The 102,194-nt window shown below is 37.5% G+C and overlaps 5 protein-coding genes across 11 annotated transcripts; 3 read left to right on the top strand and 2 right to left on the bottom strand.

Annotated features, from left to right (window-relative positions):
• The first annotated feature begins 579 nt into the window (after positions 1–579).
• Positions 580–9,370, top strand: mapre3a (microtubule-associated protein, RP/EB family, member 3a). 4 transcript variants are annotated; one of them, XM_083543796.1, is made up of 7 exons: positions 580–712; positions 4,612–4,734; positions 4,938–5,083; positions 5,444–5,600; positions 6,413–6,549; positions 6,981–7,133; positions 8,054–9,365. In XM_083543796.1, exons 2-7 carry the CDS (start codon positions 4,614–4,616, stop codon positions 8,120–8,122), a joined length of 783 nt encoding a protein of 260 aa, XP_083399922.1. In that variant the 5' UTR covers positions 580–712; positions 4,612–4,613; the 3' UTR covers positions 8,123–9,365. The 4 variants fall into 4 exon arrangements, with proteins under 4 accessions (XP_083399922.1, XP_083399921.1, XP_083399923.1 ...); XM_083543795.1 differs by having other exon boundaries at positions 588–712; positions 5,444–5,639; positions 7,714–9,370; XM_083543797.1 differs by having other exon boundaries at positions 588–712; positions 7,714–9,369.
• Positions 9,371–10,922: 1,552 nt separating this feature from the next.
• On the top strand, positions 10,923–17,114 carry senp6b (SUMO specific peptidase 6b). Of its 3 annotated transcripts, none has more exons than XM_083543675.1 (18): positions 10,923–11,035; positions 12,595–12,771; positions 12,858–12,922; positions 13,212–13,315; positions 13,406–13,561; positions 13,882–13,915; positions 14,160–14,318; positions 14,469–14,647; positions 14,815–14,888; positions 14,961–15,077; positions 15,233–15,283; positions 15,366–15,458; positions 15,598–15,785; positions 16,043–16,101; positions 16,181–16,233; positions 16,356–16,424; positions 16,512–16,662; positions 16,804–17,114. In XM_083543675.1, exons 2-18 carry the CDS (start codon positions 12,635–12,637, stop codon positions 16,939–16,941), a joined length of 1,827 nt encoding a protein of 608 aa, XP_083399801.1. In that variant the 5' UTR covers positions 10,923–11,035; positions 12,595–12,634; the 3' UTR covers positions 16,942–17,114. The 3 variants fall into 3 exon arrangements, with proteins under 3 accessions (XP_083399801.1, XP_083399799.1, XP_083399800.1); XM_083543673.1 differs by having other exon boundaries at positions 15,161–15,283; XM_083543674.1 differs by having other exon boundaries at positions 10,938–11,035; positions 12,619–12,771; positions 15,161–15,283.
• Positions 17,115–17,671: 557 nt separating this feature from the next.
• On the top strand, positions 17,672–54,227 carry myo6b (myosin VIb). Of its 2 annotated transcripts, none has more exons than XM_083543610.1 (32): positions 17,672–18,290; positions 25,801–25,933; positions 27,312–27,381; positions 27,665–27,738; positions 28,397–28,526; positions 28,621–28,726; positions 28,903–28,958; positions 29,048–29,145; positions 30,322–30,486; positions 30,977–31,057; positions 32,998–33,178; positions 34,422–34,566; positions 37,249–37,406; positions 37,762–37,853; positions 38,070–38,142; positions 39,798–39,925; positions 40,138–40,233; positions 40,490–40,660; positions 41,075–41,113; positions 41,270–41,363; positions 42,036–42,166; positions 42,265–42,342; positions 42,478–42,607; positions 42,901–42,991; positions 43,134–43,284; positions 44,642–44,850; positions 45,940–46,018; positions 46,792–46,952; positions 49,132–49,235; positions 49,462–49,593; positions 50,285–50,503; positions 52,969–54,227. In XM_083543610.1, the coding sequence occupies exons 2-32, from the start codon at positions 25,817–25,819 to the stop codon at positions 53,166–53,168; spliced, it is 3,759 nt and encodes a 1,252-aa protein (XP_083399736.1). In that variant the 5' UTR covers positions 17,672–18,290; positions 25,801–25,816; the 3' UTR covers positions 53,169–54,227. The 2 variants fall into 2 exon arrangements, with proteins under 2 accessions (XP_083399736.1, XP_083399737.1); XM_083543611.1 differs by lacking the exon at positions 17,672–18,290 and adding an exon at positions 24,164–24,741 and having other exon boundaries at positions 24,812–25,933.
• impg1b (interphotoreceptor matrix proteoglycan 1b) lies at positions 54,148–77,927 on the bottom strand. The gene is made up of 17 exons (XM_083543635.1): positions 77,369–77,927; positions 72,703–72,918; positions 72,164–72,330; positions 72,051–72,079; positions 71,415–71,446; positions 71,283–71,326; positions 71,072–71,200; positions 70,518–70,576; positions 69,571–70,073; positions 68,763–69,457; positions 68,274–68,363; positions 62,577–62,781; positions 62,289–62,499; positions 61,289–61,474; positions 60,997–61,180; positions 58,934–59,017; positions 54,148–54,676 (listed from the first exon to the last, which is right to left on the bottom strand). The coding sequence occupies exons 1-17, from the start codon at positions 77,436–77,438 to the stop codon at positions 54,590–54,592; spliced, it is 2,991 nt and encodes a 996-aa protein (XP_083399761.1). The 5' UTR covers positions 77,439–77,927; the 3' UTR covers positions 54,148–54,589.
• Positions 77,928–87,849: 9,922 nt separating this feature from the next.
• htr1b (5-hydroxytryptamine (serotonin) receptor 1B) lies at positions 87,850–91,780 on the bottom strand. The gene has a single exon (XM_083543897.1). The coding sequence runs from the start codon at positions 89,203–89,205 to the stop codon at positions 88,069–88,071; it is 1,137 nt and encodes a 378-aa protein (XP_083400023.1). The 5' UTR covers positions 89,206–91,780; the 3' UTR covers positions 87,850–88,068.
• Positions 91,781–102,194: the final 10,414 nt, after the last annotated feature.

The following is a 102,194-nucleotide window of genomic DNA, read 5'->3' as shown; positions in this document are numbered from 1 at the left end:
TACTCCTTCTCTAGTTATTAACACTACTCTCACCAGTATCTTTACTCCTTCTCTAGTTATTAACGCTACTCTCACCAGTATCTTTACTCCTTCTCTAGTTATTAACACTACTCTCACCAGTATCTTTACTCCTTCTCTAGTTATTAACACTACTCTCACCAGTATCTTTACTCCTTCTCTAGGTATTAACACTACTCACACCAGTATCTTTACTCTTTCTCTAGTTATTAACACTACTCACAAGTCTCTACTTTCCCTTTGTCTTGAAATTAATGACAGCTTATTATTATACAAGGTATCCCAATCTCAAGAATTATATTTATGGCTATAATAATAGGATATATAGAAGAATGTATCTTCTTCCTCGTATTATTCCAGTCAACATGACATTTTATTGGAGTACAATGTAGCAAATATAAAATTATTGTTATTATTAGACTTATACTTTGATATTACTACTAATGATATAATAACTATTAATAAGTACATTTCCACATGTGTGGTAGTTGGTATGTGTACAGTGTTCTAACTCTTGGCCATACACACGGCTGTGGCGGGGGGCGCCGGGTAAAGACCGGCGCATGCGCAGTAGTGGCGGGGGCGGCCCGTTACTAACCACTGCACCGCGCTGTAACCGTTAAACCAGCAGGGCTAGTCTGGGATTTTGACAGGAGGCGTTACGTAGGCGACTTGGAGAAACAAGACAGAAAAGGTAATACAGCAAATCATTTAGAAGCATCTATTTGTTCTTCTTGTTGTTTGCTTGCTAAAGCGAAAAAGAAAAACGCGCTCGAATGCTTTTCGGCTTCGGGCCTTTCATGGTTCGGAGTGTCGGAGAGTCCAGTCGGTGAGACGGCGGTTACAGGGACGGTGTGCAGCGCGCGCGCGCCGCGGCCTAACAACCATCAATGTCGCTCTTTTTTCTTTTACATGAAAATTAAAATTAAAATAAGAGCATTGTGAATCTTAAACAGACGACAACGACGCTGTGGGCCTGTTTGAAGGTTTGCTGGGAGGAAATGTACAAGTCTGTAATGCGGTCTGCTCGGACACACTGCACAGTAACTGACAGCTCAGCAAATATTACCTCAAGTTTTTATCATAGTAAATATCCCACCACAGTTTACCTCATGTTAGCACTATAGACATGTGTGTGTGTGTGTGTGTGTGTGTGTGTACAGTAAATATGCCTGCGCGGTGTAAAGCAGTTCCCCTGAAGCTGAATTAGAGGCCATTCATTTCCCAGTGCAGAGATTCAGTAAAGGTGAACGGTGAAGCTCAACGTGTTTCCACTCAAGAAATATCATGTACAATCATTTCCAAGTAAAATCAAGCGTTGAACACCTGCTCATCAAACCCACCCATGCTTGCACTGCCACTGAAATGTCACAGAGAGCCACTGACCTGCTGACACCACAAATAAAGGTCATGATGCTGTTAGGAAATGTGTTCCAGTGCAGCAAGGAGCTTTGTGTAAGCAGGGACTCTGTATCATGATCTGTTTATATATCCACAGGGATATTCTGTTCTATTTTTAAAATGTTCACCGACCAAACAATTCAATTCGGGTTTATTTGTAGCACGAGCACTGTCCCAGCTTCACCTCTATAAATAGGTTACAAAATGTGAATTTATACGTTAGTGCCTATACGTTTATTCCTAATCTGTGAGCCAGTGATGAGAGTGACAAGGAAAATCTCTCTGAGATCGTATGAGGAAGATACCTCGAAAAAAACCTGACTCAAAAGGGACCCCATCATCATCTGGGTGACACCGAATGTCCATTCATTATAGTTTTATTATTTTGGGTGATGGTGCAGTGATGGGCAGTTGAATGCACAGGTGTTTATGCAAATTGTCCATTGCAAATCCATTGTAACAGACTGTTTATATTAATATATATATATATATATACAGTGAGGAAAATAAGTATTTGAACACCCTGCTATTTTGCAAGTTCTCCCACTTAGAAATCATGGAGGGGTCTGAAATTGTCATCGTAGGTGCATGTCCACTGTGAGAGACATAATCTAAAAAAAAAAAATCCAGAAATCACAATGTATGATTTTTAAACTATTTATTTGTATGATACAGCTGCAAATAAGTATTTGAACACCTGTCTATCAGCTAGAATTCTGACCCTCAAAGACCTGTTAGTCTGCCTTTAAAATGTCCACCTCCACTACATTTATTATCCTAAATTAGATGCACCTGTTTGAGGTCGTTAGCTGCATAAAGACACCTGTCCACCCCATACAATCAGTAAGAATCCAACTACTAACATGGCCAAGACCAAAGAGCTGTCCAAAGACACTAGAGACAAAATTGTACACCTCCACAAGGCTGGAAAGGGCTACGGGGAAATTGCCAAGCAGCTTGGTGAAAAAAGGTCCACTGTTGGAGCAATCATTAGAAAATGGAAGAAGCTAAACATGACTGTCAATCTCCCTCGGACTGGGGCTCCATGCAAGATCTCACCTCGTGGGGTCTCAATGATCCTAAGGAAGGTGAGAAATTAGCCCAGAACTACACGGGAGGAGCTGGTCAATGACCTGAAAAGAGCTGGGACCACCGTTTCCAAGGTTACTAATGGTAATACACTAAGACATCATGGTTTGAAATCATGCATGGCACGGAAGGTTCCCCTGCTTAAACCAGAACATGTCCAGGCACGTTTAAAGTTTGCAAATGACCATTTGGATGATCCAGAGGAGTCATGGGAGAAAGTCATGTGGTCAGATGAGACCAAAAAATAACTTTTGGGTCATAATTCCACTAAACGTGTTTGGAGGAAGAAGAATGATGAGTACCATCCCAAGAACACTATCCATACTGTGAAGCATGGGGGTGGTAGCATCATGCTTTGGGGGTGTTTTTCTGCACATGGGACAGGGCGACTGCACTGTATTAAGGAGAGGATGACCGGGGCCATGTATTGCGAGATTTTGGGGAACAACCTCCTTCCCTCAGTTGGAGCATTGAAGATGGGTCGAAGCTGGGTCTTCCAAAATGACAATGACCCGAAGCACACAGCCAGGATAACCAAGGAGTGGCTCTGTAAGAAGCATATCAAGGTTCTGGTGTGGCCTAGCCAGTCTCCAGACCTAAACCCAATAGAGAATCTTTGGAGGGAGCTCAAACTCTGTGTTTCTCAGCGACAGGCCAGAAACCTGACTGATCTAGAGAAGATCTGTGTGGAGGAGTGGGCGAAAATCCCTCCTGCAGTGTGTGCAAACCTGGTGAAAAACTACAGGAAATGTTTGACCTCTGTAATTGCAAACAAAGGCTACTGTACCAAATATTAACATTGACTTTCTCGGGTGTTCAAATACTTATTTGCAGCTGTATCATACAAATAAATAGTTTAAAAATCATATATTGTGATTTCGGGATTTATTTTTTTAGATTATGTCTCTCACAGTGGACATGCACCTACGATGACAATTTCAGACCCCTCCATGATTTCTAAGTGGGAGAACTTGCAAAATAGCAGAGTGTTCAAATACTTATTTTCCTCACTGTATATATATATATATATATATATATATATATATATATATATATATATATATATATATATATATAAGCAAGTTGACATTATTCATAGGCTTCTTCATTTTGACTTAATGTTTCATTCAATTCAAGCCGCTTCCAGTAGTCAAACAGGGAAACTAACTTCAAAAAAATTATAATGATGGGTTGTGATCTCCACCAGCACAGACTCATCTGTGCCTATTTCATTCGATCACATTTTATTTTTCATTCGCCCCAGAAAACTAAAGAGAATCGGCTTTCATTAATGACTACAGAATTACCAAGCACGTCTTTATATTGAAGTCAAAGACACCCCTCCGCATGCCTGCAGTGAGGCTTGGATACGGGTTGGATTTCCACCAGTGTTTAAAAAAAAGAAGAAAAAAAATACCCAAAGAAATCCAGGCACTTTGAGAAGCCCTGGTATCCATCACACAACAATAGGTCAGATGAACCAGGTGTGTCCTGTTACTTGGTAACTTGTATTCAGTGCTGGGGTTGACTTTCGAATGAGCAATGTGATGTCATTGTGTTTTTTACCGTGTGATGATTCAACTGTTCAGATTACCAGGGATGTTGTTTAATGTTTTTATTTTGAATCTATTACATAAGATCCGATGTGACAACTGATAATGAAGGTGTTGACCTTTTTCACTTCTCTATAATAATAATAATAATAATAATAATAATAATAATAATAATAATAAGATTAGATTAGATTAGATTCAACTTTATTGTCATTACACATGTTCAAGTACAAGGCAACGAAATGCAGTTTGGGTCTAACCAGAGTGCAATATCAGCAAGTGCAGGATATACAGTATAGTGTTTACATGATTTACATAAATTAAGTAAAATAGTATTATAATATTATAATAATTGTTTACTCTGTCCAAGTCAAATTGCACATGATTGATCAGTCTTAATTATCTAAAAGACATAATTGTTTTCTTAAAGTGAAAAAATTCACCTTGGAATGGTCACTTTTCACTCTCCAGTCAAATTCCAGTAGATAAAGTCTAGCCAGACATAATAATATTACTAATAACCGTTTTTACATCATTTCCTCTATGTTAGGAATGGCGGTGAATGTATACTCCACGTCTGTAACCAACGAGAACCTGAGCCGACATGACATGCTGGCATGGGTAAATGACTCTCTCCAGCTCAGCTACACCAAAATAGAACAGCTATGTTCAGGTGAGTCTCACAGTCACTAAACACGCTGACAGTTTCACTATCGCTTTTTACATTCACTATCCTGGTCATTGTTTTCCCCAACAGATTTCCCCAAATTTGTGTGATTCTAACTGATGCGCTTTGTTTACCCAAACAAACTGGCATAACCTAAGCATAAAGGACTTACAATCAGGTCAACATTTTTGTTTTGTTTTTGTCTCTAGGTGCAGCATATTGTCAGTTCATGGACATGTTATTTCCAGGGTGCATTTTTCTAAAGAAGGTGAAATTCCAAGCAAAGCTGGAGCACGAATATATACACAATTTCAAAGTTCTCCAGGCAGCTTTCAAGAGGATGAGCGTGGACAAAGTGAGTCTTTTTTTTTTTTTGCATATTATTCTGCACCATATTATATAGCTTATTTTTGAGCAATGTGTGTCATATAATGTTTTAAAAGTCAAGTTTTATTTGCTTAAATAGCTCAATTAAAGTCATGATGTCGCATATCTGACAGTGTTATGTATCAAGTGTCTGTATATTGTGACCTGTTATTTATAGAAGAACTAAAAGATTCCTATTTTGGTATCAGGTTTTCAGGCAGCGAGTGTCTTGATACGACTTAAGATTATACAACAAATTCAGTTAAATACAGACTCGGTATTATAAGAGTTGAAAATGACCTGAATGATGTTTATTTGTAAATATATATTTCATGTATTCCTCAACTAGATAATCCCAGTAGAAAAGCTTGTAAAGGGGAAGTTCCAAGACAACTTTGAGTTCGTCCAGTGGTTCAAGAAATTCTTCGATGCCAACTATGATGGAAAAGAATACGATCCTCTCCAAGCTAGACAGGGTCAAGACATTGCTCCTCCCCTGAATCCAGGTGAACACTTTTCCCACAAACCCAAGAGAACTGGTCCAGGTAACCCTATGATTCTACTGCACTTCTGCTGCATCCATCGCTGAGCTTCTACCCTGCAAGTGGTCGGTTTGTGCACGGCCATGGGAATGTTTGCTCCATGCTCAAGCTTCCATACAAGTGAACAGTGTGAAATCGCATCTTGTGGTAAAATATTCAGCTCAGTGCCATTGAGGAAACTCAGAATGCAAACATGTGACTAAAAACCAAAGTTGCACAGTGATAGCTGATAGTTTCAATAATGTATAATTATTCTAAAGACTTTTTGCGTCTCTTAGTCAGTTACCCTTCAGTCCAAGATGTCTGGAAGCTCTATGTACATCTTATATTATATTATATTATGCCATTTTCAAATCAAGAATAGGACAGCAAATGTGAAAAGTAATCTGCGAATGAAAAATGGTAAACAGTTGACCTTTGTTGTGATGTCATTGGGCTGGATTGAAAAAGTCTACAATTCAGTTTTAAATAAAATTTTTCATAATGATGTGGCTTTGGTTAAACGTGCCTAAACAGACAATGTTAACGTTTCGGTTACTATTTGTGTTTAACCAATGTTACAGTATTAACAAAATGTCCATGCAACGGCTTCAGACTAGCAGGCTGATCTTACTCAGGCTTTAAACACCAGATTTAGCCTAGTACATCATTCAATCTTTGCTACTTCTGCATATTTAAAGTACAGCAGCTTACTGCATGAAACATGTTTTTCTTTATACTGCATAGCTTGATGGTAATAAGACTACGGCTCATCCCTGAAGGTGTTTTCATTTCAGGACCACAGAGAACGTCACCGACAGTACCCAAAAACATGCCCACGCCACAGAGGGTGATGAACACTACTGTCAGGAAGAACCCCAATCTCGCTCGGAACGGAGGTGGTGATGCTGAGATCATGGAGCTTAATCAACAGGTAGAGTCACTGGGAGGGTAAGGACATCTTAATCTGCCTTCCAGTGTTTCACGTGAGTGGGGTGATGTATAATTGTTTTATATATATATATATATATATATAATTTATATTTTATATAATTGTTAATATATAATTATTCCCAATTGCAAAGTTAATCTTTATTAACCGATATGACTTTGTTTATGTACCTTGGCCTACTACTTGTACAGATGAGTGAACTCTTTTTTTTTTTTTAAGTCATATTCTAGCAAATGATCACAATAGATCCAATAGTGTACGTCCAATATTCTCATTATAGGTTCAGAGCTGTTTGGCCTGTTTTTAATGACATATATTCCTCAGAATAGATCAACCTCTGTCTGTCCTCTCTCAGTAGTAACAGAAGTTGTCATTCCCTGTTTTTCCCCCCTCCCGCAATTTCCTTCGCAAAGCTGATGGAACTGAAGTTAACTGTCGACGGTCTGGAGAAGGAAAGAGATTTCTACTTCAGCAAACTGCGAGACATTGAGCTGATCTGCCAGGAACACGAGAACGAGAACAACTCCGTTCTCACTCGGATAATCGACATCCTTTATGCCACAGAGGTACAGTATGCCCGACTATTCCCAACCCCAGTGCATATTAGAATGGGTGGAGGAGTGGATCATGATTTAATAACAGTTGAATGAGCAGGCCTTAGCCTGAGCTCACACTAGAAACACAAAGCAAATTGAAGTATGCGTGCATAACTTTCATAAATCTCATGTCGACGATATAACAAGTCAATGATAATAAGATGCAGAAAATTCAAACAATTGCCTTGAAGTTTTCCACGGACCAATCCGGTTGTAGCATGTAATTAGTTCAGCTTGTAGAGTGATGCACTGAAATCGACCTAACGCACCTTATCCTGTCATATGACACTCATTAATTGTGCCATTATGCCATTATAACATTATGAGCAGTGAAATAAATAACACTGATTATCTCTTCATCATGGCACCTGTTAGTGGGTGGGATTTATCAGGCAGCAAGTGAACATTTTGTCTTTAAAGTTGATGTGTTAGAAGCAGGAAAAATGGGCAAGCGTAAGGATTTGCGTGAGGGGCCAATTTGTGAAGGCTAGACAACTGGGTCAGAGCATCTCCAAAACTGCAGATCTTGTGGTTTGTTCCCGGTCTGCAGTGTTCAGTGTTTATCAAAAGTGGTCCAAGGAAGGAACAGTGGTGAACCAGCGACAGGGTCATCGGCGGCCAAGGATCATTGATGCGCGTGGGAAACGAAGGCTGGTCCGCTGCGGAAGAATTTAATGCCGTTCAGCACAGTTAGCTTGCATTGTTACTACAGTTGAAACAAGATGCTAAACAGATCACACCGCAAGTAGTATCATTAGTGTTTGCTACATGCCCACAAGAGACAGTATATAAGCTGTATGAATGACTCGTTGCTTGCTAGTGTGAATGTAGTCTTAGAAATCAAGAGACGAGAATGAACACTAAAAAATGGCATGTTTATCGGAATGCAGGAAGGATTTGCAGCACCAGAAGATGAGGACATAGACGAGCAGGCCCACTTGGACCAGGAGGAATACTGAGCACTCCTCTCTCTTCCTCTACCCCGTCCCTACTCTTCTGCCCCGCTCCCCCTCCCCCTCCCACTTCTCTGCCTTCACTTTGGAATTATTCCCCTCATTGCACGCTGTTGATATCTCCTTCATTAACTCTGTATCTATGGATGCCCCCCCGTATGTACTAAGTATATGTTTGTCTACTCCTACTACAGTTCATGCACTACACCTCAGAGACCCAGTACTACCCGCTTCACCCCCCAAACAATAGCAACAGCAGTGATTATATCCTAGCCATCTCAGCATGTTTTACATTGCCACATGGAGAATGAACACGAACAAGGCATCAGACGCTGAGGGTAGCACAATGGACTTAACACAGTAACTGTTACGACGAGAAAGTATTTTTGAAGATAAAGCAAAAAATATAAAAAAAGGGATGCTGCCTGGAATGCAGTTATTTGCCTTAGATCTCCTGCATATTTTGCCATTGCTCTGTACTTGCTCTGTTTATTAGGATCATGCTACGAAATATTTACGTTAGTAAAACGCTCGCACAATAACAAAAAATACTGTGAATCCGTCTGCTACATTAGGTTTGCAATTATCTTTCTATTTTGAGGGATAAAGCAATTACAGAGATATAATAAACAAAGTGTAGGAAGACAAAAGAAAACAACCGAAAGGGACTTAAACCAAACTCAAAGAATGTAACACGCTGCCCTTTGACCATTTAGTTAGCTGCTGCATATCTAATGGGAGCATGTGAATGTTATACATGTATAGTGAATGAGTAATATATTTGTATTTTTTTTAAATAGAGCTTTTTTTTTTTAGTTTGATTGATTTAATACTTCTTACAGTTTCAAATAAGGAAACTAGAGTTGGGATGAAAAGTGTTATTTGATAATAATTAATTAGATTAGTGACACTACTGATCAAAGAGCTTTTCATTGAGATTCTGCTGCTAATTTTACTACATTTGCTTCTTTACATCTTAATCGACTATTTATTTATTCTGCTATTGAATAGCATGAGCTGTGTTTTTTGTGATTGTACTTTATGTCAGGAGTTAAGGCCCAGATGTGAAGGACCTGAATAGCGTTTGCTAGAAGCATTGTGCTGCCTTTACAGTCTGAATCCTCCTCACTCATTTGCATCGAGACTGTCTCACTCATACTTGTTTTGTCAACATTAAAAAAATGGACATGATAGTGTTTGCATAAATTGTTTTGCGTTTTAAATAAACAATTTTAAAAAAATATTTGTATGTCTCCAAGCCTGATGCTATACTGTTTATTATAGTGGCTTCATAGCAAAAAACCTATAACTAATCTTGACATGTACAATGCAATTTATTATACATAAAAATAAAGTGACTTTGTTTAATGCTCAGGTCATTTAATAATGAAAAATTATTTAGAATTCTTTAAGAATTCAACATGTACCTGTATAAATGATTTGACTACAGCCCAATACATGAATAGATCTGTACCTCACCATGGGCTGAACATAGGTAAATACTGGTATATATCAGTGATGGGCCGTCTATTCTGGCTTAAACGCTATAAGAATCAATGAATTACATTTAAATTATGAATATCTATGAAATTATTTCCAATATTTAAGTCTCTTCAGTTTATAGCTTTTCTCTTTATTGCACTGCTTTTAGTAGTGTATGTTTATATTAGCATTTCTATCCAATCGGATTTCAGCCATCACGTGTTGCCGGGGTTTTAATTAATTTTATAATAATTTATTTAATTCATAATTAAATAAATGATTTGATTGGATGGTCACAAAGCACACTAGTCAGAGCTCACAAACTGCATCTCTAGCAAACTGCACAAGCTAAAATATATTTGGATTTTATAGCGGTTTTTTTTCCCATTACACAATGGCTGACAGGAGAATAAATTGATTCGGTCACAGAACAATTAAGACTAATTTTTTTAGAAAAGCTGGACATCGTGAGAAAAGGTCAGCGAACAGTTCAAAACAGATGATAAGCTTTTTTCATGAACTGTTTCAACTTTTGTGTTTTCTTAACGTTTTTTTTTTTCTTGTACAATTTTACAACAAAAATGCACAATTTGCCTTAAGTTCAATTCCACAAGAAAAAATTTACAATAAACCCAGAGAAATCCCAGGGACATTTGATGAGGTTAATATTGATGCTTCTGCTATAGAGATGATGTATGCAGGCAGTGCAGTTGCGGCTACAGTGAAAGGAGACTTGCTGAATTGTGTTCATTGGGTTTCATGCTTTAGTAATGGCATTTATTTACACTGTATATGAGATACCTGTCTGTGATGCAGCACTCTGTTATACTGCATTTCTCTATAATATCGATGGTTTCTGTATCAGTGGTGTTATAATGATGGTGTTAAGAGGTGGACTGATTCAGATTGGACACCACTGAAGGCCTTGGTGTGAAATGCACCACCCACCAATAGCATTTAATTAGGTTTAGTGAGTCTGTGTTTACTGCAGCAAAAGCTTTCGTACAATGTGTACCTTCTACTTACCCACACAATGAAGTTTAAACATTAAAAATATTTTCTCAACAGCATTTCTGGAAAAGAAAAGTTAGCAAAAAGACGGGTTGTGTTTTTGCCATGCTGTATGCATTGTCTAATCCACCTTTAAAATCATCCAGAATTAGATTTTTTTTTCGGAGGTGTATATTAAAAGATGTAGTGAAATAATTGGATAAAAATTATTTCTGTATTGTTGTAAAGTTATCACACATCACCAGGACCGTACCGACTCTGTAAATGACTCTCATAATACGCTGCCTGAACCCATTTAAATCCTCCCATCAATGTCAAACTAGTCGTGTTAACCAATCACATTAAAGTGGGCGGGGCTTACAGTCCACACAAGCCCGGAATAAACTTCAGAGCGCCGCGCTTCAGCTGTACAGCGCACAGAGGAAGGTATGGTGTAAATACGTGTAAAACATTTAGCGTTTCACAAGTGTTTATTAGTGAAAACTGTTTTCCAGAAATGCAAACTACTCGATTACTTTCGTCAACATTTCGACGTTTTGAATTGGGTATGTCTAATTTACCTGAGTCATTTAATGTGACAAGACAAGCGACATGAGCGGAGCCGTTTTCAGCAGATTAGATAAAGAATGACCGTGTGCATATTGTGAATTAACCCCACAGAATGTATTCGTTTAAAAAAATTATTCGAAATTGCCTTAAATGTGTGGTTGTGGTGACAAAAAAAAACATTATGCACTATAATGACCAGATGCTCATGTGTTACTGCTGAACAGAGAATATACAAGACTCACGGGTGCCATCTACAGGCGTAGTATGGAATGTGCGGTCATTGAAGGAGGGATGGCGATTTCACGTTTGTTTGTTTGTTTGTTTGTTTGTTTGTTTGTATTAACGTCAAACTATACACAACAATGCCTGGGGGAATAAAAAGAAATCAGAGTTGCATATTAGAAAATTGCAGAAATATCAAACAGTTGCTGGAGGGATTGAGTGTGTCCAGGTAGGATTCAAAAAAATAAATAATAATAATAATAAAAAAATAAAAATAAAAATAAAAAAACCCCACAGAAATCTAGGGATTACCACACAAAAAAAAACCGGAACATTGAAAGGTAAAATGTTTATTTATTTTTCTGTTTTTGGTTTATATCAAAATTGTGGTAACCAAACAGTATGGAAAAAAAGAGGCAATTGTACCTAATAAGCTGCGGATTTATTTTTTTAAAATGTTAAAGAAACATTATTTAAATATGTTCAGTAATTGTCTGGCATTAAATTGGGGTATTGAGAAAATTTGCAGCCTTTTACAGAGTGAACACATTAAGCTGCTGTTATATACAGAGTTCATGTCATTTGATTCAGTTGACCAATTAAATTGCAGTTAACTACAATTATATTGTACTAATATGAACTAAAACTAATATTTATGCTCGACTTTACATTTTATATTACGACAAGTAGCAAAAAATTAGACCTCACCGCTAATATTGGTCTTTGATACAGAACCTTTTTTTGGAATCGACTCTTTGAATGTAGTATTTAAAATGATGTATTAATCAAACGTAAATATACTTAGTTGACTTACAAATGATATCAAAATGATGCTTCCCCGTCTGAAAAGGTTTGTGCTCAGAAGGTAAAAAATATTTTCCAAATGCTCTAAAAATCTAATAGTGCAGATATGGTTAAAAAAAAATAATCCACACAAGGAGCCTTAATGTCTTATTTTACACGTTCTTATTTATTAAGAATATTTATCTTGTTTTTTTAAGAAATAAAATGTTATTGTAAGGGCTTTAATAAATGAGTCAGTTACATGTCTTAAAGTACCTGCAATATAACTACCTGCTCTGTGTTTTTTTTTCTTTTTTTTTTCGGACATGTTCCCCCTAAGATTTCAGCCTCAAAATGAAATCGAAGGACAGATTGCACAGGCTGTGGAGAAGAATAGTAGGGCATTACATGTGTTTGTGTTTTTCCTATAGAAAAGGTGTTTCTGTGCTGTGCAGGGATCCCTAACCAAGCATGCCACAAATCCTAGAGAAAAACACGAGTTTTACATCGTCGACGAACCAGCGCACACTTCAATTTAAAGGTTTTGTCCTCAAAAGACGTCATTTCCAGCACACGCTTCTGTCCGGTAGCACTAAGAACACAAAAAGGTAGGCTATGTAGTTTTTGCAGTGTATAACAAAATGGTCCGAATAAAGTACAAGCCCCTAATTTCCCATTGGCTTACCACTCACAGGATGGGCAGCAATAATGGGATAGAAAATCCTAAACCAAACGCATTACCACTGATGGATAAAGTTGGTAAGTTTCAAATATATGCACCCATTCCTAATCCCGTAAGCGTTATTTATTTTTGGCCCATTTGTGTGCCAAATAAAGTGCATACATTGATGTGCTGTACATTTTTAGGGAAGTTTATTCATTTCTGGCTCGGGTGACGAACGATTTGCAGGTAAACAGTCCTGCTCGGTGGTGTACGGTTTGGAAAATATGATGACGTGCGCTAAGCCTTGTTTGTAGCATAGGTGAGGACGACGATGCAGCATGTGGCTGTCGAATATTTGAATAACGATGACCTATTATGAAACAGGTCCGGGTGTTGAACCTGAGAGTTCCAACTCAGAAGAACGCACATCATGTACAGATGAAAAGCCTCTGCTCGGAGTTCCACGAAAGTATCGCATGAGGGATGAGGTACTACTGAAGATGGGGGGAAAAAAAATAAATGCATTATTGTTCTCATTTGCCATCCTTATGTTTGTTTGTTTGTTTTTTTCCCCACAGTGTGGAAACCTTTTCCCAAAAAAACGCGTGGCAAGGATGCCAGCCTCTGCCACATGGTTACCCGTGTCGCATATGGAAGCGTGTAGCAAGCTTACTCTCGAGGTCAGAAGTCTTAAACTTGGAAATGTGGACTTGAATTTCAGAGGGTCTGTCACAGTGAGTACCTGAATTACTGACTTTCTGAATTCTCACCATCCTGAGTGACTGTTTATGCACAGTCAGTGTGTGTAGAAGTTTCCTTTAGCTTCATCTTGCCCTTATGTGTGTGTGTGTGTGTGTGTGTGTGTGTGTGTGTGTGTGTGTTGCCCTGTAATGGATTGCCATTCTATCCATGGTGTATTTCTACCTCGCATCTAGTGTTCCCGGTATAGGATAGGCCTCTTAGTCCACGATACAGCAGTTATTCAAGATTTCATTTGTGTTTGTTGGTGGCAAGAATATGGCAAACTACTAACTAGTCTTTGTTCCTGTTGCAGTTTTCAGTGGATTATATTGAGATTACAAACAACGGTAAGAGCTAATATCATGGATGATGTAATGTCAATAGTTGACCTATTTGAGCAGTGAAAGTAAACTGGTAATGAGGTACACTTTCTCCTTATTAGTTCTGCCTTTGAATTAAAAGTAAAAGGGACTGTCTCTGATCATAAAAAATGTAAAATGACATTTTTCCATATGCGCCACCTGCAGTTCTGTTACTTTCATCAGTGATTCTTGCCTTGAAGCCTCTCTGACCTTTTTTTTTTTTTTTTAGTGAAAATCGAGGCATTGGAGCTCGCCAGCTGCGAATGGTGCAGGAGCCGTAGACTGCCCGCTCTGCTCCTACAAATGACCGATGTAGCAATTTGGCGTCTGAGAGAGCAGCTCGTCGTGTCTACGGCTACGGAGACATGGGATGGCTGTCGGAGCAAACGTTTGTAGCTGAAAACATTTTTCGCACTTTATTTTCGGCTGTCCTCCTTAAACCAGGCTGCTATAGCCGTAGTTCCATCATGACTACACCAGATAATTAGCCTGTTGTGAATTGACCATTTGTTTTATTCCATCCCTTTTTCAATGACAGACCAACAAGAAACATACCTTCTCATCATTTTTGATAGTGCGCCAACAGTTCTGGAGGAGGCAGCGCTAGAGGAGATATTCGCAGAAATAGGCAGGCTTAAGAATTTAAGAAACTTCACGGTCAATCTCACGTATGAGGAAGCCAGAGACAGACTAACGACACGTGAACGTTTTCAGGCGGTGAGTCGTAACGGATGTGCGAACTGCCGTGAAGAGTTTCTTTATTTATTAGAGGATATATTTAAAATTTAACACCAAGGGTTTAATGAAATTTGGATGATATACACTTTATGATGTGTTTGAGTCAGGAGTTATAATCCGTTCCCTTTTTGCCCACCAATGTTCAGAATGAGGTAAAAACCCTGAGTGTCTCAGACGACGAGGATGATCTGATGGAGTGCTCGTCCTCACATGCCGAAACGTAAGTGGTTTGATTCGATAATATTACTCTGATGTGCTTTCAGTAGCCGCTCTAGAGGCTTTTGTTTTCCAGACTGGTCATCTACCCACCTCCCCCAGCTAAGGGTGGCTTTTCTATCACTAACGAAGACCTCCATTGTCTCAACGAGGGCAACTACCTGAATGATGTTATAATAGATTTCTATTTGAAGTAAGTGCTAACTTTCCGAGGTGAGCGTTTGCTGTGTGTCTTTTAGAAAGTGGGGTTTACTCTGTATTTTGGATGCGTCTCAGATATTTGGTCTGTGAGAAGTTACAGGAGATGGACGCCAACAGGTTTCATGCATTTAGCTCCTTCTTCTATAGAAGTCTCACTCAGAACGACCTGACGGAAGATCTAGACGGCACAAGCTTATCGTTAAGTCTGAAATCTGTAATCCAGTCGATTATTTAATGCTCACGTTATGCCCAAATATAATTTTGGCCAACTTTTCCACAGCATTCAAGAGAGGAGGCATAACCGGGTGAAAACATGGACCAGGCATTTGGATGTTTTCCAGAAGGACTTCATTTTTGTCCCGATTAACCAGTTGTGAGTTTTGCAGTTCCTTTTTGACAAAAGGGAATGTTTTATTTTAACTTGTCCACATCATGCTTGAAATCAGTAACACATCTGATGTGGTGGTCTTGTTCTCGTTATTAATTATGAACTAATTCTGATGCTATTTCAGGGCTCATTGGTACCTGGCTGTTATTTGTTTCCCGGGCCAGGCTTATTACTCCACTATGGATCCTTGTGAGAATAAGATAGAGGGGAACCCAATAGAGTTGACTTCTAGCTCACCTTTTTCAAACCCCATGTCACTTTTCTACAGACACCAAACATCTAAGCAAATCTCCAAGTGTACTGAAAGTGAAGGTAACAATAAAATCATCGCTGATTGGTTATTCAGTACTGTACTAGGGATGTGCACGGGTATTTGAACACCCAGAAGAGATGTTGAGACTCAATTATTAGATATTAAATATGCTCTTATTTTGCAAGTTTTATTAAATCTGTTGACCAACGCAAGATTATTCAAATTCAGAAATCAGTTTTAGCCAGTGTTTTTAGTAATAGAGTGAAGCATCAGATTTCTGCATTATAATCTTCTAAATGGTGGGTGTTTGTTATAGTCGATCTGGACGAGGGATTCTGCTTTGTTTCAGATGATTACCTAGAAGACGACTTTCAGGTAATTCGCCCAACGTCTTCTTGTAGATGTACGAACCACATTTGTCACGCTAATATATAATGTTGAAATACATTTGCAGTTTAATGCAAACGGCAGATATTCATCCCAGATAAGTGATATTACTTCTAAACAGTGAGTATGAAACTCCGTACGAATCATCTGTCTATGCTGTACCTTTGAGTTTAAAACCAGGATTCTGTCTTTTTTCAATGTTTTTGCCATGCTGGTCATTTTATTATGTCACGTGTCTGTAGGCCCTGCATTCTCATTATGGATTCTCTTGGGTGTGGTGCCAAACCAGCAGTGGTAAAAGTACTACAAGAGTAAGTATGTTGAAGTAATTTTTTTTATGTTTTGCGTTTTTGAACAATTTCTCAATAGCTTTCATTTCGTATGCCGTAAATGAAAAGGTATTTGGAGATGGAGTGGCGAGTGAGAAAGGGCTCGTTGTGGAGTTCTGGGAAACGAACCATGACTGGATGGAGTGTGCAGGTCCCACAGCAGGATAATCACACTGACTGTGGAGTTTATGTTTTGCAGTATGTGGAAAGCTTTATCACAGTAAGTATGCGACCCATAGTTATACTCTTTGGAGAGCAGCTTGATTGGTAAAGGTATGATGCAGACTCGGCAAAATGTCCTTGAATGAATAATACCATGCTATAGGTAGTATTTCATTTTTTCTTTTAATGCTGTTTTTAGAACCCACCAAGGAATTTCCATGCTGCCATTGACCTGAGGGACTGGTTTCCACAGGAGCTTGTGAAAAAAAAGCGGGAAAGAATTAAAGAGATTATTTTTAGCCTCCATCATCAACAGCAAGCTGAATTTGGAGAATGAGTGCCCCCTAAAGACTCTCCTCGATATTGCACACTTCTCTCCAGTTCAGGCATTCTGTTCAGCTCCCAAATGTCTGGGTTTTTTTATTTATTTTTTTTATTTTTTGCATTTAGACAGAGTCGTTTGTTTTGTCAAATTGTGTAATTAAAATAAAATGTTTTCAGTTTATTGTATTTATTTTTACATTTCTCTTCTACCTCGGTTTAGTTAAACATGTAAGAAATGTTTTTTTAGTTTTTATAAAAAAAATTTGTTAAGGTTACATATAGAATATGTGTCAGCTTGAGCCTAGTGCATCTATCAAGATTCAATACTTTCCTAGTTTTTGGTATAAAAGACTTCAGCCAAAGTTCATTTATAATTTTGTGCAGCTACAAAACGTATTAGTTAATAACGTTAAAATCTTCTAAGACAAGCATTTAAGCATATGTTATGAGGTGATACCTTATGAATATGAGTACCATTAAAGTTCTGTTTGGGGTAGTTCATCTTGTAAAAGTGAGTGTGGGGGAAACCCCTTTATGCCTGATTTGTTTTCTTGTTTTGCAAACACAGTCCTGCTCATGATCTGTAGTGTGAGAGAATGAGTTAGACTCTGGAAAGCTAAAAGAAAAGCCAGCATGAGCGTTACACGTGTGCTCTGTTTACTACTGCCCCAACACCATGGCGCAATCTGACATTTCTATCTGTTTCTTACTAAGACAAAACGACAATTTTCTGGGAGGAAAGCATGATGCAGTGTAAACATGTGAAGGACGCTTTTACAGCCATCCACTGCCATCCAAAGTAACCTGAGGCAGTAGCAAACGGAGGCGTGTATCAGGTGTCCTAATTAGATTTACAAACAGAGTTGCTATTCAATAAGAGTATTGGATTTCGACTTCGGGAATACTTCTAAAAGTTTTCGATTTCAACCAACTTAAAAAATGCATGAGCGTCCAATTTGCATTGGTCGCACACCTTCGGATCAACTGATGATGCCAGACGCTCACACTGAACAGCGTAGGACACGAGTATATATTTAGGTATATTATTGATCTAATAGATAAAAGGTCGTTTTTTCTCTAGTATTTCCTAGAATGAAGTTATTTCCTGATTAGGCAGCGCTTTGAGATGATGTCTGAGCGCTGACCGGTGCAGTGCTGCTGCTGCTGCTGCTGCTGCTGCCGCCTGGAGCCGCACGCTTCCCGCTGACGTCATCAGCGGCTTCTCTTCTCAGGAGTTCAATCCAAAGCCGGGGAGAAGAGACAGAGGAGAAGCGGAGAACTTCACTTCAGCAGGACATACCGCCTTTCACCGCTCAGCACCACACCCCAGCACACTCTTTACTGACCGACTTATTTAGTGTTGTAAGTATGCTATATTTTCCTCCCATTTAACTCCAGAGCTGTGGAGAAGCCAGAAGTGGCTATAGCTAATGTCGCCGGGGAAGCTGCGGATATTTCATTCTACTGCTCTGTAAAAGGAGCTAACATGCTAATATTTTCTCTGTGCCTCGCTTTTGTCGAATTGTGGAGTTTTCTAAATGCGAACGCGGTGTGTAGAATATTGAAGAAGTAACTACAGGGCTGGGGAATAACTTCTAGTACATTATGGCGGTACAGGAGTTCTTACTGCTCGAACCCGCTGTGGTATAGCTCGTGCGCGTGACTCAGTAATTAATACACACACACACACACACACACATACACACATCCTTATATACATGCATGCATACACACACACACACACACACACACACACACACACACACACACACACACACACACACACATCCTTATATACATACATGCATAAATACATACATACTTACAAACATCCTTATATATACATACATACAAACCTAAACATCCTTATATATACATACATACATACATACATACAAACATCCTTATACATACATACATACATACTTACAAACATCCTTATATTCATACATACATACAAACATTCTTATATATATATATATATATATATATATATATATATATATATATATATATATATATATATATATATACATACATACTTTCAAACATCCTTATATACATACATACTTACAAACATCATTATATACATGCTTACATGCATAAAAACATACTTATTTACATGCATACTTGTATGCTTTTAGTACATCTTCACATACATACATACATACATACATACATACATATATGATTACATACCTGTATACATGCTTGCATACATATTCAAATTGTATTGGTCACGTACACATTTATACAGAGTATGACATAGTGAAATGCTTTTTTGACTGTCCGACTTGTAAACATGGAAAGAAATACAATATAAAGATAAAAAATAAGAGTAAAGTAATGTACAAATAAATACAATAACGTATACAAGTATATTAAAATATAGTCTGACTATGGAGTACTAAAGGTCAAGGATGAAAAAAACAAAAAAATCGTTAAAGTGTCCATGTGCTGGTATAAAAAAAACTGTAAACGTGAAATGGTATAAAGTGATGAGGTATAAGAGTAAGAGCGGCTAGGTCCAGTGTTAAAGTTCCACTAGTGCATGTAATGCAAATAATAGTTAATATACATATATACAAACATATGATTAAATACATATATACATGCTGACATACATATATACAACCATGCATACATACATATGTGTTATAGAAAAGTGTCTTCTCAGATTTAAGGCTGATGGATTAAATGTCTTTTGGATAACTACATATATTAAGCATCAGTGCTCTGATTCTAATCCACTACCAGTCTTCTCTTAAGTCTACATCTGCACTAGTTGCATTAAATTACCTGTTTTCTTATTTTCTTCTACCTAAAGTTTTATACTTTCACTGCAACACAAATCTTTTTAATTTTTTTTCAATGCAGCATAACTTAAGATATTTTTTTGATAACTATTTATACACTCTGAAAGAAACAGGAATGACTTGAAAGCAGTTCCTGTTAGGTTAGAGCACTTATCACAATGTGTTTTCCAGATCCCCTGCCTGAGTATGGAGCAGGAAATTAGGGAGGGGGTAGAGGGTGGCTGGTTCATACATGTTGTACAGGAAAGCTCTTCTCGCCCTTTAGCCCCACGCTGTCTCCATGAGCAACCGCTGTATTGTATCCACCAGGGACGAGTCAGCTTGATTTCCAGTTCCTGATCATCACATCTCATTTCATTAATCCCATTAAAGCACAGCTGAATATTTCACCTTAGCTTGCTGACAGAGTATATATGCTGAAGCATAATACATCCTGCCCTGACACTGTCCAAATGGATTATAGCTTTTTTTTTTTTTATGAAAGTATAACCTGTTTGAAAAATCCAATCCATGCTACTGTTACTTTGTCTTGTACTAATAATATCAGCTTTCCCTTACCTCAAATAAATATATATATATATATATATATATATATATATATATATATATATATATATATATATATATATATATATATATATATATATATATATATATATATATACATACATACAGTACAGACCAGACCAAAAGTTTGGACACACCTTTTCATTCAAAGATCTTTCTTTATTTTCATGACTATAAAAATTGTAGATTCACACTGAAGGCATCAAAACTTTGAATTAACACATGTGGAATTATATATGGAATTATATACATAACAAAAAAGTGTGAAACAACTGAAAAATGTCATATTCTAGGTTCTTCAAAGTAGCCACCTTTTGCTTTGATTACTGCTTTGCACACTCTTGGCATTCTCTTGATGAGCTTCAAGAGGTAGTCACCTGAAATGGTCTTCCAACAGTCTTGAAGGAGTTCCCCGAGAGATGCTTGGCACTTGTTGGGCCTTTTGCCTTCACTCTGCGGTCCAGCTCACCCCTAAACCATCTCGATTGGGTTCAGGTCCGGTGACTGTGGAGGCCAGGTCATCTGGCGCAGCACCCCATCACTCTCCTTCTTGGTCAAATAGCCCTTGATGCCTTCAGTGTGACTCTACAATGTTCATAGTCATGAAAATAAAGAAAACTCTTTGAATGAGAAGGTGTGCCCAAACAGGTGTGCCCATACAGGTCATCTGGCGCAGCACCCCATCACTCTTCTTCTTGGTCAAATAGCCCTTGATGCCTTCACTGTGACTACAATGTTCATAGTTATGAAAATAAAGAAAACTCTTTGAATGAGAAGGTGTGCCCAAACTTTTGGTCTGTACTGTATGTATGTATGTATGTGTGCGTGTGTGTATATATATATATATATATATATAAAAAACTCAACATACAGCCATTATTGTCAAAATAGATGGCAACTAAAGTTAGTACACCTTAACTGATAACAGCTGTACGACATGCAAAGCCACATGTCCTGTTCATCATGTTCCTGTTTTTGTCTGCTTGACAGACCATACATATCTGTATCTTGTATTAGAGCAGTTAAAATTTGGTTCTTTGAGTACAAGTTCTCATACTGACCACTGGATGTTCAACATGGCACCTCATGGCTAAGACTCTCTGAGGTTTTGAGAATTAGAATTGTTGCTCTCCACAAAGATGGCGTAGGCTATAAGAAGATCAGTAACACCCTGAAACTGATTTATAGTACAGTGGCCAGGGTCATACAGAGGTTTTTTTATGAGGGGTTCCACTCAGAACAGGGTTCGCACGGGTCCATCCAAGAAGTTGAGTCCTTGTGCTGTGTGTCAGGTGCAGAAGCTGCTTAAAAAAAACAGATGCATCAGTGCTGCCAGCGTTGCTTTAGAGGTTGCAGAAACCGAAGGTTGCTTGTCAGTGCTCAGACCATACGCCGCACCCTGCAACAAGTCGGTTTACATGACCGTCATACCAGAAGGATGTGTCTTCTAAAGTTGGCCTACAAACAGTTTGCTGAAGACAACCTGTCTAAGAGCATGAATTACTGATACCATGTCCTGTGGTCTGATGAGACTAAGATAAACTTGTTTGGGGCAGATGGTTTCCAGCATGTGTGGTGACGTCGGAAGGTGGAGAAGTGCCATGTGTCCAACATCCGGCAGCTCCGTGACGTCAATATGGAGGAGTGGAAGAGGATCCCAACAACAACCTGTGCAGCTCTGGTGAATTCTATGCCCAGGAGAATTAAGGCAGTGCTACATAACAATGGTGCTCACACAGAATACTGACACTTTGGACACAGTTTAGACATGTTCACTTAGGGTGTACTTACTTTTGTTGGCAGTTATTTTGACAATAATGGTTGTATGTTGAGTTATTTTTAGAAGACAGTAAATCTGTACCGCTATACAAACTGCACACTGACTATTTACTGACAAGTCTAAACAAAATATAGTAAAAGCCCACAAAGTAATTACAATGTTTGGGGTGTAATGGAGCAGTGCCTTGGGTGTAAAAATTAATATTTGGTTACCAATAATGAATGAAGGCTACATTGTGATGTTATTACAGCTTTACCATTGTTGGTTAAGTATTTAAGTACTTAAGTCTTTTGAGTATTGCTGTCTGTTCAGAAGATTTATTCTTGATGACTCTTAAGGTCTGTCCTGTTAAATCATATAGACAGTTGCTTTTTGTCTCATTTTAATGAATGAAAGTATGCATGGAACTGTAATCCATGTCTAATGACTTCCTGCTCTCACAGATGTTCGACCAATTGTGCAAACATTCATGAATTCATTCATACGGGCATTCAGTCATTTGGTCATCCTGATGAATGCATCCTGTTCAGAGTTGCAGTAGATCCAGAGCTCATAACATACATTCAGTTCATCACAGTTCATCACAGGGCAACACACACACACACACACACACACACACACACACACACACACACACACACACACACACACACACACACAGTTTCAGTGGGAGGAAACTGAAGGAAACCCACAGAGACATGAGGAGAACAAGTCTGCAAAGACAGCAATCCAACATCCAGTACACTCATATATTCATGAGTATGACTTTCATTTGTCTCCATGAGCTTCATATCTGACCACCATTTCTGTAAGTCTTCTGTTGAGTCTCACAGCATCTCAGTCTCAATTTACACCTCTACTATTCTGTTCTCACTGACTCTCTGTGAATGTTTCTTTTGTAGAGAAAGTGTTCTTCTTATACACACTGTATTGAATTCAATAGAGCCTGTGTCTGTTTTTTCAGTCCTTATTTAAAGTTATAGGAATACAGCCATAACATAGCCATGTGGTGCTTTTAACATTAGACATCCTGTTATCAAGGCAAAATAGCAAGATAAATACACAAATAAACTAGAGTAAAGAAAAAAAAACCCATGCAAATTCTTTGGTCTGGTCCATGCGTTCCTCTCTCCAGTCTTCTATCAGTCCCTGATATGTCTAGAGGCAAATGAAACAGGAGAATCATTTGAATGAAATTTTACTGTTTATAAATATCACCTGTAAGAATGATTTTTTTTTTTCTGCGTTTTCTCACGTCATGTGTTGGGTGAACAATCCTAGCGTGTCTCCTTTAAAGAAACCTACTATTTATTACCTTCATACTTAAAGAACATAGAACTGCCAAGTCAATGTCATATCTGATATAGTACAAATACTAAACTGTAGGATTATAATAAATTGTTGCTGTCATTAGGGCCCATATTTATGGCTTTTCTATCTTGGGTAAAAACATTTCTGCATCTTTATAAACAGCCTTGCTGTCTGGAGAGAATTAGATATGGTGTGAAGTAGGGCTGCAACATCTAATCGATAAAAAAAAGATAATTGTGAGAAAATTTGTTGTCAACGATTATTACCGATTAGTTGGTCTGCACAAGTTACTGATTTGCGTGATTATAAGACAACACAGCCGCTTGCGAAATAGCGGAGAGTACACGGTCAACCGGCAGCAGGTAAAAGTGTGCGTCCCAAATCATCTCACGCAATGGGAGCATTTTATATTAAAATGTTGTAAGACTGTAAAACCTGCATATTGTGCAAAGCAGAGCTTGTGTAGTATGAAACTACCACAAGTCGCACAAGCATGTAAAAAGAAAACACTGGTGTCACGGATGAAGGTGAGACATCAGCAGGTTTGGTAACTTCGGCACAGTCGCACTGGATCTGTTCTGTCGCGAACATCAGGTTGCGCAATCGACTCGCCCTCGACATAGTGATGGATTCAATAAAAACTGGGAACAAACACTAAATCTAAATGCAGCAAATAACATAAGCAGTGAACGAGTACATTTTTAGTCACTGTTGTGGATTTCAGCGAATGCTGATGCATTTGTACACCAATGCATAATTTCCTTTTTATTTTTTTTATTTTTTTAATCAAGCCTGTTAGATTACTGCATTTCTCCATTCCATTCTCTTTTTATTACATTTGTCTGCTACAGCAGTAACTTATCTGTTTTCTAACTGCGACTTTACTTCATTCAAATGCTTGTTAATTTATGCATATATCATTTCATTATTATTATACAAAATTAAATGAATTATATTCGGGATGCTTATATCTGAACAACTGAACAAAATGTGTATGTTTTTTTTTGACAACAGAAATTGTCAAAATAATGGTGCTTTATATTGATTTTATGCATGGTTGCCAACTTGCCATCTTAAAAATACAAAACAAATGTTGATTTACACAAATTGCTTCACCTTTCTTACTCAAATGCTGCATTTATTAACAACCCAGCAAGAGTGAATTTGTTCAAAGGAGAAATACCCTGTGCACTTCTCAACAAGCAGCCACTATCAGCTTTAAAATGTCAAAATTAAAGATAGTTCAACTCAATATGTTGCTTTTGCATTTTTCTAAGTACACTTTTATACATAAATACCCTGAGTTAGGGTTTTATATACTTATAATACACGATTAATCGTTTTTCAAAAGAATCGTTAGTCGCAGCCCTCGTGTAAATGTACCAAGCTGTCCTTTTCCTTGTTGCTAGAATGGTCTGTCAAGGGTACCTTAAGTGTGTGTTTTTTTTAACTGGGAGGGCCTGTGCCATAAGGTGCAGTAATGTACATGGATCTGTGTGCAGTACCACTATATATATAGCACTATATTCATGTTTCCAACTGAAAAATGTACACTAAAGTATCGTTTGTTTCCTTTTTTTTCTTTTTGGATTTCTGAGAGTGTATGATCTGAGTGATCAGTTTTATAACATCGATGTTACGTTACGACGATCTTCATGAAGACAAGAATGATGTGCTACCACACAACAGCACATTGATACCTCAGCTCATAAAACAAATGCTGAAAATCTATTTTTTTTGTGTGTGTGTGTGTGTAACAACTTAAGATTCAAAGATAAGGCATCTCGTTTGCTTAAAATCAACCGGTCGGTTTTCCTTTTTTGAGGCATGCAGGATAGAAAAAGTACCCTTCTGGAGCCGATCCGCTCTAACCTTTAGTTCTCCGGGGCTCGCTAACGATCCATGTGAGGTTCAGTCCATTAGCACAGACGCAGTTTAAGCAGAGCCCACAATGAGGTCATTTAACATGCTGGGTGAACAAATTGAGAAGTGAGCCATGGGAATCTCTGAGGATGTGGCAAAAGCCTTCAGCACAGTGCACTGTATGTGGGTAACATTTACTATGAACTGTCATGAAACCTGGTCTTTGGTGCACACTAGACCTCTGTAATGCTGGAGTCTCCATAACATATTCCTTAAAGATATACAGGGGATTATTACAATTTTGGTTTCTATATAGCCGGTTAATGCTCTTTCTGGTAGACCTCCCAATACATTAGTGGAATGTGATGTAAACTATGCCATATTGTTGCAGTCCCATAATATTGTGCGTTCCTGTTTATGGACGCTTTCATTATTTTATTGATACTGTCTGGTGATGTGCATAATTTTTAATGTAAGTAAATGGCCCTGTTTGTATTCATTGTGTATGTAATCTATCTCTCTCTGTGGTCTGTAGAGTGGTGCGGAGTGCAATGGATGATGGGAAGCCTGTGTGGGCACCCCATCCAACAGATGGGTTCCAGCTGGGGATGATCGTGGACATCGGTGCTGACACACTCACTATTGAGCCACTCGGTCACAGGGGGAAGGTAAACAAGATAACAAACCTATAGCGCCGATTGTTAACTCGCTTATGTTGATCAGTGCCGTGTTCTGCAAATATGAATAAAAATGCACCACAATAAACATTGATGGGGGGGAAAAAGTCAAATGAAATTTGAGATTATTTTTGTGCTCTGTGAAAGCTTCATAAGTTTTCCTCCAATCCATGTTATATGTAATCATACAATCATACGAGACATGTTTATAGGGCATTTTAATAACAGCTCCGACCAGGAAACTTCTATCAATGTGTTCTTTTTTTTTTTTTTTTACTTAAGGAAGTATCTGGAATAAAAGAAGTTGTGAAATGAGCAAACTGGTTCAGCGCAGTGCAGTATAAGGGTGTCGCTTTGCAGAGGTAGTTAATAAGTAATGACTCCTACTTGTAGCAGGTGTGCGGCTCATGTTACGCTCAGGTTAGGTTCATTAGAAGAGTAAACCACCTGGGTTTTAGCCGCCCCCTTAGAGAATCAGCCTGTACTGCTGTGCTGCATGCAAACGCTTTGGTGTATACTAACACAGGCATACACCTGATTACAGTTTTGCTACTTTGGGATTAGCTTTTTTATTATTATTATTTATATTATAATGTACTCTTTTGATGCAAGCACATTGTAGGGTTAATGTGTCCCATGTTATATGCCTTTAAGGATTTTCTCTCCTTCATTCCACATTGAACGATCCTGCAAGTCATTTTTGTTTCAAACCATTCAGGTTTCTGGGCCTAAACATCTATCATGAAGTTGGTTATTTAGCAGCAGTGTAAGCAGAGAATTACCCATATCTATTTATCCATTTATCAGTCTAACAGTCAGTACTCCTATACATCTAACCCCCACATTTTCTCTCAGTTCTGGTTATTTCCCACCACTAGCTAGTTGTCACGTATAAAACAGCTACCAGCTCTCTTGATGTTTCTTATTCTTATAAAGCATCACAGCATTGCTGAACACACTTAAAGAAAATATGCTAATTACCCACTTGCGTTTACACGAGCTCACAGATGCTCACAGTTGGCTAATGTCTGTCTGATGAACAGGGAAAGAGTAACTACCTCTTCCCACACACTGAGCCAGGCTTCTTGAACTCCTGGCCATGGATAGCTCACAATAGTGTGGTCACATTTTTTTGTGGTGCCGACCCACTGAAAAACAAGTTGTGTTTTAAAGTGATCATTACTTAAGATCCCACACATATCTATTTCATATATATATATATATAAAGAAAATGCCTTCATATTTATACCAGGTTTCTTGTGTGCTTGTTCAGTTTATGGGCCCAGTATTCACATTGCTAAACTATTAGTAGATCATTGGAATATTTTATTGTAAAGGCTAATAAAAGCTTTGCTGTGTGACTTTCCAGACTTTCCTGGCGCACATTAGCCAAGTCTTTCCAGCAGAGGATGATGTCAACAAACATGTTGAGGATAATTGTAAGTTGTATTCAGGCTATTTTCTCTCGCTCTCGCTCTCTCTCTCTCGCTCTCGCTCTCGCGCTCGCGCTCTCTCTCTCTCTCTCTCTCTCTCTCTCTCTCTCTCTCTCTCTCTCTCTCTCTCTCTCTTTCTCTCTCTCACTCATATATATATATATATATATATATATATATATATATATATATATATATATATATATATATATATATATATATATATATATAAAATGTGTGTGTGTATGTGTATGTGTGTGTATTTATCATATTTTGCCTCAATTTTTAGGTTCTCTTATGTACTTAAATGAAGCCACCCTTCTGAACAATGTACGGGTCCGTTACAGTAAAGACCAGATCTATGTAAGTCCGATCACTTTCACTTGCATTTGCTTGTAACTCCTATCTTCGCTCTCCTAAATCTGGGTCTAAACGTCCAGTAATTTACAGAAAAGTTGGCATTTTTATACACATACAGTAAGTGTCATTATTTTAAATGTATTTGCTGTAATAAAATAAATCAACTCTGGCAGTAAAATGCTCATTTAGAGTGGCCTTGTACGAGAAGGGGAGGGGGGGTAGGGGACGGGGACATATGTGTTGTTGAAAATGGGCTTGCGTTCCGGTATTTCCTCATAAGAATGGCCTCACCATAGCCCACAGACCTGCTGTCAGTGCTGCATGAGTCATGTTGAGTGTAGAGGCTCTGCCCTACTGTGGCTGCCCATCTCAGATGACCTGGCTAATCCTGCCCAGACGCTATCAAGTTGCCTGTTGCACTTAATTAGGTCCTGCGAAGTAGCTCTGTGCAGCGTGGCAACAGCCCTGAACGGTAGCAGGTGGAGAGGAGCCTGTTTGTGAAGACTCACTAATGGGCTGCTAAGGGAAGCCTGACTTCAGAGTGGTCACTTTTCTAAATTTTAGATTGTCGAGCAAAGAAAGTGAACTTAACGACAGGTTTTCTTATTTACCCATGCACTTCATTTCTACTGCTCTTTAACATCGTCTTTTTTTTCCCCAGACATATGTGGCTAACATCCTGATTGCTGTGAACCCTTACTTCGACATTCCCAAACTTTATGCTCCCGAGACCATCAAGAGCTACCAGGGCCGCTCTTTGGGAACCCTCCCACCTCATGTTTATGCTATTGGTGAATACTTGATATATATAAAAAGGTTTATTTTAAATTGAGAATTTCTTTTTCACTGTTGTGTTTTTAATCTTCCTGTATCTTTTCATCCCAGCTGATAAAGCATTTCGAGACATGAAGGTGCTGAAGATGAGCCAGTCCATCATTGTATCTGGTGAATCTGGTGCTGGAAAAACTGAAAACACAAAGTTTGTTCTCAGGTCTGGTAAATGAGCTCATCTTTAACTTCACAGCACGAATTTAATGGGTTGAAAGACTACACATAGTGAAACTCAATAACATCACATTTTGCCACAGTGAAGGTGACATTGGTGATTGAAGAAGCTTTAGAGGTGTTTATTTCATTGTGTAGTAAATGATTTTCTCTCCACTTCAGGTATTTAACCAGTTCATATGGTACTGGTCAAGATATTGATGAGAGGATTGTTGAGGGTAAGCCAAATGAAGTATGTTTCAAAGCTTCAAAACAATATTTGCCTCTTCCTGTGTATGACATCTGCCACTTGTATAATTTGTTGCAGCAAACCCACTGCTTGAAGCATTTGGAAACGCGAAGACTGTCAGGAACAACAACAGTAGCCGTTTTGGCAAATTTGTAGAAATTCATTTTAATGAAAAGGTAGAATATTTCTCGTGATGTATGTGCTGTATCATTACTTTACACAGTTTTAATGGCCAATAATCATAATTGTAATGTTCATTGATGATCATTGTCATTGCTTGTTTATTCATTTATGACTTATTACTTTTATGAGTTTTGAGCTGTTTCTAACCATATCCATTTCGTTGTATATGACCAAAGTAATTTTTTATATTCTGTGAGATTTTCACATCAAAATGAAGCAAAAAATGTGATGTCATGGCTGTTGGTACCAGATGGGCTTTAAGAGTTAAATAGAATTGAAAGAATTGTCCTCAAAGGTGATGTGTTAGAAGCAGGAAAAATGGGCAAGCGTAAGGATTTGCGCAAGTTTGACCAGGGCCAATTTAGACGGCTAGACGACTGGATCTGAGCATCTCCAAAACTGTAACATGTGGTTTGTGGCGATCGGGGCTCAATGATGCACGTGGGGAGTGAAGGCTGGATAGACGAACCAATAGACGAACTTCTGTAGCTCAAATTGATGAAGTTGATGCTTAACGGGTCAGGACTGTTTTGGCAGCAAAAGGGGGACCAACACTATTAGGCAGGTGGTCATAATGTTATGCCTGGTGAGGAAAAAGGGCAAATCAAATTCTGATCAAATTCTGCTGTGAAGTTTGCAGTAACCCATAATCTTGACAACGGTGGTGAGCCGAAAAGCATCTCAGCATGCACAAAACCTTAAATCTTGTGGTGAATGGGTAGCAGAAGACCATGCTGGGATTCATGCCTGTCAGACAAAGAACAGAGATCTGAGGCTGTAATTAGTGCAGCCTCACCCAATCTGGGCACTTGAAGATTAGAAAACAAGTTACCCTCAACATCAACAATTGTTTCACCCTGCGACCTTCAGTTTACAGGATTTCCTTGTTTTTCGCACTATTCTGTGTAAAAACGAGACTTTTATGTGTGAAAATGAGCAGTTTCTGAATTACTCAAACCAAGCCCATCTGCTAACAATGCCTTTTTTTCCCCCTCATTCTGATGTTTGATATAAACATTAACTAAAGCTCTTGACCTGTAGCTACCTGATTTTATGCATCATGTTGGTGCCACACGATTGGCTGATTCAAAAACATGTGCATGTTGTACGTGTTCTTAATAAACTGCACTACACTTTAATGTAATTTGTTCTTTTTTTGTATTCTGTAGAATGCAGTCGTGGGTGGATTTGTCTCACACTATCTATTAGAGAAGTCTCGCATCTGTATGCAGAGTTCGGATGAGCGCAATTATCACATATTCTACCGGCTGTGCGCCGGTGCCTCGGAAGACATCAAGAATACACTGCACTTAAACTCGCCTGACAATTTTCGGGTAAAGTTTCTGTTCGTCTATGCAGGTATCTGTGTATTATACACATACACACAAAACAACGTTCTACTAATTTGTCATAAAAGCACAATTTTAATGGAAGTTACTCTTACAGATGGACATGCGTGTTTATATGAGATTTTTCTTGTTTTTGTTTAACTGCCTCATGCAGATTTATCCAGGTTTTATGAAAACAAAACATGCAAAAACAATGTATGAAAGTTTTTTTTTTTTTTTTGTTTGTTTTAGATGTTACAACAGTATCATACTGTATTGTTTTTTTTTTCATATTTCATATGAAAAATTTCATATAAAACTTTTACTAAAAGTGTCAGTTATACCACTAGATGGCATATTTGCTTAAGGTTTTTCTTTTCCACTGAGGGTTTGGGTACTAGATATGGGTCTAGGAATCAGCAACTAGTATCAAACTCTCACATTACAGGCATACAGTGGAAAGTTAAAACATTTAACAATTATTGTTTTTATACAGTATTTAAACCGTGGCTGTACAAGATACTTCGCAAGCAAAGACTCTGATAAGCAGATCTTGCAGAATCGGAAGAGTCCTGAGGTACGTCACGTGTCTACATCGTTTTAGTTTTTCAGCAAATTGTAATTGGATCCTGTTTCTCTATGCATGAACTTTAATGGCTTGTCTGCAGATGTACTTCATACTAACAGTCTATTAATTGATTGTGCTAAATTACAGTATAAATAACTTAATGAACAGTATAAAAAATGTAAATTAGAGGAAGTTACTCGACACTTCAGACTGTGTAAAGTGATGGTGTTTCCCTTTTTAAAAAAATGGCAGGAATGTATAGCGATTGTTTTTTTGACAGGGCTACATTTGGGACAAATACTAATATATATATATATATATATATATATATATATATATATATATATATATATATATATATAATATATATATATATATAATAAATTATTATATATCAATAATCAATTAATTAAATTGGTAATCCCATTGCTAATGAAAAATGGAACTCGACTCACCATAATGCAGGATCAGTGGGAGCTAAATTTATGGATGCATAGAAAATTTGTGAAAAATATATAATAAAATTGCGAGAAATATTATATAAATAAATAATATAACGCCCTGCAGACCACGAAAGTAAATAAATGGAAATAAAATAAACATTAAAAAGTTTTTATTCTTTCTTTCGGTACCGATCTGTGGCCCGGTGGTTGGGGACCCCCATTTAAAATGTATTTATTCATTTTATTATAATTTTTTTATTATTTGCTTAAAATAAGTTCTGGGTTTTGATCAGAGGTTACCAGTAAATCTCAGCAGTGGTATTGTGGCCGTGGAGGAACCTCCCAGGAGGGAAAATACGAGGCACTTGATGTTGTTGTTGTTGTTGTTGTTGTTCTTATCAGGAGCCATTAGTAAATGTCATTTTGCCTCCTCCCCTTGAAGAGTATGAGAAATTAATCAACCACAGTCTCTGTAGAAAAAGATTCCTGCAGCACTCGTATCTAATCTTGCAAATATTGACTTTCTATTACTAAACTTAAAAAATGATTCAGGCATCATTGAAGTCTACTTGTATGGTATGAATTTATTCTTATTCTTTATTAGAAATTATGCATTACGGTTTATAAATCTTTTTTTTTTTTTTTAAGTCTGCAAATTAGGTTTTGCTTTTTTATTAAAAACTCAAACGCTCTTCCACATATCACTCCTTTACAATAAGTGATCATTGTGTTATGAATGTAAATGGTTCACAAGCAGCAGCAATCTTTTTTTTTTATATATATATATATATATATAACACGAAACTGTCTTTACTAATTGATGCTTATATTGATAATTCTTACTCTGTAATTATAATCAGACATCACTATCTCTTTGTTCTCATTCAATTCCAGGACAAAAAGGTGATCTTTTGTTTCTAGGGCTAGTGCTGAGTACATTGCTGTTTCCTTTCCAAGGCTGAGTTTGCTGTGATGAAGATGCATGCTTGTAGATTTTACATTGATGGGTCAGGTTTTATGAAATGTTGCACCTCTTTGCACGCTAGAATACATTCTTCAAGGACCACTGTACTGCAAGGTTGGGTTGCCTTGCCATAATTGAGCCGCCACCTGAATTACTTACCATGAATCGAATTCTATGCGTTATAGCAAGGATAACTCCAAGCTACGCAGTGTGTTGGCCCTCGGCGAATGTCATTTGACATCACTGAGACTTTTGACAGTTTGACATTTTAGTGCATCTCGATGTTACGCAAAAGTAGAATGGATTTTAGCTCCACTGTACTGCAGATCAGACGCTATTTGTTTAAGATGCACGTGAACCGTTTTCTTCACATATGCCTAGAATGAGGTGTGTACATGCTGTGATCTTGTGTGTTTTTAGCATTTTCTTTGTAACACTCTTGAATTCTAATAGATTTTGGAAATCTGGAAAAAAAAAAAAAGATGAACTAATAACAAGGTTAAACTTTTAATAAGGACTTTTTCTATTGTATGTTTTTGTAGCAAATGAAAGTAGGAGCTCTGAAAGACCCTCAGCTGGATGATGTGGGGGATTTTAATAGGATGTGCACAGCCATGAAAAAGATCGGCCTTGACGACACAGAGAAGCTCAATCTCTTTAGAGTGGTGGCAGGAGTCTTGCATCTGGGCAACATAGACTTTGAAGAAACCGGAAGCACCTCAGGTAGATAGCGCTATTCATATAATGTAATTTTTTTTATGCTTTTCTGGTTGCTTTATGGTTTTATGATATGTAGAAATTCGAGAAGCTATTTTGCATAAACAAAAAGGCCAGTTAGTGAATGTGCACAGGCTCACTGTTAATATAAGTGTACACGTGCAGCTAATCCATTAAATATTAAGTTATGTGGCGTTAAAGTGACACCACTGTTATTGACTGGAACGCTGGCGTGTCCCTCGTCCAGCTAATCATCTGTTTTTAGACACACGCACACATACACACCTTCACCCACTCATTAACACTTCACCTCAACATGGCTCATTAGTGTGTAAAGGTTTTTTCACCTCATTGTTACCAGACAGCATCAGCTATTATTTCTTCATCTTCTAAAAGGCACCAGGCCATTTTTTTTTAACTAAGCTGCTTTCGAAAAGAGTAACTGAATGCGTGGCCTCTGTATTGAGTCGCGCATTGCCTTGTTTTTTCACCAGCTTCCCAGACAAGCGATGCAAACTGTTATTTAATATTATGTAACATAATTACAAGTAGTTTTTATAAGCGTATGCTCCCAGAGACACAGTTGTGCTTGATGAAAAAAAAGTCTCTCTCATGCTAAATTCAACTCCCAGTCTGGTTAAATACACTTATATATGTTATAGAGAACATTTTAGAAATTTTGCTGATCGTAGACATATTTAGTCATTATCGGTAAACAACGCAGCACATAAATCTGATATGTGAGGAATAACACACAACAGATCATGCTTCTATATTCAAATAATTAATAGCGGTGGGAAGCGAGGCAACCGGTCAGCCCGTGATAAACAGTCATTCTCTTTCTCTCTATCTCTCTGTCTCTCCCTCTCTTTTTCTTTTTCCCTCCCTCTCTTTTTACAAACACAGCCTGTCATTTTCTAGAGGAAAAAAATTACAAGTCAAACATTGTTACAACAGTGAACCCTTAAGGAAATGTGATATAAATGTATGAAATATGACTCCTAAAACACACTTTTCATTAATATTATTTATTTATTTATTCATTTATTTTTCCACTCACTATAAAAAAAAAAAAGAAAAACTAAACGAATATCTGTAAAAATGTATACAAACCTGCTGACCAATCAGATTTGATCATTGAGCGATGTTATGTTAACCTGGTTATATATTGAGTAAGGAATAAAGTGTGTTGTACATTACAGCTCTGTCCTGCATTAATGAGTAGCTCTTTTTCGGTGATGGTTGGCAGGTGGCTGTGTTCTGAAGAATCACTCGACTCAGACTCTGCAGTACTGCGCTGAGCTCCTGGGTCTGGACCAGGACGACCTGAGAGTCAGCCTTACCACTAGGGTCATGCTTACCACTTCAGGGGGCACAAAAGGCACAGTCATCAAGTATGAGTCACTTTGCGTGCACACACACACACACACACACACACACACACACACACACACACACACACACACACACACACACTCGGCGTCATATCAGAATATCAGCCTGACCTGGAAACTCGAGACATGGGACCGTTTTTTTTTTTTTATTAATTTATTTTTTTTGTATTTTTTTTTTTTACATGATATTTTCTATTATAATAAATAATATTGTATTTAATATATTTAATGCATTTATTATTATAAATTCATACAATAATACATAATACAGTAGCTTAATAATGACTTCGTTATGGCTATAGTTTAATTCGTTTTTCTCTTCGTTCTGTTTTCACGTTGCCTTTCAAGCCTCACACCATGCACCTTTTAGTAAAAGCTAATTACTCGCTTTTTTGTCTGCTAGGAAACATACATTATATCACACGTGGTTCCAAACAGGATGTCATTATATTCATTAAAATTTGATTAGACCCCATTGTAATGAATCCCGCATTTTTCTGTCTGTGCTGCAACTAGGTTGTGTTCATTTATTTTTTTTCTTCCGTGCGATGACATGCAGCAGATCTTTGGTCTCGTATTGAGGTCGTATCTTGGAAACATATGCTGATGTGTCTATTTTTAAATATTCTAGTAAGCCCTTTCTGTGCATGCAGTCACTCAGCAGCAGATCCAGAACCAGGCTGCTTTTGCGTTTAGATTTTCTGAAGTGTCTGATCGCATTAGGGTACTTCAAATGACGAGCAGTGGTGTGCTGTATCCTGCGCTGAGAGCGCCACTCGAACCTACCAGGCTCCTGCAGCATATTCATCACAGCTTGCTCCCCTGTGATGTGAATGTCCTCTAGCATTATCTTTTATCAGTTCATTGTGATCTGCATCTTCTTATTAAATCCTCACACTGTAATTGTTCTGAGCGGGAGTTTCAACAAGAAAAAACATTGTCGGCCTCTTCGGACGAAAGGTGCAGTTCCTACGAGAAGCCATCTTTTCTAAGGCACTGTACCAATCTAGTTGGCATTTATTGTCTTGTGTTGCGAGATGAATTAAAAAAGAAGAGTCATAAGTGTAAGAATGGTTTTAAGCATAAATCCCTTTACAGCTCTTTTGTTGTAGATCCAGAACGTATTCTAAACTTTACTTCCTGCTTTACAGAGTGTGGTATGGAGGCTGTTTAAATAAAAAAAATTTGAAAGTTTGAATGATGTGCTAGAGCTGGACTGATTAATATTTAAATGAAAACAGATGTTATGAGAAGGTGTTTGTAAGAAGGTCTAGGGTTTCACAAACATGTATCATATTTCCTTATTTAGCTGAGGACAAATACACAGCCATGTTGTATTTCTGTGGAGAATGGCGTGAGCCGTTTTCTAGCCGAAATAAAGTCCTTGCCTTGAATTTAAATATTATCATCACTTGGCCATATGGTGAAACCTTCTTTTTACTTTTATCTCCTTCTCTCATGTTAGTAGAACTGGAACAGTTTAACATAGTGCTGTGCGTTATGAGATCAGACTAACGGCAGACTAATAAAGGCAGACTAACAGGTCTTTGAGGGTCAGAATTCTAGCTGATAGACAGGTGTTCAAATACTTATTTGCACCTGTATCATACAAATAAATAGTTAAAAAAAATCATATATTGTGATTTCTGAATTTTTTTTTTTTAGATTATGTCTCTCACAGTGGACATGCACCTACGATGACAATTTCAGACCCCTCCATGATTTCTAAGTGGGAGAACTTGCAAAATAGCAGGGTGTTCAAATACTTATTTTCCTCACTGTATATTGAAATGGATTTCATAAAATCAGCGTAGTAATCATGCTGCATTAAATACAAGGAGATGAAACTAAACAAATAGTCATTTGATTTGATTAAACCAGTAATGGCTTTTTAACCTATAAGCTAAAATAATCATTTACCACAACGCCTCGTGTATGCAGCGAGATTACGCAGAAGATTTGAAGCAAAAAATATTCTTGATAAAAATAAAGGTGAAGAAAATATGCGAACATTTAAAAGTTACTGTTGGAAAACATTTCACAGTAAACATAAACTCATGCAAATGCTTCAATTATAACCATATAAGGGCTAATTTCCCTTTTACATCAATTACGCATTATCACACGAGCAAGAGTGCGATTTATACTGTATATCGGCATGCCTGTGATTTGCCTCAGGCCTGAGCACAGCAATTTGACGAGTTGATTTAAATATTGTATAATGCTATTCTCTAATACTCCAGTTGTGAGCCCTTTTGGTGAGACGCTTCATTAGAACGACTTGTTTATTTACTGAAAGCAGTAGGTATATTTAAAAAGAAAAAAACTTTCCCCAATTACAGTTCCTACACTCTCTTAAAACTTCTACACGATAGAGTAAATAGTTCAAATGCATTCTTATTGCCCCCCCCCCCCCCCTTTTTTTTTTTTTTGTTGTCAGTTCCTAATTGTGTTAGTTATAAATTATTTTATTCCATGCTTTAGGCTTTTGTGTTATTTGTCCTTCACTTTTTGGAATTATAATCGTTTCAGCATTGCTAGAACGCCTTTAAGGAATAAATGGCTGACAGCTTTTGAGACGGGTTTGAAATAAAACTGAAGTGACATATATTGATGAGTTTACATTAACAAGAGTTCTGGCCCAGTTTTTGACTCCTTCTGGCCCACTTTGCTGTTCTCCAGGGTGCCGCTGAAGGTGGAGCAGGCCAACAATGCGCGCGATGCACTAGCCAAGGCCATTTACAGCCGCCTCTTCGATCATGTGGTCACACGGGTCAACCGGTGCTTCCCCTTCGAGACCTCCTCAAACTTCATTGGAGTGCTAGACATTGCTGGATTCGGTGAGTGTGTGCAGCAGCAATGGTGCTTGTCAAAATTTTGGCTGTGTTTCTTTAAGTAACATGCACTTCTTACTGAACTGTATGCCATTTTGTGTTAAAGGCAACTAATTTTTAGCATTAGGAAGTATTTGTTTACAATTTATTCTGAAATATTAAGTAAGAGCTTCTTCTTTTTAAAGGCTTTTGAGTTTTAGTTTTTTAATTGTTTCATTCTCATTAAAAAAATAAAAGGAGTTTGAATAAACTGCGTTACATTCGCCCAGCATATTATTGATATTATCATTCTGTTGTATGAGATGGTTTTAGGTAATATTAATTATTAAATCATTCCATATTTGATTCTGTTTACTTCTAGAGTATTTTGAGCATAATAGCTTTGAGCAGTTCTGCATCAACTACTGTAATGAAAAGTTGCAGCAGTTTTTCAATGAGCGCATACTGAAAGAGGTGAGTTTCAGCATGTTACTAATGTCTTTAGTATGGAATGAACTGTTCCGGTTAATTAGGATAGGATTATGACAACACGTGCAATGTTTCCTGTTGAATATGTTCTTGAACACCTTTGTTTGTACAATATATTTCTTTTTCTTTTTTTTTGTGTATTAAAGTTCCACTTGTTCCATGGTTTGTAAAAATTGCTGCCCCATTGTTCTTCTTTTTAAGGAACAAGAACTGTATCAGAAAGAGGGTTTGGGAGTGAATGAAGTTCATTATGTTGATAATCAGGACTGCATAGGTGAGTATTCCTTGACATATACAGTTCCTAAGTTAAGTCAAAAAAAAAACAACCTGTATTTGCTGGATAATGTGAAAATCATGTAAGTTGTGGAGTGTCACAGCCAGATTCAGTTGTTGATCAGTTGTGGGTACAGCCCTAGAATAGACTTTATAGTCACATATACATTACAGCACAGTGAAATCCTTTTCTTCGCATATCTCAGCTTGTTTGAAACCTGGGGTCAGCCATGATGCGGCCCCCCTTGGAGCACAGAGGGTTAAGGGCCTTGCTCAAGGGCCCAAGAGTGGCAGCTTTGAGATACCGGGGCTTGAACCCCACAACCTTTCGATAATTAACCCAGAGCCTTAACCACTGAGCTACCACTCCCCCTACTCTAAGTAATAGTAATAATAATAATAATCATCATCATAATCGTCATTTATTATTATTGTATGAGCCTGAATGATCTGACATTTGGGAACGTAACCTCAATGTCAATAATCCAATTTTTGATATATTTCAGGGATTTTTTTTTTTTTTTTATTGATTATAGTTGTGCATTTTTTCTAGAGTAACTTGTATGTGAATTCAGTAAATTTTTAATGGAATGAAGAACAAATTGAATGGAATGAAGTACAAATAAACACTAAGGTATTTATTAAGTATTTGGATATGCAGATGCAGAGGTGTTGAAAGTTTGTGAAGTCTGTGTTTTTCTGCATAATTATTACCCAAAACGGGCAGACAAAGTGAACCAAGTCAAACAAATGAAACACAAGATTATATACTTTGTGAAGTGTTTATTGAGAAAAAGGATCCCAAATATTTGTATTGAAATTTTGAAAAATGTCAACGGGTTTACCAATTTTCTTGCTTTACTGTAAACTCATTTGGTCTTGTTCTGTTTCCGATTCTTTTTGTGCTGACTCTGGAACTAAAGTTGGCATCTCCTAGATTTTTATGAAAAGGATAACCTATTCTCTTGGTACACTGTCAGCGCTGCAGTGTTTCCCAGGGGCTTATTGAAAACAATTAGGGCTGGGCTGCCACACATATCACCAAGAATATGATGTAAAGGCAACATTAGAGAGAAACTGAATCCGCTATACAGTTATCTGCAAGGTGTATCTGGTGATACACAGATTCGAAAATAGTTTTCGTCCCAATATAAGAACATTAATTTCAACACTTTATAGGATTCAGCTGTGTCCTAGATTACAGTTCTGCATCTAAACAGGATTCGGCACTTGGCACAGCGCTTACAGACACTTTCCATTCAAAGGCTCAGTCCATGCTAATGCTTCCATTAATAATGCAGCCTATTGCACATCCTAGTGACTTGCAAATGGACACACGGGGGGCTCTACTCTATTTCCCCTCATCAATCAGCTCTAATTTAAGCACAGGTGTCTGCTCATACAAATACATGAATGTGCCTGTGTCTGGTTCTCAGTCACCTGCATGTATTGCTGATGAATAATGCACCCTGTAGACATCCTTGTGCCGAATACCAAATATAGCCATGCGCTCCCCAGCTTTGCCTTCATTCCATTAAATTTGTTTGGGACGGACATGCTCTGTATAATAGCTGATCAGCTGGGTCATCATATGCTAATGAAGTGTGCTGTCTCTGCTGCAAGCTGCATTTTATAACGCTGTCTTTCTCTCCGTAGACCTCATTGAGGCAAAACTGGTAGGAATTCTGGACATCCTTGATGAGGAGAACCGACTTCCCCAACCCAGTGACCAGCACTTTGCTGAGGCTGTTCACACCAAGCACAAAGATCATTTCCGCCTCACGGTTAGCTGTGGGCCGTTTTCGTTCTTGAAATATGCTCAGCGTGTGCTGATTGTTATTTAACCTCTGCTCTTTTTGTTTTGTTTATTATAAATACTAATACTAAATATATTATATATACTTATATAAAGACTATAATTGTGAAATGTAGTTACCTGCATATTAGTAAATCGAAGCCTTGGATCTTGAATTGCAATTCATTTTTTTTGTATTAGATTCCAAGGAAGTCCAAACTAACAATCCACAGGAACCTAAGGGATGATGAAGGCTTCATCATCAGGCACTTTGCAGGAGCTGTGTGCTATGAGACTGTATGTGGGATGTATTATAGCTCACACACACATTTCATATATTAGAAATATTACCGTAATGATTTTTTTAGAATTACATCTAACCTCCTAAATAAAAATGTTTGTAATGGTAGTTATAATGGTGCAAATCATGTAAAAAAAAAAAAAAATAATAATAATAATTTTTTTATGATATTCTACTATGATGGACTGAGATTGAATGTATGTGTATGGCCTCATTCTTTGCCTGATGCTGACTGTGTATGCGTGTGAACAGACCCGATTTGTGGAGAAGAATAATGATGCCCTCCACATGTCCTTGGAGAGCCTTGTGTGCGAGTCCAAGGACAAGTTTGTTCGGGATCTCTTTGAGAACAACTCGAACTCAAAGGACTCCAAGCAGAAGGCTGGCAAACTCAGCTTCATAAGTGTAGGAAACAAGTTCAAGGTGAATTAATGCTTTACAAAGGCTCAATAAAAAGACAATGTATGTCATCGACATATATAAGACTATAAGATATGCATTTTGGTCTTTTACAAATGCAAACAATTGTTTATACTAAAAGTTTCCCCCCTGGTGTTTTTTTTTTTTTGTTTTGTTTTTTTTAAAAGGAAAGTAGGATAAACTTCTATGGAAGCCTTGTGAACTTGCCCTCCCTACTTATTAACTGGTTTAGAATCTAATTCTTACCTCTTTTCCTCTCACAAGTAGGCTCACAAGCATGATTTTTGTTTTCCACATGCTTTATATGCCTGCTCTTGTTAGTGATTACAGTTCGCATGGGACCAACTCTATTTTCTATAGTATACTTGTCACAAAATGCTGAGGCTTGTCTTTTTTTTTTTCTGTTAATTCTTTTAGACTCAATTGATCCTTCTACTAGAAAAGCTTTGCAGCACAGTGAGTATCTGCTCTTATTCGTTCCAGAGTAGGAAGAGTTCTGTTTTCATTTTAATTCAGTCATTAAATAATGTTTTTTTAAGAACACACCATTCACACACTATGTTTAAGCCCTTTTATTATTTAAACTGTACGTTTGTTTTTTTGCTTGCAAAGGGATCCAACTTTATCCGCTGTGTGAAGCCTAATCTGAAGATGATCAGCCACCAGTTTGAAGGAGCACAGATTCTGTCCCAGCTGCAGTGTTCTGGTATGAGTGCTTGTGTGTATCCAAATACATCTGCAACACACACCGTGTTCTTGCCATTTCAGGTATCCATTTGTTTGGATTTGCTTTAAGGTTCATGCTTTTCTCCATATTGCCAGTGTGGCTTCAAATGTTTCACTTAAAATGTACGGCGTCACCAAACACAGGACTTCGATCTCAACGCTTGTTTTTTCAGAACGTATATATTGCCCAGTGAGTAGACACATTAAATGTGAAGAGCAGCGATTGTTTTTCATTATACTTCTGGGGTGGTCTTAGCTGTAAGCGCTTTGTTAATGAGCTCGATCACATGTCATATCCTGCGTTTGCAACACTTGGTCTGTCTTCGCAAGATATAATGGTTGGCCGGCACACGTAAGACCTGCACAAAGTAGCTCTAGAGAACGGGTGTGGCCACCAAGCTATAAGGACAGTGAGCATATGCAAAGGCTCATTAACTATTCCAATCTTATGGAAAGGTTTTTTCAAATATTATATTGTGGAATTATTACTTTCGCTTTAACTAAGCATTTAGTGTAGGAAACGAAACATTTTGTGAACGACATATTCGTTCATATTAAACCGCTGGTTTAATTAATTTTTTTGAAATCAACCTGCCATATTTATCCGGTTTAAATAATTTGCCATGGCCATATTTTTCTATGCTATTCCCAGGAATGGTTTCAGTACTGGATCTGATGCAGGGAGGTTTTCCTTCCCGAGCCCCTTTCCATGAACTATATAATATGTACAAGAAATACTTGCCGAGCAAGCTCGCCAGACTCGATCCTCGTCTCTTTTGTAAGGTAGGTCTTTTTCTTTAATGCAACATTTGCTTTTTTTTTCCTGTCTCTTCAGAGCTTTCTGTGTCTGACCGTTTTCACATGCCTTGTGTCCACCGCAGGCTCTCTTTAAAGCACTGGGGCTTAATGACAATGATTACAAGTTTGGACTGACCAAAGTGTTTTTTCGCCCTGGAAAGGTGAGCATCCACAGTCTAGAACTGGAATGACGGTCGGTGTTGTGCGGTCAAAGCTAACGCTTCATTTCTTTTGCATTTGTGAAAAAAAACGAGACTGCAGTATTAAAACGAGGGTAAATGCGTTGTGCATCTCAGTTTGCAGAGTTTGACCAGATCATGAGGTCAGACCCAGAGCACTTGGCAGAGCTGGTCCAGCAGGTCAACAAGTGGCTAGTGGGCAGCCGCTGGAAAAAGGTCCAGTGGTGTGGATTGGCTGTTATTAAATGTGAGTTTTTCCTCGAATGCTCTCTGTATCAAAATAATCTTCAAATACAAATGTACCACTGGTGATATAAGCCAGCTTTAGGTAGCCGAAGGTGAAAATGTTACAGCAGTGGAAATTGTATTTATTTATTTATTTATTTATTTATTTATTTATTTATTTATTTATTTTTGTGTGTGTCATCCCATTATTTGCTCAACAGGGCATTTGTAAAGTAAAAGACTTGCCTTTGCTCTATAATTGTACTTCTAAATGAGAAAATGTATCCTTACTGTCCTTTCCACCTTCTCCCGCAGTGAAGAATAAAATCAAGTACAGGGCCAGCGCCTGCATTAAAATTCAGAAAACAGTTCGCATGTGGCTGTGCAAGAAGAGACATAAGCCTCGGTGGGTTCCAGTTTTCACAAACCACTTCCCTTTCATTAACTCATCATGAAATATAATCTACCCAAAGATTTTGTATATTTGCATCCATCGTACCGCTCCGTATCTCTTTTTTGACTGATATGGATTTTTTGTTGCATTGCAGTGTTGACGGTCTGGTAAAGGTTCGGAACCTGAAGAAGAGAATAGAAAAGTTTAATGAGGCTGTGAGCGGTCTGAAAGAGGGCAAGCTGGAGATGAGTAAGCAGATTCAAGAGCTGGCAACCTCCATCGACTCCCTCATGAACAAGATTAAGGTGAAGTTAATTAAATATTATGCTTTAATATAACTACATTGGGTGATTAGTAGAGTGGGAAAATCTTTTAATTTAGGACAAGGCAAATTGTAGTGCGACATGTTGCCTTTTAATGACTCGGACACTTGGTTTCAGGTTGCCATTCATAATACAACAGGCGCGGGTCAGTCCATGGACTGGTGAAGATAAACTAAAGATGCTATGCTTGGACTGTTGTCTTAAGCTTCTACTGCAATCTTCTTATCTTTGTGCACGTATTATTTTACAACACAATGTAGAATTGCTTGGACGAGTGCAACTAAAAGCTTAAAAACAGCAAACTAATGTAAAATATAGCACAATCTGCCATAAGAGCAGATGACTGGATGTTTTTCAGACTTGTGTTGCTTTTTGCATTTCATGGCTAAGCATAACACAACACAATGTACTTGGGAGCAAATCTGTGTGTGACTTGTTCTAGTGAGTATGATGGAACACTAGGATAATGTGACTGACCTTGAAGTGTTAAATAAAATAAATAACATGGGAGGTTCCTTTTGTATCTCCTCTCCATTAGCAGTCTTTGCACACTCCAAAGCCTAAAGTTTTTTTTTTTTTTCTTCTGCCAGAGTGGACTTTCTGCTCTCTAAACCTTCTCTCTCTTCCTCTCTGGGGACAAGGCTTTCATGTTTCAGGCCAAATGAGTGCTCCTGGCAGTGGGTTTTTAGAGACTATGCCCTCCTCACCACCAGTGATAACTGATTGACACTTGAGCTGAATCTTTTCCACTTGATTGCCTCGATTGCCTCTGTATAAAACAACAGCATCTGTTCCCTTTGGTACCTCTCTGTCCCTCTCCCAGACAGTACTAAGGTGATGCACTGGATTAATGAGGACCTTCAGGATATGAAAGCAAGCTAAACTCTTAAGTTGTCTCTCTTTTTTTTTTTTCTTTCTTTTTTTTTTGGGAGTATGAATTCTGGGATAAATGAGAGATTAATAGCCAAGAGTCTGAGTGGGAAGTTACTTTCCCCTGTTGATTTGCAATAGGTTAGACTTCGAGAAGATGGGCACATGAAAGCACGCATGTAGTTGAACTGAAGAGGTGATTTATAAATTAGAAACATAATTAAAATAACATTTCTGGGTTCCTAGGGAAAACACACACGCAAGCACGTATTTGCCAGTCTTAAAATGACCCATCTGATGCCAAATGTGTATTGGAACCGGAGATGACTCGCAGTAGAGAGAAAAAAATAGAGCCCAAAGTGTATAAATGATCTCCTTACTCCAAGCTGATAAGGGATGCTGAGTATTCTTTGCAGTATTTGGGTTCCCTCTGATAGCCTTTATGTCTTTGTGTATCTGCATCTTTTAGACTACAGTGATGAGTCGTTTAGAGATCGAACAGGAATATGAGGATCTGGTAAAGTGCTCGGAGCAGCTGCTTTCCTCCATGCAGAAGAAAAAGCAAGAAGAGGAGGAGATCGAGCGGCTCAAGCACATCCAGGAAGAAATGGACAGGGAGCGAAAGAGACGCGAAGAAGAGGCACAGTTACGCAAACAGGAGGAAGATGACCGTAGAATGTAAGGAGAATTGGCTTGCCTTGCATCATTGTTGCAGCTTCAACACCTTCTACAGCTTCAAGAGATTTACACTGCAGTCTCTATTCTGTCTCTATTTTATTATTTTTTTATCTTCTTCTGCCAAAGCACATTTCATGTCACATGTCTTGATTATTCCATTAAGGTGATGAGAAATTCATAAATTCAAGCAGTGCACTGGCATCATCATTTATCAACTTTCTCTGTTGGCTTCATCCAGGGTTTCCGCAGGGTCTTAAAAATTTTAAAAAATAAATACATTTAAATAATTTATCTAATTATATTATAAAAGATAATATTATCTGATGTCCATGCAACACTACCTCTAATGCACTTTAGAATGTTTTTGTTTGTACGTTTTCATTGGTGTTGTAGTTCGTTCTTTCACTAGCTCAAATATAATTTGCCGTATAACGACAAATGAGACCAACATGCAACAGCCAGTCAGCTTTCTGTTATTGGCATGATCTCTCTTGGATTGCAAGTTTTGCAAACGATACTTAAAAAAAATGTAGTGTGAGTGTTTTTGATGTTGTTATATACGTCTTAATTTCCATTCTTTAATTAAGGTCTTAAAAAGTCTTAAATTTGACTTTGTGAAATCTGCAGAAACCCTGTCATCCTGACTACTGTTCCAAGTATAGGAAAGTAAAATCTGTGATTCTGCTTGCAGGTTTTTTTTTTCTTCAAAGAAACCACAATTTTCTCTCTCTTTATTTTTTTATAAATATTTTCTAATAATTTAATTAAATCTAATTTGTATATGTAGCAACATTGATATTTCAACAGGTCAGGATTATAATAAAATAAAAAACGAAATAAGAATGATTTATATATCCTGACATGAACAAATTCACATAAAAATAAAAATGACATTTAAAAAAGAAAAACTAAATTATCCATGTAATTTTGGGATAGCATAAAAATACTGAAACGAATTGTGATCTTTGTAACGCAGGATATAAGTAAAAAAAAAAAGAAAAGTTTCAAATCTTGGAATTAATTTAAAGCCTCCTGAGATTATTATTATATATTTTTTTTAAGATCCTTACTTATTCTCTTTTACCACAGGAAAGCAGAGATTGAGCAGAAGAGGAAGCAGGAAGAGGAGGAGAGGAAGAAGCGTGAAGAGGATGAGCGAATCCTACAGGTATTACATATTTACATACTGTATAGATTTTTTTTGTTGGCCTACATTGACTTCTATACTTCATTCAGCATTGATTTTAAGTCCCATGGCAAGTCACTCTGCTATTCACTTATATAAAGGGCTGTTTAGAGCATGTTATGTATGCTGTTCACTTCCACAGCAATTGCATGGTGCTTTCAGCTACCACTATAGCTGCTTATATGGTCATGGATGTCAAACACCTTCTTCCTCCTGGCACCAGCAGTGAATCTGAATGAAAGGATTTGATAAAAATGCTGAGCACATCCAAAACACGCTTGCAAGCTCACAATCTAGATGAGGTCTGAGTCTTGTTGATTCCCCGGTCAGCTCCCAGTGAAGCAGTTATGCTCACCTGTTCTTAAAAGCTCTTCTTCTAAATTACAGCACTGTGTTCTGTTTGATGGGTCCCAGTGCAAATCTCCCACTCTTTTGGTGAGAGGTTATCACAGAGATTCAGGAAAAGCACTTGAAAGAAAAAAAAAGGAGAACATACAGACAAATTCACACCTGTGGAAAAGGACAAAAATAACTGAATAACACAAACATTACACACTGTGATTAAATTGCTTACCTCCAACAGAAATCATTATAAACTCTTTTGGGAAAATGATTTCAATAAAAGCTGTGTGTGTGTGTGTGTGTGTGTGTGTGTGTGTGTGTGTGTGTGTGTGTGTGTGTGTGTGTGTGTGTGTGTGTGTGTGTGTGTGTGTGTGTGTGTGTGTGTGTGTGTGTGTGTGTGTGTTCTGGTGCAGGTGGAACTGGACATTCAGTTGGCTGTAGAGCGAGAGGAGGAGGTACAGAGGCAAGCAGTACTGGAGCAGGAAAGGAGGGATAGAGAGCTGGCCATGAGGATAGCTCAGAATGAAACCGAACTCATCCAGGATGAGTCTCAGATGGACCTCAGCCTACGCAGGTACAAACACATGCGTATACACAGCAGCACGTTCCTGTCACCGTCGAAGCAAGTGTCTGGTAATGTTAGTTCCATAAATATTCTCCCAAACAGCTGTTCTCTCACCGAGATTTCCATATGAAAAACGCCTGCTGTCCTGCTGCTTTTGTGAAATAGCGCACAATAAATCCGAACTGCAGCCAAGTAAACAGCTTTGTGACAGGAAACTGGCTTTGTGATTCAAACTTACATTGTGCCCCCTCTCACCCCCTCAGGGAGCCTGTTGCCCACACATTTACCGCTTGGACCTACGAAGCATGTATTCATTGTGAAAGCTCGTGATAGATGAAGCTAAACGTGCAACACAGACAGCTTTCTCTTAAATTTTCCATTGAAGTGATGAAAAAGCTAGTTTTCAATACCTTACCTTTTTATCTCCTCCCTTTTTTCCCGTGAAGGTTTGACATTCATTGCTTTTTCAATTGGAAGAGACCATAAGCCGTACTTTCCTTATTTATTAATCAATTTCTCATTGCGGTCAGGGGAGCATTTCAAGGATTACATTCGTTTTATTTCCTTATTCAGAAAGGATAAAAAAATTAATAAATTCACGGTCAGATTTGACAACTTGATCTTTTGGGTTACTATATTGATTATATATATAAAATGTACTGTCAATAAGTCAGTAAGCCATTCATCTACAAGGACAGTACTGCACAGCTGGATTTTTTATACTGAAACCAGCTTGTTTCTGAGCCTGAGCTTTGTAAAGACATCATGGCAATGCGATTACTTCAGCTGTGTTTAAAGACTCTGACAGGGGAACTGCTTTTCCCGAACTGGAACATAAGGCGCCCAGTCATCCACTCAAAAAATTTTTTTGTGAATGTGCTTTTGTGCATGACATTGCTGACACCTATGTGGGTTAAGCAGTTGGACAGGCTGAGCTAAGCTGCTTTGCTACTAGCGGCAAGTTCAAAAGGAGTGTCCACAAATTTTGATGTGTGTCAGTTTCTCTGCAACAAGCTTACATACACAAACAGTGAAACTCAGACTAACACATTACTACTTGCATCTGGTTTTAAAATAAACGCTTTTATAAAAAAGAATGCAATCAACAAATGGTATATATATTTTTTTATATCTGGTATTATTCTGCCAGTTCAAGGACTCATACCAGAACATTTAATCCCTTTTATTTAAAATGTTGCTACTAAATTCTGAACTGAGCCGTTCATTTAAGCATTGGTTCAAGCAAATTGTGGGAAGAATTCAATTATGATAAATCGAGTTACCTTTACCCATCTTTAAGTGTCAAAGTTTCCTGTTCAGACTGCAGGAATGTTGACTGACACTATAAACTGTAATCAGTGTCTTTCTATCTCCCAAAAGATTTTTTATTCATCGGTTTAAATCACAAAGCAAAGTTATTGCATGTTAATAAAAAGCACAACCTTAGTAATTTTCTGGTTTAACCTCCATCTCAGAAATGACCAGAGCACCACAACCATGTGCTTTTTTATTATATGCCCATCTGGTTTACTTTTTATTAATGACTTATTGAATCGTTGAACATATTTTCCCAACTGGCTCAGTTTGCCGTTCTTCCAGAGGACCTGATATAATAAGATCAACTGTATTATAAATTAGATTCTGGTTTTGGAGAGAGAGTTTTGAACTGAGAGTAGCTCCAGTTAATACGCTAAATCCCGACTCTGCTTGAGCTGTCAGAAAGGACTGGCATGATCCTCACCTTATTGCAAAATCCCACATACGTTTATGTGCTTTCTCTTTGTTCTTTTAGCTTTTTATGCGTTCCTTCCACTAGCGCTTCCACTGCCTGAACTAGCTCACAATTGCAAGGCATGCCCTGCATTTTCCAGAGCCACCTTGATTTGGTCTGTAATTACTAAAGACTGTAAATGGGAATTTGATTATGAAGTTTTAAAATTGAGGCTTTTTCACCCACAACCTAATTTATCAGATCTCTCTCTCTCTCTCTCTCTCTCTCTCTCTCTCTCTCTCTCTCTATCTCTCTCTCTCTCTCTCTCTCTCTATCTCTCTCTCTCTCTCTCTCTCTCTCTCTCTCTCATATATATATATATTTTTTTTTTATTTCTTTATTTTTTTCATTAATTAAATTTTTTTTTTTTGGACACTTACTGTGAAAACAGCAGCTCATTTGCTTTTGTGATTTCAGGGGTCCACAAGTACAAGCCAGCAAAGCAGCCGTTGGGGTGAAGAAGTATGACCTGAGCAAATGGAAATATGCAGAGCTTCGAGATGCTATCAACACCTCTTGTGGTAATAGAGAGAGAACCATTTTTTGATCGCTTCTCTAATAATTTACTGCCAGCAGAGTTCAAAAATATGTTTTGGTATGCTGTGAGATTGGTAGAAAATGTATACCGGTACTCACTTAAACCATATCGTCACTTATAATGCTTTGGTCTTAATTGACAAAGTGCACATGGAAGTAAAACAGTAAGTAAGATGCCATTCTGTTTAACCAAATGCCACACTTTTGCAGATATAGAACTCCTGGCAGCATGCAGAGAGGAGTTTCATCGTCGTTTAAAGGTCTACCATGCCTGGAAGTCAAAGAACAAGAAACGCAACACTGAGACTGAGCAGAGAGCCCCCAAATCAGTCACGGACTATGGTACAATAAATTTGCCGCACACCGTCTCTACACAGTGGATAAGGCATGCACGTCAAGATTCCCAGAATTGTAGTGTTGTGCTGTTTACTCTTTGAGAGTTTCTCAGATTGTACTGTATGTATTGTGCATGTGCTTCACAGATGAGCAAGATTGTTCTCTTATTCCCTCCATGTTTTAATGAGCCTCTTCTCTCTTGATGAGCTTTTCTGATGTGCTTGAGCACACAGCTAAAGCAATTCTCATGGAATGCATTGGTGTTTCCAGGGAATTAAAATTCTTTGTGATATTTCATCTAAAAAGGAACGATTGCCATGCCCTGTTTTTTTTTTTTTTGACAATTGCTTTTTACAAGTGACAAGTGTTCACCTGCATAAAACAAACTGCTTTGTAAGAGCCACATGTCCTTTGTTGCTCTTGCCAGCATGCAAATCCTCACGTTCTCAGACGAACTCTTACTTCAAACAGATTGTGTTTTCCATCAAATATTCTGGAGCTAATGTTATTTCTCTGATTGAATCAGGTACTGGCTTGCCGTTAGTCAGTACTCTCTATTGAATCTTTTATTCATAAAGGACACTTCAAATAGAGATCAGAACCAATAGTTTCTTCGATTTTTTTTATATTATTGTATTCTACTTTGTCTTGCTTGCATGCACATTCTAATTTATTGGTAATGTCATTCCAATTTTAGCCCAGCAAAACCCAGCTCCTCCAGTTCCTGCCCGGCAGCAGGAGATTGCCGTGAATAGGCAACAGCGCTACTTTCGCATTCCTTTCATCCGCCCTGCAGATCAATATAAAGACCCCCAGAATAAGAAGAAGGGCTGGTGGTATGCCCATTTTGACGGCCCCTGGATCGCAAGACAAATGGAGCTGCATCCAGACAAACAACCCATTTTACTGGTAGCAGGTAGTCCAGGTTTCTAGTGCCTACATCAAGCATTTTTTTAATTAAACCTCCACTCATAATGTGTTTTGAAATAACTGATATTTTATAGAGACCATTCCTAAAGCTACAACTTCTCGATGGTTCACTCGGTGTAAATTTCCTTCTCTCTCTTTTTATCTACTTGTAAAAATAAAAATTGTAAATTTGTAGAGAATGGTACCATTTTGGAGTCAACGTATCTTCAAATCTACAAATTGTAACTCCAGATGAAAGCGTTTTGATCAATCTGGCCATAAATATTAGCACTTCGAGTCCTGAAACTTGACTGGAACTGGGTTTTGATGTAAGATTAATCAAAAATATTCTATGCATAAAAGAAGCGAATTCTTTACACCCGTGGTCTCCAACCCCCGGGCACCGGTCCGTGTGTCAATTGGTACCGGGCCGTACAGAAAGAATACATAACTTACATTATTTCCATTTTATTTATGAACTGATTCTAAACAATGTTTTATTTTGGAAAATGACCGGATTCTCTCCGCCACATCTGTCTATGACTCTTGATGCATGTCATGATGCCTCGGTCACAGGTCTTACCTCCATCCGCTACCTTCTTAAAGGGGCTGCTCCGGCCGCTACTACATTACCGCTAAATTCAGACCCCCAAACTAGCAAAATTCACGTTATCATATTTAGAAAATACCAGTTTTTATGCCGGTCGTATCGTTTTATTTTGTTGTATTTATCCGCCACACCTTAAAGGCCGGTCCGTGAAAATATTGTCCGACATTAATCCGGTCTTTGGCGCAAAAAGGTTGGGGACCACTGCTTTACACTACGGTGGAGGATATATGATGATGGCTTGTTTTATCTCCCTAAGCCATGGAAAATAGATTACGTATACATAGAATCATGGACTCCCTGAAGTAGCTGAAGGTTTTAAATGAAATGAAGTGTAGTCATTAAATGGTAACATTGTATGATTATGTAGTGATATTTGGTGTCGAGAACTGGTCTCTTTCTCTGTGTTCTTCTTCACTTGTCTCTGGATGACTTATACATGAAATGGTGTCTTAACAAGTTAGATTCAGGTAGTTTTATCCAAAATGCAAACAGGAAAAAAAAAATACAAGAACTAATTTAGGTTACTAATGCATTCTGTAATGTTTCGTGGTATTCATGCGAGAACAGGCAGAACCTGAGGCACTGTTGTGTTTTTTTTGTCTCAAAACTGATTACCCATAAACGCACAAACCCTGTGGAAAAAAGAAGTAGTCTTACTACTCAAAAACTTAATTACACAAATTATGAACTTCATTTACATATACCTCAGACTGAAGAATTTGGGAAAGTTTTGTACAAACGTGTTTTGCATTAATGTTTATTGACCGCAGTGCACACATCGATTGCAGTTATCCTAAGAGCTACAGTATATTACAAATGGCTTTTGAGTGAATAGAAAACATGTCTTTTGTACGCGTTAATCACAGAGCATTTTACACCTTTATGTTTGGCATCATGTACCGTTTCCTGTGAAAGTGTTGGAGAAGCAAGACCAGGTGTGTTGTTTCTTCTCTACACAAAATCGAAAATTGTATATATTAGAATTATTGTATGCATTTATTGTCTGTATATGTGTTAAAAAACTTTGTTGGCAGACCTATAGCCAACAAATAGTATTAAAAGTAAATACTGAAAGTAAATTATACTATCACTATGTTTTAAAAGATATTTAACTTGCTTTCAGTAATTGCATTAAATAAGGGTGCTCTCCATTAATCTCCTTATGTGTTGGCAGTGTGGTTTGGGACACTGTTGCTGCACAAGAAACTTAATTGGATGCATTTCTGTGTAAATTGGTAAACAGAATTTTCTGTAATTCATTCATTCTGCTGCTATCTTGAGTTGTATCCCCAAAGAAAGACTAGTGAGTATATTCAAGAAATCATGCAAGCCTAAACTATGGCACTACCTCCACCATATTTAATCAATAAGCTTTTATGTATGGATCATGAGCAGATCCTTTCTTTTTCCAATCTCTAGTCTTTCCATCACTTTGGAAGAGGTTAATCTTTTTTCAGGATTTTTTTGTGACTTTTCTCTATATTTCTATGCAAATTCCAATCTGCCCTTATAATTTCACTAATATGCGGTTTTGCTTGTTTTGATATGTCCTCTATATTTCTGCTCTTGAAGTCCTCATGTTCCATTTAACCATCTCAAAAATAAGTGTTTTCAGACAAAGATGTTTGAGGCGCATACAAAAGGCTCTATTAATGAATAAATCAACACTGGTTACTAGGTTTCAGATCTTGATATGAATATTAGAAAATGAAAGCCGAAACTGTGTTTTATTATCTCATATCTGGCGTTTTTTTTTTTGTTTTTTTTTTACTGTAATGAAAAATATATAAATGTTTATTCGGAAAATCTTAAGCATATGCTTTTATTTAATGAGTGAACGTGTGTTGCTCTGTGTTTTCTAGGAAAAGATGATATGGAAATGTGCGAGCTGAGTCTGGAGGAGACGGGGCTGACAAGAAAACGTGGAGCAGAGATTCTACCACGCCAGTTTGAGGAGATCTGGGAGCGCTGCGGTGGGATTCAGTATCTAAGGAACGCCATCGAGAGCAAGCAGGCTCGGCCCACCTACGCCACGGCCATGCTCCAAAACCTTCTGAAGTGAAGAGCATCTTTAGTTTCTTTGCAGCCTTTAAAGTCTGGGTTGACACCAGAGCTTCAACACAGGGACCAGCACCGCTCTCATCTACCTGCTCCTTCGAGGAAGAGTTCATGACCAATGTAGATTTATTTTTCTCTCTTCTTTTTTTGAGTCTTCTCTGTCCAATCGTTTGTTTTTGGTTGAAATGTATTTTGCTGTGGTAATTGGAATTTTTGATGCACGTTCATACAATACAATTGTTGGTCACTGAGTTTGATCTTTTTTTTTCATTTACTTCATTTATTTACATCACTGTGTCTTTAACCTTGTTATTAAAGATTGTGGGTGGTATCATTTTGCTCTGTTCTCTGCTTTGGAGAATTCTTGTCAGTACATTCATTTTGTACATCAATGTTAATTACAGCGATATCAACCCTAGACCTTTCCCACACTAGAGAATTTCTATAACATCTCCTGAGCTCTTGAAAGAAAGCACAAGAATTACGTAGTGAATCATGATCTACAGTGCATTTGTTCTTGTAAGCACTTTATTGGACTTTAGAACTAATTACAGTTTGCGTTCGAGCATATTTTTGAGATATTAAGATGTATTGCGCAATAAAAACCATTTATTACCAGATCTCTGCTGTTGCTCTACAGTAGTTTTTCAATGATGTTTTTTGAAATTAATAAACTGTTTTATGTCTATACATAGTTTTAGTGCATTTCAAATGTAGATGTGACAGAAGCCCACCAGCACTGAGTAGTTGCCCACAATTTTGATTGCTTGTAAATTTGCAGTCTGACTTGTGTGTCCCCGATTAGCATGTTTTCAGTGACACAGATCAACATGAAATATACTTGACCAGTAGTTTTGTTGGATTAGAATAAAATCCATTTTCTACAAAAACGTACTGTGTCGGCATATTTTACACCTGCTGGTTGGTGGAAGAAAAAAGAAATTCACATTCACAAGGTACATAAACCGCAAGTCAGATTTGTAACTTCAACAATTCATTGGTGTATAAGCCTTTTTTCTCCCTGTTTTCTGTAAAAGTCAATAATAAAATGATGACAATTAAATGATGATTTTGTCTTTTGTTATGGGGTCAGCACACAAATTAATGTTTTAATTCATCAATGTTTTAAAAAAATGACAATATAAAAGCCAGAACATTTTCTTATAGAATTTTAGTAGCTCTAGATCATTATTGGAATGTAACTAAAGCTGCAGAAGCTGATAATATAAGAACACTGGAGATATAATGTCTAAACTAACTACATTTTGTCTAATAACAATGATACGAACAAATCACACACAGCTTCACGGGTACATCTTGACAGTGGGTAGGCCTCGAACAATGCTTTCGCTGCTCCTTGCTCTGCTTTTGACCCTTGCTGCTAATTTGAGCTCAGGCAATGTGACCGTCCATGAAATACCACAATCATAACACAGTCACTTCAAACCCATCACTGTCAGATCCTTTCAGAAGACAACAGGATGTTCTGTGTTCATGAGACAGCCTCCATGTCTGTAAAAAACAAAAACAAAAAACAGTTACACAATTAGATTTTTTTTCCAGATGAATTTAGTACTAAATACATGTAACAGCATCATGTCAGATATTTAACAGCTATGATAACTTTTATCCTTTGGGATGTTCTGCATTTGTTTTGCATTAACAGCTATTGTCAACTTTGTGTTTTGCATGTGATGCCAAATCAACACAGATATTCGCAGCATCAACGGTAAACAAGTTTTGCACATTTAAAATTGGTAAACTGTATACACAGCTTGTTAGTAACAAAAGGAGGTACCCATATTTTTCTCCTTTTATTTCCTAGCATGAACATAGGGAGGTGGTAGCTCAGTGGTTAAGGCATTGGGCTTTGGATCAGAAGATCACAGGTTCAAATCCCACCACCACCAAGCTGCCACTGCTGGGCCCTTAAGCAAAGCCCTAAAACCCTCCCGTGCTCAGTTGTAAGTCTCTGGATAAGGGCATCTGCCAAATGCCGCAAACGATAACGTAAACATAGAGACGCAAGTTGAAAATATAGTGATGGTGACTTCACTTTTTCAAGCTACAGTAAGTATCGGTATTCCAAAGATAAACAATTTGAAATACAGTGAGGAAAATAAGTATTTGAACACGCTGCTATTTTGCAAGTTCTCCCACTTAGAAATCATGGAGGGGTCTGAAATTGTCATCGTAGGTGCATGTCTACTGGGAGAGACATTATCTAAAAAAAAAAATTCCAGAAATCACAATGTATGATTTTTAAACTATTTATTTGTATGATACAGCTGCAAATAAGTATTTGAACACCTGAGAAAGTCAATGTTAATATTTGGTACAGTAGCCTTTGTTTGCAATTACAGAGGTCAAACGTTTCCTGTAGTTTTTCACCAGGTTTGCACACACTGCAGGAGGGATTTTGGCCCACTCCTCCACACAGATCTTCTCTAGATCAGTCAGGTTTCTGGCCTGTTGCTGAGAAACACGGAGTTTGAGCTCCCTCCAAAGATTCTCTATTGGGTTTAGGTCTGGAGACTGGCTAGGCCACGCCAGAACCTTGATATGCTTCTTACAGAGCCACTCCTTGGTTATCCTGGCTGTGTGCTTCGGGTCATTGTCATGTTGGAAGACCCAGCCTCGACCCATCTTCAATGCTCTAACTGAGGGAAGGAGGTTGTTCCCCAAAATCTCGCAATACATGGCCCCGGTCATCCTCTCCTTAATACAGTGCAGTCGCCCTGTCCCATGTGCAGAAAAACACCCCCAAAGCATGATGCTACCACCACCATGCTTCACAGTAGGGATGGTGTTCTTGGGATGGTACTCATCATTCTTCTTCCTCCAAACACGTTTAGTGGAATTATGACCCAAAAGTTATTTTTTGGTCTCATCTGACCACATGACTTTCTACCATGACTCCTCTGGATCATCCAAATGGTCATTGGCAAACTTAAGACGTGCCTGGACATGTGCTGGTTTAAGCAGGAGAACCTTCCGTGCCATGCATGATTTCAAACCATGACGTCTTAGTGTATTACCATCAGTAACCTTGGAAACGGTGATCCCAGCTCTTTTCAGGTTATTGACCAGGTCATTGACCGTGTAGTTCTGGGCTGATTTCTCACCTTCCTTAGGATCATTGAGACCCCACGAGGTGAGATCTTGCATGGAGCCCCAGTCCGAGGGAGATTGACAGTCATGTTTAGCTTCTTCCATTTTCTAATGATTGCTCCAACAGTGGACCTTTTTTCCCCAAGCTGCTTGGCAATTTCCCCGTAGCCCTTTCCAGCCTTGTGGAGGTGTACAATTTTGTCTCTAGTGTCTTTGGACAGCTCTTTGGTCTTGGCCATGTTAGTGGTTGGATTTTTACTGATTGTATGGGGTGGACAGGTGTCTTTATGCAGCAACGACCTCAAACAGGTGCATCTAATTTAGGATAATAAATGTAGTGGAGGTGGACATTTTAAAGGCAGACTAACAGGTCTTTGAGGGTCAGAATTCTAGCTGATAGACAGGTGTTCAAATACTTATTTGCAGCTGTATCATACAAATAAATAGTTTAAAAATCTTGTGATTTCTGGATTTTTTTTTAGATTATGTCTCTCACAGTGGACATGCACCTACGATGACAATTTCAGACCCCTCCATGATTTCTAAGTGGGAGAACTTGCAAAATAGCAGGGTGTTCAAATACTTATTTTCCTCACTGTATGTCTATTTGAGCAGGCTACCATAGCTAAATATGAGAAGTTTATATTTTAATATTGCAAGTAGTGTCTGAATATATCTGTTCAGAGAGAACTTTATTTTCCCATTGTTTGGATAATAAGCCACTGAGCACTTTATTAGGAACAATCTACACTAATACTGGGGCCTCCCTTTGCTTTCAAAACAGCCTCAATCTTTTTCATGGCATGGATTCCACAAGATGCTGGAAAAGAATCATTTGAGAATCAGCTCTGATGTTGACATGATTGCATCAAACATTTCTGGCGGATTCTGCAGGTGCTCTTTTATGCCTCAAATCTCTTGTTCTACCACATCCCAAAGGAGATTCGGATCTGGTGACTGGGAAGCCCACAAAAGAACATTGCGCTCGTGTTGATGAATCAAGTTTGAGACGGCTTCTGCTTTGTGACACGATGCTTTATCATGCTGAAAGTAGCTCTTAGAAAATGGTCAATTGTGGCCAGGATCATGTGGCACATGATCAACAGCAATACTCAAAAAGGCTGTGGCATTCAAGCAATGATTAATTGGTATTAAGGGCCCAAAGTGTGCCAAGAAAACATTCTTTGCACCGTTACACAAAGTCCACCATGTGTGGACCGTTGACACAAGGCAGGTTGAGTCCATAAATTCATGCCGTTGGCATCAAAATTCTCACACTACCATCTGTGCACCTCAGTGGAAATCAAGATTTAACAGACCAGGCTGGGTTTTTCCAGTCTGTCCAGACTTGGTGAGCATGTGCCCAGTACAGCCTCAGCTTTCTGCCACACGATTGCATGAATAAAAATGGTGTACAGGTGTGACTATTAAATTCCTTCCCCATAGCCTCTTTTTGCAAATCATGACGAAAATTAATCCGTTTTTTGCGAGTCAGTTGGCCATCTATTTCAACCGCGCTCACTTTCTCTACTCTATATGTACTCTTTATATAAACAGAACCAAATGTGTAAAATGGGAGCTTTTAAATGATATGTAACAGTGGCTAGGACAAAGAGTATCTTGAGGTTTTGTCGTGTTGAAATAACACAATTTGACAAGCCTACTTTGTTCCAGATTGAGGTGAGGTGAGAAAAGCTTCTGTGCATAAGTCCACTTCTCTTTCATGAGCGATGAGAGATGATGTGAACTTTCTTTGCTCCGGCTCACCAGGACTAACACTCTACTTGCATTATGTTTTTTTATTTTAAACTGAGAACGGAATAATGTTTAATATTCCCGGCAAATGTAACCTAGTTAATGCAGCCACTTTCTGAGTGAGATAAATATTTACTGAATCCCAAATGGCTTTGTTTTACTCGTAATGGCTTTGTTTGCGTGGCCGTATATTAACATATTGAAAAAAAATATAAATATGACTCATTTAATAGTGTGTGGTCAAAAGATTCCCAACATCATGAACATTAAATGTATAACTAAATCCACAGCTTCACACGTTGTTGAAACATCACACGAATGAAAAACTTACCCCAGGGTCACAAGGTGCTTAACTCACTACATTCATTTGCGGCCAAATTAAAAACTAACCACCTCGTCACCTCAGCAGATCTGGAACACAACATGCTCGCTAGGGATTTTTTTCATCAATAATGAGCATGCAGTGTTTGTGAGTATGTGTTGTTATTTTTGTATTCCCTAGTGAGTGTACACACAAGTACAACCCAAGGTGGCCGTTTGTCTGAATGCCAGAGGGGAGAATAGAATTTGCAGTGTTCTTTTGTGCGACTGAGGTACCTGTCTGAGGTCATCACTGTATTGTTAGTCCGTGTATTAAATGTCGGCCACCTTCTTGTGTGTTTCCTGAGCTCCTCATATAGACATTTGAACTTTTAGAACCCTTACCTTTTCTATATCAATTTGATTTAAATATGTATTTGAATGTTGCGATTTAATGGCACTAACACATGTTGAGGACAGTACAGGTTTATATATTCATTTGGCCTAAAAAACATTGTTTATCCCTCTTTTTTGCCACATTTTGTACTCCACAAATGTATACAAGTGAATAACCGAGAACTTATACCAAAACTGAGAGCTTACCTGGACATGTGGTATGCAGTGGTGGAAACCAACTATTTCTGATAATAACTTTTCTGATTTTGTTGTGTAGAGCTGCCTGGGAATCTGTGAACATAATAATAGGCTGTCATGATTACAATTTTATGGTATATCTGTTAATAGACAAGCCAGAAAGTAATTATACTGGCTATAAAAACAAAAAGCATGTCTAGGCAGACATGACATGCTGCTGCAAAAGCGGCTGGTTTTCATTTGTTGATGTGGGGAACAGATGGATGCAATGAATGCACTTAAAATGTAATATGGCATTTCTTGTTTTGCCAAATAAAGGATCTGTTATTTTTAACACTCAAATCATTGTCCTTAATCAATCTGAGTGTTAAAAATAACACTCAGATTGTCCTTAATCAATCTGAGTGTTATTTTTAACACTCAGATTGATTAAGGACAATGATTTGAATGCAGCAAAAGAACAATTTTAAACATGTACTCTCCTGCATTGTATCTGAAAGCGCTCAAGGTGGCACTGAAAATAATAGAAAAAGATACAGTACACTGGAGTGTAATAATGCAGGAAGTGTCTTTTTAGATAAGTAACAACAGTTGGGTAATATTTCATTTCCTGTTCATTTTGGCATTAATTAAACTCCTACAAGCATAAGAATATCTAATAGGATCACTTTGACTTGCAGTCAGAAAAAGCTTGTTTTTTTTGCTGTCAATGCTTAAACAAAACTGCACAAACCTATTTAAAAGTTTTATCAAGCTTTACTAATTTCCTCTGAGAAACAACTCAACATTATTTCTCAAGCCTATTAGTGTATTCGACATTTAAGTCTCTAAATGACTTTCACATTAATATATAGCTACACTATATGGACATTGATTAATATATACTATTTGTATGTGTTGTTTTTTTAACATCCCATTCTTCATCTTTCTATTTTATAACATTTGCCCTTTTTGGGAAGATGTTCCATCAGATTTGGAATTGTGCTTGTGGAGATTTGTGATCATTTAGCCACAAGGGTGTTAGTAAAGTCAGGCAGTGATGTAGGGTGTAAAGGCCTGAGGTAAAGTCAGTGTTCCAATTCATCGCAAAGGTCAGAACTTCTGTGAGCAGGCCACTTTCACAGGATCTTTCACTTGAACCCATGTAAACCATATTTTCATGGAGCTCCCTTTGTATACATGGGCATTGTGATGCTGGAACAGGTTTGGCTCTCCGAGTTCAATCCAAGGAACAATTTAATGCTACCACATCCAAAGATGGAAAAAAAGGAAAAATCAGGTTTTTGTTCCTGTATTAAATATTATGCACCGTTATTATTTATCTACATCATCACATAACAGTCAATGTAGATAAAATATATAATCAATCAACAATCATAAACCTGGTTAGAACATTTTAACTACTATATAGAGATTGTATGGCATGAAACCAGCATCTCAACAAACCATGCACTAATTAATGTTTTTAAATAAAGAAAAAAATGCAGTAATTAGTGCAGCTAATTTTGATTTGTGATAGAAGAGTATCTGCAAGAGTGAAAGGGAAAGTTTATAGGACTGTGGTGAGACCTGTGATGTTGTATGGATTAGAGACAGTGGCATTGAGTAAAAGACAGGAGGTGGAGCTGGAGGTAGCAGAGCTGAAGATGTTGAGGTTTTCGTTGGGAGTGACGAGGATGGACAAGATTAGAAATGAGTTTATTAGAGGGACAGCGCATGTAGGATGTTTTGGTGACAAGGTGAGGGAGGCGAGATTGAGATGGTTTGGACATGTGCAGAGGAGGGATATGAATTATATTGGTAGAAGAATGCTGAGAATGGAGCCACCAGGAAGGTGGAAAAGAGGAAGGCCAAGGAGGAGGTTCATGGATGTGGTGAGGGAAGACATGCAGGTAGTTGGTGTGAAAGAGGCAGATGTAGAGGACTGGGGGGTATGGAGACGGATGATCCGCTGTGGCGACCCCTAATGGGAGCAGCCGAAAGAAGAAGAAGAAGAGGAAGTGCAGCTAATAAGTTGGATATTTGTAAAAGCCATTCATTTAGTTAAAACACTATTTAAGCTGTGACTTTACCTCAATGCTCAGGTGCATGTTTTCCACTGAGTAAAATGAGCTCTGGTCAGAGGGTTGAGATGAGCCAGAGTCAGTGATTGTGGGTGAACTGATGCTGGACACATGAGTCAAGACACCATCATCATTCTCAAAAACTGGATTCACTCTCATAATTCTTTCAGTAGGCAGGGGAGAGTGTGAATGCCTGTAATGTACAATTGAAAGGATTTTACACTGAAATAAAAGAAGATGAACAGACCATATCAATTTGATAAAAGAAGTAGCGACAGACACACAGACAATTTGCTCTTACACTAGTGTCACTGTCTTTCTGGTTCGTATACATTTCCTGTTAATGTACACTAACAAGCCTATCACAGCACCCACCACTGTGAGACTTCCCATCAGACAGAGGACAAATATTAATGGCTCAACTGGCAAAGACACCAGCTCACTGCAGCGCTCTCCATCATAGAACCAATATTTACCTGCAGGACATCTAGAAACAGTTTTAGTGTTAGATATGATACAGTCAAACAAGTAAAAAGTAAAAGTAAAACACGATAATCTTTATTATTAATGCTACTAAAGGGAATGACTAGATTTGGGGAACTATAATGAAAAGAGTAATGAAAAGTAATGAAAATAAATGATAACCTACAAATCTACTCAAATAATTCAAAGTAGCGACTCAAATAAAGCACTAAAATTTACATTTAAGATCATGTGGTGGTTAGATTTAACAATAAAAAAAGATTATTATTATATTAATATAATATTTGTTTTATTATTATTATAATAAAACAAGCTCATATGATTACAGTGATTTCCCCTTAAAGAATAAATGGTTCTATTCTTTTTCAGTGTCATAGAAAGACGATTCTTATGCAAATTAGAATCTTTTTTAATCTACCATCTCTGATATACAGTTGAATTCCCATGGCTTTTTTGTAGTTGCACTACATTTTGCACAGAACAACAACAAATAGATATAAAAAAAAAAATGTATTGTATGATGAAGCACCTTGGACGAAGATCTTTTTTCTTAACCATTTTTCTAACTTTTTATAACCTTTTACATGCACTGAATAACCAGGTTTTCCAAGCTTAAATCCAAGTGCCCATCATGATATCAGGTGACATCAGATTTGATTGATCCAATTTTTACATGACCAGTTCTACTGATTATTTCATCTCAACTAGTAAATACAACATTGTCATCAATGAATCTCAGGGTACTAGAACTTCTTGAGACAGTAAAAAGGTACATATAATACTACTTTGCTAAAGAATTTTTAGAACCTTCAGAGTACCTGCAGCTGGCTCCATGTCCTGGTATGTTCTCACATAATCCTCCATTGAGGCAGTAGTTGGGCTGGAGGTTGCAGATGCTTTGACAGGGCAGACCGTCCACTGTACTATAGCCAGGGTCACACAGGCACTCAGCCTCAGTGGTCAGAGTGTTCACCACACAGTGAGAAAACTCATTACAATCCATATACTTGCATGGATCATTGTGTTTACCTGGAGAGGACCAAGCAGATTGATGCCTCTACCCATATATGATGGATTGGTAATGATGAAATCTGTTATATCCTTACCTGATTGGGTGTCAGTTTCATTATCCAGCCTCTTTGAGGAAGTGTTAATAAATTTATTAGAAGTGCAATGAACAGTCTTGGTGATCTTATCCATCACTGGTTTGGACAAAGTCATCTCATTGTTTACTACCATGCTGCCGTTTCTGAAGTTGAGAATATGCAACTCCTTAAATCCAGTTAGATTGGATTGTAGAAACTGGAGCAACTGGAGGGAATTAACAAAGCAAATCCGTGAGTGGCTTCAAGGATAAACTGTTTATACACTCAGATATTACACACTGTAATTTTCCGAAAATGGCAACAAAGAATCATTTGATTTTGGTTCAACTATGAGCTAAACAGAAGTTAATTAGCATATGTCTGATGAGTTATTTCATGCTTGGAGATAAAGTGTAATTTTTTTGTCAGTTGGTAAAAAAAATAAAAAGAAAGCAATTACTGTAGGTGTTTGCATATGATTAGTTCTTCTGCATCATTCTGTCTACAGCTCTCTCTGTGTGAAAATGAGGTGTTGGAGTGAAGATGCAGTGCAAATGAGTTTGCGTTCCTGCCTAAAGATAGCCAGAGACTAATTTTAGTTGTTGTATTTTCGAGACTATTTGTTTCTCAGAAATTGTAACTGTATATCAAGTCAAGTAGATTTATTGCCATTACAGTATTTGTTTGCAACTTTGATTATTATAGACAAAAGACAAAATATATATATAGACAAAAGTATTGGGACACCTGACTTTTCCAGCAATAAAGAAAGTATTCTTTCCCAAACTGTTACCGCAAACTTGGAGGCACACATTTGTATAGGATGCCTTGGATGCCGTAAATGTATGTATTTCCATCGCTTGAACTAGGAGATCCAAACCTGTTCCAACACGACAGGGTCCCTGTGCACAAATCCAGCTCCATGATAATATTTGTTAAAATGTGATGGAGTGTAAGATCTTGAGTGGCCTGCTATAGAGCTCCACAGCCCTATTGAATACCATTGGGATTTACATTTGGTAGCTTGGTACACAGTTTGGTAGTGCTGGAATTTGTACTTGTGCCGTTCTGATGCAGAGTCCAATGTCTTCACCACTGAGCTATCACCTCTTATGGGATGAATTGGAATGCTGACTGCACCCAGGCCTCCTGATCCTATATTAGTACCTGACTTTATTAACGCTCTTGTGGATGAATGAGCACAAATCTCCACAAGCACAATCCAATATCTAGTGGAACAACAAACAACCAAAATTGGTTGTCAACCAAATGAATTAACTTAGTTAATATATTAATATAAGCAATATATTATTTTAGTTAGCTTTCCATGATATTATTCTAAATTCTTTTGTAAATTATGAAATTTAGATGCCTCATTTTGCAACATTTTGATAAACTAGTTTCAGGTGTGCTCATTAAAAGTCTTTCCCTGTACATGGAAAGGTATAACATTTACTATATTGTGTAGCATGAGAAGGTCACAGAAAATGATTAAATGAGAGGATTCACTATAATCCTTTTTATATAGAAATAACTGGATTGGAGTCTGTAAACTAAAATAAAAATTACAAACACAGGAGCCCATTTTATTTGATTAAAAACACAGTTGCTGGCTTGCCTTATTTTTTGTAACACATACTTTAAATGTTTAAATAATAATGCAAGGAGTTAAATGGTTTTTTTTTCTTGGAGATGTAATTAGGTAAGAATGTAACTAGTCAATTCAAAAAATTCAAGTAAACTGTAAATACCACTAAAAAATCTACGAGTATAGTCATTAAGTATTATTACCTACAAATGCATGTAGCATGATTTGCTATAATGCTAGTAATTTATAATTAGTGAGGAACAACAGAAACAGGACATTAGTTGGCCATAAGTATAAAATCAAGTGAGGAGAAAAAAAAACACAATTGTCACTACATTGCTAACTAGGAATGTCTTTCTACTTTGACACATTGCAAATATGATATTAGTTGACAAAAGATATGATTTTAGCTTATGTACTTACTGAATCTTGGTATTAGGAAACTTTCTTTTTGATTTTGAAATCAGTAATGACTCACTCATTGATTGATTGATTGATTGATTGATTGATAGATTGTTTCATTCATTCATTAATTCATATATATATACAGTGAGGAAAATAAGTATTTGAACACCCTGCTATTTTGCAAGTTCTCTCACTTAGAAATCATGGAGGGGTCTGAAATTGTCATCGTAGGTGCATGTCCACTGTGAGAGACATAATCTAAAAAAGAAAAACCAGAAATCATAATGTATGATTTTTAAACTATTTATTTGTATGATACAGCTGCAAATAAGTATTTGAACACCTGAGAAAGTCAATGTTAATATTTGGTACAGTAGCCTTTGTTTGCAATTACAGAGGTCAAACGTTTCCTGTAGTTTTTCACCAGGTTTGCACACACTGCAGGAGGGATTTGGGCCCACTCCTCCACACAGCTCTTCTCTAGATCAGTCAGGTTTCTGGCCTGTCGCTGAGAAACACGGAGTTTGAGCTCCCTCCAAAGATTCTCTATTGGGTTTAGGTCTGGAGACTGGCTAGGCCACACCAGAACCATAATATGCTTCTTACAGAGCCACTCCATGGTTATCCTGGCTGTGTGCTTCGAGTCATTGTCATTTTGGAAGACTCAGCCTTGACCCATCTTCAATGCTGTAACTGAGGGAAAGAGGTTGTTCCCCAAAATCTTGCAATACATGGCCCCGGTCATCCTCTCCTTAATACAGTGCAGGGGCCCTGTCCCATGTGTAGAAAAACACCCCCAAAGCATGATGCTACCACCCCCATGCTTCACAGTAGGGATGGTGTTCTTGGGATGGTACTCCTCATTCTTCTTCCTCCAAACACGTTTAGTGGAATTATGACCCAAAAGTTCTATTTTGGTCTCATCTGACCACATGACTTTCTCCCATGACTCCTCTGGATCATCCAAATGGTCATTGGCAAACTTAAGACGTGCCTGGACATGTGCTGGTTTAAGCAGGGGAACCTTCCGTGCCATGCATGATTTCAAACCATGACGTCTTAGTGTATTACCAACAGTAACCTTGGAAACGGTGGTCCCAGCTCTTTTCAGGTCATTGACCAGCTCCTCCCTTGTAGTTCTGGGCTGCTTTCCCACCTTCCTTAGGATCATTGAGACGCCACGAGGTGAGATCTTGCATGGAGCCCCAGTCTGAGGGAGATTGACAGGCATGTTTAGCTTCTTCCATTTTCTAATGATTGCTCTAACAGTGGACCTTTTTTCACCAAGCTGCTTGGCAATTTCCCCGTAGCCCTTTCCAGCCTTGTGGAGGTGTACAATTTTGTCTCTAGCGTCTTTGGACAGCTCTTTGGTCTTGGCAATGTTAGTAGTTGGATTCTTACTGATTGTATGGGGTGGACAGGTTTATTTATGCAGCTAATGACCTCAAACAGGTGCATCTAATTTAGGATAATAAATGTAGTGGAGGTGGACATGTTAAAGGCAGACTAACAGGTCTTTGAGGGTCAGAATTCTAGCTGATAGACAGGTGTTCAAATACTTATTTGCAGCTGTATCATACAAATAAATAGTTTAAAAATCATATATTGTGATTTCTGGATTTTTTTTTTTAGATTATGTCTCTCACAGTGGACATGCACCTACGATGACAATTTCAGACCCCTACATGATTTCTAAGTGGGAGAACTTGCAAAAAAGCAGGGTGTTCAAATACTTATTTTCCTCACTGTATATATATATATATATATATATATATATATATATATATATATATATATATATATATATATATATATATATATATATATATATATATATATATGTATTCATTTATTAATTCATTTAATTATATCTTTGTTTATTTAGTTATATAATTTATTAGGACCCAGTCTGGTTACAATTGATTTGCAGCATATTCAGGGATCACACAAAGTGAAATATACCCTGGAGGGGATTGCAGAGCTGCATGTACACACATTCAGACACTACTTGGGGTAATTTTAGTGTATGTAGTAGTGTTCAAAGGTAAACTTTAGAAACCCCCAAAACAGCAGAAATATGTTTTTCTTTTGCCCACAGCTCTATAATTTTTGGTCAAGGTATTTAAATACAGTCTCTACTACACTGGAAGTACATTTGCAACCCTGCCCATTGATTGCTATTTTTGGACTTCCAGATGAAGCATCTAAAAATAAACTGTATGCAAAAGAGAAAGTTATTAGTTTCATATCCTTGTTGGCTAGACATAATCTTCTCCTACAGTGGAAGTCCACTGTCCCACTTTTTCAATCACAATGGCTAAAAGACACAGCAATTTTGATCAAGCTTGAGGAAATTAAATATACTCTTAGAGGATACACTGCTAGGTTTTTTCATAAATGGCAACCATTTCTTTCATATTTCACAGGCCTTCAAGTTTTGTTATATATATATAGTAATTGTATATCTAAAATATAAACTTTGCTTATGTTGGGTCAACCTGACCAATCTGACCAATCTTACCCATATGTGGGCCGTCTACAAACTGTTTGCACAAAGTTGGAAGCACACAATTTAACTCTCTGTATTGGAAATTAGAGCCCAAACCTATTCCAGCATGACCCTGTGCACAAAGAGAGAGCTCCATAAAGACAAGGTTTTCCACGGTTGGAGTGAAAGAACTCAAGCGATCACCACAGAATCCGGACCTCACCCCCTCTACATCCACTAAAACATTGGGATGATTTGGATTTTTCGTATAACATAAATAACTGACTACTTCTCTAATGCCTATTAGCCAAATGGACAAATATCCTGACACATTCCAAAATACAGTCCCTGATGAGTGAAGGCTAGGCAAAAAAGGCTAGGCAAAAAGGAATTTCAACAAGCACGTCTGAGAAAGCTGTCCATATATTTTTGGGAATATAGTACTTTAACTGATAATTTCTAGCGGAACACATGTTTGCTTTATGCAGTTATCTGGCTGACAGGAAAAGGACACAGCATGCTCTTCTTATGCTGCAGCCCCTCAAACACACATGCTAAAAAAGCATTTCAGCTCACCATTAATGAAAAGAGTGATAATATAAGTTCACAGATACTTCCTCGCAACTTGAATCCTGTCAATCCTTCCAAATTTTTTTATACCATTCTTTATAAAGTATAAAGACAAACCAGCCCATCTGGCACCAATAACAATGCCACAATCAAAATGTAAGACATCACATGTTCTTAACGTTTGATGTGATCATCAAATCTGTGGCTGACCCTGCGCTCTGACCCCAGCTGGTATATGCGAAGAAAGAATTCCACTGTGCTGTAATCTACATGTGACAAATAAAGGCTATTCTTCAAAGTGTCATTAGATAAATTTAATATGTATTTCCTATGCTTCAGTATTGGCTTGGCCTCTGGCTTTTCTGTTGTCTTCTCTCAAAACAAACAATAGCATTGCACTTTGATCAAAATTTGATGAAAAGAGTGCAATATGTGCTTGAATGCAATACAGAGACACACTACTAAAAAAAAAAAAAAAAAAAAAAAAAAAAAAAGGAAAAAGTTCTTTAGGTTTTAAACAAAAAGAAAGCCCAATGAGGTTAGGGAAAGGAAAATATTTTATATTGGGCATGTTATGTTTTGTTTTGTTGTTATAAGGTTGGGCTGTTAGTATTAGTAAATATGAGATCATACTGTATATGAGATGTCTCTTAAAGTTCACTGATACCGGTATTGAGGCTAATGTCCGATGTTCCTTCTCACGTTGTTTACTGGAAGACTCTTGGGTTGGTGTCCTTCTGGATTCAGAAATTTGTCTCTGAAAATGTGATAAAATGTGGATGTAAGTTTTGCAAATATATTTCTGCTTATGGATCTAGTCATGACGTAGTCCACATGTTGCTGTTTTTTACTAATTAATCATCCACCAGTTCTGCAATGAAATATATATTTAATATATCATATCTAGCTTCTGTGTTTTTAGATATGAATAAAAAGTTGGGTATAAAGGACTTGGACAACTTGAAGACCTGGCTTGGTATATTTTCCAGCTCTCAATGAATTTGAACTTATAAAGCAAGAACATTTTAAAAACAGTGGTATTTAGCATCTATTATGGTCATTGCCCAAATAAAGACCAATGACCAACTGTGCAGTTGCAAAAAATCTTAAAGTTAGGTGTATGGACAATGAAATCTGAAAAAAGGTGACTACCTACTAGTTCAAGGAATGTGTTCTTCAGAGATGTATATCCAGGTGAACTTTCATTTGCAAGATCCTCTGAAAAGATCATGTTGGCAATCCGTATACTAAAGAACACAGCAACGTCTTTGTCTAGAGAAAGGTCTGAGGACTGGAAATTGTCTGTCTCTGATGGCAAGCCTTTAATAAAGGCACATGCTTTAGTCTGATGAGAAGAATGAGTGTGCATAGACTGTCCTATCTTATTGAGGAAATTTCCAGGTAGGTCTGAGGGTAAGTTTACAGAAGATACTGTTTGAGGGATTGATGTTGACGTAATATGCTGGGAGGTGTCTTCAGGCCTGGTTACTGAAGAAAACCTTAATAACTCTATTGAGTCATTTGTGCTCTGTACCTCAGAGTTGTGCATAAAACCGCTGGGTTGAGTTGTTTGGGAAATGACATCCAAAGCTCTAGAGGTACTACCTTCTGTGTTCCTTGCTTTAGGCATCTCAGCTGGGTTAAAGTATGGCATAACTGATATTTTGTGCTTAAATGAGGCTTCGGTTACATCAACTAAACCCTCTGAATACTGATTTGAAGTAGAAGCTCTTACAGCTTTAATGGAGTTCAAGTTCAGTGAGTTGGGCATAGCAGCAATTTCATTTCCATGAGCCTGTGCCACTTCAGACAACTTTGATGGGGACTCCAAAGTAGTGTTCCTCTTATATCCTTCAAAACAAAACAAAGTGGCTCTCAGCATACATCAGATTGTGTACAGAGCCAGACTGTTGTGCCCTGCATGTTGTATAAGAATTTTATTTCGCACATGAACAGGTCATTACCTTCAGCCTTAGTGAATTGATTTAGTTCCTCAGCTTCCTTTAGCTTGGAGCCACCACTTGGTTCAGGTGGAGATGGCTCTGTAATATCCACCAATGTAGTTACAGTGCGCAAATGCTTGTATGTTTCCTGTGTAGGAAATGTGCTCTCTATTGCCTCCTTATCCCTCCCTTGAGTTCCATTAGAAGATGTTTCTTCCCCTGAGTTGTTAATTGACTCAGCAGTCTTTTCAGAAATGGCTACTACTGCTTGCTCACTAATAACCGCAGGTAGATGTATTGGTTTGTCCGTTGATGGGTCTTTTAAATGATTTTGTGTAGTTGGTTCAATGCTGAGAGAATGAATTTCCAAAGGCAGGAATGTATTTTCCCTCAGAGCCTTTAATACCATGTCCTTCAGGGCTATTTCTGTGCCAGATTCTCCAGCAGTTTCTGAGGGCCCCATTCCTGTAGAGTCCACTGCTCTCTCAAACACCACAGCATAGTGCTCCGCAACACTCCCAGGACTGCTCATTTGTATAAGGAGAAGCTGTTAGTTCTTTCCACCATTCCTCCATTCCTTCCTTCCTTCCTTCCATCCTTCCTTCCTTACTTTCTTCATTCATTTATTTATGCAATTTATTCATTACTGTTACTATCAACTTTGTAACAAATAATTTAATATGCATCTCTATAATCACAATAATGTGCTGCACTGACTACATATTTACAATAATGTCAAGTCTGCTAGACTGAAGCGTGACCATCCAGGTACATATTAGCTTTACTGCAGTTTGAGTAGTGGTTATTGCAGAAATAGCTTGCATCTATTATAACTAGATTAGAATTTGCTCATAAACACTGCAGAGATAAAGCATAGGGCAACTATCCTCTGACACAAAAAGAAAAGTAAGTGAACTATTAATCAACAATTTTTATTGCAAAGTAATTTCTCAGACGATCCTACTCACTGAATTCCCAGCAGTCGAATCTCCTTAAAACCAGCAAGTTTGTTGAAAATTTGCTGCATCTGCAAAGGTAGAAAAAGGATCTCTTCATCTTTAATGCAGAAATGTAGCATTAAAAAAATACAAAACTATAAAATATTTATAATAATATCACCATGCCCCTAAGCTTATTAAACTTTACATAATCTCTCATAATGTGTTGTTTTTCAGCAGACTGGCTGTCCAGATAAGAAATAGACACTACATGTTTTTCTACAAATCTCTAGTTTGCCTTACTCCCTGCAGGTTTTTGACCTCTTTTCTTTGAGCTCCTTTCTATCCCCAAGCTTGTTTTGGATTTAGCAAAACCATGCCCTTGCAGTCTGAAGAATAAATCACACATACAAGCAATTAACCCATAAACACTGTAAAATGTGTTTGACAGAAATAAAGCATATTGAATTATGAGCCAATTACTGTAGAATACTGGAGATGACTGCGGGAAGTTATCATTGGAAAACACAACTCACAGTTTGGGACCTGCTATGGGTACAAAATGCTGAAAAGTTTGACCTCACCTGCTCATGAAGACTGTGGGGGGTATCCTGATATTGCAAGTTGCCAGGATCACTCTGCAGTTGACTGTAGCCTTGGTTATTCACAGTCACGCTGAACTCTATTATGTACTGCACAGCTGAGACCTTGGGCTTCAGGCAATCAGAAATCAAGCTGTTTAAAATTTATGTTTTACTTACATTCTATACAGCGCAATAGTGTTCCTTTTCATACCTTTTCTGAATCCATGATCAATTTCTCTTCGTGACTTTCCAAACCTAAAATTTCTATTCTTTTTTAGTTCATTAATAACATGAACAGATATGAAATGTTAGATCATGTATCATAAATAAACCATGGGCTTACATTCCTCGCCTGGTGCAGACGTGGTCATGGCACTGAAAAAAAAAGAAAAGAAATCAAGACGTTTATAAAGATATTAAAGAATCTTTAGTCTGAAAAGGGAGTTTTTCTGTCATCCATGCAACCTTCAAGATTCTGCATGCTTATGAGAAGTGTTCAGTTTCAGGGGCCATAGAGCAGACTCAGGGTAAAATATGATTAAAACTGAATAAGGGTTTGTCTTTTTCTCTTTTTGGCTTACCCAGAACTACCTGCACTCTTCCTCTCCCCTTTATCTATCTGTCTACACCTAATACTTTTATTCATAATTTACATTATATCATTTGACAGATTCTATTATCCAGGGTGACTTGGAATGATCTCTTTTATGCAGCTAAACAGATGAGGGTTAAAGGCCTTGTATTTTAACTCATGACCTTCTGATCAGATGTCTAACATCTTTAATTGGTTCTTTTTGGTGAATTATTAGAGTTATATGGAATGACAAGAAAGTTTAAAAATATTTTTGAATTGCAACATTTAAAACATTCCAGATGCTGAGAAAAATATTGCACTTATCAAACCACATTTTATTATTTAAAGAGTCTAAGAACAAAGCTAGATTATATAAAGCTACATCTATAAATGTTGCATACTTACTGCTCTTGAGTATGTTGAACACTCAATCTCTGTAAATAATACAAAGACATTAAGCACTCTTTTTCAGATATCGTAGATGTTGGTACGTTTGTTATCTATTAGAATGTCCTCACCCTGGCCATCATGCTGAGGTGTTCTTGGGTGCTGCTGAAACTATGGGCCAAGTCCTCCACACACTGTAGGTTTGTCTGGCAGGCATGTACCCACTGCTGGAACTCTGTAGTGTCAGGCACTCTGTCCAAGAAAATCTGGAAGGCTTCCCATACAGCTTCCTGGCAGACTAATTGATATCAAATACATGGAGTGTACCAGTCTAAAATATACCATTAGCATACAAAAAAATTACAGAATTTTTGTGATGTTTTGACTATTTGCCTAATAATAACTTTTTGATTTTATGTTCCAGCATTTGTCCTGACTGTTTACTAAATGTAAATCTGACCAAGAATGTTAAATTTTCTATGTGACAAAGATCAACTAATTAAAAATATTTTTTGCTTCTCAACTGCAGTTTTGGTCTTGGTTTTGGCAGTTTTCTGTCCCAGAAGGATTTTTGATAACAGCCACGCTTAATATGATTTATGAAGTAATGCTCTGTTGGACACAAATTTTGCCTTGTCCCTCTCATAGCTTCCAGTGTGTGTTGCCCAACCTCTCAGTTTGTAGAACGATTTGCGGCCGGCAATGACCTCTGCCATGTACTGCTGTGGACATGCTTTGACCCCAGTACTGAATAGTGCTGATTTCTTCACTCGGAGCCTTTTTAGGATAAGTGAATCTCGGACAGCTGACAGATGCCTGGCAGCTCGTGAGGCTTCGTGACTGTATTTGACATTGCTGTTCCCTGATAAATGGTCCCTGCTGAAGTCTGAAGACAAGAGAAAGACTTATTTTTATGTCAGTTCAGTTACATTTGTATAGCTTTTGATAATAGACTAGTCACAAAGGAGCTCTAAAGAAATTTGTATAACAATTTATATGTAGATCATTAATGAGCAAGCCAAAGGCAACAGTGGTGAGGAAATACTCCCTGAGATGACATTAAGAAGAAAACTGGTAAGGAACCACAATCAAATTGTCTTCTGGGTAACAACAGATAGCGGAATTATAATTTATTACTTCTATATTATATACTATATAGTAAAAGGTCTAAGTGTGCTAATCAGATGTTCAGTATAAGCATCATAGCTTCATGATTGTAGAATTCTACAGGATCTAGATTTTTATTATTTTAATAAATTAGGGTTAAATTGTTTCTGAGAAGTGTAATACTAGTAATGTACTAGTAATGCTAAACAGTATAATACTGCCCATGAAGAAAATTATACTGCTCATGAGGAAAATTATGTTTACAGTAAACTGGGTACACACCTCACATTTTAGCAACCATTTTATTTTATGTTCTCAAGAGACAATACTATAGAAATTCACTGGCAACAAAAGTGAGTACACCCTAAGTGAGCAGGTCAAATCTGTGTCCAAAGAGTAAATCTTTTTTTTCTTTTTTTATAAGCACCATTGTTATGTATCACTGCCTTAATCCTCCTAGAAATGGAATTCACCAGAGATGCACAGGTTGTTGCAGGGATCCTCTATGTGACATTCCAGAGCTGCTGGATGTTAGACACATGGTGTTTCTCCACCTTCTGCTAGAGGATGCGCACAGGAGCTCAATAAGCTTCAATTATGAAGACATACTTTGCCACTGCATCACCTTCACCCTCAGCTTCCTCAGCAAGGCAGTTGTCATCTTGGCGGTGTGTTTGAGGTCATTATGTTGGAAAACTGCCGTTTGGTGCAGTTTCTGAAGGGAGGCATCATGTTCTGCTTAAGAATGTCACAGTACATGTTGGAATCCATGTTTCATTCAATGAACCACAGTTTCTCACTACCAGCACTCATGCAGCCCCAGACAATGATGCTACCACCACCACCATGCATCACAATGCACCGCTTCTGCGCCCTCTAAAGCAATGCTGGCAGCACAATTCTCAAATCCTCAGAAAGTTTGTTGCCATGAGGTGCCATGTTGAACACCCAGTGGTCAGTGTGAGAGAATTGTACTCAAAGGACCAAATTTTAACTGCTCTACTACAAGATACACAAAATCTTATGGTCCTGTCAAGCAAACAAAAACATTAACATGATTAATAGGATATGTGGCTTTGCATGGTTACACAATGTACAGCTGTTATCACTTAGGGTGTACTCACCCTAAGTGAGAGCAGCAATTAGGAGGATGAAGAGTGGAAATTCGGTAGGACCAGATGACATTCCAGCAGAAGCATGGAGATGTTTAGGAGAGATGGCAGTGAAGTTTTTAACAAGATTGTTTAATAAGATTTTGGAAGGTGAGAGGATGTCTGAGGATTGGAGAAGGAGTTTGCTGGTACCGGTTTATAAGAATAAGGGAGATGTGGAGACCTGCAGTAACTACAGGGGAATTAAGTTGATCAGTCACACCATGAAGTTATGGGAAAGAGTTGTGGAAGCCAGGCTGAGAGAAGAGGAGAATTATTTTTGAGAATGTTAATTGAGAAGTATAGAGAAAGTCAGAAGGAGTTGCATTGTGTGTTTGTGGATTTAGAGAAAGCGTATGACAGTGTGCCGAGAGAGGAGTGTGGTATTGTATGAGGAAGTCAGGTGTGTCAGAGAAGTATGTGAGGGTGGTGCAGGACAGGTATGAGGACAGTGTGACAGCAGTAAAATGTGCAGTTGGAATGACAGACTGGTTTAAGGTGGAGGTTGGACTGCATCAAGGATCGGTTCTGAGCCCTTTCTTGTTTGCGGTGGTGATGGACAGGTTGACGGATGAGGTCAGACAGAAGTCTCTATGGACTATGATGTTTGCGGATGATATTGTGATTTGTTATAAGAGTAGAAAGCAGGTTGAGAAGAGCCTGGAGAGGTGGAGGTACGCACTGGAAAGAAGGGGTATAAAAGTCAGTAGGAGTAAGACAAAGTACATGTGTGTGAATGAGATGGAGGGCAGTGGAGTGGTGCGATTGCAGGGAGAAGAGGTTTAGGTACCTGGGGTCAACATTGCAAAGTAATGGAAAGAGTGCTAGAGAAGTGAAGAAAAGAGTGCAGACAAGATGGAGTGGGTGGAGAAGGGTGGCAGGAGTGATTTGTGATAGAAGGGTATCTGCTAGAGTAAAAGGGAAAGTTTATAGGACTGTAGTGAGACCTGTGATGTTGTATGGTTTAATGACAGTGGCATTGGCTAAAAGACAGGAGGTGGAGCTTGAGGTAGCAGAGCTGAAGATGTTGAGATTTTCATTGGGAGTGACGAGGATGGACAGGATGTAGGACGTGCTCATGATGGAGCCACCAGGAAGGAGGAAAAGAGGAAGGTCAAAAAGGAGGTTAATAGATGTGGTGAGGGAAGACATGCAGGTAGTTGGTTTGAAAGAGGCAGATGTAGAGGACAGAGTAGTATGGAGATGGATGATCCGCTGTAGCAAGAGGAAGGGAAGCAGTCGAAAGAAGAAGAAGAAGAAGAAGAAGAAGAAGAAGAAGAAGAAGAAGAAGAAGAAGAAGAAGAAGAGACATTTTAAAGACATTAAGCCCTATTTATCAAAACGCACATTCAGGTCTGCGCTTACTAGCATTAATATGAGACCGTTTACGGACATATTAGTGTCATTTTAAAATTAAATTTCCTACATAAAGGCTACTGACAGTTAGTACCTGAATAATGAGATCTGTGCTTTAATGGGGTTTTTGCTTTCTAAAGGCTAAAACAGCAGGCTAGTGAATGTAGCAGTGGATTTGACAGTATAAAAAACACCAGAAACCGATCATGTAGTAGCTTACAGGGCTTGAAGTTGTACAACCATTGAATAAATCTGTTATAACCTATTAAAGCTATAGAAAAGGCCATCAACTGGTGAACTACTACTGTTAAAGTAGTTATTTAAGCAAATTTTAATTATTAGTTATTAAAGTTCCAACAGAATAAGCTATGTACTTGTAAAACAAAGAAACCCTTTAGCGATCCTGCAAAGTTTGTGACAATATTGGTATTCATGAACAGCAACGTTCTATAAAATTTTAGTTTTCTATAAATCAACTATCATGGATTCTATAACTAAGTCTTTGCTTAAGCTTATCCAATTACATGCATTTAACATTTAATTAAATTATTTATGCCAAACCAGAGTCTAGCTACAGGGCTGAAAATAGGTCAGAAAGAGATAATTTTTCACAGACAGCAATCCCATATTTTCCATTTTATTTAGCCCTTCTCATAAAATGAGCAATGATGATATGGCTTGTTTAACAAAATCTTTTCATGGAAGTATGGGTTTATTTTTTGCTGCTCAAAGAAAAAAAAAACTGTTTTGGAATTTTATGTAACTAAATCTTTACAAATTTTAGCTGAATAGCCCTGCAATATCCACGTTTGTGGTAAATGTCCTTAATCCCTGGGAATGCTTTGAAGGGCCTATGGTACAGCTACAAGCCAAAAAAGATTAACGTCCCACACAGCCACCAACAAATAGCCTTTTGTTTTACTGAGATAATGAATGGAATGCCCAAATATAATGGCAAAACCATTCAATCACAAGAAATTAGTTTGAAATGCTGTATAAAAGTTACTGCATCATACCGTATGATTCTGACTTAAAGACGAGCAAAGTGCAAAAATAAATTTTAAACTGCTTATAATGCGAATGTAAGGCTTATATTTTAGACCAAATGTTTAGTATAAGGGTCACTTATTAATGCAATTATTATGTTTGTATTGAAAAGCTTTTAATTATGTTAAAATGCATTTTTACAACTTCTGTATTTTAAATGTTAAACACCATAAACATAAACATAAACACTATACAATCATTAAATTATTTGTATATCTTTAAGCACATTATTCAGTAATGTTTATGAATTATCCAGTATTTACACTGAGAATAATTGTAAAGGTATGTAGTTAGGAGAAGACTGAATGTCAGGACAGGACCATGGGGATCAGCATATAAATTAAGCTATATGCCTTGACTTTCACTATGTGAGATGGCAGGTCTCTGAAAAGAGCCAAAAGCAGAGTTTAAATCATTGCAATGATCAAAACACAAATATATATTATACCTCGAAAGAACACAGAAAGGAAATGGGAGAATGCTATATGGTTAGGCACAGGAAGGGTGATAACAGTTAGATATGTAATAAATGTTTTAAAAGCTTAGCACTATATCTTTTATGGACTGGGAGCACAGTTCCCGAGCCTCTATTAAAGATTGCGACAGGGTGCAAATAAGCCAAGCAAACACCATACTGCAAACAGCTTTACACCTTCCTCCTGACTGCTAGCTTACCTTTGATTCTGCTGGCTTGGAGGGTAAACAAGAACAAGGTGAGGAATAGTCTTCTTTTCAAGGCCATCATGCAGGTCTGTATTTTCTTTTAGAATCAAACCCAGTTATATTAAGAATAATACATGTGGTGAAGTGTCTTAAATACAAAATTAATGTTTTGGTCATGCACAAGTTATGGTGATTATTGAAGGAAAGCTGATTGATGAGTGCGAATTCCCAGATGAATATTTGATCCTCAAGGGCAGCAGCGGTGGCACAGTCTGCAATGTGTCTGTGTGGATGTAGCCATTTGTGAAAAAATGGATGAGAAGTTAAAAAATGTAGATTCTTGTTTGGAAGTCATCTGTGCACAACTCACTCGTTCTTAATTACTTTGGCTTGCATGTGGTAAAAATTCATCCTCTTAATTGCATCCTCTTCATATAAACACAGATCCTCCCGACCAGTGTTACTGTCTCTCTTGTTTTGTCTGTCGTCCTCTTTCTGGTACTCTCTTCAAAACAAACATTCCACTTTATGGCAAACTCCCAAACTGGCAAGAGGAGGTGAGATCTCTGTGTCATGTGACAATGTGCTGTCTCTTCCTAAAAAAAGGATTGATTTTAGATGTGTGTGTGTGTGTGTGTGTGTGTGTGTGTGTGTGTATGTATGTATGTGTATGTGTGTGCTGTTTTTTTACTTGATGCTCTTATCAACAAGCCTATGCTGCATACTTCTATAAAGCAAAAGCATTCCTGATCATTTTGATCATATTTGATGTGGCATTCACAGACATTTAATGCTTTATAGCTCCATATTTTACATTCATAAATTACCTTGTACCTTTCTATTACATTAGATAATACAGTCTACAATGAATATAGAACAATGCATTACTTTATGACATATCAAATTTCTATATGCCATGGTAAAAATGTAACGGAGCATTACTTTAATAATGCAATTTGACCTCATTTGACCCCCATTCTAAGAATTACTCAGTGACTGCATTGAAATACTGGGAAAATGTCATTATGAGAGTGAGGAATATATAAGTCTGGTCCTGGGAAAATCCTAGTAACTAAAGGGGTCATTTTCTTGTTTATGTCCAGACATAAGCTGATTAGCAATAAAACTCTTTCCTACTAGACCCTATCGTTCTCCATGCTCATAATTTCACATAACAAATAAAGGTTGATATAATGGTGTGCTCACCCTGATGTGCTGGTCAGCATGTAGATTGTACCACGCATGTAATTTTTTTTGCCCGTTGTTCCCAGTGCTCATTAGCTAGCATTAATGAATGGAGTTAAAGGCCTTAGCCAACGTAAAAGCAACAGCTCCAACCCAAGAAAGCATAATACCCAAGAACAAAACCCATGGCAACATAAGTGCATTAGCTCATTTTCAAATCCCCTCTTCCAGCACAGGATTGTTTGAATTCCATGCCACAGTAGGAGGTTCAACACCTAGAACAACGTGGCTACTCCTGGGCCTGATTTGTTTATCAAAACGGCAAAGCCTATTAGGATGCCACTCTAAAATGCATGTCAGCTTTGGTGATTTTTTTTTTTTCTATCTATCTGGCACAATTATGAAACAGTCTGGAACACGTCAAGCTCAGTTTATGTAGCAGTATCATTTGCATTCTCAAGTCATATAAAAGCTCTTCATTGACCTTGAATTGTTTTGCTGCTGTTCAGACTTGTTGTTTGATCTCGTCTGTTATTCCAAAGCACTGGCCAATCAAGGCAGCAGTAGGGTAAATAATTCTGATGGAGGAAATCCTGAGAGAGAAAGAGAGAGAGAGAGAGAGAGATAGAGAGAAAGAGAGAGAAAGAGAGAGACAATACTGACTGAGCTAATAGTAAGAAAATCTGAATATGGATATTAAATGCAATTATTAGTGTATTTTTTGCTGATACTTACCAATATTAATAGACTTGCATATACTGGGACTAATTTAATAAATGCATTTTTAACATTTGTTTAAAATCTATTTCAAATAATAAATAGATAGATAGACAGTTCGGAAAATAAGAATTAATTGTATAGTTTAATAGACAGCTCTAGCAGCCGGAACTCACAGAATTTGTGTATAATGCTCCCAATTCTAGTCGACACCAGTAAGTGATCATTGTTATTTCAAATCTTTTAGATGGAAAGTATTCACTCTATAGGGCTTTATAAAGACAACAGCGTATTGAATTCATTTTGTAATAAGTCCTTTAACCAGTCATTTAAATTAGATGTCAATACTAGGTAAGAATAAAAGAAGACCAAAAAAATGGGGGAAAAAAGTCTTTCATTTATCTCTCAGATTCGAAAAGTTCGGTCCATTCTTTATTGCATAATGAAAACTGTAAATGACAGTCTTTGTCTCTAATGAGATTCTAAAGAGGATTACGTAACAACATATAATTACATTCTTGTCAGTCAGAACTCAGTAATTTCAGTCCTTCTTACAGCTTCTACCAATTAAACAATTACTTATACTGCTATTGACAGTGGAACAATGCTTTAAGTGTGCTGTGTTATAATGTTCGATTTGTCCAGAAGAGAATGTCTTTACACTGCCCTCAGGAGTGTCACACTCAAGCAGCCTGGTGTTCATACTCACAGCAATATTGTATTAGCCTCGGATTCTGTGGCTTAATTCAAGCCTCAATCGAAATGGGTTTATGCTAAATTTCTTTTTGTTTATAACATATGTCGACCTTTATAAAACATCAATATATTCTACCCAAACCTGATTTTTTTTGTTTGATATAGATAATAGACTTGCCTTGCAAAAAATACATTGGTTAAGAAGCCAATTTAACAAAGATTAATCCAATTAGTCTGCCTAAATATTTTAAATAGCTAAGTGCAATTCGATTGTAAATTGCAAATCAAATCTCATTTAAACCCACCTGTCATGCACTGACCCTTATATAATCATTGCATCCGTGAAATGGTGCTTAATACACTTTACATTTTTATATAGAACAGATCTAATTGAGATTATTTCAGCACTGATATACAGTTTGTAAATCAGACTCCTTGCTTAATTTGCAAACAAACTATTTTTAAATGATCTTATACTTCCAAAAAACACGTGGTAAAAAGATTTTATATCCTAAGGTGTTTTGTAAACGTTTGGCCTCAACTGTGAGAGTGAACAGAGATCAGTTGAGTCTAAAGATTAAGGTTTTAATGCTAGACAACATAGACAAATGCTTGTGCACACCTGACCATACAGTACAGCACTATTCCACATTTAGTGGCCATATGTTGTTGTAAGAACCTTTTGACTTTTCAGTTGCTGATGTAGGAGAGGAAGCATAGGGTGTAGTCAGTGTTAAATCGATACTAAAGGTGTTCAGTAGGTCATCAAATTGTGTGCCTCCAAATTTTTTGTAAAAGTTTGAGAAAGAACACATTTTGTTTTTATTTTGTAAGTTCAATTCAATTCAATTCAATTCATTTTTATTTGTATAGCGCTTTTAACAATGAACATTGTCTCAAAGCAGCTTTACACAGATAATGTGGCGATTAAAAGTAAATATGTTCTTTGTAAGTTCGTTTGTCCCTGATGAGCAAATGTGGCAAGGAAAAACTCCCTGAGATGGCATAAGGAAGAAACCTTGAGAGAAACCAGACTCAAGAGGGAACTCATCCTCATCTGGGTTGTACCGAATGTCCATTTGAAGCAGATATACAATGTTGCTGGGTACAGTGATAATGATCAGAAGCGAACTGTATTCCTGAGTCAGTGTAGCAGACTGTTGACATTAACTACAGTCCAATCCATCCTCAAAGTGCCCGTTCTTACTCCGGAATATCATGGAACCACCCAAGGTGTTGATGAGAAACCGTCCCGAGCTGCACAGAGTGGCCTCCAGTCGAAGAGAACACTATCCAGAGGCAGGCCTGGAGTGTAAGTGTAAAAGTGTTCAGATTTTCTCTTATTATATAAAATAAAATATATCATTTTTAAACATATAATTATGGACTGACAGCTAAATGGGCAAAGCCTAAATATTATATTTATATATAGAGAAATATTAGAAATATCTGAATCTCTTATTTAACAGTTTCCCTAGTGAAATGCCTACAACCACAAATCCCAGAAATCTGGCATGCCATGTAAAATGTAGGGAAAACCAGAATCTAATGATTGGCAAATCTAATACAGCCATGTTTTATTCACAATAGAAGATAGAAAATATTTTAAATGTTAAAACTGAGGTAATTCACCACTTTAAGAAAAAAAATAGGCAAATTTTGAATTTGATAGCTGCAACAGGTCTCAAAAAATTGTGGCAAGGAACATTTTTTTAACAACAATCGTTCTACATAAGGGTACAGAGGAAACCAGTTCCGAGTGGAATCAGTCTTGGAAAACCTCTGTATGACCCTAACCAATGTGCTGCAACTCAGTTTCAGAATGTTATCGATCTTCTCAAAGCTCTGCCATCTTTGGACTCCGGACTTCTAGTAGTTCCTAGAATAGCAAAGTTCACTAAAGGCGGTAGAGCATTCTCACATTTAGCTTCTAAACTTTGGAATAGTCTTCCTGACAGTGTTCGGGACTCAGACACACTCTCCCAGTTTAAGTGCAGATTAAAAACTTATCTTTTTAGCAAAGCCTACACATAACACACATCAACTTCATAACCTTGTGGTCCAGAACATCTGATCACATGCACATTATCAACTTGTGCTGTTAATATCATGAACAGCAGCTACGCTAATTTCTCACCACTGCTTCTTTTTCTCTACCCATCCCGGGGCATCCTGAGGTTTGGCCAGCTCCAGCCACCTCCCACCCCATGAAGATTATGGACCTTTGATGAAGTAGATGCCAAACTCGCAAACATCCCCTATGATCTAGGGACGTACCAGTGCCAATTGAATCCCACTACATGTGTGGAGTTTTGACATTGGACCTTTTGGAGTGTTTAAAGGCTCTGGCATGGAGAATCTGATGCTGGATCTGTGATGATCACAAATGTTGAGTAGCTCCTAGTTTTATAACCATAAAGACTGTATAAGACTGTAGAAAGAACATCACTTATAATCTTATACTCCAGTACTCATGTTAGTTCTCACTCTCCAGTGTTCTGTATTGTTGAAAGATTTATGATCAAACTCTTGATGTCACCCAAATGAGGATGGGTTCCCCTTTTGAGTTTGGTTCCTCTCAAGGTTTCTTCCTCATAACATCTAAGAGAGTTTTTCCTTGCCATAGTCACCACGGCTGCTCATCAGGGATAAATGCACACCATTCACCTTAACTGTTGATTTCTGTAAAGCTGCTTTGAGACAATGTCTGTTGTGAAAAGTGCTATAGAAATAAACTTGACTTGACTTGACTTTGTGGAGAACAACAATTCTGATTTTTTTATATTCTATTTTTGACAATAATAGCTGTATGTTTCAGAGGACAGTAAATCTGTACTGCTATACAAACTGCACACTGACTAAAATATATCCAAGTTTCATTTCTATTGTATTGTCCTTTGAGAGAGAACAGTGCTCTGGGACTAAGAAATTCCACTATATTCATATTAATAAAAAACATTTACATAAAGCCATTTTCAGGACTTGTTTAATTTGTTTGCATTGTTTTTAACTTATGACATTTGAATGGGATGTCTGGTGAGAGCTGTTTATGTAGATTTGCTAATCCCTAAGAATTGGCCTTGAGTTTAACAACCTGTCACACAGCACCGAGCCCTGAGCTGCTGTGCTGAGAGTCACAGAGCAGCAGTACTGTGTGGAAAATGAAACAAGATAGCAGGCTCTGCTCTGATAACTGGTGATTAACACCAGAGGTGCTGTAAAAGAACCTGTCTGGAACAACAGAAGGTGACAGACAAGTGGAGCAAATCAGTGTCACTAACAGAACCTGCAGCATGAAGAAATGGCATGATATTGAGAAGCAAACATTATTATTATGTCTCCTCTTTTTTGGAATACCAGCGGTAAATAGTGTGATTGAATGTTTTGTTTGATGGCGTAAAATCCAAGTCATTGAAAATATATACCAATCAGCCAACCAACATTAAAACCTCGGAACTGAATATCTATGGAAGAGCTTTGGCTGTGATAGAATGGTGTCAGAACACAGTCCTTTGCAGCATGCTGTGTGTGGAGTTACGTAGACGCAGACCAGTCAAAGTGCCTGTGCTGACCCATATCTCACTTGGTCATGAAGCAGCAAAAGGCAGTAGCATGGTCTGATAAAATTTATTTTCCTTCAGATCATGTGTAATTGGTTGTGTGTGTCACTTACCCACAAAATTACACCAGGATACACTATTGGAAAAAGGCAAGCCGGGGGATGCAGTGTGATGCTCTAGGCAATGTTCAACTGAAAAACATTTTGTCTTGGTATTCATGTGGATGCTAGTTTGACACAAACCTGTTGCAGACCAAGTTTACCCCCTTCATAGCAGGTATCTTCTAATGGCCTCTTTCAGCAGGATAATGCTCCCTGTCAAACTGCCAAAATTGTTCAGGAATGGTTTGAGGAGCATGACAAAGGTGTTGACTTTGCCTTCAAATTCCCTCAGATCTCACTCTGATAAAGCTCAAGGGGAAAAACATATTCCACTTGCAATACATTAAGTTCACACCTTGGATAGGCCAACAGCTCATCATAGAGCACCATGCATGTATATAGTCACACATCTATTCACACTTACAGGCAATTTGGCAAGATTGTAGGTGGGAAGAAATTAGAGAACTTTGAGGAAACCACAGGGAGACCATGCAAGAAACCACACACTGTGTGCAAAATATTACATAATATCAAGTAATACATCTTAAATATAGTCACATTGTCTTTTCTATTATAAGATTACAATAAACCACTGAAATTATTAAACCTACTTCTAGACATTTGTACTCTTTTAAGTGTGAAATATTCATGTTCGATTGGAAAATAATTTTGATTAGTTTTGAATAATTAACCAACATTGCTTTTCAAAACAAGAGCTTAGAATTAGTATAAAGCAAGTCTAGAAATATTCATTCATTCATTCATTTTCTCCCGCTTATCCATAATTCGGGTCGCGGGGGCAGCAGTCTAAGCAGGCCCCCGCCTTTGACTGCTGCCCAATCCTCACAGCACCGTCCCTCACAGTCCCTCCTGCAGGTGGTAAACCCACGGGAAAGTCTCGAAATAGGTTTAATAATATTACATTTGGTTTAGTGAAATGTTAAAATAGGAGATAATAGATTGTGAATATGTGATATTTTGTAGCTCAGACTGGAACCCAAGCTTAGGATTCTAACTGGAGCTGGGAGGCTACTAAGTGAACGACTGTTCCACACTGGGCAAATTTATTCACATGATTAAACTTTATTTTGGCTGTTTTTTTTATTTTCTTGTAACTGGGTATGTAAATTTCTACATGGTTCATTTGTTCCTCTGTAGATATTTAACTTGGCAGTACGTAGTGATGTGTATTAAGTTGTTAAGAAAGCCTAAATGATGACAGAACGTACAGCACATGGAGACCAAAAAGGGTGCAAGGTGGAGATTGTTGATTGTGTACTAAATAGTTGTGTACAGGGGGTGAGCAGTGATTCAGGAGTTTCTTCAGGAGATGTAGTGCTAGCCATCTTTTTAAACTGTGGTGCACAATATAATACACTCAGAGGAAGGACTTATCCACAAGATTTTACATGCATGAGCTCATCTATGATAGGCTGGTGTAATTCAAAAGCTACAAATTAACAAAATTTGAACAAAATTTGGACACTCTCTGTAGAGACAACAAATGTTACTGATATCTCAAAATGTAATGAAAATAGAAAAAAGAACCAAAAACTTTTATTTTACCTTTATGTTTTTGTGAACTGGACTTCTAATTATAAGTAGCATTGCATTTTTAAGATATTAGATACTATAAGAATCCAATCAATCAATGATATCATTGAATTGCAGCTGAATTGTGAAGTGAACATTTTGCACATGAGCATTTCTTGTGAGCAAACACTATATATATTGTGTATAGAGCTGCAGGACAGGCATAAATGTGGTCATTAAACTGATGAAAACCCTGAGGTAAACAGACTGAAAATGACTGGTCATTTAAACTGTAAAAGTGCAGCTTGTGTTCTGAATCGTGGCAGTCCGAGACAAATTGCAGAATGTTGAATACAAGAGCTCTAAACACCCTACAGCAAAAAATGTCTGGCTTGACAAGGGAATGGCATTTACAGAAACACAGTTACACATTTTGTTAAATATTCTGTGCAATTGGGACAAATGTCCTGTGTATCTGCTAGTAACTGTAATGATATTACAGACACAGTGGCATCTTAACAGGAGATATTTCTGAGAAATTTTTTTTTTTGGATTAGATTACTTTGAAATTGGCATAGGGCACAGAGACATACCTGCTTATACATTCAAATCAGGTACGTAAATATTGCATGGGAAAAATTCATATAATTAAAATATTTTAGTGACAAGCCTCACTTGGATGATTTTACCTTCCAGCAATTTTTCCAAAAATTATGTGAAGTTGTTTTTATTGGAACTAATTTAGCGTTCCAAAAAATAAGTATGCTAAAGGGAGCGTATCCAAATAGCAATAGTTCCACTTTTGGGTTTTCTTGGATTTTAAAGAGTCCACAGTAAGAAGCTAATTTACATATACTTTAGATATAAGACCTCGCATGCCTTTGTGCCATTTCCATGTTGATTTTAACCTGTCATGGTCCTGCTCCATTAATATAGTTTGCGTATCCTTTCAGGGCCTTTTAGTTTATAGTAGCAAGGAGGATAACGAAGAGGAGTGTGTCTCTGAATGTGCTACTCAAACCAACCCAAATGGAAATCCCAAGGAAAAAAAGTGTTTATATTGGATAATTGACTAGAGCACTGTTGTTGACATAATGAACGTAAAGACAGCAGTCTGATTGAAATGACAAATTCAAGAATTTTTTTAGTTTTTTTTGTTTTTAAAAGGCATCAAAGATAGCAATACATTCATTAGACATTTTATTATATAGTCCCACATACAAGGGATCTTTATTGATCTGATAATATATAATAGACAAGCACAATTTTCAACAGCACAGCGGTAAAACTGACACTTGGTGTGTGTGTGTGTGTGTGTGTGTGTGTGTGTGTGTGTGTGTGTGTGTGTGTGTGTGTGTGTGTGTGTGTGTGGGAAATTGTTGCCAAAAAAACTGCCATTTTTTTAAAACCTCGCCACACACACACACACACACACACACACACACACACACACACACACACACACACACACACACACACACACACCAAGTGTCAGTTTTACCGCTGTGCTGTTGAAAATTGTGCTTGTCTATTATATATTATCAGATCAATAAAGATCCCTTGTCTAATAGCTTTTCCAGGGAAAGTAGTAATGGTTAGGCCACACTGGTTGCATCAGCACATCTTTTCACTGGTCAAAGGTCAAAGCTCTTGAAGAACAATCCCTGTTTCCATACCAATTACATAAATACCTTTATTATTTTAAAATGGTATCTTTGTGGAAGACAATAGGAGGCATTACTCCAGTTTAATGCTTAGCCTTTTTGATTGTTGGTATTTGAATATTACGGCAGAAAGCTTTATCGAGCTCTTTAGATTTGTGTGCGATTGTGAAAGTAGAACTGCTTGCTGTGCACTGAGCAGAAGTCTGTAACTTGAGCTTTGTAACCTTTTTTTTTTTTTAATCCACATCAAAAACGCTTTAAGGAAAGACTTAAATAACGCCTATTACACCAAGGGTTTTTCGGTCGATTTCCATTTGGGTTTGGCAGGCCTGCGACTTCACTTAACCTGTGGTGTCACTTGGCAAGTGAGGTTTCACAGCCAGCTAAGTGAATCTATAGTAAATAAATGGAGCAAAATATTTATCCAATGGCAGGTTTCATAAACAAAATAAACAATGATTTTCTTCAATACCAATACGCTTCATTTTTGTGCACACAACGATCAGCCATTTTATGTATGCAGTAATTATGTATGGATTACTTCCCTGATGAATGCATCGCATATAAATTGCATCCATGTTCTGGGATGTTTTGATTAAAGCCAGTGGTTAGTAGACTCGTGATATGATATTATATTATTGAAGACTGTCTGGGATAATATGACCTTATTGAATCAAGTGATTTGCTGTCATTTAATTCAATACACACAGGGCAAGCTGGATCCTCACGTGTATGAAAAGCACTGTGTCCTGGTGGGAAATTTTTTTACATGATTTGAAAAATACATTTCTCACTAACAGATGTCTATTGATTGTATGGCATCTGAGTAAATGCTAGAGAAGCGTACTTGATCCTTGATGTGAATTGTCTAATATACAGTAGTGTTCTTTGGCACTAAATAGCTCTGAATTTTTTTAACTGTTCTGATATGTAGCTTTTTCGAATGAATCAAGGAAAGGACACAGCGAAACCAGAATGGATGAAATAATGGAAGGGGAAAAAAATACACTGTATTATAGCTGCACCAATGATTCAGCTTTCAGTGATTTATTTCATTTCAAATGTTTGCCGGTTGCTTAACAGCAATGATATAATAGGTATTTAGCATGAATTGATATATTTTAATGCAAAATAACCAACCACAATGTAACACTGACACACACAATACTGCTGCATGCTTTGTCGGGTACTGTTTTGGCGCAGGATGATTGGACATAATGACTGCTGATCTCTATTAGAGGTTCTTTTTTTTTTTTTTAGCCCAAATGTCTCTTTTTACAACAGGACACGCAACATCGAAAGCTTACGAGCTTTTGGAAAGCCTTTTTAAAGTCATCGTTGGCCATGGTGTATATGATGGGATTAATGAGGGAGTTGAGGTAGCCGAGCCACGTAAAGAAGTCGAATAACTCTGGGTACGCATGGCATGAAGGGCACAAGGGCACCAGCAGGGTGTAGATGAAAAACGGTAGCCAGCAAACTATATACGCTCCTAAAATGATGCCCAGGGTTTTCGTGGCTTTTCTTTCCCTGGCCGCAGAAATGCGCTTTTTCTCCAAAAGCGAGTCGGAAACGGTGATTTTCACTTGGCTGTCGCTGATCGCCGAGCCCACGTCGTCCTGCCTCGCCGATGTCACAGACGTCGATCCCGGCGAGTTGGAGACTAACTGCGCCGAGGTGAGTCTCTTCCCAAACTTTTTGGGCGACTGTCTTAAGATCCTCCGCCTCGCCTCCACGTAGATCCTGCCGTATAGAGCGATGAGTAAAAGCGTCGGGATGTAGAACGCGCCGAAGGTGGAGTAGATGGTGTAAAAGATGTGGTCCTTGTTCACCTCGCAGCTCGTCATCTCTCCGACTTTCACCTGGCGCCAGAAGAACGGAGGCAGGCTGATGGAGATGGCGATCACCCAAGCGGTGGCCACCATGGCAGCCGCGCGGCTTGTCGTGCGCCTTTTCGCGTACTCCACCGCGTCCGTGATGGCCCAGTAGCGGTCCAAAGCGATGACGCACAGGTGAAGTATGGACGCTGTGCAACAGGTGATGTCCGATGACAGCCAGATGTCGCACACGACTTGACCCAGCGTCCACGTCCGGCTCACCGTGTAGAGCGCGCTCACGGGCATCACCAACACGGACACGAGCAGGTCGGTGAGCGCCAGGGACGCGATCAGGAAGTTGGCCGGCGTGTGCAGCTTCCTCGATCGGGAGATGGTGGCGATCACGAACGCGTTGGAGAGAGTCGTGGCGAGCGTAATGGCACCCAGCACCGAGCCTGCAGTCGCCTGGAAAGCCACACTCGCCTCTTTTGCGGCGCTTTTGGACGCATCTGACGCATTGGTGGAAACATTGGGTTCCAAGTCATAATTGGTGGCAGGCGGGCTGAAGTTCTCCATAGCAAGTAGAAAAGGCACACGGACCGGTGCTTTCTATATTTTCCTCTCATATCAGCGCAAAACTCTTTTACAACAAAGCATGCTTGCGTTGTACCTCCAAGGTCTTGAATCTCTTTCCTCTTCAAAACGGAATTGATCAGTCAATTAATTTTTGAGTCATTCTTTTTTTTATGGAACTGACTTAAAAAATCATGCAAGTCAAAAGAAAAAAAAGGTTACTGCAAAAATAAGTAACAAAACACCAAAAAGTTGCGCAAATACAACAACACAGAATCCATGGCCAATGTTCTTCCTGATGTTCTTTCAGAATGTGATTTTGCTTTGCCTTTTATTTTTCTTCTTGAAGTGTGTGTACGTGTGCCACTGATCTACCTGAATATCCGCGTCCTGTCCCTCTGCTGCCGTCTCTGATGGAGAACTTAAAACTGATGATGACTGGAGACCTCAGTGTGAGAGAGGAAACACTGCTGGGTCTTAGCGTCCCTACATCAATGCAAGCAACCATCAAGAGATGATTCTCACTGCAGCATTTAATGACTTTCTGCTTTAAAATTACCAATTTAGTTTATCAGGAATTTATTGGAAACGTATTAACATACTAAACTACTGTTGTTCCTCCAGTGAATACATTTTTCAAAATACATCATTAGATCACAGTGACTGGTGTCATATTTTATACTCATTTTGCAGCTGTGTCAAGTGATCAGTGTTGCAATAAATACGTAATAATTAAAGTATAATTATATAAATCTACAAATTGGTACATCAGCCCAATAACGAAACTTACACAGGAAATGATCAAAGTCTCAGTGTGGTGAACTAACATCTATTGCATAAGTTACATGTACACTAAAATACAATTTTTTTTACTCTCTCTGTTCCTTCAAACATCCCTAACACAATATCCCTTACATGAGTACATTCTGGAACACGTAATATAAATTTTACTACTATTTGTTCAGCCGTTTGTAGGTTCATTGGCTTGCAAGCCATATGTTAATTTCAAATAGAAGCTCACTCTGCCTCAGCGAAAGTTATAAGACAGGAACTCTCACTAAACATTTAATGGTTGGCATTTATCTGGTTGTGCAATATGCAAAGCTGTGAATAAGGTGCCTCAATGTATACAAAAAAAAATATATACTGATCAAGTTAGGTGGCTTTACTGTCATTTCAACCATTAATTTTTTGCACGTCTCATTTCCCATTTGCTGTTATAATAACCTCCATTGTTCTGGAAAGATGATCCACTAGATTTAAGAGTGTACTTGTCGAGTTTTGTGCTCATTCAGCCACAAGGGTGTTAGTGAAGTCAGGTACTGATGTAGGAGGAGGAGGAGGCCTGGGGTGCGGTCAGCGTTTCAATTCATTCAAAAGCTGTTTAATACAGTTTAGTTCAGAGCTCTATAACAGGACACTTAAAATATACCACTCCATCAAATGTAAACTATATCACTTTGTTTGATTTTGTCAACAGTTTTGGGGAAGGACCACATATGGCTATAAAAGTCAGGTGTCCTAATTCTTTTGTCTATATCGTGTATTTGGTGCAGTACAGAGTTAAATGAAGCAACATTTCTTCAGGATTAAGGTGATATCAGATAAATAAAAGTGACAACACAGATAAGCATTAAGGCTATAATGAACTTTAATGCTTGTAACGATTTCCACAACTTTACTGTTCACAATGATGTAATGCAATTTAGGGTAAACTGTATTGACTGTAGATCAGTCAAGGATTTTTTTGGAAACTAATATTTTCATTTGAATATTTTTGTTCATTTTGAAAATATTTGTTTTTATACAGAACCAACTCTTTTTGTATCTCTTTTATACAGAACCAATTTTCTCTTGAAACATTTCTCTTGAAAAATTCCTAACAATCTATTTTAATTGTTTAAAACAAAAAAATTATTTTGCATCCTATTCAGCTCCTTTATGCAATTCATTATGTGTAAATGAACTATAATGTTCATTATGGTAATTATGATGTCCACTTATCCACATACAGGGAGATCCTTGTGCTTGTTGCAACAACATATCCAGAAAGACATTAGTTCTTTACCATAATTTAAACTACTTGGTGTCATGAATCAGATTTAGGTTGTGGCTAAACCTTGTCCTGCTTGGACATGTGTTAAGAGGCTATAGTGTCCACTGTCAACTGTCAGACACTCAAAAGGCAACACTGAATGTTAATGAAGCTCACCATCTGGACTGATTGAATGCTTCTCTCCTGAGAATGTCATGCAGGTCAGGGAATAAACTACGCAGTCAGCATTCAGCTCTGTGTATTCACATATTTATACTTTTATTAGAGGCTATAAACCCTATTATGTAGTGTGTATGCCAAATAATGTTGGAACTAACTATGGATATCATGAAAAGAAAAAAGAAATGTAATCATCATTCAACTCGTATGTACAGAAAACACGTACAAAAGCCTGATTCGCTCGGTTATGATTTCATCAAAGATGTAAACAGTTGCTCTGCTTATTGTAAATGCAAGATCACAGAAGCAATAACTCTAATCTAAATAGTTATGAATAAGATGAATGCGCATTAACAGTTCAGTGACCCATTGCTAAATATTTTAGATAATAAAGATAATTTGATTAGTTAAAAAAGCGAAAAACCCTTAATTGATTTCAAGTTCAGTGGTTCCTCATGTTTGTCTAACTATGCAAATGTAATTTAACGGGGCTTAAAAAGAAATAAAAAAAATGATATGACCTTCAGAAATCAGCTTTATAACGTGCAGTTTGAAATTAGAAAATGATGTTTGCTCAGTTTGTCTTTATTAATGCTGTTGTGTCTGCATGGTAGATGGAGCTGAATAATGGCTAAATAGCAAGCTGTCTGCTCTCTGCCTGCCAGGAGGATGAATTTTAAAGACTGTTCCCACACTGATTTCGCTCTAAATGTTTTAATGCAAAAGCTTGTTAGGATAGCTAAAATATATAAAATGGATGTTCAGCAAGAGTTCTGAGATCTGTAACAATTTTAAAGAGCCTTCAGCTGTCTAACCTGTGCACTATTTTAAGGGATTTAATCATGCAACAAGTCTGTGTCAGAGTACCAGTGCGTGAATGGGTTTCTGATTCAGAGTAATAAAACTGGATGGTTGGTTCAAACGTTAGCAGACGTTAGGAGAGAAGCACTTGATTTGATAAACTGCTTAAGAAGCAGTATTTGCTCGTAGTGATTTTCATGATTTAAATGCAAATGACTACAGTGTGTCCCTAAAGCTTTTCATAATGAATATAATAATTGTTGGTGTTAATTGTTACACTGAGGCAGATTCATCTCAGTGATTCTTGAAATAGGTTTGAATCACTGCATTTTATTTACGACATTTTATGCATACAATCACATTATATCACTCATGTAAAAGATTGTAATTATGTAGTAATAGCTCGTTGTTGATAAAGAAATAGGATATGAATGCCATGTTAGGAACACAGGTACATCAAAGACCACAGACTGGCACAAATACATTTTTAGTGTAACATTATCTCTAGAATAATTGCTACTTATTTAAAAGTATAGGAATAATGCAATAACATCAAAACTGGTTTAAATGTTCAGCTCAAAATTTTTCTATGAATAGCATTTTAATATATTGCCATTTGAATTAAAAAAAAAGAAAAGAAATGTGCCAAATGCTATTTAGGCTAGTTTAAAATCAAATCAAAATTTACAGAAATGCTCCCAGGAACACAAAATCAATGTTTTCATACCAATTACAGGGTATAAAACTATTGAAAACCTAAGCTATTGGAAGCCCTTTATATATAGCCTAAAAATGTCCGGTGTGGAGGAGTGTACGAGATCCAGATACTAGTGGCTCCAACATTACAGGAAGTGGCTTTATCATTTTATTCTTTCTAGGGGAGAATTCATTAAATATTCATTGTGGAAGTGCCAGTGATTTTAAAAGCATTGATTTATAGAAAAGGCAAACTAGTTAATAAGGTTTAAAATTTCCCCGCATATTTAACATATATGACTCATTTTTATTCTTTTTATGAATGGTGTTAAAAACTGACTGCCGACAAGACAAATAACAAGATGTCATTAGCTTCATAATGTATCTGTATGATTTTTCCCCCAAAACAGTCTTTAAAAATCATATATGCTGAGCATAAAAGGAAAACTAGTTGTTTCAGGGTGTATGTAGTTTCTTTTCATTTAAACTATTGTTACATTCTCTCTCTCTCTCTCTCTCTCTCTCTCTCTCTCTCTCTCTCTCTCTCTCTCTCTCTCTCTCTCTCTCTCTCGTTAAATATGCTCCTGAGGCTCCAGTGACCACTGTTCCTGCCCCTCTCCCCTCCGTAGATCTTCCCGCTTCGTCCAGGCCTGCCTCTGGATAGTGTTCTCTTTGACTGGAGGCCACTCTGTGCAGCTTGGGACGGTTTCTCATCAACACCTTGGGTGGTTCCATAAAATTCCGGAGTAAGAACGGGCGCTTTGAGGATGGATTGGACTGTTAATGTCAACAGTCTGCTACACTGACTCAGGAATACAGTTCGCTTCTGATCATCATCACTGTACATTGTATATCTGCTTCAAATGCACATTTGGTGCAACCCAGATGAGGATGGGTTCCCTCTTGAGTCTGGTTCCTCTCAAGGTTTCTTCCTTATGCCATCTCAGGGAGTTTTTCCTTGCCACAGTTAGTCATCAGGGACAAACTTACTTACAAAGAAAATATTTACATTTAATCACCACATTATCTGTGTAAAGCTGCTTTGAGACAATGTTCATTGTTAAAAGTGCTATACAAATAAAAATGAAATTAATTTAATTGAAATTCATACATAGGCATCACCATGGCAAATTCTCTGGATTGCATTTTAGAAAGAAAAACCCCACATTTATTATGGTGTGTTGAGGTTCAAGTTTCCAAAACTAGTCAGAAGCACTAGAGCAGGCATTTAAAGTACGCATGCATACAGAAGATGTTTACACTCAGAGCTCTGCTGAATCTTTTACAATAGTGCATTAGAAACAATGTGGTGAATAAATCACTGGTACAACTATGTTTGCATGTATTTTTAAAACTATCTCAGTGAAAATAATTGACAAATAAATCCATGCTATTTAGACAACAGCGCAGAAGAAAGTAACTATGTGCAGTGTAATGCCATGCTATTACAGTCAATTCTGTAATCCTTCAGAAGTCAGCCTCAGAGGAAAAAGCTCTTTCTTAGCATCTTTATAGATCTTAAGGCAATGCTAGCCTTTTTCAGATGTCCATGATGTCTGGAAATATAGATATAGTGTCCACATTTCTTCCAAAAAACAAACAAAAAAAACCCCACTGGCCCAAACACAACAAATTCATACTACAAGCTTTGCATTTACTTCACTTGAAACATGCTTGTTTGTTTAGCCTGTTCTCTGAATTTGTACATACATATACAACAAGATTGATGCTAATTTCCTGTGAGTAATATTTTGTACATTTGACTCAATAGAGCCCTCTGTCAGTAAGACTGTGATCCATCAACATTTAATCCTCTTATGACTGAAGTAATGGGAGGAGAGTACTCTGTAGAGTGAGCAAAACTCCCAAGCATGAGAGAGCTGTAACTGATTTATCCTTTAACTGATCAGATGGAACTCTGATCTGCTCCTAGCGCTAACGTTGTTCAGAGATTGGAATTACATTACTGCAGACTAGCTAACCTCCCCAGAACAGTTGCACATGCTGGTTCTTGAGCTCATATATTGACAGATCCTCATCATATTTGATAAATCTGTTGCTTGGAGCACCAGATGAAGATTGCAAGACCTCCAGATATAAAAAAAATGTGTCATTTAAAGATCAATTGCTACTCATAGTTTTGGAAAGATTCTTTGCATAAAGCGTATGAAAAAAATATACAGGCATTAGTATTCTGTTAACATCCCAAGCTTCATTGCTGGTGTTTTTTCAAGCAGTTTGCTGCCTTGTAAAATATTTTGTATTCAGATCTAATAGTGTACAGTTGTTGATACGCTCTCAGGAGGACACTGTTAATCCTTATTATATTGCAGTGTAACATTTCAATCCCAGTTGAATTCTGTAGCAGTCCAAGGCCCAGACCTTGCTTCAAGCCAAAAACTTTATCAAATGTGGGGAGTCCTTTTTGCTCTTTGAACACCTCACCAGACAATAGCTCAAGAGAGACATCCTATAGCCCTGCAGGCCTTTCAACATATTTTCAAATCCATTTACTTCATCTTTTTCTCAGTCTGCTACAAGCCAGGCAGAATAGCAGATCACATATCATCTACACCCAGGCTATGCATCTGGCTGCAGCTACTTAAAGCTTGTCATAGTTAATACCTGAAGTAATTATTACCCAACATCACCAAGTTATAATGTAATAGAAAGAAGCAGATATATATATATATATATATATATATATATATATATATATATATATATATATATATATATATATATATATATATATATATATACATACAGTACAGACCAAAAGTTTGGACACACCTTCTCATTCAAAAAGTTTTCTTTATTTTCATGACTATGAAAATTGTAGAGTCACACTGAAGGCATCAAGGGCTATTTGACCAAGAAGGAGAGTGATGGGGTGCTGCGCCAGATGACCTGGCCTCCACAGTCACCGGACCTGAACCCAATCGAGATGGTTTAGAGGTGAGCTATATATATATATATATATATTTTTTTTTAATTTGAGATATTTGTTTAATTATGTTTGTTTCTTGACTGCTTTAAAGTGTAGTTTGTCCTCATGTGATTGTAAAAGTCGACCTAAGGGAAGTGACCTACATAACTTAAGAGTCTCTATATGGGTTCCATTAGTGTCTCTTGTTCCCTGCTGCTCTTTTTATGAAACTGCATTGGCCACTTATCAAAACTAGATCTCATTACTTTTACCCCAAAAGCTTCCTTGTGTACAAGAATAAAAAAAAAAAAAGATAATTTACTCCATTCTTTTTTTTACCATTATGTAATATCTTTATTTCAGCATCAGCATCATCAACATCAACAGATAAGATTCTGTTTCTTTTGGACAAAAGATATAATTTTATAATTTAGCATTTTTAATCATTTTATAATAATGTAATTTTAAGGAATTGCAATTTCAACATACAAAGCAGAAATGTATTTATTTAAAATTTCTGAATGTGTCATAATGTGGGTAAACTCAAGCTTCCAGTTGAACCATTGAATGTTTTGACACTTAAATCAGAGCAGCAGAAAGCAGCTGATTCTAGGTCAGTTGCTGAGGTCCAAATCCCCCATGCTAAAATTATCACTTCTGAACGAGAAGACAGAACATTTTCGATGTGAAAGGTGGAGTTTGAGAGTTGATAGCACCCTGGGTTGCTGCTTATCTAATTGTGTAAAGGGAGAGATTTTATATTGATCTGTTTGACAGCCCTCACCTTCCACTAATGCCTAGTGTAGAGAACAAATGTTCCAAATGCTTTTTTTATTTCTAGTATATGTATCAATAGACCACAATGTAGATTCATCTTACTGGTTTTGCATCTTTTCCATCAGAAATAATTGATCATCTTTATGGGTGCTGTCTAAGGTATGTAATTGTTTTAAAGTTAGCAATGATGCTGGAGTCATTGGGAGATACAGTGATCTTCATCTCTGTTTCTCTGTTTTCTTTTTTCTGTCAGTGTCTTTCCCCAGTGTTTTTATGGTGGGTCATGAGAGTACAGGTTTGTTTGCAGCTCTGTTTTGAACTGAGATGTATTACCTCAGAGCCCTTCCTGCTCTACTGTGAATCTTCACCCACACACACACACACACACGCGCTCGCACACGCACACACATACACACACAAACAGGTGTGTTTTGTGTATGCTGCAAAGCAATTTGTGTTTATTCATCAGTCTGCACAGTAGGGAAAATGTATCCCCCAACCCCCCTTTTTTCGCAAGGTTCACTAATGTATAAAATAATGAGCCTTTATCAGACTCAGGAAAACAAATTCCAACAAAGAAATGGTGCATGAAAAGACAGGAACTCTTGGATTGCAGATTTTTGTGACTTGACTGGAGACAAACAGCGCTGCATTTAAATGAAAGCTCACATTTTTCTCCAAAGAAAATAACATTGTGAACAAACATGTAGAGGCTAATGGTATGCATTGCTATTTGAGAAAGATTGGACAAGTTCATTGAAATTCTGAGGATTTTTGCAAGGGTGTCTGAACCATATGAAAACCCATCCTGTGTATAATTACATCCACTTACAAAGAAACAAACAAGTGAAACATGCTCAAACACACACACACACACACACACGCGCGCACACACACACGCGCGCACACTTATTTTGTGACTTTTAGGACCCATATTTATATTTATTATGAACTCCACATATGTATTTATGAATCTAAAATATACATACTGTATGTACCTACATTGAAACTGAATAACAAACATAAAATATTAAATAATTAGACCAGTGGTTTTTAACCTTGTTGGAGGTACTGACCCCCACCAGTTTCGTATGCGCATCCACCGAACCCTTCTTAAACGGGGCGTGTCATCACAAATCATATGAGTCGAGTGTGTGTCTTGACCTCCGCCGAACCCCTGAGACGGACTCACCGAACCCCTGGGGTTCGATCGAACCCAGGTTAAGAACCACTGAATTAGACAGTTGGTTGTTGTAGAGAATGTAAGGTGGGTAAAATATTTCTATTTATTAAAGTGTTGTATTCTTCTTCATTTTCTTTTTATTATTATAAAACGATGACACTGTTTAAATGGGACATGTTCATGTCATAGTCCATAGTCAAACTAATCTCTTAATAAGACAATGTCACTAGATAAAAAAACAATAATAATTTGAGAGTGGTCTGACAGATATTTCATTCATTCATTCATTCATTTTCTCCCGCTTATCCTTACAGATATTTCATTTAGAGTCAATTTAAGTGGAAACTTACATATGCATAGATTGTAGGCAGATATTTGGATTTTGTGTGACATGGGTAAAATGAGTAGATCTACTTAACACTATTCCTAGCTAAACTACCATGGCAACACTTAAGAGGGTGCATAGAAAAGCTTAATAGTTACGGTCTGGTGGTCTTTCTTGGGTTGGTACTGATCCGTGACATGACTTTAGTGCAGTTCACTGCAGCATCGACAGAAATCAGAAAGAGAGAGAGAGAAAGAGACAGATAGAGAGAGAGAGAGAAAGAGAGAGAGAGAGAGAGAGAGAGAGAGAGAGAGAGAGAGAGAGAGAGAGTGTCCTCAGTGTGATATAATTCAGCAGAGATTGTGCTAAACATCTAGTCACAGTGTTATTTCTGCTTCTCTGGGGATCAATAAAGACTTATGACTCTGTTTGGACAGTAGAAAGGTCCTGCTGTAGCCTCAGAACAATAAGTTAGATTGTTCAGAGAGGTGACTGGGTGACTGTGCACAATTGCCAATTTTGAGGCAAAGTAGTAGAATGACCTGCAATGGCCAATTCTCTCGCCTGTCTTAATTCCAAACGAGCATTTATTTCACTATAAGGCAAAACAGCCCAAGATCAAGTAGGGACTTAGGACCAGAGTTATGTCACACACTCACCAGAGCATGTCTATGGGTTTCAGTCTTCAGACATTGACTGCAGCGTTTCATTTAAGTATTAAAAATACAATTGAATTTATGATTATGCCTGTTTATCCAATTACTTTAGAAAGTAAAAGTGGCCCTTGAAAAGGAACCACATATAAAATGTGCTATAATCCCCACAAAGAGCCCCTGATTGGATGTAAATACTCTTAATGTATAGCTGAGAGTCTGCAGTTTAAGGTCATGTTGATTTTTAGTTCACCTCTGTAATCAAATAAACTGTGGTAGGCGGATAAAATAACCTAAACTTTGTCAATGTTTAAATATTTAAGGACATACGGTAAATGTAGTATGTATGTATTTATGCATGCACATATAATAATAATAATAATAATAATAATAATAATAATAATAATAATAATAATAATAATAATTTTACACTAGATCTTGAACCTGAACCTAAACCTAACTTTACAAAAAAAAGAAATTATTTCACAGGTTCAGTTTTGTGTAGCTTCATATAGCATACATTAAAAAAAAGAAAGTAACAAACAAAAATAAACCTACTTAATTTTGTACAACATTGGATTACACATTTCATAAAGAGAGTCAATTTAAATCTGGACACACACACACACACACACACAAACACACACACACACACACACACACACTCATTTTGTATCTAGAACACACCTGTATGTGTTAAAATGAGTAAATAACTGAATAATTAATAGTGTAATCCAACAAATCAATATTACATTACATTACAGCAAATGCTAGTTCTAAGTGCTTTGGGTCCATTAGATTTGCTTGGATGATCACATAATTATCTCTCATCGCTCATTGTGATTATATATTTTGAGTTAAATGCACTGGTAACGCTTGACATTAAGGTTCTCTTAACTTACATTATTGATGTCCATTAACAGGCCATGAACTTCAGCATTAATGCACTGTGATTAAGATTTTCCCATAAAAAATTAAAAAACATATAATCGTAAATCTAAACACAAGAACACAAAATGTTTTATTTAAATCATAGGTTTATTCATTGCATTATAATAAACCATTATAAATACAATTCAGTAGATACAAATCAGTTAAATTAATAAGTGTGAAATTCATAAACAAGGCTAAAATTCTGGTTCCCGTATTTACAATTAGAGTTGAGTTAAATCTTGATTTCCTCTGAGGAACACAGATGGTAGGGTCAAAATTTGGTGCCAACAGCATGAATCAATGAACCCAACTTGCCTTGTGTCATCAGTACACTCTGGTGTAGGTGGTGGAATGGTGTAGGTGGAATGTTTTCTTGGCAACTTTGGGCCTGTTAATACCAATCAAGCATCCCTTGAATGCCACAGATTATTTTAGTATTGTATCTTACCATGTGTGTCTATTCGTGACCGCAACACAACTCCTATGGGTTGTAGAATGGGAAAATTGCAGCATGGAAGCGTACTTGAAAAATCTGCAGGGATTGTGTGATACAATCATCTTGGCATGGAGTACAATTTTTAAGGATTGTTTCATATTGTCAAATCTGTGGCATGAAAAATCTGGGGATGTTTTGAGAGCAAAGACTCCACCCAGTATAATAGAGTGCTCCTTAAAAAAGTACTGTGCATTTGTACAACATAAAAAATGTTATGAATAAAATAATATAATAATGTTATTCTTGATTGGAGCACAACATCTTGTCTTAAAGCATTCTCAAAGTCCTTTCCTATATTAGTTGTTTAATTGTTTGATGTGGTACAATGTAGCACAAAAGGATCCTAATCCCCATAAGGATTCATCAAAATTTGTTATTATAAATGCCACCAGTCTTCTGATAGTCATCTAATCACCTGCAACATCATTATAAGATATTTAAACAATAATCTTGCTGCTGTCTTATTTAATTCGTGCTAATATTAAATTTTACAACATGTCTGTGTCTGTAACACGGCTTCAACATTCATGAGGATGTTTTTTAATAACCGATGATAAACACATCACACCGTCTGTCTGCTTGAATAGGTCAGCTACACAAATCAGTTCCACTTGCATGTAATAGGCTTCATTTATCAATCTCTTTGTATAATAAATTCTGTGTAAGCCAAAGCACAATGCTGGAGAGGGATGGAAAAAACACACAAAATGGCTATTATTTTGACTTACTTTTATGCCAGTTATAAATGTTTACCATTGTAACAATAGCTACAAAAGTGAAAATCTAGAGTAGAATTACAATAAAGTTTTGTAGAAAAGAAGTAGAAAAATCATTTTGGGTGCCAGTCTTCTGCAAGTATTGCACAGCATTTAAAGAAGATACCTTGGCAAATGGAGGTGATTTATAAGCCAGCTTTCAGTCCGCAAAACGTTCTACCAATCTTTAAACATTCTTTCCTTTTATGAGAGTGACATGTGCTTAATCTTCTGTCAACTGAGCCATTTGTTTGTAGCTTACAGCTATGCACAGACAGACCAGCCGTTTATTTGGCAGTATTTTGAATGCAGTAATTTGAAGATTAGTTTTATTTGTCGTAATTTATGAATTTGTGTTGGCTTGCCTATATTTTTAATTAATGGCAATAATATATAACTACTGAGTTTCACAAAATGTTCTTGGTGGAATTATTAGTCCCTGACTGCATGACCTTGCAATCGAATATGTTTTTGATGAAGACTAGAAATTTGCCCTGGATAAGTGTGTCTGCCAATATTATAATATATAAAAGATTATAATTTTTAATCACAATTAATCACATGATTGTCTCATGATTGATTGCACATTTTTAGCTGTGCTAAATGAACCTCAAATGAATACTTTTTAAGTATTTAATACTCTAATCAGCATGGACATGGACAAATATCTATGCTTTATGCAAATGTATGTTTACTATTAGTGAAACCAAACTCAACATAGAGCATAAAGACTAAATATTATTCTCAATGTTTTGAAGTAACAGATAATCTGTTCAACACACCCAAAAATATTGATATCAAAATAATTTTTATTAGAATTTTATGTACAAATTATTGTCCCTAATGTATGTGAAACAAATAACCTGCACCTTTGAAAAGGGTTGTGGCTGGTGCTGGGGAGACAAGAGGGAGGAGAGGAGGAGGAGGGCGAATGCTTATCGCTCGTTAAGTTAGATTTAAATTTTTTAAAAAGCATCCGTTCCACTGTATGCAAATCAAGACACCAAACAAAACCTTTTCTATGTTTCCACTCAGATGGTTTTAACTGCCAGATCTGTGCATCATGGGGGATTTTGGTGCTTGATTTGAGACTTGGCATATCAGTATAACAATTGTTTATTGATTAAAAAAGCTTTTTTGCTGGAGTTTATAATTTTTATATATGTATATAAATATCCTTTTTTTAACATATATTTATTTATCTATTTATAATTTTATAAAAAAAAAAA

The sequence above is a fragment of the Silurus aristotelis genome (genome assembly GCF_946808225.1).
Source record: "Silurus aristotelis genome assembly, chromosome: 6".
In the NCBI taxonomy this organism is placed as follows: Eukaryota; Metazoa; Chordata; class Actinopteri; order Siluriformes; family Siluridae; genus Silurus; species Silurus aristotelis.
This window is presented reverse-complemented; position numbering and strand designations above follow the sequence as displayed.

What these genes read in the sequence shown, in the direction of transcription:
- myo6b (XM_083543610.1), top strand. Translation starts at nt 25,817, where the DNA reads ATGGATGATGGGAAGCCTGTGTGGGCACCCCATCCAACAGATGGGTTC. An exon ending in AGAATCGGAAGAGTCCTGAG is followed by an intron (nt 31,058 to 32,997) that starts GTACGTCACGTG and finishes ATGTTTTTGTAG; the next exon opens with CAAATGAAAGTAGGAGCTCT. An exon ending in GTGTAGGAAACAAGTTCAAG is followed by an intron (nt 40,661 to 41,074) that starts GTGAATTAATGC and finishes TAATTCTTTTAG; the next exon opens with ACTCAATTGATCCTTCTACT.
- htr1b (XM_083543897.1), bottom strand. Translation starts at nt 89,205, where the DNA reads ATGGAGAACTTCAGCCCGCCTGCCACCAATTATGACTTGGAACCCAAT.
- senp6b (XM_083543673.1), top strand. Translation starts at nt 12,635, where the DNA reads ATGCCACAAATCCTAGAGAAAAACACGAGTTTTACATCGTCGACGAAC. An exon ending in AGCACTAAGAACACAAAAAG is followed by an intron (nt 12,772 to 12,857) that starts GTAGGCTATGTA and finishes TACCACTCACAG; the next exon opens with GATGGGCAGCAATAATGGGA. An exon ending in ACCACTGATGGATAAAGTTG is followed by an intron (nt 12,923 to 13,211) that starts GTAAGTTTCAAA and finishes ATTATGAAACAG; the next exon opens with GTCCGGGTGTTGAACCTGAG.
- impg1b (XM_083543635.1), bottom strand. Translation starts at nt 77,438, where the DNA reads ATGATGGCCTTGAAAAGAAGACTATTCCTCACCTTGTTCTTGTTTACC. An exon ending in ACCTCAGCATGATGGCCAGG is followed by an intron (nt 72,080 to 72,163) that starts GTGAGGACATTC and finishes TATTATTTACAG; the next exon opens with AGATTGAGTGTTCAACATAC. An exon ending in GGACATTAGCCTCAATACCG is followed by an intron (nt 62,782 to 68,273) that starts GTATCAGTGAAC and finishes AATTCCCTCCAG; the next exon opens with TTGCTCCAGTTTCTACAATC.
- mapre3a (XM_083543798.1), top strand. Translation starts at nt 4,614, where the DNA reads ATGGCGGTGAATGTATACTCCACGTCTGTAACCAACGAGAACCTGAGC. An exon ending in AATAGAACAGCTATGTTCAG is followed by an intron (nt 4,735 to 4,937) that starts GTGAGTCTCACA and finishes TTTTGTCTCTAG; the next exon opens with GTGCAGCATATTGTCAGTTC. An exon ending in TCATGGAGCTTAATCAACAG is followed by an intron (nt 6,550 to 6,980) that starts GTAGAGTCACTG and finishes TCCTTCGCAAAG; the next exon opens with CTGATGGAACTGAAGTTAAC.